The following is a 144179-nucleotide window of genomic DNA, read 5'->3' as shown; positions in this document are numbered from 1 at the left end:
CAATAAATTTTGCAGACAGTATCCGCATATGACGCTGAATGTACCTACAAAATTATATCATTGTACGACACATGTTTCGGGAGATACGTCATAAAAACTCAGGACAAGGCCAGAAGCTGCATAGTACGGACGTGGACGCACAGCTCTAAATAAATGCCTGGTCAACACCAAGCTTTTCCGCTAGTCATCTATAAAGATAAAAAATCCCCAATATTGTCTACCAGCGTATTTTTGAAAAACCTTTATTTTGTCATCCATTTTTTTCCTGTAAAAATCGTAAAAGCCGTGCATCATTGTGTTTTTAAAAAGCGTTTCTTATTGTCATCTCTTTTTATGTATTTTAAACCATCTATCGCTTGTGTAACCTGTGGCTACAAGTCCATTCCCTTTATGGTGTAATCGAAATAATAAACAACGCAAAAAAGTGTGGGTCAATTTCTTCCTCATTTTTCGGAACTTCTGATAATAGTAAATCGTTGGCTCTTTGAGGGCGTGGTAGGTACATACAAGAGATTAGTGTAAGATTAGAATTTGGGTTAGATGCAGTGCCAGGAGGTTCTGTTTCTATCTGGCTAGCTTCAGAGTACTTCACCATCTACTAAGTGATGCGTTTCATTGTGAATGGTGTGTTCTGTGCTAGGTCTACCCTTTTACTGCACAATGCTGTTCCTTCGATGCTATTAAAACCAGGATGTTATCAAAATATATGCACAGTGGCAGACTGGAGTCTGCAGAAATATTTCCAGTGGTGGGGAGGGGGGAAGGCGCGTCGGGGCTGGAGTGCATGATTCTGAAACTGGCACTCTGTGTACAAATCAGCTGGTCAGTTACGAGGTGCATCAAGCTACAAGACCCTAACTCTATAAGCGCTACAACTGGTCAAAGCTAAGGTTTAGCAGTATTGTGGAGAATTCTTATCTGGAAGAGTATGAGTATACTGTAACGAATAAAAACTCTTTACTCCAGATTCCAAGGATGGTTAGGGGCGACGGGTAAAGTGCCCTTTTGCCTATCCTCCCCTCCCCACCTCCTCCCCTCCCCCTCCCCCTCCCCTTCCCCTTCCCCCTCGCGGATGCCAATGGCTGGCCCGTTCATTTTGAGAACATCAGAGCTCCAGTAACCTTTCTGAGAAACTGTTCTTGTTGTCCTTGTGCGTCAATCTTACCACTCAGAACACCAGTGGGAATGTTGGTTATCGCTGAAATAACTGGTTTTCGGCTCTTATCAGTTTCCCAACCCTTCTTTAAGCTAATTGTTAAAGCCCGTCACAATACAAGTTCTTGTAATAACCGATTTTCAGTCTTTTATTTACATTATTTTCTCTAGTAAACGTAGAAATCAAACAAAGATTAAACAATTTTTACTTTCTCAGTTTCTTGATAAATGGAATCAAAATGTCAAATTAAATACCCTTATGATGACCTGCAGCCGTTCAGAACGAAATTAGAATTATATTAATACCGTCAGCTGCTCACGTGTGTCGATATATATCAACGGCGACAGGTGACAATGTGTGCACGTCTGGGACTCGAACCCGGGATCTCCTGCTTACATGGCAGGTGCTCTGCCCATCTGAGCCACCGAGGGCACAGACGATAGTGTGACTGCAGGTACTATCTCGCGCACGCCTCCCGCGAGACTCACATTCTCACCTTGCATGTCCACACACTACATTCGCAGTGTCCCACACCGACACACTCATTACTCGTGGAACACATTCTTACCAAGTCCAGTTCGGGGAATACGTGTGCATCTTCACAGAAGAAGGTCATGGCTGGTATTGCCAGAACCATATACTTATATTGATATGGACATGTCTTCCACGAGGAATGAGTGTGTTGGAGTGGGACTCTACGACTGTAGTGTATGGACATTCAAGGTGAGAATGTGAGTCTCGCAGGAGGCGTGCGCGAGATAGTCCCTGCAGTCGAACCATACACTGTGCCCTCGGTGGCCTAGATGGATAGAGCGTCTGTCATTTTAGCAAGAGATCCCGGGTTCGAGTCCCGGTCGCGGCACACATTTTCACTGGTCCACGTTGATATTTATCAACGCCCGCGAGCAACTGACGGTATTAATATAATTCTAATTTCTTTAAATTAAATAGTCAAATAAAACTTTGTCCGATCTTCGCTGCTGGCGAGTGCTTCTATACTACAGAAAACTGGCAATATTATCCTACTGATTATAGTTTTTAGAAGCTCTGCTCAAAAATTATATTGTAATCGGTTATCACAGCACTATGCAGGTATTACGTATAGTCCAGCGATAAAGAGTGAAAACTGCGGCAGGAGAACTCTCTTTTTCGTTTTAATTTCTCTGTTTTTAAGGGCTAAAAGCAGATAACGGCATACTACGTAGACACAGCAGCAGATCAGGCACTTTCTACTTTTATCCAGAACTATGAATGATTTGTTAAATTTTAACTTTTTTCCTTGTATGATGTCGCAAGTCGACCAAATCTAACTTTGTTCTTCACTCGTACCGCATATCGTAAAATACTTCCAGACTTCCAGATGGTGCCATTCTATGTTACAACTGACGTTCGACAACAGCGAGAAACTGTGTCCAGTCTCGCGCTCTGCTTGTATAACAGGCACAGTATTGTCTCGGCAATGTTGGACCAATCCATTTGTTGCTCGTTTCTATCAGCAGTGTTATTAAAGTGGCATACATAACTTTTCCCATTTTTTTCTGTAATAACGCCGTATTTCAGTGCTATGGAAATCTTACGAATAAAAATTACTCGTCTTTTTTTAAAAAGGTTTATTTGAAAACTAAAAATTTTACTACGACATCTGTGGCTAATTGATATATCTGTTTTTACGTGGTTATCAGGAAAAAATGAAAAGATACTTTTTATAACCGAGAGCAAACAAATACTGAAAGACATCGGTTATTCAGAACTAAAATACGCATGTCGTTTTAACTGATCGGTTTTTCTATCTATAAACTGCAGTGTCGCCATAGAAAAGTGTGTCGCTCCATCAATGTCCATAGCAACTTTGAGATATGTGTTTATGCGCAATATCGGCAAATGGAAACACGAAGAGGTAATAAGCACCTGAGCGATAGAATTTATTTCACAGTCAGAAAAGTCGAGTGACAGGCAAGACTGAATCACTGTAATAGAAATTATATGGAAAGCTGTGTAAAGGAAAATTTCCAGTTCTTTCGTGGATTCCAAAATTGAAGCAAATTCCGGGACACCAAGGTGACATAGTCTTATACGGATAGTATTCCATGACTAACGTAATTGGCCCATATACTGTACTGGTATACGGATAATATTACACGACTAACGTAATTTACCTGAAATAATTTACAAACATGTTACTGTAACATTCGCTACTACTCATTACGCTAATTCACCTTCAGCCATTAAGCGCAAATCTCAGTTATGATACGTGCGCCAAACAAAAATTTATCAACCTAGTAACTCAAGACAACTACAAACGATCATTGTGTGCAAAATAAATAGAACACTTCATAAGAAGAACATGACGGGTTTGAATCATTCCCACCGCAAAGGATGAAAAATTCAGGCTCGCACACAAGACCACTTGATAACTAACCAGAAATTCAGATTAGTTGTAGCTTCGGTGACAATCGCCTTTTTTACATTTTCCCCGTAAACTAGATAATTATGAAACGTAAGCAACTACTGTAAAATATCTGCGGCAACGGCCTTGCCGCGGAGGTTGCATCGGTTCACGTGGGATCACCGAAGTTAAGTGCGTTGTCGGGCGTTGAAGGCACTTGGATGGGTGATCATCCAGGCCGCCATGCGCTCTTGCCATTTCTCGGGGTGCACTCAGCCTCATGATGCCAATCGAGGAGCTACTCGACCCAATAGTAGCGGCTCCGGTCAAAAAATACCAACATAACGACCGGGAGAGCAGTGTGCTGACCCCCGCCCCTCCTGTTCGCATCCTCCACGGATGATGACACGGCGGTCGGATGGTGCTGTCCCAGTAGGTCACTCGTGGCCTGAAGACGGAGTGCTTACAAAGCAAACTACTCTCCAGTGGATGGTCGTACTACTGAGACCTTGATGCCTGGCATCAATAACAGATGGCAGCACAAGAGGTTGGCTTACGCCTACTGCCGAATTTTGCGATCTGTCGTAAGCCTGCGTAAGCACGTAGGGCCTTCCGTCTTAAGTGCAAGCATATCCATTGCGTTTTCTGTCAAGCGACTTGAGTGGAATATTTCATTATTTCTGAAATTTTATAGAAATGTTTTTCGTTGTATATCCTCACCATCGGTACTGAATTTACTGTAAAATTACTTGCTCACTTTTCGGAACTTCCGTTCATAGTAAATCGATACTATTTGAAGCCGTGGTAGACACGAGTCTAGTGTGCTTCACCTTCAGCACCTTCTGTGTCAGTCTCGGTTAATATGTCGCTGATTTCACAACGAACAGTTCGTTGTCTACTGAGTATACTGTCTGTTGCACGACACTATCCCTCCCACGCTGCTAAATGTAGGTCGTCGGCAAAATATGACTGCAGTGGAACAAGGGCGTCTGCAGAAATTTCCCCAGGAGGTGGTGGTGGCATTGGTAGTGGTGTGTGTGTGTGTGTGTGTGTGGAGGACTATTACTATGAAACTCACACAGTCCAGACCGCCAAGGAAAATAAACCTTGAGATTTGGAAACAGTGTTGATCTTATACCGCTTATACTGCATATTTCAAAATTCCACCTCTAAGGGGGAGACGCAGGACATGAAAGGATTTCTGAATCATGTAGCTATTAAGGTAATTTTGAAGCTAGGCATACGAACATTTGTATCTGGTTTCTAGGTCAGAAATAAAGAAATATGTGTTCCAGTATCTTTGGGAATTTAACCTCTATGAGGTGAAATAGTGGATGAACATTTTATTTTGAGATAAATAATTATGGAAGAACTATGAAAGTATTTTTAAGGCTACATCTACGAAAATTGGTATTTGACTTCAAGGCTACAAATAAGAAAATACGTGTTTCGGTGTTTTTGGAAGTTCAACCCCTAAGGGGATGAAATAGAGTGAGCTGGTGCGTTTCTGGCGCCAGTTTCCGTCGATCGTTGTTTCGATCTTTGAGTCGCGGTCCAGAGGACACTGCTCCCTAAGCGACTGTAGTAGTTCTCTGTGCAGCCCAACATCGGGCTTACCACGCTTACACTGGACACAGTTGCCAACAAATCGCCTGCCATCGCGATATAGGTTGGGCCAAAACATGTATTCCTGAACTCGGTTCAAGGTCTTGAAGAACCCCAAATGACCCCCGTCCGCCGACTCGTGGAAATATCTGAGTGCCATGCTAACTCGTTCCTGTGGAATACAGACCTTCACTTGGCCACGGTTGGCTCCCCCTTTACACAAGAGGCCCGCACGAAGGCAACAGCCAGTGACGACGTCGCCATCCACAAACTGCTGCATATTCGGTCCCCACCCGGCGTCCTCGGCCTGTTTGCCGGCTAAGTCGAAGAAGAAGCCGGGTGTCTCGGAGAGAAGGAAATTCACCCCCAGATCCGGCTCCACGTTTCTGAAAATGGTTCATTATGAAAGCATTATGAAAGCATATCTGACAATTCGTATTCGGCTAATCTGTTACAATTTTTAAAAACTACGTGTTTCACTGGTTTTTAACTTCGAGCATAAGGGGATGAAAATTTTAATGAAATATTTATTGCGTTATATTAAAATATTTTAAATCTGCATCTACGAAAACCGGTATTTCACTTCTCAATTAGATATAAAGAAATATGCGTTATACAAACAAGAATACAAACGGCTTGATTAACAAAAACCTTGGACCCTAGCTGTCAGCATTGCTTTTTGGTCATTCAGCAAAAGACCATGCTTCAACGGCGTTAAGTTTAGAAAAGTTTAGAAAGTGTTGCAGTTTATAAAAGACATAAAAAAAACGATTAAAGAAAAAATGCTTTGCAGACCATGAACGGTCTAAGTAAGTAAAGAAGCGGATGATAAGCTAGCTCTTTATGCAAATAAGTTGGTCAGTTTAAGTTCCGAGACATGTCATGCAGCAGGAACGGAATCCTATAATTGCTACGATTGGCTAAAGGAAAAGTTTTGCAGAATCACGCGAAATCACTTCTGCAAGTGGCTGAGAATCTCGTAATGAATAAAAATTCTGTACTGAGAATTCCAAGGTGGGAGAGGCGAGATTCCTCCCCCCCCCCTTCCCCTTCTCAGAATCCTATCCTTCTTTACCTACAGCAAAAAATAAATAAATAAATGAAACTAGAGAAATTTCTACTGTGAAACTATTTGCATACAAGAGAACGGCCATTAAAATTTAACTCTTAAAAGTTTTAAGCCCTGCCCCGTTCGAAAATTCAATTTCTTTGTAGTTGCATTTTTTAAAGGTGTACTTGTCTAGACTCCTGGAACGGAAAGGTTTTTTTTTTTTTTAATCCGTGCTTTACAAAAGTTTCTACAGTCCATTGTTTGAAGCAGTGTCACGGCTGCCATGAGCCGCGCGGGGTACCCGCCATGTGTCCAACGCCTTGTCACGGTTCGCGCGGCTCCCCCCGTTGGAGGTTCGAGTCCTCCCTCGGGCATGGTTGTGTGTGTGTTGTCCTTAGCATAAGTTACTGTAAGTAGTGTGCAAACATACGGACTGATGGTTCAAATGGCTCTGAGCACTTTGGGACTTAACATCTGAGGTCATCAGTTTCCTAGAACTTAGAACGACTTAAACGTAACTAAATTAAGGACATCACACACATCCATGCTCGAGGCAGGATTTGAACCTGCGACCGTAGCGGTCGCGTGGCTCCCGACTGAAGTGCCTACAACCGCTCGGCCACATCGGCCGGTCTATCATGTATTCTAGAAGAGCTGCACGGTCGTCAGTGGCGCCTGTTCTTTCTAGAACAGTTACTATCTTCATATCTATGGTTAAACGTCACCCAGCCATTGACCTTCGTCTGTGCGAATGTGCACAGGCTACCGGAAATCTTACGGGAATCGTCACCTTAGTGTGAGCCAGTAATGAGTGGATGGACAAATACCTATTAAGTACATTACGTAATCGGATTGTGGGCGGTTCGGGGTGTGAGTCTCACGGGAAGCGTGCGAGGGATAAATTCCTGCAGTCGTGCTGTTCATTTGTGCCCTCGATAGCTCAGATGGATTGAGCGCCTGCCTTGTAAGCAGGAGATCCTGGGTTCGAGTCCCAGTAGCGGCACACTTTTCAGCTGTCCCCATCGAAGTATATCAACAACACCTGTCGGCAGCTGAGGGTTTCAATTAATTATCAGTTGTGTAGGTGATTCGATGAACCCTTTGCCAGGCACTTAAATGTGTTTTGCAGGGTATCCATATAGATGTAGATGATAACTCGTCCCGTGTCGCACGTGCTCAAAAGGATTCATACTGCAGAATGCATGCAAACATACTCACCGAAAATACGGACGAATATCAAGTGCAGGCTGCCGAGTGCTGCATATCCAGCTTAGACAGATCGGCTTTTCCTGCCAAGAAGAACAGGAAGTTGCTGTCTAGGAACAATCAGAGGTAGAGGAAGGGCTGATAAATACTCCTTGAATTGCAGACTAAACGTAAATAACGAAAATACATTTTTGGTAAAAATTGGTCAAAACATAATCGTTTGCCCTCCGTATTGGATTAGCTGTTTTGAATATTGAAAATCTGACTTCAGATTCGTTTTCAGCGACATTAAGAATATATGTGTAACACTCAGTTCATGCAAATCGAAGTAATAATATAACTAAATGTTTTCCCTAAACTTTGAACACTTTTTTTTTTCGAGTAACGATTTTCTCAGAACGGCATGCAGCATAAATTAAAAGTGGTTCGATCTCTTAACTTCTACCTCTGACCCCTAAAAGTAAACACTTTTCTTAGGAACTTATAGCTATAATATGACATTTGTTAATATTAACTAATTTTTGTGTAGGCATAAGGAGTGAAACAAACCCCTCAAAATCGAACTCAAAGTTCGAATTAGCACTGTATCGTTAAATTTAAGGTTGTTTCATTGCGGTTAGGTATGCGCTCCCATTAATTTTATGTATTATCGACTGGTGTTATCCATTTTCAAGTTCAGAGAAATAATGTAGTATCAACTGATGTTAACCATTTTTGAATTCAGGTAACATCTGAGGTGCCACACTGCACGCACTCTGCGTACTCCAGTCTCGCAAGCCCTTGATCAAATCATAATTACGGGCGCCATTTTTTATTGAAAATCTAAAATTAAGCTCATAGTATTGTCACTCGTAATTCCCAAACAGATCGTTCGAATGTATTTTCATTGTCTCAAAAAAAATTTCAAATTTACCCTTTTTTGCTCATTTGTATGAGAACCTGGCCGTAACGCCGGAATACAGTCACTAGATTTTTTTTCAGAGACGCTGTACGTTCGCGAGAAGACTTTCGTTCTGCGCGTGTCGAAGGACATTCCTCAGATATTACTGTGTGTGTGCTACTCAGTCGTGCCATTTAAGTGTACATCTTTGCATAGTTTTCCTTTCACGATGTAAACAGTGTTCCGCTCAGTTGCTAACTGGCCAGTGAGTGGTTCCGAAGGTGTCGGATGTGCGGTGCGTTCGGTCTGCTAGGACAACAGCAGACTGGCGTGGTGCGATGGCAGAAGCAGACACTGAGGGAGCTAGCTGCTGGGACGCCAGCGAACAATTTATGCCAAGTAAGACGAAGAGGACTATTCTAAAATTACGAGCCGTCTAAAAAGTGTTTACCATTGGTAAATCTTGCTGTTGAGTCTGACAAAACTGACAGTTTTTCCTAGAGATACAGGAAATCCCCCCACCCCCACTCAATGAATATTTGGTTGTGATGACAGGCCGATTGGTAGTGTAGCCCGAGATCTAAGTTAGGTTGGAAGTGGGTAATTTGATTGAGAGTTGTTTACGCCAACCATTATGAATGCCGACTAAACGTTGTGCGAGCAGATTGCCCTGTAGCGTAGCCTAGTGTTTCCGTCCGCGCCACATTTAACACACTTTCTCTAACTGTGTACAAAAGTCTCACAACAGCCACGATAACTACGTTTCTGGTGGGGGGAGGGTAGAGTCCACTATGTAACTTTCACGGCAAATTTTAGTAACCGCATAAACTAACCGAAATAGAAGCGTCATTTTAACTATATTTCCTTTTGTGGGAAAATAATGGTTCTCCTCTTTTGGCAGCAACTGTAATATGTAGGCGACTTATTAGTTTTTTTTAAACTCTGAATCATGATCTCAATAGACGCAGTGCTTTTTTTACGTTACTTGATTTGTGGTCTATAGTAAACAATGCAACGAATTGGTAAATTCTTTGAAGTTTGACGTGTGTTACATAGACGACGTCTGCAATGTTCGTAAGGCCAAGTTTGCATATATTCGGTGTCTGTTTTTTTGGCCATGTACTGTATAATTAAGGGGAGGAGGATTATGTTCAAGGAGCAGTGCATTAGCAGTCTATGGAGAAATTGAGAATTTGGATCTAACGAACGGCATGCTCGGGCAGTTCGTGATATTCTGTTGACCACTGTGTAATTCGGACACAGTGATCATTGCCTCTCCCTAGTAACCAGGGGACTCGGGTGCTAATCCTGGTCTGGCACAAATTTTCAACAGTGCCCATTGACTAAAGTCTGTGCCCATTGTCAGCTAATATCATTGTTTCGGTGTTAAATAGTATTTTGTTCGCGATACGTGGTTTAGCTTTTTCATGGATAACAGCTTTGAAGAGCGTACAGGTTATATTGATATTCGCTCGTCGTTAGTCCAAGGCAACTATAGCGATTTATAAACACAGTTGTAGTTCGTATTAAGCCCACATACGTAATTGTGTCCTGTGTTTCTTTACCAAGAACTACTCCGTAAGTAATTCCCCTGTAGTGGTATTTTGTTATAGTATTTTGTTTAAATATTTATAGACTGCAGGCTTGGATGAAATATGAAACACATATCCGAAGTTCCTGTTGATATTGCAGATACTGTTTCATCCGTACTAGGGGCCAAAACATTTCATCAAATACAGAAGGACACAATTTGTCTCGAGATTTAGCAATTTTTCGTAATAGAGGCCTTGCGTCGATATGTTTTTCTCTAATTCTTGTTTGGATTTAATCTTAAAACACACTAACTCTTCCACCACTTATTCGATATGTGTTTTCATCCCTTTCGTAGCCTAGAGTTCCTAAACGGTCGATAATATTAATAATTTCCATTCTCAATTTTATTTTCTGTAAAATCTCCTGTTTATGGTTATTGCTAACATGTTTCACGTTCTCACTTTTATTATTTTTATTTTTCTAGTTTTGTGCCTTGTAGCCAAATTTTCTTTGAATCTGGTTTTCAATTCTGAAATAGTAACAGTTGAAGGTCAAGAGAAGATTGCGGTCTATTTGAGGAGAGTGGCTTGGAGATTTTTTATAACAGACGTATACAGGTCATGGGGATCCTTACCTATATACATTTACTTCGAGTGTGATGTAGCCCATTCTCTTGTCATGATCTCGGCTGTATCGTAGCACATTGTCTCGGTTAGGTTGGAGATTTCTGTTGAGAGTTGCCGAAGTCAACGAAAGTGATTACAAAGTAAAGACTGTGCTAACAGAACGATCTGTAGCGTATTCCAACACGTTCTTTCTGTCCTTTTAAAGCCTCTTTTAATTAAAAATAACTAAAGCTGCAAGATACAATCACAAAAACTGTATTACGTAATAGAGTAATCCCAGACTATTGTTGTGTAAGTTGTGTGCGTACACTATTTTTTTTGTTAGTGAATATACACTTTTTTACTCATTTGCTGGGTTTCAGTTTTCCCCGTTTTCTGGCAAAAAACCTTTTCCTTTGAAGGGCCCATTAGCTTGTCGGTTATATTTGTGACATTCTCGACGGTCAGTAATTTCGTGATAGTCCATCCACCGGCGTCATTGTTAACATCGGATATAGATTTAAGTATTAGGAAGGCTAATATGAAGCTAATGCATGAGTAGGTCTAATAATTAATAAAAATAGGAATGCGGGTAAGCTACTACATACAGCATAGTGAACGCATTGTTGTGGCCAAGATAGCCACGAATCCCACGCCTACCAAAGTCGTAAAAGTAGTCCTCAGATGATGAAGAAATTGATGGAATGTGTGATGAGATAAAAGAAATCATTCAGATAGTGATGGGAGATGAAAATTTAATATTAATGGGTGACTGGAATTCGACAGTAGGAAATGGAAGAAAAGGAAACGTAGTAGGTGAATATGGAATGGGGGTAATAAATTAAAGAGGAAGCCGCCTGGTAGGCTTTTGCCCAGAGCATAACTTAATCATAACTAACACTTGGTTCAAAAATCATGAAAGAAGGTTGTATACGTGGAAGAGACCTGGAGATACTGCAATATTTCATATAGATTATATAATGGTAAGACAGAGATTTAGGAACCATATTTTAAATTGTATGACATTTCCAGGGGCAAATGTGAACTCTGATCACAATATATTGATTATGAACTGTAGATTAAAACTGAAGAAACTGGAAAAAGGTGGGAATTTAAGGAGATGGGACCTGAAAGAACTGACAGAATCAGAAGTTGTACAGTGTTTCAGGAAGAGCATTAGGGAACGATCTACAGGAATGGGGGAACGTAATACAGTGTGATGGGGGATCTGAGTGGTGTACTGTCAAGGGGGAGGGGGTTCCTCAGGGATCAGTGTTGGGGCCGCTCCAGTTCCTTATTTATATAAATGATATGCCCTCAAGTATTACGGGTAACTCTAAAATATTTTTGTTTGCTGATGACACTAGCTTGGTAGTAAAGGATGTTGTGTGCAACATTGACTCCGTTTCAAGTAGTGCAGTGCATGACCTCAGTCCATGGCTTGTAGAAAATAAACTAACGTTAAATCACAGTAAGATTCAGTTTTTACAGTTTCTAACACACAATTCAACAAAACCTGACGTTTTAATATCACAGCATAGGCATATGATTAGTGAAACTGAACGGTTCAAATTCGTAGGTGTTCAAATAAATAGTAAGGTGTTGTGGAAAGCCCACGTTCAGGATCTTGTTCAAAGACTTAATACTGCCATTTTCACTATTCGAACGGTACCGAAAGTGAGTGATACTTCGCCAAGTAAATTAGTCTACTTTGCTTATTTCCATTCACTTATGTCGTATGGTATTATGTTTTTGGGTAACTCTTCCCATTCTAGAAGGATATTTTTGGCACAGAAACGAGAGGTTCGGGCAAAAAGTGGTGTGAGTTCACGAACCTCTTGTCGACCTCTGTTCAGGGAGTCTGGGTATTTTGACCTTGGCCTCTCAATATGTATATTCCTTATTGTCGTTTCTTGTTACCAATATTAGTTTATTTCCAAAAATAAGCAGCTTTCACTCGGTTAATACTCGGGAGAAATCAAACCTCCATTTGGATCGGACTTCCTTAACTCTTGTGCAAAAATGTGTGAGTATGCTGCTGCATCAATTTTCAATAAGCTGCCACTCGAATTCAAAACTCTTAGCAGTAATCCACGCGCTTTCAAATCGAAACTGGAGTGTTTCCTCATGGGTCACTCCTTCTATTCTGTCGAGGAGTTAATTGAAAAATTAAGCTGATTCTCATTGTACTGCTGATAGCGTTTGCTTAAACTTATGGACTGATTTTCTCTCAGGTTCATGAACATGTATTTTTATCTGTTATTACTTTTATGTGGTAAGTTCATGTGTCGCCCTAACCGCCGTCTGCTTCACGTCTGCTGTGCAGCGAGCTACCTTAATTTAAGTATTAACTGTATTTTTCTTAGTTGTCACTTCTTCTTCCGTGTGTTTTTGCTTTTGCTGCCTCGGAGTGTAGCGGCAGTGGGGAGTCTAGTGCGTCGCATGGTGCACCCCAGGTGTTAGATGCTTCACCCACTGTCCCTGCTGTCGAGACATCTTCGCGGGTACCGGGCGCGGCTGGCCACCCTCTCCCCAAGGGGAGTGGCGGGTTCAGCGGCGTTCGCGGCGCACGAGGCGGAGGGTCAATGTGGAGGCTGGCCGTGTGGCATCGCCCGCTCTGCCTGTGAATGGACATGTGGCTGCTCCTTCAGCAAGGTCCGAGCAGGCACACGGGGGGAGGGGTTTATTAGTTATTGGGAGCTCCAACGTTAGGCTGGTGATGGAGCCCCTTAGGGAAATAGCGGAAAGGTCGGGGAAGAAGGCCAGTGTTCACTCTGTGTGCTTGCCGGGGGGTCTCATCCGAGATGTGGAGGGGGCCCTACCGGCGGCGATAGAGAGCACTGGGTGCACCCGACTGCAAATTGTTGCTGATGTCGGCACCAATGACTCCTGCCGTCTGGGTTCAGAGGTCATCCTCAGTTCGTACAGGCGGTTGGCGGAGTTGGTGAAGGCGGAAAGCCTCGCTCGCGGGGTGGAATCAGAGCTAACTATTTGTAGTATCGTTCCCAGAACCGATCGCGGTCCTCTGGTTTGGATCCGAGTGGAAGGCTTAAACCAGAGGCTCAGACGATTCTTCGGAGAGCTGGTGTGCAAATTTATCGACCTCCGCAATGGGGTGGAGAAATGTATGGTCCCCCTGAATAGGTCAGCCGTGCACTACACGCCGGAAGCGGCTACGAGGGTAGCGGAGTACGTGTGGAGTGCACATGGGCTTTTTATTAGGTTAGAGAATTCCCTCCCTAGGCCCGACAAGACGCCTCCTGAGACGCGGCAAGGCAGGAGTAGGCAAAATGCGACAGGGAATAACAATATTAATGTGCTAATAGTAAACTGCAGGAGCGTCTATAGAAAGGTCCCAGAACTGCTCTCATTAATAAACGGTCACAACGCCCATATAGTACTAGGGACAGAAAGTTGGCTGAAACCACATGTAAACAGTAATGAAATCCTAAACTCCGATTAGAATGTATATCGCAGAGAAAGGCTGGACAGTAAAGGGGGAGGCGTGTTTATAGCGATAAGAAGTGCAATAGTATCGAAGGAAATTGACGGAGATTCTAATTGTGAAATGATTTGGGTGAAGGTCACGGTTAAAGCAGGCTCAGACATGGTAATTGGATGTCTCTATAGGCCCCCAGGCTCAGCAGCTGTTGTGGCTCAGCACCAGAAGAATAATTTGGAAAATATTTCGAGTAGATTTCCCCACCATGTTATAGTTCTGGGTGGAGATTTTAATTTGCTGGATATAGACTGGGAGACTCAAACGTTCATAACGGGTGGCAGGGAGAAAGAATCTAGTGAAATATTTTTAAGTGCTTTATCTGAAAACTACCTTGAGCAGTTAAACAGAGAACCGACTCGTGGCGATAATATATTAGACGTTCTGGTGACAAACAGACCCGAACTATTTGAATCAGTTAATGCAGAACAGGGAATCAGCGATCATAAAGCGGTTACTGCAACGACGATTTCAGCCGTAAATAGAAATATTAAAAAAGGTAATAAGATTTTTCTGTTTAGCAAAAGTGACAAAAAGCAGATTACAGAGTACCTGACGGCTCAACACAAAAGTTTTGTCTCAAGTACAGATAGTGTTGAGGATCAGTGGACAAAGTTCAAAACCATCGTACAATATGCGTTAGATGAGTATGTGCCAAGCAAGATCGTAAGAAATGGAAAAGAGCCACCGTGGTACAACAACCGAGTTAGAAAACTGCTGCGGAAGCAAAGGGAACTTCACAGCAAACATAAACATAGCCAAAGCCTAGCAGACAAACAAAAATTACGCGAAGCGAAATGTAGTGTGAGGAGGGCTATGCGAGAGGCTTTCAGTGAATTCGAAAGTAAAGTTCTATGTACTGAATTGGCAGAAAATCGTAATAAATTTTGGTCCTATGTCAAAGCGGTAGGTGGATCAAAACAAAATGTCCAGACACTCTGTGGCCAAAATGGTACTGAAACAGAGGATGACAGACTAAAGGCCGAAATACTAAATGTCTTCTTCCAAAGCTGTTTCACAGAGGAAGACTGCACTGTGCTTCCTTCTCTTGAAGTCGCATAGTTGACAAAATGGTAGATATCGAAATAGACGACAGAGGAATAGAGAAACAATTAAAACCGCTCAAAAGAGGAAAGGCCGCTGGTCCTGATGGGATACCAGTTCGGTTTTACACAGTGTACGCGAAGGAACTTGCCCCCCTTCTTGCAGCGGTGTACCGTAGGTCTCTAGAATAGCGAAGCGTTCCAAAGGATTGGAAAAGGGCACAGGTCATCCCCGTTTTCAATAAGGGACGTCGAACAGATGTGCAGAACTATAGACCTATATCTCTAACGTCGATTAGTTGTAGAATTTTGGAACACGTATTATGTTCGAGTATAATGACTTTTCTGGAGACTAGAAATCTACTCTGTAGGAATCAGCATGGGTTTCGAAAAAGACGGCCGTGTGAAACCCAGCTCGCGCTATTCGTCCACGAGACTCAGAGGGTCTTAGACACGGGTTCACAGGTAGATGCCGTGTTTCTTGACTTCCGCAAGGCGTTTGACACAGTACCCCACAGTCGTTTAATTAACAAAGTAGGAGCATACGGACTATCAGATCAGTTGTGTGCTTGGATCGAGGAGTTCCTAGATAACAGAACGCAGCATGTCATTCTCAATAGAGAGAAGTCTTCCGAAGTAAGAGTGATTTCAGGTGTGCCGCAGGGGAGTGTCATAGGGCCGTTGCTATTCACAATATTCATAAATGACCTGGTGAGTGACATCGGAAAGTCTCTGAGGCTTTTTGCAGATGATGCTGTGGTGTATCGAGAGGTTGCAATAATGGAAAATTGTACTGATATGCAGGAGGATCTGCAGCGAATTTACGCATGGTGCACGGAATGGCAATTAAATCTCAATGTAGACAAGTGTAATGTGATGCGAATTCATAGAACGATAGGTCCCTTATCATTTAGCTACAAAATAGCAGGTCAGCAACTGGAAGCAGTTAATTCCATAAATTATCTGGGAGTACGCATTAGGAGTGATTTAAAATGTCGACTGTCAATGGTAAGAAAAGTGTTTCTAAAGAAGAAAAATTTGTTAACATCGAGTATAGCTTTAGGTATCAGGAAGTCTTTTCTCCGAGTATTTGTATGGAGTGTAGCCACGTATGGAAGTGAATAATGGACAATAAATAGTTTGAACAAGAAGAGAATAGAAGCTTTCGAAATGTGGTGCTACAGAAGAATGCTGAAGATTAGATGGGTAGATCACATAACTAATGTGGAGGTATTGAATAGGATACTGGAGAAGAGAACTTTGTGGCACAACTTGACTAGAAGATGGGGTCGGATGGTAGGACACGTTCTGAGACATTAACGAATCACCAATTTAATATTGGAGGGCAACGTGAAGGGTAAAAATCGAGGAGGGAGACCAGGAGATGAATACACTAAGCAGATTCACAAGGATGTAGGTTGCAGTTGGTACTGGGAGATGAAGCTTCCACACGATACAGTAGCATGGAGAGCTACATCAAACCAGTTTGTGGACTGAAGACAACAACAACAACAACAACAACAACAACAACAAGGTATTTGTCTCATGTGTAACCTTCAACAGAAGTGGGGCAGACAAGAGGGTTAGATTATATGTACTTTCCATTGAAATTGATCCATAATGGGGAGATACTCAATGGGAAAATAATATGCTAATTTATTATCCACAGACCGCAAATGGACTGATCATGAACGAGGAATGAAAATTTGGTCACACTTCTGATAGTACACGTATTATTTGACCCCCCCCCCCCCCCTCTCTCTCTCTCTCTCTCTCTCTCTCTCTCTCTCTCTCTCTCTCTCTCTCTCTCTCTCTCTCTCTCTCTCTCTCACACACACACACACACACACACACACACACACACTCGCGCGCTTGTTCTACTAAGTAATTCAATTCATTAATGGTGTCGGAAGAGATGGTTAGCAAGAAATCCTTTAGGCTCCTCGTAAACTGAAATCTGTCAGTAGTAAAGCTTTTTATGGCTGCCGGCAAGTTATTGAAAACATCGTTCTCCTTAATGATGGAGACTTTCTTGCACCAAAGTAATTAACTTACCAATTTTTGTGGAGATTATTCACTTCTAGTTATGACTTCATGAAATGAGCTGTTGATTTGAAAATATTCATTTGTTTTTAAACACAATATTCACGGGGAGAACGTATCTTCCATCTCCACCAGTTAACTGATCTATTTATATGACCCTTATCCTAAGTTGTGTTATATTAACGGTAAAACACAAAACATTTCTTACATGCATTTCCACTATTTTCCAACAAGCTGACAATTTTTCATGAATAATATATTAATAGTGAAATTTTTAGAAAAATTTTGAAAGACAGGTTTTGCGGGCAAATTTCAAAAATTAAAAGACCATAGTGTTCATTATAATACAATTTCTCCATGTTTTTTAATTCCTACTCCGAAGTTTTCTTTTGTTTTCTTTACTGCTTGCTCAGCAAACAGATTGAATAACATCGGAGATAGGCTACAACCCTGTCTCGCTCCCATCCCAACCACTGCTTCCCTTTCATATCCCTCGACTCTTCATGCCCTCGAGTAAGAAAACTGACCGTTAGAATTCCATGGTTCTGGGATAAATGGTTTGAGAGGAAAGGTACATTTAGTTAGAAAAGTTACGGAAAATTTAAAGTTGTATTGCACTTACCGTCGTACATGCACTCATTTAAATTCATAGTTTCTTTCACTTTCCAATAGTACGCATGCTGTACATAAACATAACATTTGTTTCATGATATTTACTTTTTTATTTCTTGCAAGTCTTCTAGAACTTCTTTCGAAAACTTTGTGGGTAGATCTTGGCATTTGTTTTGTTCAGAAACGTTATTACTCTAGCAAACAACTGACTAAGAGACAAGAAAAAATGTATTCAATAGGTGAACGCTCAAAGCTACGGGTAAAATGTCCCTAGGCTTATCATCTCAAAGAAAAGATGGCACAGAGAAACAAGTGGGCATGTCTTACATAGCAAGCTGCCATTTAAACCGACATTTAGAACCTTCAAATACGGATTTGGACTAAAATACTTTCATATTCACACTAAGTGTAAATAAAACTGGTACAATCACCAATAAACAAAATTATTTTCATTGTTTTCGGGGTTCCTTTTGCCTTTCGGAATAAATATATTGCGAATCAGTAGTTAACATGCCTGGTTCCCCAAACAGGAGACGACTAGAAACTTCCGAAATGTGGTGGTGTAGAAGAATGCTAAAAAAGTTTTGATCGAATAGCTGATGGGGAGATACGAAATCAGATTAGGGAGCAGAGAAATTAATGGCACAAATTGACAAAAAGAAGCGATCGTGGGTAAATGTCATATTTCGATTCCACCCATCCGCTGTGACCCACGACGTTCTGCATGACGTTGATTAGTTGCATTTCGAAGGATACCAGTGGCCTTATTAAATGTTAACTGCGATTGCCTTCGTTTCTAGAGCAATTTATAATGTTCGTTAACTATGATTTTTTTCGGAATATATCGTGATGAACTCTGGGAGGAACCACAGAACACAGCTTAAATTGTCGTTGAAGAAACGAGTAGTGATTGTATTTTTATCTTTCTTATCCGACACGTTGGGGAATCCAAGGTATAATGGGGTACACAGTTGAAAACTTTGATTAAATGTACAAAATTGATAAATAAGAGAGCTACAAATTTTTATATGAACACATTATGATGTATTAATCACAAAAATACAAGAACATTGCCATAAAATAAAACAACAATATTTTCTCACTCAAAAACAGAAATTTATAACATTTGCACGCGTCACAATGGGGTGGTAAATACAAGTGATTACAAAAACGTATAAAATTATCCGAAATGCAGAAAATATTGGCTTGCTCGTTATTTTTTTTAGTTTAAAGTGAGTATTAATGTCAAACTACAGTTTTCATGAATCGTATCCTTTTCTTGAGTCTGTTTACAAAATTCACACACGGGGAGACACTCATCATCTTCGCTATCTATTCCTGCACAAGAATCGTGTGACAGTTTTTTGCAGGTGGAACAAGCGACCCAACTTCCAACTGATTTTGAATATAACCCACCACAATATACACATTGACAGTCAAAACTTTCCTCATAATCACTCTCGTTAGTATTGTATTCTCTCTCCTTTTTTCCATTTACCTTCACAATCTTTCTCTCTTTTTTGAGTTCTTAATTTTATTCTCTTTCGCAGAAAGTTTTCTGTTTGCTCTTTCTTCTTTGTCAATGTTCTTTTTTCTATTTCTCCCATTAATGACTTTTAACTCTTTTTTTGTACGGCGAATCAGTTAAAACAACTTTGTTCCCCCTTTTCAGTCCCGCTCTTTTCTTGCTTTCGTTAACTTTTGACAAGAAAATCAGAATCTCAGGTGAAATATGAAATGAGGAGGTTGTGTTGTCAGTTGTCATCCAAGAGCACCCAAGATTAGAACAATTAGCCCCAATAACTTTGTTATTCTTAGGCGGCAGTTCATTGTAACAATTCGCTGAAACCTCGTCCCCTTGATTATCCAGCCCGTTTGAGTCGTCTTTTTCAGCTGGTGTGCTAGGTGAAGGCAATTCCAATTGTTCAGATATAATAACCTCTTTATCTGACGGCCTATCACGTCCGCTGTCAGTTGTGTGTGCCGGGAGGAAGTGTGCGTCGTGAATATGGATGGGTCCGTGGGCCATATTGCAGTAGCTTCGAAACCTTTAATAGCGGTTTTCATTGTTGCGCTTTAGACGAAAGCTGAACCAAAAAGCGTTGAAATTTCAAAGATAGTTACGACTTTCGCTGCATGGTTCCGTAGCCATTTTCGAAGCTGATCACTATAACGAGGATTTATAAAACAAACATCAAGCGGCTGAAGTCTGTGAGAGCAATGTGGTGGTAAAGAAACGCCACTCTCCCTCGCGTAGTCCATAACGTCAATGTTCGTGGTATGTGCTGAGTGGCCATCTGATATAAGGAGAACTGGGACCTGCTTTGATGCCTTAGAAAATACCACTAATTGTGGAAACCATACAAAGAAGGACTCTGTGGCCATACATGCTGTGCTGTGGACCTCAGCGCAACCTCCTGCTGCCTGTCCTAACTCAAATTCTTTCTGCTTCTTCTTTCGTGGAAAAATAATCGTAGGAGGAATGTCAGCTCCGCTTGCTGACGTACTAATGAGGCTGGTTGCAGTTTCGCCCCTTTCTGCAGATGTTAACGATCGCACTGGACGGTTCCCTTTGCAAGCTGCGATGTTCGATTAGTTTTTAGCATTAACCGAGACGCCTGTTCCATCACAATTAGTTATTTGAGAAGTCATTAGTTTGTGATTGTCAGTTACATCTGTAAGCAACGAAAAAAACCTATCGACAGCTACTTTATTAAAATCCATGATTCTTGTACCAGATGTTGCTTCGGGCTTGCGAACAAACCCGCATTTGCTTCTTCATTGTTTCATGATGTAATAAAGATTTCGATTTGTTTTGCTCGAAATTTTAGAAAAGGTATCTGTGAAACGTGCAAAAATTGAAATGGCAAAACTGTGCACCTGCCGAAATACGAGTGCGTATACTCATTTGAAAAAATGTTCCTACACTGCTTCTGATACGCTAGAGGTTACCTCACAGTAAACAGCAATTGTAGTTGACCATTTGCCTGCACCGTATAAAGTACGGCCAATAAAATATTTTTGTAGGGAGGACACATCATCTCATCCTAAATGGAGAGTTCATCTATACGTGTAAAAGTAACCACTTGTGCCAGAGGGAAGCGTGTTGGGAGCCTTACTGTTCATGTTGTATATTAACATTACAGATAATATAAGAAAGCTCACATATTTCGAAAATGATGCCGATATCGACATTGAGGTAACAAAGGTCGTGTGAAGCGATATGCACATACAGGGGATAGTAAAAATGTGACCACCTATACTTGCATCTACATGGATACTCTGCAAATGACATTTAAGTGCCTGGCAGGTTGTTCATCGAACCACCTTCACAAGTCTCTATTATTCCAATCTCGCATAGCACCCGGAAAGAATGATCACCTGTGTCTTTCCATACGAGCTCTGACTTCCCTTATTTTATCGTTGTGGTCGTTTCTCCCTACGTAGGTCGGTGTCAACAAAATATTTTCGCATTCAGAGGAAAAAGTTGGTGATTGGAATTTCGTGAGAAGATTCCGTCGCAAAGAAAAACGCTTTTCTTTTAATGATGTCCAGCCAAAATCCTGTATCATTTGTGTGACACACTCTCTCATATTTCGCGATAATAGGAGGACGTGCTGCCTTTCTTTGGACTTTTTCGATCTACTCCGTCAGTCCGATCTTTTAAGGATCCCACATTTCCCAGCAGTATTCTAAAAGAGGACGGACAAGCGTAGTGTAGGCAGTGTCCTTTGTAGGTCTGTTACGTTTTCTAAGTGTTGTGCCAATAAAACGCAGTCTTCGGTTAGCCTTAACCGCAACATTTTCTATGTGTTCTTTCCAATTTAAGTTGTTCGTTATTGTATAATAATAATGGCGTGTGACGAGGGCCTCCCATCGGGTAGATCGTTCGCCTGGTGCAAGTCTCTCGATTTGACGCCACTTCGGCGACTTGCGCGTCGATGGGGATGAAATGATGATTAGTACAACACAACACCCAGTCCCTGAGCGGAGAAAATCTCCGACCCAGCCGGGAATCTAACCCGGTCTTTTAGGATTGACAGTCTGTCGTGCTGACCACTCAGCTACCGCGGGCGGACGTTAGTTATTGTAACACCTAGTTAGTTAGTTGACTTTACGGCTTTTAGATTAGACTACAACTTCTCTGATAGTGATTCGTCCATTCTGCTTCACCAGCAATATTGCGGGATCAGTAACGACCTGATTTGCGGATATTGCGGGCGTACCTTAACTGGCTTCTGTCTTCATTGATTAGCGGCTACCTTTGAAATGGTTGTACCACTCCTTTAGCCCTGCAGTACCCATTACTTTGTCCACAAACACACGATGGTTTCAACTTGAGAATCGCCAAGCTTGGAGCCAAATGTGATGTAAAGACGTCATTTTGCTCAGAATACTAAATCCAACGTGTACGACTTGCAAGTGTTCCGAAGTAGTGGAGAAAATCAGGTATGTGTGCTAAATATGCCTGAAAACATGAGCCCATGCGGGCCCTGATACCATTGTTGATTTCAACAATTAAAAAAGGTCGGATATTTTTTAAACAGCTCATGTATATAAGCCATCGCCAGTGATGTCGAAAGAGCAAGATACCCCTAACTACGCCAGTTGTATAGGTAGTTCGAATGGAGCGGTCTATTGTCTGACGTATCTCCATAACAGCTCCGAACCGAATACCCCAAAGTTCGACAAATGGTTCAAATGGCTCTGAGCACTATGGGTCTTAACATCTATGGTCATCAGTCCCCTAGAACTTAGAACTACTTAAACCTAACTAACCTAAGGACATCACAAAACACCCAGCCATCACGAGGCAGACAAAATCCCTGACCCCGCCGTGAATCGAACCCGGGAACCCAGACGCGGAAAGCGAGAACGCTACCTTCACGTCAGGAATCAAGCTGAGCTCAGAAGGGCGCAATTCCGGGGCTGTCTCAGGCCGATACTGATCTTCGGCCTGACGTGGCTGCTTGTCCTGTTCCAGGGGTTGCCCCTCAGTCTGCAAGATCCGAGCAGTCTCAGAGGGTGGTCTTACTGGTAGTTGGGAGCTCCAACGTCAGGCGCGTAATGGGGCCCCTTAGGGATATGGCAGCAAGAGAGGGGAAGAAAACCAATGTGCAATCCGTGTGCATACCGGGGTGAGTCATTCCAGATGTGGAAAGGGTCCTTCCGGATGCCATGAAGGGTACAGGTTGCACCCATTTGCAGGTGGTCGCTCATGTCGACACCAATGATGTGTGTCGCTATGGATCGGAGGAAACCCTTCCTGGCTATCTGATTTGGTGAAGACTGCCAGTCTCGCTGGCCGGATGAAAGCAGAGCTCACCGCTCACCATCTGCAGCATCGTCGACAGGACTGACTGCGGGCCTTTGGTAAAGAGCTGAGTAAAGGGTCTGAATCAGAGGCTGAGATTGTTCTGTGACCGTGTGGGCTGCAGATTCCTCGACTTAAGCCATAGGGTGGTGGGGTTTCGGGTTCCGCTGGATAGGTCAGGAGTCAACTACACGCAACAAGCGGCTACACGGGTAGCAGGGGTTGTGTGGCGTGAGCTGGGCGGTTTTTTAGGTTAGATGTCATTGGGCAAGTACAAAAAGGGCGGCAGCCTCAACGAGTTCGGGGCAAAGCAGGACATGAGGGGACCAAGCAGCAATCGGTATTGTAATGGTAAACTGTCGAAGCTGCGTTGGTAAAGTACCGGAACTTCAAGCGCCGATAGAAAGTACCGAAGCTGAAATCGTTATAGGTACAGAATGCTGGCTGAAACCAGAGAGAAATTCTGCCGAAATTTTTACAAAGGTACAGACAGATATAAAGGATAGATTGCATGCAACCGGTGGTGGAGAGTTAGTCGCTGTTAGTAGAAGTTTATCCTGTAGTGAAGTAGAAGTGGATAGTTCCTGTGAATTATTATGGGTGGAGGTTACACGCAACAGCCGAGCTAGGTTAATAATTGGCTCCTTTTACCGACCTCCCGACCCAGCAGCATTAGCGGCAGAACAACTGAGAGAAAATTTGGAATACATTTCTCATCAATTTTCTCAGCATGTTATAGTCTTAGGTAGAGATTTCAATTTACCAGATATAGACTGGGACACTCAGATGTTTAGGATGGGTCGTAGGGACAGAGCGTCGAGTGACATTATACTGAGTGCGCTATCCGAAAATTACCTCATGCAATTAAACAGAGAACCGACTCGTGGAGATGACATCTAGGACCTACTGATAACAAACAGACCCAAACTTTTCGACTCTGTATGTGCAGAACAGGGATTAGTGATCATAAGGCTGTTGCAACATCCCTGAATATGGAAGTTAATAGGAATATAAAAAGAGGGAGGAAGGCTTACGTGTTTAGCAAGGGTAATAGAAGGCAGATTTCAGTCTACCTAACAGATCAAAACGAAAATTTCTGTTCTGACACTGACAATGTTGAGTATTTTTGGAAAAAGTTCAAGGCAATCGTAAAATGCGTTTTAGACAGGTACGTGTAGAGTAAAACTGTGAGGGACGGGATAAACCCACCGTGGTTCAACAACAAAGTTAGGAAACTACTGCGAAAGCAAAGACAGCTTCACTCCAAGTATAAACGCAGCCAAAACCTCTCAGACAAACAGAAGCTAAACGATGTCAAAGTTAGCGTAAGGAGGGCTATGCGTGAAGCGTTCAGTGAATTCGAAAGTAAAATTCTATGTACCGACTTGACAGAATATCCTAGAAAGTTCTGGTCTCAATTTAAATCAGTAAGTGGTTGGAAATAGCATGTCCAGACACTCCGGGGTGATGATGGCATTGAAACAGAGGATGACAGGCGTAAAGCTGAAATACTAAACACCTTTTTCCAAAGATGTTTCATAGAGGAAGACCGCACTGCAGTTCCTTCTCTAAATCCTAGCACAAACGAGAAAATGGCTGACATCGAAATAAGTGTCCAAGGAGTAGAAAAGCAACTGGAATCACTCAACAGAGGAAAGTCCACTGGACCTGACGGGGTACCAATTCGATTCTACACAGTACGCGAAAGAACTTGCCCTCCCTTTTAACAGCCGTGTACCACAAGTCTCTAGGGGAACGGAAGGCTCCAAATGATTGGAAAAGAGCACAGGTAGTCCGAGTCTTCAAGAAGGGTCGTAGAGCAGATGCGCAAAACTATAGACCTATATCTCTGACATCGATCTGTTGTAGAATTTTAGAACATGTTTTTTGCTCGAGTATCATGTCGTTTTTGGAAACCCAGAATCTACTCTGTAGGAATCAACATGGATTCCGGAAAAATCCATCGTGTGAGACCCAACTCACTTTATTTGTTCATGAGACCCAGAAAATATTAGATACAGGCTCCCAGGTAGATGCTATTTTTCTCGACTTCCGGAAGGCGTTCGATACAGTTCCGCACTGTCGCCTGATAAATAAGGTAAGAGCCCACGGAATATCAGACCAGCTCTGTGGCTGGATTGAAGAGTTTTAACAAACAGAACACAGCATGTTGTTATCACTGGAGAGACGTCTACAGACGTTAAAATAATATCTGGCGTGCCACAGGGGAGTGTTATGGGACCATTACTTTTCACAATATATATATAAATGAGGTAGTAGATAGTGTCGGAATTCCATGCGGTTTTTCGCGGATGATTCTGTAGCATACACAGAAGTTGCAGCATTAGAAAATTGTAGCGAAATGCCGGAAGATCTGCAGCGAATAGGCCCTTGGTGCAGGGAGTGGAAACTGACCCTTAACATATACAAATGTAATGTATTGCGAATACATAGAAAGAAGGATCCTTTATTGTATGATTATATGATAGCGGATCAAACACTGGTAGCAGTTACTTCTGTAAAATATCTCGGAGTATGCGTGCGGATCGATTTGAAATGGAATGATCATATAAAATTAACTGTTGGTAAGGCGCGTACCAGGTTGAGATCCATTGGGAGAGTCCTTAGAAACTGTAGTTCATCAACAAAGGAGGTGGCTTACAAAACACTCGTTCGACCTATACTTGAGTATTGCTCATCAGTGTGGGATCCGTACCAGATCGGGTTTGCGGAGGAGATAGAGAAGATTCAAAGAAGAGCGGCTCGTTTCGTCACAGGGTTATTTGGTAACCGTGATAGCGTTACGGAGATGTTTGACAAACTCAAGTGCCAGACTCTGCAAGAGAGCCGCTCTTCATCGCGGTGTAGCTTGCTCGCCAGATTTCGAGAGGGTGCGTTTCTGGATGAGGTATCGAATATATTGCTTCCCCTTACTTATACCTCCCGAGGAGATCACGAATGTAAAATTAGAGAGAGGCTTTCAGATAGTCTTTCCTCCCGCGAACCATACGCGACTGGAACAGGAAAGGGAGGTAATGACAGTGGCACGTAAAGTGCCCTCCGCCACACACCGTTGTGTGGCTTGCGGAGTATAAATGTAGATGTAGATGAGTGTGGTGCGTGATGCGGCGCTCCCCATCCCTATATACCGATCAAATCAGTCACGACTTGAACCGAGCGTGCCCGAACATTGTCCTACAAAATGATGGCCGACTCCTGCAGAAACCGACGCTGCTTCTTTCTCTCAGTTGCTTTTCAACTTTGTAACACAGTCTGTTTCGTTTTCGAGTCCAAACCGCTTAACAGATATTGTTCAAATTTGTCATGGAGACAGTTTGAACCCTTAGAAAGAACATAGCCCACTTTAAAAAGCAAGAATTTTTTTTTTTTGCATCAGTGAACGTTAACTACATTAAAACTTACTTATTTTGGTTGTATAACTTAAGAATTCTATAATGTATAAGTACTTCAGTAGTCGCCGCGCGGGATAGTCTCTCAAACGAAATTGCTCCCACGTCCGAGGCCTTTCAATATCACGTCTTCCATTCCGCTTGTAGTTGAGAATATTTTTGGGGAAGTCTGGGACGTAGCATTCTCACCAGTCTTCACGATATTTTTGAATTTTTTAGTTTCTGTTGAAAATACTTAATTTTTCTCTAGTATCTTCATTCCTAATCATTTCTTGTTGTGCAGCTCTTCGAATTTCTTAGGAACCTCATCTCTGCCGTGTGATTTTTTTGCTTTTTTTTTAACCATGTTTTCGCTTTCATAGCATAATACAGGAACCGCGACCACGTTATAGAATTTCGGGACAATCTTTTTGTACTTTATTGCCCAATGTTCAGATAATAGTGTAACAAACAGCTTAGAATTTGTGTAATTTATTTTAAGTATCAGAGTAAAAATCAGATCTTACAGCGTAGCCTAAATGAAAGATTAAGAGACCAGTTCTAAAGCAGGATTATCCAAAACTAGTTTTAAACTGACTGAGTATTTTCCTCGGAGTGCACTTATTTTCGTTTTGTTCCTAGAAATTTTAAAGTTGTATTCATTGCATATTTCGTTCAGGTGGTATATAGATCTTTGGAGGTCATTTCGTGAACGTGAATCATGTCATCTACAAACAGAAGCACAATCATGTATTTCTCATTCGTTATCCCAATTCCTTTGTCTTGTCATAGTTCCTGCTTTCATTTATGAAGAACGAAGTCAATGTAAATACTAAAAATGCTGACTTAATCTGCTCATTTAAATGTATACCGAACGAGCTGCCGCAGTGGTTATTACATGGTATGATGATGATGATGATTGGTTTTTGGGGCGCTTAACTGCACGGTTATCAGTGCCTGTACAAAGCCCCAACCTTTACACAGTCCAGTTTCGCCACCTTCACGGATGATGATGAAATGATGACACCACAGACACCTACTTCCCGGGCGGAGAAAGCAACCCAGACGTGAATCGAACCCGGAATCCCATCACCAACAACGCTAGCTTCTACACGACGAGCTGTCAACTAGTACACTAGACTCGCATTCGGGAGGATGACGTTTAAATCTGCATCCGGCTATCCTGATACGTTTTCCGTAACTTTCCTGAATCGCTCCAAGTAAATGCTGGGATGGTTCCTTTGAAAGGGAACGGCGGACTTCTTTTACCCTTCCCTGACGCAGTGCCAACTCCTGCTCCGTCTCTAATGACCTCGACATCGATAGCACATTAAATGCAATCCTCCTTCCGTCCTTCATTTAAAGGCATAGGTTTACGCAATAAGTCGGGCTGTTAAAAGTTAAAAACTGCGTACTCGTCTAAGGCAGCATAATTTCATGGCGCGCAAATTATCGAGACTATATTCACCGAGCATTTGTGAAAGGCAGCAAGTGGCGACTTCCAACAAACTTCACACATAATTTCGAAACTTGGCGAAACTTTTTTTCCCCTCTGACATCCCTGACATAATGATGAAAGGAAAAAGACTTTTATCACTTCTACATTTTCGCTGATCGTGCAGTAAGGTGTCAGCATCAGGCTTGATGTTTCACTTTATTACTTCTTTACTACTCACTTTATTCGCAACACATTTGTCAGACAGTATCCACAAACGTCGCCGAATGTACCTGAAAATTATAGAATTGTACAACAACTAGTTCAGTACATAAATATTGAGACGTTTTCGAAAAACTACCTTCTCTTACAACTGAGCGTCTTCAACTGCAAAGGGTTATGTTTCTTCAGGTCAAGTTTTTAACACATTAACTGATACGGAATGTGAACGAACTTCTGAAGGTGTTTTACAAATGGGACTTCCAGTTTTCAGACAGCAATTTGGAGGGGAGAAGGGGGCCGTGGTTACGCGGTCTATTTGGAACTTCAGTGTTTTCGCAAATGATGCTGTTGCCTGTAATAAAGTTCTGTTTGAAAGAAGTCACGCCTTCATAAGATTTCAGTGTAGTGCAAAGCATGACAACTTAGTTTAAATGTTCCCGAAATGTAAAATTGTTCGGTTCACAAAACGATATAACCTTATCCTACGAGTATAGTGCAGCGAGTCAAATTCGCTATCGCTCAACCCACATGAATACCTAGGTGTAAAAATTTCTAGAGATTTGAAATGGAACCGTCACATAGTCGCAGTCTTAGGGAAATACGGTGGATGGCTGCAATTCGTTGGTAGAATTCTAGGAAAATACAATCAGTGTACAAAAGAAATTGCTTACAAATCACGCTTGCGACCCATCCCCGAATATTGCTCGAGATTCTTGGATCCTAATCAGATACAACTGCCCGGCGATACTGAATGTATACAGAGAAGGGCGGCACGAATGGTCACAGGTTTTTTGACCCGTTGGAGAATGTCACACAGTTTCTGATCAAATTGAACAGGCAGGCGCTTGGAAACAAACGTAAAATATCCAGAGAAAGTCTACTTGGAATATTTCCGGAGGAATCCTTAACTGATGAATATAGGCGAATGGTAGTCAATGGAGGGAATGACTGCGGATGCTCGTTCGATTTGCGTTCTCTTCCGTAGGCTGCGATGCAAACCAATCCTGGTCATGTTCCCGGTGTGAGATGTAGTTGGCAGCTCTGTAAATGCTGACCGGTGAGTCGCTTAAAGCCCACGTGAAATTAATCTCGGAGGGACACATGACGCTCTCAACCGACTAAGCATATCCCCTAAGGATCGCCTAGAGCCTGTGACTAGTGCATTGAATGTAAATACGGAAAACTGCAAAAACTCACTTTTTGAACTATTTGTAATTCCATTAACTAGTTTTGTAACCTTTACAGACTCATCTTCAAATGTGGCACACAGAATTTCCGTCTCTCTGGCGTGGAGACAGAGCGACAGTTACATGGCGACATGTGTCGGAAAACCAGTTATTCCACTTACTGACTAACGGACAGTTCATGGTAGACACAGACTATCCCGTGGAAGAGTAAAGTATCTCGAGGAGACCTAATTAGAAAGTTTCTAGAACTGACGTTACATGATGAAAGTAGGAATGGAATATACTGAAACCGCCTACGTATTGTAACTGTAGGAAGCGTGAAGACCAGAAGAGACTAAGCACAGCACGCACAGAGGCTTTTAAGCAGCCACGGTTCGCACGCTCCATACGTCAGTGGAGTGGGAATAAGTCCTAATAACTGGTATACTGGCAAGTTCCATCTGTCACGCAATTCACGGTCGGTTATAGACTACAAATTATAAGCTGCCTATGTTTTGTTTAAATTTGGATTACAAGAAAATGGGCGTTTTGCAAAATGTCCTACATAAGTCTCCTCTTCATCAACACCACCACCATGAGTGTTCTGCCCTAGGGCAGGTCTTCACATGTAGTTCTCCATGCAGTCCCATCATTTGTTACCCTCTTGTTTTCTCACAACTATTTTCTGTTCTTACGCTGTCCACCACCTGGTATGTTCTGCGTCTTCTTTTTCTTCTTCTTCTTCTTCTTCTTCTTCTTGCATTCACCATTTCCTTCATACCATCAATAAACAATCTCTTCTCATTCAGTGTCCATGCCAATTGTGTTTGCTCATCCTGCTACCTTTAAAATTTCTCTCTGTTCTCCCAATCAACACCACCTCATCTCTCACTGTGCCTGCCTATTTTATCCCCTATCAACGCACCCACATAAAAGCCTCCTGTTATGAAACGTCTCGTTGGCAATTGCTATACGTATTTTCACCTCCTTATTACTTCCAATGTCGTCCATAATAGCACGTCGCAGTTATCTAAAAACACTAAATTGTTGTGTATCTTCCTGCCTAACATTATAGTTGTTCTTGCTTTTCTTGCACCTATCACCGGACATTTTGCGTTTTTCTTATTATTTCTCATTCCAATTTACTCACGTCTCTTGTTCAATTCTTTTAACATTTCAGTCATACTTTCGCTCTCTGCCAATAACACCACATGATCCGCGAGTCTAATACATTCTGCTCTCCTAACAACAACCCGCTCCCGTCTATGTCGTTTCAAACGTTTTTGAATGACATGCTCCAAATATATTTCCACACTAAGGAGAATAAACGTATCCCGGAGGACTTACCCCAGCGCGATGGAAATCGATACACGTGATGTTCATTCATGCCCAATAGTATCCGAACGACCTGAATTGAATTTCGCCTGATTCACATGCAACCCACATAGCGCAACTGTCTAGCAGGTCTCCTTATCGCTCCTTGGTACAGTCGTTTGACTATTGAAAGTGGTTCCAACAAGTCACCACGAGAAAAAACTGTTCTGTATTGCAATAACTCAAGATGCAAAGTAATACCACGATACTACAAATATCACGGAACACCTTATCACAGATAAGACTGCCCTTAAGGCTTGTAGCTCACATTTATTACAATAAATTACATACCTGACATTTTACCACTCTCATTATTACGTCAGATAGGTAATGCACGTGGTAAATTCGTCGTATTCATGATTTACTCTTCAAAGTAACATACCGTACTTATTATTTAACACAAAATAAGATTAAAAATTAAAGATATTCACGAGCAGCTAATTGAGAATATGTATGAACTTCAAATGACACGACGAACCGTCTCGTTCTGCATATGGATGCAAACTCAGGTCATGCAGACTAAGCAATGATTTCGTGCCTGACGGATACTGACTGTCACTCCTGATTAGGCATACAGAGAGTGATATACCTCGATTTTAGACAGAGCCAGTTTGCAAATTCCAACTTTAAATTACATATCGCAAGTATTTTTGCCGGACGCGAATTCCTACCCAGCACCTATTGTCCCTGTTAACGAACGACGAGAGATGTTGAATCTTGGTTCTTAACAAGTAACTTATTTGAATTGCCGTAAGGTAAGGCTTTGTGTTGGACAGGGGTTCGAACTCAGAACTTAATCGGATAGATATCGACGCACAATCAACTGTGACATTTCGGGTTTTCTCGGTAGTAGCTAGATGTTTTAACTGAAATGACGAGACGAAACATACATTTTTTTCCTTCCCAAGACTCCAACCCGGCATCTATCGCTGTTATATTCTAGAGAAAACGAACGTTAAATATGGGTTTGTTGCACCAGCAGCGACATGTGAGCGTGTTTGAACTAGAAATAATATGACGAAGAGTTCAGTGCTCACTGGGAATACAGCTCCACACATCATATCGCTTTTGACTACACACAAAGATACGTCAGCTTCCGAATTTTTGTCCAGTTCGGACTAACATCTTGAACTTACAGTGATCTCGCAAATAGTTCTGTGTCTCACTGGGTGTCAAAAACGTCACATATCGTTAGTGTTGACAACGAATGAAAATACATTAAACATTAAAATAATTATCCACCAGCAGATAGGTGTTCTCATGCTAGAGCTTGATAATACATAATGAAATCTATAGTGCCGGGCCAGGATTCGAACCCATTCACGCGCAGTATGTGGAGATGTTGAGGAATCTGCAGTTCTGAACAAACAACATATTGTAGACGTGCTGTATTCTCACGAAGGGATCAAATTCAGCGTTAAGTACGGTCTAAGTTGCATTCCCAGATCAGAACCGATTTTATCGACATACAGAAGCTCATATAAAATATGGACTAAATGTCCTGTGAGCCTACATAGCGTTTGTTTCGTCACTAGAAATAAATAACAAGTATAAGAAAGGTTTCTACGTGTCGCCACTCCAGTCTTTATTGTGATTCATCCTAACGTCTACTTTGTAGTAAAGGAATATCATTTTTCATGTTAATTTCAGACGACAATGTCATTATATCTTCTTCACTTGGTGTAGCCAGAAGAGAATGGAATCTGTCTCTCCTTATCTAAAATCATTGACAGAAGTTGGAATCGAACCCAGTCCATAGATATACAAGCATATTATAAGTATGTGGCTCATTTTTCTATCGTAACGCCGTTGCACCTCTCTGGATGAGAATTGACACACAGGCTTCCTGTAGTAATTTGCAGCAGGTTCAGTAAATTCATTTACTTGGTTGACCGAATCACAATGAACTAGCTGCCTCGACTACCCAGTGCATAAATTCGACTTTATTTTGTAATCACCGAAATAAAATCACGTACCTGCCTCCTACACAGAACAGCCAACAGTGTAGGATGCACAAATTTGAAAAGGAAGTGTTTCTTTCCACTTGAGCTACTGTATTGCGCCATCTCTTTGTTGAAAACGTCGTGCATTGCAAATGTCGCATTTCATAAGTAAAGTTTTGTATTCCTAGAAACCCAAAATTTGTTTGTCAGCTGCGGGAAGAGGAGTTACCTGTTGTGCAGCATTGTAAGTTTTCACCATTGCACTATGAGCCGAAAGTATTTTTTTGCGATTTCCTTATCGATGTTTTATCTGACTGCTTGTAGCTCTTTCACAGAAGGGATAAAAACGTTACAGTCAGCGAGACTGGAAGTGCGAACCATAACAGATGCTATTTCTCAGGTCAGCGCATTACCATAGAGCTGGCGTAGAAGTACGTGTCTTAGCTTACTCTTACGAGTTCGATAATGTCTAGCACTCGTAAACCGCTATTTAAAGGACGAGATTAGTTGCGATTTCCACGTGCAACGACTTTCCTGGGCTGAAAACCGTAAATTTACAATCTTTTGTTACACCTAACGTGATAATAAATCAGATTATTCAATGGAAATGACAGGTAAAATCAAGTGAACTTTGAGGATAAATGCCGTGCACACCAGGAAGCAACTGGTCGATCACAGAGTTGCCAAACATACGTTGAATTGTTGTCAAATCTCAGTTACAGTACCAGCAGAAAGAAGACGAACCGATGTGATCGTACAGCGGGCTGGGAAGTGACCATAGCTGGTGTCTCCAAGTCGCGGTTGCTACGGCCTGGAATACGTAATGCGTCTGAATCGCATTTCTGTAACTAGGTTTAGGGACTGGAGCGTGGTTACTAATAATACTCCAAACTGACTGAAAACTAAGCATCATATACCAGTAACTCTCACAGTTGTTTTTATATTTATTTCGTAAGTGTACTAAAAACTAAGAAGCTCATTCAGAGACGTTTTGATGCCTCGCCGATAGTCGAGCAAAACAAACAAATAAAGAAAAAAAGAATGTGTGTGTGTATGATAGAGAGAGAGAGAGAGAGAGAGAGAGAGAGAGAGAGAGAGAGAGAGAGAGAGAGAGAGAGAGAGTAAGAAATTGTTGTAAAGAAATTGAATCATGGTATGTAAAGAAATCTTTCATTAAAATTACACGTTACACATCATTACGAAATATCGTATTCATGATCTATGAAACAAAAATTGATCTAATGTAATCTAATCATATCATATTGATGGCTGTCCATGAAGAGTCATGAATTACCGAAATTTTTGCCAATACCAGTAATGAAATCTAAACTTGAAAATAAAAGACGACAATTTTTTTAATAAACCGGGACTCCTAACAAGACAATTTCGTCCCTGTTAACTAACCACGAAAGATGTCTGATATACCTCCAAGCTCAAGTAACAAAGTGCGCATGCATTTAAAGATTAAGTGCATGATGTGAAGTTATATGACGGAGATACGAACCCAACACGTAATCGTATTGTTAATTAAGTAAAATCAAATGTTACGTATCGGTTTTTCTTACCAGCTGCTAGGTGTTTGAATCTAAACTAAGGATACAAACTTTTGTACCTAAGTGACAATCTAACTACACGCCTACCGTGCATCCACAAATATAGCATAAATATCAGTTGCTTACTCACCAACGGTAAGGTGTGTGCGTGTTTGACAAGAAATAATGACACCTATTGCGATTGTTGGCAACACATGAATAGACATTAAAAGCGCACGTTGGTTTTCACTAGCGGGACGGTGTGCACGTTATAGGGCTTGAACTGAAACTATGAATATTTTTGTATTGGATCAGGATTCGGACCCACATACTTACCTTTGGAGGAGACCTAGAGAAGGTTGCAGTCTTGCGAAAAGGGACGAAATGGTTGAACTATAATGTCCCGAGAAATTCAGATCCTCGAAAGAGGAGAAACGAATTCGAATCACAGTCCAGCACCAAATTTTTCAACGTCTCTAGTTCAATCAATTACAAGTAAAATAAGAGCCCCATCCTTTAAATGGCTATCGGTTCATAAAATAAAATAAAATTTTCTAATGTAAGTAAGTTTACTGGCGACTGTATTTCTGTTTACGATGACTTCCGCTATGTCATTTCCCAACGTAACCTGGCTCTGCCCAGTTGGTAATGATGGAACGTGATTTGTATTGCGAATTCTGGATTATAACGTCTTTCTTTTGAGGTTACCAGACGCAAAGTAAATCTGTTTGTGCTTCTTAAAAGTAAATGTCTGAACCCACGCATTGCTCCTGTGATAGTTCCACCAGGCCACTGTGCCCACATTTCCCAGCCCCAGGAGTGAGCTGCAACGGATGATGTGCTGAGCTTACAAAAGTAGTCAAGGTGGATAAAACGCGAGTCTATTAAATGTTTAAGTAGAAAAAAGCTTCTGACGCGGAGATTATGCTATTCTCATGTAATCAGGATGTAAAGACCCTTGTAGGCATCATAGGCTCGATGTGAAGCCATTTTGAAATGTTCACAAATTCAGATATTTTCTTAGTTCGTGAAGATCCACTGGGAAGTGTGAAGTTACCGGATAATTGGATTATTACCGACATTATTACTATCATTTTCTTCATGCCGCTGCTGGAACACTGTACTTGAATATAAGTTCGTGCCTTTTGGTCACTATACAAGTAGTTTCCCAAGAGGAGGTTCTTTCTTTGTCTACAGAATTCTTTTCATGTTAATATCAAACATCAGCAATTACTCATAGATTACATTAAAACTAAAGTAATCGATGAAGACGTTACTTGATAACAAAAACGCGCTGCCATTCTTCTATTACTTGCGCCTAGAAATGGCTGTCGAGTGCTGCCAAACCAAAAGCTAAGAGATGTTACTGCCTGCCGATATACGTTCGAATCCCTGCCCAGTACAAAGCCTTACCTCACGGCAATTCAAGTAAGTTACTTGTTAAGAACCAAGATTCAACATCTCTCGTCGTTCGTTAACAGTGAAAATAGGTGCTGGGTAGGAATTCGCGTCCGGCAAAAATACTTGCGATATGTAATTTAAAGTTGAAATTTGAAAACTGGCTCTGTCTAAAATCGAGGTATATCACTCTCTGTATGCCTAATCAGGAGTGACAGTTAGTATCCGTCAGGCACGAAATCATTGCTTAGTCTGCATGACCTGAGTTTGCATCCATAAGCAGAACGAGACGGTTCGTCGTGTCATTTGAAGTTCATACATATTCTCAACTGGTTGCCCGTGAATAACTTCAATTTTTAATCTCATTTTGTGTTCAATGATAAGTACGTTATGTTACTTTGAAGAGGAAATCATGAATACGACGAATTTACTACGTGTATTACCTATCTGACGTAATAATGAGAGTGGTAAAATGTCAGGTATGTCATTTATTGTAATAAATGTGAGCTACAAGCCTTAAGGGCAGTCTTATCTGTGGTAAGGTGTTCCGTGATATTTGTAGTATCGTGGTATTACTTTACATCTTGAGTTATTGCGATACAGAACAGTGTTTTCTTGTGGTGATTTGTTGGAACCATTTTCAATAGTCAAACGACTGTACCAAGGAGCGATAAGGGGACCTGCTAGACAGTTGCGTTATGTGGGTTGCATGTGAATCAGGCGAAATTCAATTCGGGCGTTAGGATAGTTTTGAGCATGACTGTACGTGTAGGGTCAAATGAATGATTAGAGTTGAAGAAAAACTGGATGATTAATTCAAGACAAAGAGCTTCACAAATTGATAAGTCGATAACGTGTTGGGCCACCTCTGGCCTTTCCGCGGTCAGTTACTAGGCTTGACATTCACTGATAAAGTTAGTGGATACCCTTCTGACGGATATCGTACCAAATTCAGTTCAGTTGGTTCGTTACATCCTCAAAATCGCGACCTGCTTTAAAGAACCTGCCCATTGTGCTCCAGATGTTGAAAATTGATGAGAGATATGGCGATCTTGCTGAGCAATTTATTGCCTTGCGTGTACAAACACGTAGATACGATATCCGTGTGTGGTGCGTAAATTGTCGGTAGGCACCTCACTTAGTGTCCCGAGCAGAGTTCAAGCCGCCATAAAGACAAAGGGTGGACGCACTGCATATTAATGTCCACTAACAGGTGTCTGTACACTCACTGATAGGATAGTGTATTTCGAAATGTTAGCAGAGGCCAGAAGTTGGAGCATTTGGTCTTCCTTTTTAAAGCTTACGTGGGGCGAGTCGTAGAATCTCTAAAAAGAGACACCTCTGGCAACACTAGTTGAAAGTGGCCTTCAAACTAGCCGTCAGAGCTGCCGTAGCCGAGACGCCCCCTGGGTAAACGCTACGGATTTCTGCAGTCGCGCCTCGCGATCTGTCACGAATTATGGAATGTATTCGCAGATACCAATTGTAATACGACAACGGCTATACAGTTTGCTGGAAACGTACAGGATGTTCTGAAATTCCCATCACTACCTGCTACAACTTGTAGAGGGGACTGAGTACATAATACTCTTATTTTAAATTGTAACCTGTCTCCCGAGACGTACCGTATACTAGAACCACTTGAAAACATGATGGTAACGCTGTCACTTTGATAAGTAATTTGTTACATTGAGGAGCCAAAGAAATATCGTTTAAGGTCCCCGCGAGCACGCAGAAGTGCCTCAACACGCCGTGGCATGGACTCTACTGATGGCTGAAGTCGCGCTGCAGGGAACTGACACCATGAAACCTGCAGAGCTGCCCATAAATCCGTAACAGTAAGAGGGAGCAGAGATCTCTTCTGATCAACACGTTGCAAGGCATTCCAGATATGCTAGTTAATGCTATAAAATTTACTAGAAACGTACAGTATGTTTGGGGAGTTTGGTGGCCAGCGAAAGTGTTTAGGCTCGGAAGAGTGTTCCTGCAGCCACTCTGTAGCAACTGTGGTTGTGTGGGCCGCTCCATTGTCCTGCTGGAATTACCCACTTCCGTCGGAATCCACAATGGACACGAATGGATTCAGGTGATCAGACAGGATGTATCTAGACGTATCAGGGATCCCACATCACTCCGAATGCGCACGCTCTACAACGTCACAGAGCCTCCACCAGATTGAACAGTCCGCAGTTGACATGCGGGGTCCATGGAGTCATGATGTTGTCTTCATACCCATACACGTCCATACTGTATATACATTTTGAAATGAGACACGTCCAACCAGGGATTATGTTACGAGTCATCAACAGTCCAATGTTCGTACCGATGGGCCCAAATGAGGCGTAAAGCTTTGTGCTGTGCAGTCAGCAAGTGTACACGAGTGGGCCTTCGGCTCTGAAAGGCCATGTAGATGATGTTTCCATGAATGGTTCGCATGCTGATACTTGTTGATGGTCAAGCATTGAAATTTTCAGTTATTTTCGGAAGGGTTGCACTTTCGCCACTCTGAACGATGCTCTTCAGATTCCATTCTTGCAGGATTTTTTTTCTGGCCGCAGAGATGTTGGAGATTTATTGTTTTACTGGATTGCTGATATTCACGGTGCCCTCGTGAAATGGTCGTACAGGAAAAACCCCACTTCATCGCTACCTCGTAGATGCTGTGTCCCATCGGCCTTGAACCGAGTATAAAACCACGTTCAAAGTCATTTAAATCTTGATAACCTGCCATTGTAGCAGCAGTAACCGATCTAACAACTACGGTAGACACATGTCTTACATAGGCGTTGCCGGCGGCAGCACCATATTAAGCCTGTTTACATATCTCTGTGTTTGAATACGTATTATTATAATAGTTTCTTTGGCATTTCAGTGTAGATGTGACCGAGTACATCTATTGTTCTACAGTTTCACTCTTTAATAACCAAAGAATCAAAAAAATCGGTCTTCAGAGACACTGGTTTTACAGGAGGGCGTTTTCCAATTTGAAATTACAATGACATTATTTCCTTCAGCTGCTGACGGGCGTTAATAGATATCAACGAAGACAGGTGAAAATGTGTGCCCCGACCGGAACTTGAACCAGGGATCTCCTGCTTAGATGGCAGTCGCTCTATCCATCTGAGCCACAGACGGCACAGAGGATAGTGAGACTACAGGGACTGTCTCGCGCACGCCTCCCGCGAGACCCACATTCTCACCTTTGTATGTCCACACACTACATTCGTAGCGTCCTTTCGCACATGTCCGGAAGAACAGACACAATATCCATATAAATATATTTTCCAATTCGCGTGCGCTGCGTCTCCACGGGGCACCACAGACGCACCTGCTGACGGTGAAGACACCCATAGTCGAAGACGTTGTGCAATGGCAACGAAAAGCGTGTGGGGAGGAGTCAGACGTTGTGGACAACGATCTTGATAAAGGCGACCAGCAGCTCTTCCAGTACTGTGCGCTTTGGCCACACAGGATACTCGTGTCGGTGTATTCGGCAAAAGTGTGCTCAGAAATGTTGCTCTAACACTCACAGACACATGAACGAGACTCGATCCAGGTCAGAGAGGAGACAGCCGTCAAATGACATCATAGGATCAGACGTAAGTAACCCCCCCCCCTCCAGTGATTATAAGGTGTATTTATACGGCTGTAGCACGGATATACCTTTCCATACATGGGCTCCTCTTCAGAATATCGTCACTCAGTTCCCTAGAAGTTTTTAACGGGAATTTTGCAACATCCTGTATCTCTCCACTAACTATACAGTTCTTTCCAGAATTAGATCCCTCTGCAGTGGAGTGTGCGCCGATATGAAATTTCCCGGCAGATTAAAACTGTGTGCGGGACCGAGACTCGAACTCGGTACCTTTGCCTTTCGTGGGCGAGTGCTCTACCATCTGAGCTACCCAAACACGACTCACGTCCCGTCTAAACAGCTTTACTTCTGCAGTACCCCGTCTCCTACCTACAGCTGTTGTACGACATTCGAAATATACGGATGTATTTCAGAATTTCGGCGTAATGCAACTTCGCAGAAACATGGCTGAATTTTCCTGAATATTGTTATCATTAAAACCAAGCACCGTCTCAGTACCTAATACTTTTTGATATGGAGACAATTTTCATCATTTCAAGCACTATTAAAGTTGGTAGGTGTAGGAAAAAAAATACCAGTACCATACTGAAAATATCGGTGAGAAGCGATAGAATAACTACAAACAACTTGGAGAAAATCATTTTGGGTTCTAGGCCATGTCATTATAAAACAGTGAAACAACTAAAATAACTACATTCCGACCATCGTTTGAACGATCCTCTTCAGAGCAAATAAATGCCACGAAATTTCAAATCAGCAGCAGCGAAATGAAAGGTCGATTTGGAAACAGTTCCTATTTCTTCTTTCTTATCTTCGATTAATTTCCCAAATATCTTGTTCATTTCGTATGTTGCTTTCTTTATACAAGGTGTTTCACATTTCTAGAGCTTGCAATTTTACCTAGTAACTCATGCATGCAAACGTCATCTAACGAGGCTACAGAGCATCAAAATACAGGCACTAGCCCCGGCGAATGTATGTAAGTAGAGTGTGATGCCGTGATTATTTATCAATTTGATCATGTATCATGTTCCGGAAGTTACAAGGGAATATCGTTATCATACCTCTGACGGCGGAATACAAGTACTGGTACTGTTGTTGCTAACTTTCATAGGTGGTAGTATGGATCAAAGTAAGGAAAAAATGTCCGGTAAACATGGGCTACAAAATGCATACCTGAGGCGCTATGAGCACTTGTTCAACAGTGGAGATATGTTTTATGCTAGCGAAGATGAACAAGTCCTCACAGCTCTTAAGGTATGCATTTTACAGCCCATGTGTACTGGACATTCGGTCCATACTACCACCTCTGAAAGTTTCCTGCCCTACATCTTAGCTGCAACACTACTGGTACATACTGTCACACGCAACAGGAATGTCTTCTCTTTCAATTTTCCGTTATAGGGACATAACCTCAAATTTATACATTTATCCATCTCCATCATCATAGAAAATTGGTAACATCTTCATTGAATCTTTCTGTGTACACATATTTTACAGACTCCAGCGCCTGTAACTTCGATACCCTGTAGCGTCGCTGGATGACGTTTCCAGACATCGATTCCTATGTAAAACTTCATCTGGTAGGTCCCCTCTACAGACGCGATAAGTGTGTAGCACGACGTGTGAAACATTCTGTATGCAAAGTGAATAACATGGGTGAATGGGCTAGAACCGAAGCCCCCCCCCCTCCCATTATCTCTCTCTCTCTCTCTCTCTCTCTCTCTCTCTCTCTCTCTCTCTCTCTCTCTCTCTCATTCTCTCACTTTCATTCTCTCACTCTCTCTTCTCAACTATCAACTGCCAGCTTTCCTTTATGTCTTTTAAGTCTTAAAATTGCTGTCTGATTTCTGGCAGAGCTCTAGATAACATGCCGCTCACTGTATTTTATCGCTGGTTGCATCATCTTAAATTCAAACTGTATATTTTGCTCAAAATTGTCAGAAGTTATTTTGTAACATCTATAGATGTTATAAATATGGGTTGAATTTCTTCAACCGATCTCTAGCGGCTAGTGTGTTCTCTCAAAATCGATTTTCCTCTAGCTCGTCTCCTCTAATTCCTGTGTAAATATTTTGGATCAGTATTTTCAGCCAGGACGTATGAAAGTGATGGTTCGATAGTATCCGCACTTATCACTATTTGCCTTATTTGGTGTTGGTGTTATTTTTTTCGTTTAGTCTGAAAATTTAGCAGTCACGTCAGTTAGCATAGATGTTGAGGAGTGAAGCAGCAAACGTCGACAGAGTGAGTCCTCGCCGGTGCTGATAGAGCCTTCTGGTGGCGAAGCCCTGCACAACTGAGTGTGTGAGGAACTAGTAGCAACATCTAGCAGCGAAGTGATGAACAGCAAAATGGCCGCGAAAATTGAGTGACTTAAATGTCTAGTTGCTGTTTATTTCTTCCTTTACACTATTATTACAAAACAGATTACGGCATCACTGCTCGGTTTGTCTGTTACCGTATTTTTGTGTATTTCACACATTACAAAATAGTTCTGTTCTGATAACATATAATGCAAACTACATCTCGAGCGACATTAATGTACGCAGCATGTTACATTCATCATTCCCTCTTCGTAATTTAGTATTACTAATAGTTTTGTCCACACTTTTAAGCATTAAAAATGGATATGTGGCTCGGAACAGGACTACTGTTACATTAAATGTTAACAACATAATCGCACGGTATAGTGAGTTAAAGAATATTGAACAGCAACGAGAACTGTAAGTAAGTTTATGCAGTGCAACGTTAGTGATATAATAGTACAACAGTAATAGGCGTTTTTCAGCCCTTATTTCTATTTTACAGTTTCACTCATTACTGATGGCAAATGCCTTGCAGAGAACGTAATATTCTGCATCTTCGGTACGGCCTTTACAATCTCTTTCATTGAACTGCACTTAACCTGGAGAGGTAGTAATACAATTTTTTCTCTGATCTACAAGATACTTTTACAAAAAGTAGAGGCAGAGAGGTAGTCATGTAACTATTAATCGAAATATTATATGAACTATATGGGCGTGTTACTAAAATCACCAAGAAATTCCTCTTATTAATTTTAAGTGTTATCTGTTTGATACAGCATTCAGCTCACATAAAACCACGAGAAATATCGTTTTTATAAAAAAAACAGTTTATGTCATTAGTGACCTGTGTAAAATCAAAAATCTCATTTTGACACTAGAATAATTTGAGAAAAAAAGGCCTGTTTTAGTTTTTGAAAATGCAATAAGTGAAAACAATGTATTTTTAAAAGGTATTGTCAATTGTTACGAAACGATTTATTATACAGAATTTATTAATCGCATAGTAAATCATGATACTAAAAAGAACACCTTGTTGGCTTGTGATACAATATTTTGCATTTTCTTATGACTTTGAAATAATTACTGCTTTTTCAGCACTGAGAATGAGTAAAATACATTATGTAATATATGAATCAGTATGATAAACTTTTTTCGAATATTCATTGTTAACTACAAGAAAATGGCAGATGTTTGGGTATTTACCTCAGAAGTATTCAGCACATGAAGAATAAAAAAAATCATTTTTTTAGTAAGGTTTTTGTTTCATAGTTTCCTACAAATATTACTGATACCATAGTGAGATACATTAAGTACCTTAAAATATATGTAGATGTGGTCTGGTGAAGAAAGTGTGTGAATTAAAATTTAAAATGCTTGCACCAGCATAACCAGGTTTAGTTTGTAGTGTGGGAGTGAGCTCCACGTGGGACCCGAAGCACGGACCCCACGGGGGTGCCCGGCATGCGCCACATGCCAAGGCAGAGGTGGAGGCTAGTGTTCGGAAGTCTGAAAATTCCAGCGCCGGCCGGGGATTGAACCCCGGCCCGGCTGGGGCGAATAGCCCCAGCCGAGGCGCTGGAACGTTCCAGACCCCCTTACCACTAGACCACCGGGGACCCCGGCTGTTTCTTGCTCCATAGTCCAGCTAGTGGTCGTAGAGCACTTCCTGTTGTCCTCCGTGTTTACACCGAGGCAGCAGTGGCGTGGTGTAACAGGAAGTGTTTACTTGCGTCCGCTGGATGTCCACTTAGTGTACGACTTATTTACCTGGCTGACGTTCGTGTCGCTATAATCTCCTTAGTTGCGTTACAATTATATGCAGGGACTGAAAATCTGCCTATGCAGTTGCACGCAGTCGCATCTCACTATTTGAACCTCTGTAATTCGATCGTGTTGTCAAGACCCATGTCAGAACTGTTTATCGAAGAAAGCTCATGTGTTCGGTACATTTCATAAACGGAAGCGACTGGGATAACAGACAGCCCGTAAACATTTTGTAATGAAGTGTCAGCCGGTACGTAATACTCGATATCTGGAGTTGTTTTATCGGTTATTAAGATAATCGTTTCACCACTATACACTTAAAAAAAATTCCCGTGTTTTCTCAATAAAGCATAAGCACAGTACATAAATCCCTCGCGAAAATGACATCGGAGAAGTACAAGTGTTCGAGTGCCACAGAAAACAAATGGGTCCTTGAAGGTGTGGAACGGAGAGCAGAACTAAAATAAGATGTAACGTTTCGGGATTCCCTCATAGTCGCGTAGACACTCCAGAAGCAGGAAGATCCGTTTGATGACGTCTCTTGAGGAGCGAGGAAAAAATTCACTCTCAAATAACTACTGTACAAGATGCCTCGCCGCCTCTTGAAGGGTGTCATGGGATTCTGCAGCAGTGGACTCGGCGACCTGTGAGCCAACGCGGTGTTTCTGACCACATACATTTTAGCTGCGGGTTCTCCGACGTGCAAAGGAAGCCGCGACAATGGGGAGGCTCTGCGTGCCGTTTTGTAATAAGAACGCCTCTCCACATTTTATCGTAGGAATGATATAAATTTTAAACTTCTCAGATCCACCGAGTCATTATGTATTCTTAAAATATCTTTTAACTCTTTTTCAACACATATGTATCTTTTACCTCTTTCACTGAAGAAGCTGACCAACAGATTTTTTTTCAATTTCAGGTATTGGTTTTATTGCATTCTCCTTTAGCGTATTGATCAGAAATTGTAGGTTAAGATACCTTTGCCTTATTGAGTATCGTTTGCTATGCCAAACTTCGACAGCATTCATGGTCCTGTGCATCGAATTGATGACGGTAGATAGCTGACCGAAATCACTTTGAAATAAATTCTCTGAACGCAGATAACTTTGATACAGTAGTGTTAGGTATCGAAGTATTATCTAACGCAACTGAAGCCAACCTAAGAGTGAATTTATTTCGAAATAATTTTAGTCGACTGTCTGTCTTCACCAATTCCACATTTCAGGTTGTGTACTAGCATTTTCCATCTATTGACTGATTAAATAGTCTACGCCACTGGGCACTTGCTACGCTGTTACTCTCCATGCTTCATCAAGGCAGTCCGGTGGAAGATGGACTCTACGGCACACGTGCGGCAAGACAAACGAACTACTTCTTCATCCCTGTATTGCTCCACTAATCGCAGTTCTTGTATGTCTTCCACAGGCATTGCTTGAAATGAAAATTACAACTGTAAAATAAATGTCTCGGATAACACTGTTTTCATAGTTTAATTTGCAATCATTTCGAAGTAAAGCAATGCAGTTTTGAATGACAACCAAGTTATGACATTTCTCGGTTGAGAAAAAATATTTCACAATTATTTTGACTTTCCTCTGGTAAAAAAGCTAGTCTTCCGTGCTTCAGGTATCAACAAGTTGTTTCGAACACCTCTGAAACGTCCGTCCATAAGAAGAGCTTTCTTTTCAAACATTTTCTCCCCTTCTTCGTAACTGATCACCAGGATTCATTTGTCAGGAACAGGGTTATTATCAGTCTCCAAAAAAACTTCAGTCACTTTCAAAATATCTTCGTGCTGCCGAATCCCTGAACTACTGCCACGGTTATGGGACATCCCAGAAGCTTCCCTTACACAGTGCAGTCTTTCTCATAATTCGTTATACTTGCGACGTAATCTAAACCTTTATCTCGCAAATCTTGAAATTGCTCTTTAAACCCTCCGAAAAAAGGCACTGTCTACTCACCGCAGACTGTTTCCCAGCAGTTATGCATTCGTTTCCCAATCTCCACATCTGTTTCGTCAGGTTGGGCGAGAAACTTACTGCTGAGCCGTGATTCTACCATTTACAATTTTTAAACTGCCGCTGCTCCTATTCCGTTCGGAGTTCCTGTACAAGCAATTCGTATAATTACCACATTTCCGGTGCTCCTGGCACCGCTTACCATCCTTTCCCCTTTCTGTTTCCTTTTCCTTTCCTTTTTCTAACCACAGGCTCCAGTCACATTAACGTGATCACCGCCTGTGTCCGACGCTAATGAGTAGGGTATACGTAACGCGGAAACTCAGCCACTTATGTGACATCCAAAAGGACGCGATCATTGCCTTTCGGGCCGCAGGTGGATGCATTTTCGAAACGGCAGAGTTCGTAAAATGTTGGCGTGTTGCCATATTTAAAGCACTCCGCGCATGGCGCTGTCGAGAGCCGACGCTGAGGCCGTTGTGGTGCCCCACGGTCCACAGAGGACAGGAGTTAAAGGAGACCGCAGGTGAATAACGTGCAACTGCTGAGCAACTGACCATGCACGTGAACCGAAGAGCCTACCGACAGTGTCTCCTCTAAGACCACTCAGCGAAAAATGCTATGTGTGGGTCTCCACAGCAGACTCCTGGTCCACACACCTATGCTGACTGCTGTTCGACCGCGACGAAGGCTGGAATTTTCACGCCAGTTCTGCGACTGGGCGTCCACTGAACGGTGACCTGCGGGCTTTCCAAGTGACAGACAGACGTTGGCGTGTAGGGCGCGATTCACCTGAAAGTGAACACCCTGCAACAGTCGGCGGCAGGGTTAGGACAGGAGGAAGGATCGTTACGATCTCACAAACGTTATCGTGACACTCCCGTCGTTCTGGAAGGCACAGTGGATGAGCAGAAATATCAGTCGGAACCGTTGCCACACCCACATCGAGTCTTTCTTCCCTCGGAATCTACCAGCAGAACAACTAAATCTGTGACACAGCTTGCAGTGTGAAAAGCACCAGGATGAGTTTGCTGTACTCCGCCGACCACCAGGCTTCCCGGGCTTAACGGAATCGAGAATATGTGGGACCACCTCGATGAAGCTCTTCGTATCCTGGGTCCTCAACCGAAAAACGTAGCGCAGCTAACTAAGGCACCGGCGTCGGCATGGCTCAGTACCTCACTGACTCCTACGCGTTTCTCAGTTGTCCGCGCTTCCCGTTAATCTTATCCCCCTACAGTGACTCAATGACGACACTCTCCCGTACACGTCAGCATCATCAACAGCCGCAGACTGCTGTTCACTCAGCCTGTCACCTCATTTATGTCTATAAAGCATAACAGCTGTCTGTTACACTTCCTGGGACACTCCTGACGATATCCTTGTGTCTGATCAACGCTCGCCGTCGAGAACGTACTGGTATCTGTTGTAGACTTGAAGCCGCTCTCATATCTGGGAACCGACTCCGTATGCTCATACGAGGCCCTTGGTTAACAGTGTGCAGTGGAGCACCGTGCCAAAGGCTTTTCTCAAATATAGGAGAGTGCAATGTGCTTGGGACCCTTCATCCGTGGTTCGCAGTATATAATGTGCGAAAAGGGCAAGCTGCGTTTCACACGAGCTTTCTAAAACCGTGCTGATTTCTGGACGTAAGCTTTTCGGTGTCTAGGAAATTTATTATAATCATATTTAGAATACGTTCTAGGATTCTGCAGAAAATCGATGTCTGTAATTTTGCACATCCTTTCTGTTACTCTTCTTTTACACGAGTGTCACCTGCGATTTTTTAAACTGCCTTAGGTTGGACCCTTTACAGGTGTAATATTCAGAAGGCAAATGTATATTGATCTCGTTATATACGGCTGCAACTTGCGCTTTTGCCAGTCCTTTGCGAAATACTGCTGGGCAAGAGAAAGGCGATAAATGCGAATGAAGTAAGTAAAACTGAAATTGTTTTAACTTCTTCGCTGTCGCCGAATCCTTTCCAAGCGATGCGTCCTTGAGCGGGTCAAACAGGTAGCAATAAATGCTCTACAAGTGAGGTTGACTTTTGAAGTTTTTCTTACCAGTCAAGTACAATGCAGACAGCTTCCATTCTCCATAATATCAGCAATATGAAAATGAAAATTCACGAAAGTCAAATCTGGACTGTAGCGATAATGACGCAGAGTCTCCCAACCCATTACTGTTTCTTTTCCCTTCCAGTGGTTTCTTGGATCAGCTGCGCTATGTTTGGGCGAGCGTTGTTGTGTAATAGTATCACGTCTTTTCTTTGACATTGGCGACCCTTTCCTCTCGTTTTCGGCTTTACTTTGCTCATCACTATGTGTGAGTGGTCAGCGCTGCATCCTGTACGCTGATCTTCCAAATAATCACCAAAATACAACTACTTTGGCATCCAAATGATGGCCAGCATCACTTTCCTCGCTGATGCTCGAGTTTGAATTCCTTTCGGACAGGTGAACTAGTGTGCTTCCATTTCACTCCTTGTCTTTTCGAGTCGGGTTCCCCATTTTGAACGAAAGTTTAATCACACGTTAAAATCTCGTTCGAAAAAGGTTCACCTTCACGTTCATAGCACTCTTTGTTTCCTTGTGTTGTGTGAATTCTCTCGGGACCCACGTTGGACTTGTTTCGCTGTACTTGAGCATGTCAATGACGACGTTGTGGACTGTGCCACTACGTGTTGCAGCTGTTTTGCTATTCAGTTCTACTGCAACACGTCGGCCATCAGGAGTAATGTCGTCAGAGCCGGCTTTAAGCGAAGGAGGAGACAGTTCAATTGGCCGGCCACGGTGTTTTTTTATTAGTCACTGAAGTTAGATTGTTTTTGAACTGTCCTACGTATTTATCAAAAATTTCCGTCTTTCGCACAGCTTCGACCATACTGAAAAAACGTTAGAGAAAATATTTCGGCCGTTTTCTGCCTTCTGAAAGGGAAAACGCATCGTTGAACGTTGCTCAGTTAATGTGGAAACTTCAACCAGACACGCCATTCTCAATTGCAACATTAAGGTTATAAATAAAACAATTATTTTTTGTCAGCCGCTCTTAGCTCATCACAGTCATGCCATCCTAAAGTCATGAAACTACAAAAATTCTTCCTACGGACTATTCGACTTCATTAATTTGCTTTGCAGGGGAAACTCACGAAGGAGTATGTGCTTAGTATTTAGTCGGTCATTTCTAGTTGATGAGAAAGTTAAAACAAACAAGTAGCAAACCATTGCTCATTTATTTAGGAACAACATTTATCAGATACAGCTGAGTAACGTTTAACCCAAACCTTAAATGCCATATATATGACACTGCTCGTAGCTGCATCATCTGGCAAGAGTACGCACTAACACCAATAACAAGAAAATGCACCATGACCTTCGTAAACTGTGCATTCTTCATGCCACTGTTGGGAGCAGACATCACACTCAATACAGTCTTCCGTGACAGACTCGTTTTAGTCTTCACCACACCTTGGGCAGTTCAAGACATGAAGTTGGAATAATAGACAATTGTGAAGGTGATTCGATAAACCCTATGCCTGGCACTTAGATATGATTTGCACAATATCCATGTGGGTGTAGATCCCTCCTTGGATTGTGCCCTGGTTGTTGCTGAAGATGATGGAGCAGTTTAATCCAGATTAGCCACAGAGATTCTACGTTGTTCGTTACTGATATTTTGTCCCTCCTTGGTTTAGTTTGTTTTCCTAACAATGCATTTTTGTACGTAGACTCAAACAGAATTCCGGATGTTTTTGCAGCTTGCTTTAGATGTTCGAAAACCTAAAATTGTGCAGTTCACAAAACGAAAAATCATAGTGTCCTATGACTACAGCATCAATAACTCTCATTGTCAGTCGGTCAGCTCACACAAATACCTCGGTGTAACACATTGTAAGGATACGGAATGGAAGCAGGACTGAATAAAACTCAAACGATTTCTACACGTGGATAAGCGTTCGACAATGTAAAATGGTGCAAGATCGAAGTTGTGAAGAAAATAGCTCTAGGCAGAGACGGGTATATATTAGTACAAGACCCAAGAGGAAATAAGAGTGGAAGATCAAGAACGAAGTGCAAGGATTAAAAAGAGAGTAAGACTTTGATGTAGTTATTCGCCTATACTGTTCAATGTTTGTATCAAAGAAGCAATGAAGAAAATAAGAGAGAGGTTCAAGATTCGCACTGAAATACGGGTTGAAAGGATATCAGTGACAGTGTTTGCTGATAATATTATCGTTGTCAGTGAAAGTGAATTACTACAGGATCTGATGAATGAAATATACAATATAATGAGTGTAGAATTAGGGGTCAGAGTAAATCAAAGACAATAGTGATGAGATGAAGCATAAACGGGAAAAGCGAGAGTCTTAACATTGGTGATAACGAAGTAAGAAATGGAACCATCACATCGTGTCGGTCAAAGATAATGGTGGTGGCGAACTGTAATTTATTGTTAGAATTAAAGAGAAATATAATCAGTGCACAAAGATGATCTTTTTTGAACTATTGGTGCTACCCATACTCTAATATTGCTCCATGGTGTGGGACCTGTCCCATATACGAGTAGCAGGGGATATTGAACTGTTCATAATAAAGACAGCACAGGTTTGTTTGGCTCGCAGGTGAATGTAACAGAGATGCTGAAGAAATTGCGAGATGCCTGAAGATACACATAAGCTATCCCGAGAAAGCTTACTTGCCAAATTTCTAGAACATACCGTAAATTTTGAATATACGAGGTGTGTTAAAAAAAATTGGGAACGTTCGTAATTTCGCGCCAATGGCGTGTTGGGGCGAAATGCAGTTGACATCCCTGCACGCGCGTGTGCTTAATGTGTAACTGCGGGAAGTTTCACTGTTGTATGTCTGTTAGCTTATTGTTCAGTGCTGTATTGACTAGAACGTTGTGTCGCACAGTTGGCGAACTTCGAGAGGGTATAGTTAGAGGAGCAATGCGCCTGCAATAAATTTTGCGTGAAACTCAAGAAAACCGCCGCTCGGGGTAGCTGCGCAGTCTAGGGGCCTTGCCACGGTTCGTGTGGCTCCCCTCTGTCGGAGGTTAGAGTCCTCCCTCGGGCGTGGGTGTGTGTAAGTGGTGCAAGCCTAGGAACTGATGACATCAGCAGTTGGTCCCATAGGAACATAAGAGCTAAACTCAAGAACACCTTTACAGAGACACGCCAAATGATGCAGGAAGCCTACGGTGATGAGTGCTTAAGCCGCACTCGGTGTTACGGATGGTTCACACGGTTTAAGAACGGCCGGACGGAAGCTAAAGACGACGCTCGTCCTCCGACTTCTGCCAGCAACGCTTGTGTCAGGAACGTCAACGATCCTGTTCGTGCTGAACGAAGACTGACTGTCCGAGAGATTGCAGAAGAATGTAACATTGCAGTTGGATCGTGAAATCCTAATACAGCATCTTGCAATGTATCGTGTTGCCGCCAAGTTCGTGCCACGGCTCACGAGTCAAGAGCAGAAAGACCTCCACCTCCCAATCTGAGAAGAGCCTTAGGATCACCCAAATGAGAACGAGATGTTCCTTAAGAAAATTATAACTGGTGATGGGTCTGCAGTTATGACGTTGTCATGAAGGTTCAATCTTCACAATGTGTAGGGAAATGTTCTGAACGACCAACATATAAAATAGCTTGTCAGGTCAGCTTGGCCCTTGCAGACATTTATTTTCAAAGTTGAAAACCAAGTTGAGAGGACGAAGATTTGTAACGATAGACGCACGGTCCAGCGAAAGGCGAACCAAGTCTGCTCCCAGAAGTGGAAACGGTTTATCAGTCGTGGGGGTGATCATATACAAATATGTGAAGGTAAGCGTAGAAAATTTTTGTGGACAAAGTTCCGGAATTTTTTAAACAGACCTCTTAGACGAAAGGTAATGAATACAGGCAAGTGGTCTGCAAATGTTCGTACGCTTGAGTTCGCTTCCATTCGCTGCTGTTGAAACTGGGCTTAATAATAATATTCCCTGTGTGAGATGTAATTGGAAAACTATGTAAACGCTGAGCTGTGCGCCGCTTACAGCCCACGCGAAATTATTTTCGGAGGGACACATCATTATCCCCTTCGTGCCTAAAGTTGCTTCGGCCAAACTCAAACTCAATTGCCAGGCCGATAGCTCGTTATCCTACTGCTCTGCAAGTAACACTTGGTCTGAAACCATCCGTACGGTTATGTAGGTTAAGACACTGCAGCCACTCAAAATGGTGGGTCCACGTTTGCGAGTAACTGACGAGAAAAGAAATTCTGAATTTTGTGTGACACTCCGTAGCATTAAGAAAGCTGAGTGACGTTAGTTGGTTGTGAGGTGTAATGGAAAGGATAATAGCTTCACATGTTGTGTTCGGATACCAAGATTTAAAAGCCTGAAGTCTTATATTTCAGAAGCAAGGAGCGTAACAATCAAGTGATTTATGAAAAGTACGTGCACACATTTTTGCTCGGTTGATTTTAATTGAGGTTGCAACGTGCAGATCAAGCAAGTACCGTACTGTAGAGAGGTTGAGCAAGAGAAGCGTTTGGAACATGTGTTTATCCTTATTTTGGATAGTTAGCTTTCTTATCTGAGAAGTAATTGTGGCTAGCCCTTGACATGCATCACGAATTCCTTCGTCGTTCAGTCTAATATCGCCTTCCCCCCCCCCCCCCCCCCCCCCCACACAATACCCTCCACCTCTCATGATTTTGAAAATAAAAGTGTTCCTAGAAAAGTTGTTCACTGTACAGTTTATTTATGTGCCAAAGTTAGTGATAATGTGGGGGAGGGAAGGCCACAGACCTCAGGGAGGGGGGGGGGGTAGGACAGGGGGTACTGGCAAATGTCTGATGACACTCAGGAGCAACGGTCTAAGAAAGGCTGGGAACCACTGTTCAACTGCCTGTGAATGTATACTGAACATAAATGTGGAAAACTGACACAACCCACTTTTTGAATTTTTTTTAATTCGAGTTAACTAGTTTTGGAACCGTTTGAGGGTCATCTGAAAATGTGGCGCACAGAATTCGCGTCTTTATGTCTTTAGAGTGAATCTGGGTACTGGCTCTTTGACAATAAGACAGAGCACTCTTTAATGCATCGCCACGAGCGGCAGTTAAACGGCGACATGTATCGCGAAACCAAAACACCTACTTACCGTGGCAGCGTGGGCGCTATTGCAGTTAATATCCATCTAGCAACTTGCGTTTTAGTTGTCTGTTGGCCACTGGTCAATCTCTTTCCATTGTAAATATAAATACGAATTGTCACCATATATCACAAGCATAACGTTTACCACAGATGTACGTTACAAAGATCTTTACTTAAAAATACAGCATACTTTGCTCGGAAACATTTTTTTTTGATTTTTGTGCTTATAACACGACGGCGTGCTGAGAAGATAATGACTCGGTCTGTTTTATTTTAAGTCAGTAACATTCTACATCTTTACTATGGATATCTGCAGCCCTCTGCTTCGTACCGCGTTACATAGCGGTATGTGACGTGACTATGTTGGGGGTGAGAAAGAGCTCACAACACTAAAAGCACGAATTCGAAGACTTCGTCCGCATGTGGAGCACACTCTCCTTGAGCACGGCAGTGCCAAACTACACACGATCGCTGCGGCATCTGCAGCAAGCCGACGTCCTTGGTTCACTGCCGTCGATCATCCTACACACAGTCTCGATTTTCGTCTATGCGCAAAACTAAGAAAACCTTCGAGCACTTCAATTATTTCAAGCGGTGCAAGCAGAGGTAAGGTTGTGGCTCTGTTAACATAGTCAAACAATATACTGTGACGGTGTCAACAAAATAGTATCTAGTTGGGGAAATTGTGCTGGTTCCGAGGGTGAGTGTGTTGAAAACTAAATTTATTGACGTGAAGAATACCGATGCAGAATGTTCATGAAGTTTGTTTTATTTAAAAATCTTTGTGACTTTTCACTCAAAACATGTCAACATTACTTTTCTGTACGTCCTCGTACAATGGATGTCGCAAAAAATACGTACATTGATCAAAATAAGTGTTAACATGAATGCTTTTAACAGCACTAGGTTCAAAAAATTTTAACTGTATGCCAATTGCAGATTAATTTTAATGGCAGCTAGCGCGATTATATGAGTGGACTATTAGATTTAATGGTGAGCATTTATGTAATTTTTAAACATTCTCTGCCTTGTCATTCTTCCTCTCTTAAGTGCCTCGTCTTCCAGTAACACTGTCGATCGATAGCATGATCTGTTGTCCGTCCATGGTTTTTCAGACCATTGATTCAGTGCTGAACCCAAACTGCTGGTCTGAGTTATTTAGCCTGGATAATCCTGTGCGTCGTGGGTCACGTATGCCATTAATCTTTCAAAGAAATGGTTCAAATGGCTCTGAGCACTATGGGACTTAACATCTGAGGTCATCAGTCCCTTAGAACTTAGATTTAAGTAGTTCTAACTAACCTAAGGACATCTCTCTCTCTCTCTCTCTCTCTCTCTCACACACACACACACACACACACACACACACACACACACACACACACACACACACACACACACACACACACACACACACGCCCGAGTCTGTATTCGAACCTGCGACCGTAGCGGTCGCGCGGTTCGAGACTGAAGCGCCTAGAACAGCTCGTCCACAATGGCCGGCCATTAATGTTTCATTGAATTATTAATTTCAACAAGTTTTATTTATTGTTGCGAAATTGCGCTACCAAAACAATCGAGTTTTGCTATGTGGATGCTGTTGAGAATTTCTGCATTTTCGTACCGCTATATTTTTGACTATATCTGTCGATGGTGTTGTTGTTGTCTTCAGTCCTGAGACTGGTGTGATGCAGCTCTCCATGCTACTCTATCCTGTGCAAGCTGCTTCATCTCCCAGTACCTACTGCAACCTACATCCTTCTGAATCTGCTTAGTGTATTCATCTCTTGGTCTCCCTCTACGATTTTTACCCTGCACGCTGCCCTCCAATGCTAAATTTGTGATCCCTTGATGCCTCAAAACATGTCCTACCAACCGATCCCTTCTTCTAGTCAAGTTGTGCCACAAACTTCTCTTCTCTCCAATCCTATTCAATACCTCCTCATTAGTTACGTGATCTACCCATCTAATCTTCAGCATTCTTCTGTAGCATCACATTTCGAAAGCTTCTATTCTCTTCTTGTCCAAACTAGTTATCGTCCATGTTTCACTTTCATACATGGTTACACTCCAAACAAATACTCGGAGAAACGACTTCCTGATACATAAATCTATATTCGATATTAACAAATTTCTCTTATTCAGAAACGCTTTCCTTGCCATTGCCAGTCTACATATTATATCCTCTCTACTTCGACCATCATCAGTTATTTTACTTCCTAAATAGCAAAACTCCTTTACTACTTTAAGTGTCTCATTTCCTAATCTAATCCCCTCAGCATCACCCGATTTAATTTGACTACATTCCATTATCCTCGTTTTGCTTTTGTTGATGTTCATCTTATATCCTCTTTTCAAGACACTGTCCATTCCGTTCAACTGCTCTTCCAAGTCCTTTGCCGTCTCTGACAGAATTACTATTTCATCGGCGAACCTCAAAGTTTTTACTTCTTCTCCATGAATTTTAATACCTACTCCAAATTTTTCTTTTGTTTCCTTCACTGCTTGCTCAATATACAGATTGAATAACATCGGGAGAAGCTACAACCCTGTCTCACTCCTTTTCCAACCACTGCTTCCCTTTCATGCCCCTCGACTCTAATAATTGCCATCTGGTTTCTGTACAAATAGTAAATATCCTTTCACTCCCTGTATTTTACCCCTCTGTCGATGGTATCCTTAATATTTTTCGATACGATCGCATTTCAAATGCCTAATACAGTCCATGACTCAGCTCCATAGAGTAGGACACCGAACGTGTAACATCGAAGTAGTCGAGTGCGAATCCTAATGACTGCTCTGAAGGTTCTCAGCAGTCGCCGCGGACTAAATGACTGCAGGGGACTCGATGCATTGGCCATAAGTTTTCTAGTAATTCTGGAGATTTTCCTTTGGACTAAGTATGAAGTCGTTCCTTGTTGCTTAGATCGTGCAGGTTTCAGACCGATTGTGTTAGTATTGCTACACTACTAAATGTGTATCCACCACCATATCAGGGTATATAATGAAACGGCGGCCCTCTTTCGTCATGCCTTACAAGGAGATATCTCCAGCGGTAGGATCGACTTTTTGGAACCATCTATACGGTTATGTAGGTTAAGCACCCAAGTATCGCACACTGCAGCCATTCATCCTGGTGAGTCGACGTTAGCGAGGAAGTGACGAGAAAAGAAATTCGGAATTTTGTGTGAGACTCGATAGTATGAAGAAAGCCGAATGACATAAGTTGGTTATGAGGATAATTGAAAGGATACTAGCTTCACATGCATGAGGTTGTGGGTTTGAATCTCACCAGAGAAATAAATCTATTTTAGGTCTTTATCGAAGTGACATTGATAATCATATTCCTTCAACTGATGTAAATATATATATATATATATATATATGTATATATATATATATATTTAGTTCCACTCCTGGGTCACGTGATTCAATAGTGATATGAACTTCTTCATTTGGTCTAGTTTTTCTTCTTATCATCCCTTCTCCACTGGAAATATTTGTTTGTGAACTTTTAATTATCTTCATGTATCAATTCCGATTTAATGCCTCCTGTTTTTATTACCCTGTATTTTCGTCTACATTATTGTGTACATTATATCGATTTCTCACTTTGCTTGAATTTTATTTTACTTAGAAAACATTCTCTCATTTATGTCCTCATCTACACTATAATTTCCATAGTGCACAAAGATTTTATGTTATGTTTTAAATATTTGTATGTCGATTACCATGCAAAAAAAGGCACGTCTCCCAAAGAAAAACGTTTTTCACATTAATGCACAGTCAATATAAATAGATTATTTCGTCTTTTGTTTTTTAATTCATTTATCGGAGTTTTGAAGTAATTCAATAGTCAAACAGATAGGTATAATAAATTACACATTCACAAAAATTCCGATTGGATAAAAAATTAAACAAATGGAAAAGTTCATACGGCGACTAAAACGATGTGACAAAAGAATAGAACTAAAGAAATTACATTTAAACCAATAAATAGAGTACAAATAAACATCAAAGTCATTTCGATAAAGATTTTTAAAAAAATTTACTGCACCTGACGAGGCATGGTTAAGCTTCTATCGTAACCATTATGACACGTAACCAGACTGTGGAATACGACTTTCTTCACGCTATGTAGCATCAGGCAAAATTTTGAAATCTTTTCCGTCAGTTCCTTTCAATCCGAGGGCCACCTGGATGCAGGGATCTTAAGTTGCACTACGGCTTATTTGGATTCAAAAAGTCGATCCCACCGCTGGGGGCTCTCCTTGTTAGTTTTAAGAGTAACAAACGGCACATTTTGAAATAACAGTAATATCGCAGTCCAGTAGCGCCGGACCCTGCAAACTTGAAAGACAACTCCAGCAAAGGCAAAGAAAATGTTACTGTAGCAAGTAAATTACTGTAGGCAACTGAACAACAACGAAATAATAACAATAATTGGTTCGCAGGAGAGCTTCTGTAAAGTTTGCAAGGTAGGAGACGAGGCACTGGTAAAGCTGTGAGGACAGGGCGTGAGTCGTGCTGGGGTGGCTCAGTTGGTAGAGCACTTGCCAGCGAAAGGCAAGGGTCCCGAGTTCGAGTCTCGGTGCGGCACCCATTTTCAATCTGCCAGGAAGTTTCAATAATAATAATAATAGATCCAGTCATATTAATATGACCAACTCCTATTTTCGAGGTCAGCGTGTAATAACCCATAGACTCCAGGAGATAGCATTAGTAGGTGATGAATGGGGGTGGGGGGAGGAGGCTGGAAACAGTGAAGTCGTTGTCATAATGCGTAAAAGGGGCGATTTATGTGACGTCCAACAGGGCATAATCGTTGGCTTTCTTCCCAAGGGTGGAAGCATTTCCGAAACGGCAAAATCTGTAATCTTTTCACATGCCACTGTATGTAAAGTAAACCGTGAGTGGCAAAATCTCGGTATTCTAATCCGGCTCCAAGGCAAGTGTGTTGGACTACGGGCAGTAGGCGACACAGGTGAACGATAGCTGCAGATGTGTGTGCTGGCGAGAAGACGTGCAACTTTTGTGCAGCTGACAGCCCAGGCGAACCGAGGGCTGCCACCAATGTTTCCTCAACAACTTATGGGCTTCCGCAGTGGGCACCTGGTCCCTGCACCCACGCTGACTGCTCTTCATTGGCGTTGAAAGCTTGCATTTGCACGCCGGTACCACAACTGAAAGTCCACTGAGTGCTACAGGTGGCCTCTCCATATTCATCACATTTTGTGCTCCATCGGACAGATTGAAAGCAAACGCCCTGCAACCCTGAGGGAGTGTTATGGTGTGGGCAATGTTTTCGTGGCACTCCCTGGGTGATCTCGTTGTTCTGAAAGGCACAATGGATCAACCCTAGTACGCACCTATCCTTGGGGACCAAATCCACCCCTAGATGCACGTGTAACATAGCTCGCAGTGTATGTGCGTGGTTCTGAAAGCTCTAGGATGAATTTACCGTACTGCCCTCACCACCAAATTTTCCGCCTTTAAACCCAATCGAGAATCTGAAAGGTCACCTTGATCGAGTAGTTTGTGCCACGGATCCTCAATCGATAGAATTCTATCGCAGCATGACAAGTACTGGGGTAGGAATGGCTTCTTATGACTGTCGTTACATCATTGACTCTATTCCTGTACGTCTCGTGCTGCAGAAGGTGTTTATTCGGTATTTTAACACGTGGTCAGATTACTGCGACTGGACAGTGTAATAATAATAATAAATGTCGCTTATTTCAGTGCCCTCGTTTAAGTCTTTCAATTGGACGGCACTTTGAAGACATGCTTATCATTAACGTACTCCAGTTGTCCAACCGGGGAAAGGGAATCGGCAGTTTAACGTGGAATCCGCACCACATGTTGTTTCTACCGACTCCTCATATCATTGAGAGGTGAAGGCTGTATTAAAAGCAGACAGAAAAATTTATTTGTTCATCTGGGATTCGATCCCGAGATTCTCGATTTGCAGGCACGCGCTGTGCCGGTAGACCACCAGGTCCAACAGTTACGAGACGGTAATCGAACTGTATTGGCAGAGTATTTCGTCGTATTTTGCGTCAAGTAAATGTGCTGTGGTGCAAGCCAAAGTACATTCACGCTAAGGGCATCAGTTCCGATCCCAGAAAAATGTGCAGCCAGAGCAGTATTGTAAGTAAAAATCAAACTCTTCCATTTTTCTTACCGAATTGCTATACATCTAGAAAACAAACCAAAATTGTGAAAACATTTCATACAAGATTACTGACAAATTTTTATGAGTAAAAATAAACGGGTATGGTAATATACATGGAGGTGAATGAAAAGTAGTGGCAGTTTGGCTATAATTCATGTCAGTCTTCATTGACTAAAATTCACTTTATCACATTTCCGTCTCGCGTCTCGATCACTTTCCACACCCACATGAAAGATGTCATACACTGTCTGTGCATCCATCTGTGATGATGTCTCGCTAGGACCGCCATATGGTGTCTTATCATTTGCTGTAAGACGTGCCACGAAATACTTCGTTCATTTGGGTGATCAGGCCATAATTGGGGGGACTCTGCCGGATGAATACGGTGGATGTCCCAGTATGTCCCGCTGCCACGTATGCGGTGCTCCTGCACAGGGCTCGTCGTTTGGCGTCGTGTAAGTTGGTAGAATGCAGCACTGGAGGGAAAGATTGTTGCGCGCTCCGACCACGTGCCCTTCCAGTCTGCACCCAAGCACGTTTTTCGTGTTTCCCAAACATACTATTAAGGCACTCGAGCTAGCCTCTCCAACTCTGAGAGAGTGCTGCTGACTTTACTACTTCAGCCCACCATCTGTCAGCAACAGAAAGTGTACGTACCGAATGACTCACATCCGTCATATTATGGCATTGTGCTACCACTTTTTATCCAACACATGCAAAGACGCATGTGTGACTACTTGTTGTCTCCCATCTTGGTAGTGGCCTAATTATTGGGAGGTTTTGAAGTGCATTATCTATACGTGGTGTATCAAAAACAATCATCCGACCTGGGCCGTCTATATTTCTGGAACTGAGAAACATATACAATGAATACAATGAATTTTGTCCTTTGATGTACGAAAACTAAAAAAGTTATTTTCATCCTTTTCATTGGTGTTCAATATGCATCGTTGAGATGCACGGAACATGTCAATGCGGTGTTCAAATTGTACCAACACTGCAGCAAGCATGTCTGGAGTTAGTTTCCACAGGTGCTGTTATGCGATGTCTCAGTTCATTTATTGCTGTTGGTAATGTAGGTACATAAAGAGTCTCTTACAAAACCATACATATATAATCACATATAGTCGGGTGCGGTGACCTTGGAGTCTAGTAGTCTAAGGGTGAGTGATTTAGTCCAGTGTGAACGATCCATCGTTCAGCAATCGTTTGATTTAGAAATTACCACACTTCCAGATGCCACTGTCGCGGTGCCCCATCGCATTGGAAAATGAAGTCGTTCGAATCAAACTGTGGGAAGAGAAAGTTTTCAGGCATATCGAGATATATGCTTACTGTAACAGTGTTTCCGGCAAAGAAATATGAATCATACACATTTTCCCTCTAAACTGTACAAAATACATTAAATTTAGGAGAGTCTATTTTATGTTGTACACCTTCATGTGGTTGTCCCGTACCTCATATTGTCACATTATGACAGTTCACCTCTCTGTGTAAATGGAGTGTTGCCTCGTCACTAAACACTAACTGTGGGAGAAAACGGCCATCCTCCACCTTGACAAGAGTGAAATTATGGAACTTCACACGATGTATCGCCCTCACGAACAGCTCGCATTAGCTAAATTTAATATTGTTTGATGCATAAACGTCGACGCAGAGACGCCAGACGGACATCGGGGACGTGCTGAGCTCTCGAGCTGCACGGCGAACGGATTTCTGCGGACCCCTCGTGAAACTGTGGCGGATGCGTTTGACGTCTGTGTCAGGCATTCGGGGACGGCCCGGCGATTCGCCTTTCCGCAAACCTTCTCTTTCTCTTAATCGTTGATGCCATCATCTAATGCTCTGTGCTGTAGGAGGATCATCATCGTACCTTGTACGAAAGTCACGTCGAACACTAATTACTGCCCACACTGCGCAAAATGCAGAACACAAAACGCTTCCTGACGCCGCGACACCATTTTTACTAGGACTGAAATGGTCGGACAGTGCTGCTGCCAAGCGGTAACCATGTAAAGCCGTAGGGTTTGCTCTTTCCAGCAGTACGCTATTCACGCACATATGTCGAATAACATAATAGTTACTTTTTTTAAAAAAATCGGTTGATCCTTTTTGATACACCCTGCATATTTACACTCTAAACAGTACCACCAATAAATTATCCCAGTGTGAAGGAAATCGTTAGATGTGATGTACGTGTAAAGGCAAACAAATGATAACAATTGCTGTTAAATTGGGTGACTCATTCAGGAGAAAGTCATAACGCGTTGGGCCACCTCTGGCCCTTAAGGAAGCAGCTATTCGACTTGATCTTCATTGATAAAGTTGGTGGATGTCCTCCTGACGGATGTCGTACCATATTCAGTTCAATTGATTTGTTACATCGTCAAAATCTCGACCTGGTTGCAAGGAGAATCCCATATAGCTCCAAAATTGGGGAGAGAGGTGGAGATCTTGTTGGCCAGTGTATTGTCACGTACGTACACACAGATGAAACTCTCAACATGTGTGATGCATAAAATATCGTCTACACTGAAAGCGTTCCCAGCAGAGGTTAACCCCTCGTAATGGCAAAAGGTGGTCATACCGCATATTGAAGTCCACTACCAGGTGTCTGGATACTTTTGATCCGATAGTGTATTTCAGAATGTTAGCAGTGGCCAGAATTTGGGACATTCGGCTTTGAGCTTAAAGCTGGTGCGAGGCGGTTCAAGATACCTCTAAAAATAGACACATCTGGCAGCATTAGAGTGAAATGTCCATCAAAGAAGCTGTGTTGCGCTCTCTACCTACAGTTGTTCTCGTGGGCGTCAGAGCCCCGGTACGCAAGAGGCCCCCTGGGTTTTATACTGCGGACACGGTAGTCGCGCCTGATGAGCTCTCAGAAATTATGAAATGTATTCGAAATTTCTATTATGGTGGAACAACAACTGTAAAATATACCGGAAACATGCACGATGTTCCGAAATTTCCGTTACAAACTCCTAGTGTAGATGGGGAATGAGTACACAATACTCGTATTCTGAATTGGAACCCATCTCCTGTAACGCACCGTTTCCTCGCTACAGCCGTTGGAAAACATGTTAGTAACGCGACCACTTGTACAAGTAAGTCATTAGCTGTGACCCAGTACATCGATAGTTCCACAATTCCACTCATTGAAAGGAAACTTGATAAGTTTTCAGAAACACTCTTCTTTACAATACGGCCTTTTGAAACTTAGGTGCGCTGCGTCTCTTTGTAGCACTGCAGTCACCCGTGCTGACGGTGAACGCACCATTATCTCAAAGTCGTTGCGCAGTTGTGGCGAAAAGCGTATGCCGTGAAGTTGGACGCTGCTGAGAACGAGCTTGATAAAGGCGACGAACTTCGCCATACAGTAGGATCATATCGGTGTATTCGGCAAAAGTGCACTCCGCAATATTTCTCTAATACTGAGAGACACTTGAGTGACGCACGAACCTTGTCAGAGTGGCAGGGCTGACGGTGAATGACATCCGACGTAAGCATCTTCCCCCACCCCTTCCGCCATCCCACGATGGCTACCCTGTTGCCTACCCACGTTGCAAACATGTATTCAAACGGCTGTAGCACGGAAAGTATACGATTCCGTACGGGGGTTCAAATTAAAAATATTGTCGCTTAGTTCCCTCTAAAAGTGCTAGAATTTCGGAAAACTCTGTATCTGTCCAGTAAACTGTACAGCTGGTGTCGTACCACATCCGAAATATCCGATTATATTTCAGGATTTGGGTGTTATGGCATTTTGCAGAAACATTACAGAATTTTGCTGTATATTGTTATCATTAAAGTGAACTACCGTTTCTGTCTCCATACCATAAATCATAAGTACCATTTATATCGTTTCAAGCACTATTCAGCTGCTAGGTTTTAGGAAAAAATAATTGTATCATTCTCAAAATATCGGACAGAAGCGATATAGTTCCTACAAAGAACGCTAGCGAAGATGAACAAGTGCTCATGGTTCCTGATGTATGCATGTAACAGCCTATGTGTACTGCACATTGTTTTCTTCTCTCGTTCCGTACCACCACACCTGAAAGTTTCCTGTCCTACATCTTAGCAACAACGATAACGGTACATACTGAGGTAACAGAAAGTTTCTCTGTTATAATTTTCCGGTACAAGGACATAATCTCAAATTTATGCATTTTTCCATCTGCATCATCTTAGAAAGGTTGTAACATCTTCGTGGGATCCCTCTATTTTTGTAGGCACCGGTATCTGTAACTTTGACGCTCTGTAGCGTCGCTGGCTGACGTTTTCAGAAGTAGATTCCTATGTAAAACTTCATCAGTTACGTCCCCTGAACAGCCCTGAGTAGTGTGAAGCATGATTTGTGAAACACCCTGTATAAAGAATGAATAACATCAGGGAATGGACTAGAATCCTGTCTCACTCACTTGTCACGTATTTCCTTTCTTTCATGTCCTTCAACTCGTACAGCTGCTGTCTCGTTTCTGGTGGAGTTCTAAGTAATGCTTCGCTCGCTATATTTTATTCCTGGTTGCATCTTAAATTCAAACTGTATATTCTGGTCAACATCGTCAAAAGTTTTTTCTGTATCGAAAGATGTTATAAATATGGGTGCTGTACCCTCCAAATTGATTTTCCTCTAAATCAGCTTCTGTAAGGTGCTCCATTCCTCTGCAAATAGTTTGTATCAGTATTTTCAGCTAGGAGTTATCATAGTGGTGGTTTGAAAATATTCGCACTGACCACGAGTTGCCTTATTTGGTATTGGTGCTATTACGCTTCTCGTTAAGTGTGAGGATTTAGCGGGTATTTCAGCCGGCGTACTCGTTCAGGAATGAAGCAGCAAATCCCGGCAGAGTGAGTCCACTGGTAGCGAAGCCCTGCGCTACAGACAACTGACTGTGTGAGGGACCAGTAGCGACACCTAGCAGCGATGTGGTGAAAAGGAAATAGTATTGCTAAAAGTTTATCCACGATTTTTAGCATTTAGAATGGAGTTATGGCACGGAATTTCATAGAAAAAGAAAACAGCTATAGTAGCAGTCTCTCTCTCGCAATGCAACAATAGTACAACAACAATAGACCAACTGAATCTGTAGAGGTAGTAATAAAATTTATTTTCTGACCTGCAAGATACTTTCATATAAAGCTGAGCCTGAGAGGATGTCAGCTAACTACCGTCAGAAATATAATATGAAACATGTAGACCTGTCAGTAAAATCGTCAAGAAATTCGTTTTTTAAATGTTAAATGTTATCTGTTTAATTTAACATTTAGCTCACATAAAACCAGGATAATTATCCTCTTTCATACAAAGAAAGAGAGTACCTCATTAGTGACCTGTGTCATATCATAATCTCATTTTGACTCTTGAATAATTAAAAAAGAATTTGATATAATATTTTGCATTTCTTTTGACATTGAAACAATTTATCCTGTTCCTGCACTGAGAATGTACTAAGTAAATATGTAATATATGTATCAGTATTATAGCCAAATTTATTTTTCTAATTACTGATTATTAAATACCAAAACAGCTTCCAATTTCTTGTAGTTATCTTAGCAGCATTTAGAACAAAAACGAAAATAAAACGTATTAGTTTTTTTAGTAAGGATATTATTTCATTGTTGTAATCCTACAAATGTTCATGATACTATGCTGTTTCTTTTGACAGTGAGATATAATATGTAGAAAGTACCTGGAAAATATATGCAGATGTGGTCTGGTGAAGAAAGTGTGCGTATTAAAATTTAAAATAAGTGATTGCAGCAGCATAATGAGGTATATTTTGTAGTGAGGGAGTGAGCTCCACGTGGGATCCGAAGCACGGACCCCACGGGGGTGCCCGGCATGCGCCACATGCCAGGGCAGAGGTGGAGGCTAGTGTTCGGAAATCTGAAAATTCCAGCGCCGGCCGGGGATTGAACCCCGGCCCGGCTGGGGCGAATAGCCCCAGCCGAGGCGCTGGAACGTTCCAGACCCCCTTACCACTAGACCACCGGGGACCCCGGCCGTTTCCTGCTCTGAACTCGGTCTGGTAGTCCTGTCACACTTCCTGTTGTCGGCTGTGTTTACATCGGACGCTGAGTGGCATAGTGTAGCCGGCAACATTAGAACGCTGTGAGGGGGAAGTGTTTACCTCCGACTAGTAGCTGTCCCCCCTACCCAGGTGAAGTAGCTTTACAGTTACCAAAGACATTTGAAATCAGCCTTTGCGACTGTATGCAGTCGACGGTTGTTAATCGTTTGTTTCAACCTGTTCCCAAATGCCTCGAGAAAACCGAAGCAACTTCTTCACTAATCGAGGTGACTGTTATATGAAAACGACCCGCAGACATTCTATAATTACAAGTCAACGCCTAGCTTACACCAGATAATTCTGTCTGTTTCATCAGTTGTTTTAACAGTGCACGAAATACCACAGCATATTATTAATCCGTTGCAAATAAATTTCTGTGTGTGCAGTTCAGGTCTGGGCCGTAGAGTTTTCGTGAAAACGTCGGGATAAAATCGTAACATGTGTTTCATATTAATATGAAATTTAGTTAACAATATCTTTATTACAGTGGTCACACTCACAATTTTGGACTTTTCAGTGGCTGGGGTACGATATAGCCTTTGAGTACGTTATCGCGTTGCGCAATTTCTTCCTTTTTTTCCGACTCTGAGGGAGCTGTCACCTTCTCTCAGCGCTGCCCTATTTAGGCTTCTGGGAGGGCTTTTCTCACGTTTTCTGTAATTTAGAGCATATTTACAAGTCCTGAGACGAACTCTTCCTATGTGTCGTAGGTTTAAACTCAATATAGATTTTCGTTTATATTCCAGCGAATATTTTTATTTTCTGTTACTCCTAGCGGCGCTCCCTAAGCTGTTCATCGCAATCACACACAAATGAGAATCCTAGCTAACAGCTTCACCAGTTTATAATTTTACATAAAGATGATTCCTAACAATGACCCGCATATGCCAATACAGGCAATAAGTGACAACAACGTGGACTTAACCTTTGTTTGCGCACTCTCAGTCTCGTAATTAATAGTGATTCAAATCTGACGCCATTTTGTCACACAAGGAACTTCGACCACGGAGAAATTAGACGTTTTTCACTTTAGGATATTTTCCAGGAAGTTTCCGACATTCGTAAAACAGAAACGAGTTTCGACGCTGTGGAATGCAACGAGAAGTAGCAGGTAACGAATTGTTTCGGGATTCCACCATCCAAGCTGCAAACGATCATCGAGCGGAAAGATAATGTTGCTCATAAGTATTAAAAAGCGGGAGCAAGCAGACCGGGCGAGACGAAAGTTTATAGTATTGCCTTACTCAATGCAGGGTACAAAAGGTATTTGTCGGAGGTTATAGCTTAACGGAACGCTAAATCATTAACGGTTAGTCTGGGAACCGAAGTCTCAGATACAAATAAGAAGTGACACGCTAAATCCAAAGGCATAAGGTGGTTTATAAGAAATTTAGTTCACAAAATGCATCCATTCGTAACAGTTTGTTCAGTATTGAAAAATGAATGAAGCTGAATGTATGTATTTTCGAACATTTGTGTGTACCTTCCATTTCAAATACTAAAGCAAATAACATGTAAGAAAACTGGAAATACGTTAGTAAAAAGAAAATAAAAATTTTATTTCGATTTTTCCTGATTTCATCTAAAGTCGAGTTAAATAGAATTAATTATTCGAACTTCGAATTGTGCAGACTCGATTGTAACGGTCCCTTGCGCTTCGAATTTTCTAGTCAGGAGTAATGTCTAAAAAGTAAAAACAAATCTTTTCGTACTACTATCCACGTTGCAGTGGATGCTGGTTTGGTTGTCCTTTTTAGTATATCAGTATGATCATAGAGTCATAATCAACGTACACAACGCTGTTACGGTATAAAAGTACTTTGGTAAAAATAAAAGTCGCGTAAGAATGCGCTTTTGCCATGCATCCCAACTCCCTAAATCCGCCATCAGGCAAAAGAAAGTGAATACTCTTTCCTTTGCTTTCACCCTTCATCAATGACAATTGATAATGACTTGGCAGCAGAGACCTGTTTAGCTTGAGTGAGTGCTTAAACGGAAGGCATTGACGAATAAAAATACAAAACATATATACGTAACGTCACGTAACCATGAAGAAAAGCAGACTTGGTTTATTTTACCATATAAGTTAATTCTTTTAAAACATCGTAAGTAGAATTAACAATTTCGGTCGCTTTCAACATCTAGGAATGTTCTTTATAATAGATAAGTTTCTGATATTTACTTATAGCATTCTTGTGTCCTTTCCCCTTGCATTTGGAGTTGTCTTCTCTGACTGCAGATTTTTGAGCAGCAGTGATGTCATTATCCTACATTTATGTTGGTCTGCAGCGCTGAGGTTGATCCCTCACCTGTGGTCGAGTGAGAGATCATTCCAAAGTATGGCAGGCAGCGAAAGACTTTGCGAGGGGCCGATCGTAGGGCCTCCAGAGGAACCTTCTTGGAACGCAAATTCGTGGTGTTCACAGAAGGTGAGTTTGCTGGTGGTTCGGAACTCCAATAATAGGCGCGTAATTGGGCCCCCTTAGCTGCCAAGGTGTGGAAGGATGGCAGTGTGCACAAGGTGGGGGAGTCAGTCCTGATTTCTAAAGAGTGCTTCCGGATGCCATGAAGAGTACAGGGTGCACCCAACTGCAGGTGGTGGCCCCAGTCGGTGCCAATGGCTTGTGTCGCTTTGGATTGGAGGAGATTCTCTCTCCTTTTGTTTAGCGGATATGGTTAAGCGAGTTTAAGGCGGAGCTCATAATCTGCACCATCATCGACAGAACCGACTGTGGTCCTTCGGTGCAGAGCCGAGTGGAAGGTATGAATCATAGGCTCAGGCGGTTATGTGACTGTGTAGGCCTCAGAGTCCTTGACTTGTGCCATAGGGTAGTGGGTTTCTGGATTCCGCTTAATAGGTCAGGAGTCCACTACACGGGTAGTGGGGGCGGCTGGGGTGCATTTTTAGGTTAGAGGGTCTCAGGAAAACATAGAAATGGCGTCTGTCTAAAAGGGGGCAGGTAACACACAGTAAGGAGATTGTAGAAACGATCGGTGTTGTAAATTATCGTAGCTGTGTTGGGAAAGAACCAGAGCTCCAGGCCCTAATAGAAAGCACTGAAGCTCAAACAGTTATAGGTACGGAAACCTGGCTAAAGCCGGAAATATGTTAAGCCGAAATTTTTTCAAACGACCTAACAACGTTCAGAAGGGATAGATTAAACATAGTTGGTGCTGGAGTATTTATTGCTGTCAGTAGTAGTTTACCTTGTAGTGAAACTGAAGTAGATAGTTCCTGCGAAATAGTTTGGGTAGAGGCTGTACTTGTCAATCGGACTAAACTGGATCGTTTTACCGACCCCCGAGTGAGAGGATATAGTTGCTGAACAGTTCAAAGAAAACGTGAGTCTCATTTCAAAAGGTACCCCACTCACACAATTATAGTCGGTGGTGATTTCAATGTATCCTCGATATGGTGGAAAATTTACACGTTTAAAGCCGGCGGCAGGCTTAAAACGTCACCTGAAATAGTACTGAATGCTTTCTAAAAAAAGTATTTTGAACTATTAGTTCGTGAGCCCACTCGAAGCATAAATGGTTACGAAAGCGTACTTGACCTCATAGCAGCAAATATTCCTGGATGAATAGGTAGTATCATGACGAATACAGGGATTAGCGACCACAAGTCAGTTGCCTGTACACTGAATAGTGTAACACCTACAACCATCAAAAAGAAACTTAAAGTACATGTGTTTAAAAAAAGCTGACAATGCTCTTAACGATTTTTAAGGAAACAGCCTCCACTCCTTCCGATCTGATCATGTAAGCGTAGAAAAGGTGTGGAATGATTTCAGAGAAATAGTATCGATTGCAATTGAGAGATATATATACCACATAGATTAATAAGTGATGGTACTGATCCCCCATGGACAAAACGGGTGAAATCGCTGTTGCAGAAGTAACGAAAAAGCATGCCAAATCTAAAAGAATCCAAAATCCGCAAGACTGGCAATGTTTTGCAGAAGTTCTAAATATAGCGGTTACTACAGCGAGATGCTCTTGATAATTTCCGCAACAAAACTCTGTTTCGAAATCTGGCGAGAAATCCAGAGATTCTCTTCATGCATAGAGTACACCAGTGTCAAGACGCAATCAGTACCTTCACTGCGCGAAAGTAACGGTGGAGTCACTGATGACAGTGCCACTAAAGTAGAGTTAAGAAACGTGGTTTTCCGAAACTCCTTCAGCAAAGAATACGAAGTAAGCATTCCCGAAGCCCAGTCAACAGAAAGTGCCAAAATGAGAAGCATATATCCTCGGTGTAGCAAAGCAGCTTAAATCACTTATTAAAGGCAAGGTTTCCGTTCCAGATTGTATACCAGTCAAGTTCCTCTGAGTGTGCTGATACAATAGGTCCATGTTTAGTAATTATATACAACCGCTCACAGAAAGATCCGTACCTAAAGACTGGAAAATTGCTCAGGTCACACCAATTTCTTAAAGTACTGCCTTTTGTGATGTTTAACAAAACTGTTGGCAAGCGTACTTGTTATACAAATGGGCACGGCAAAGGCTTAAGGTCGTAAAAAAAATTTCAGCGTTAAACTGGAAATAGTTGTAGGAGAGTATCAGAAGTAATAACCTAATGACATCTTTAATTTTTTGTACATTAGGTTTTTGTGTTGGAGAAGATTCTCATCAGTAATTTTAATAGTCTCATAAATGTGAATGTTAGCAAGTAAATTAACTACGTTAAAGGATACGGAATTACCATCATCAGAAAGGGAAAAGTTTTTAATTTTAGCTGTTAGTTAAAGGGAATTTTTGACAGTGTAGTTTTCTGCAAAGACATAATACTCTTTAAATGGTGTACGAGATTTTTTGCCGATTTCGTAGAAGCGCCGTCTGTATAGTTAACACTGTGGACAGGAAGCGAAGGCGGTGTGCAGTCGGAGGCGATGCTGGGTTCGTAGCGGTGGGCACCAATTGTCGGCTACGACGGGGCTGCCCGGGAGGCACACTCACACTCCAGTGGCCGCACGTGTCACGGTGAATGCAGCAGTGACCCTGTCGCGGATGCGTGCACCACCTGTTCTAGTGTCTCGTGTACACGAAGGACCTCTGCGGACCGAGCTGCAACTTTCTTAGCTCGCTGGACTGTGCAGTTACTGATTTACAGGGGCTATGCTCTATGCAGCCTGCCTGGCAGAGGTATGTTGCAGGGTGGCATCAGAGCCTGACGGCTTCCGCGACTGGACAAATGAACTGGCGATAAAAAAAAATCACAGCAACAAACGAACAAAAAATCATGTAGAGTAATGAAATTTCGGGAATACGTCTGTCTATGTAGGATATTTAAGTAATTAACATTGCAGCATCACAGGGCAACGTAAGCGCGAAATAAGCCGTTGCAAAAGTGACATGCTGGTAAGTTAATAACAGATGTAACGATCAGAATGTTGAATGCAAACATTGAAACGGGCATGCATTGTGTTGTAATGGTGTGCGATGTCAGTTTTGTGTCGCAAATGCCGGTGGTTTGGGGGTCAGTGAAATGCATGCTACTGGGCGCCTTGGCTCGGGGCTGTCCCTGAAGTAATCGATTATTATTTCGTTATGTCGTCGACTGCTGTTCGAATTGCTACTGCAGAAGAAATGTGATGTGCCAGAGACGTACGCCAGACACGACTGCCTTCCCTCTTGGTAGCGCCACGTGACCGGTCGGAGCCCGAGCTTTTTGCAACCGTACATTCTCGCGGTCACTGCTGCCAGTATACAGTGCTACATTTCTGCCAAGTCTCCTGCGAAATCGCTGGAGGAACATCCAGCTTCTCGTGTCCCTATTACACGACCTCGTTCAAACTCGTTAAGATGATCGTAATGGCGTCTCTGTCTCCTCAAAGGCATTCTTGGCTAAGATCAAACCACCACGTCCAATCTAGAAGGTAACTAACGCTCACAACCGCCACGGCGTGTATTTACAGCAGACCTGATCTGCACCCTCACAGTGCCCCCCCCCCCCCTACTAACACCATTCTTATGCGACTGGCGCGAAATTTAAATCGACACTATTTTTCAATTGTAGAAACACGCCTACCAACTTTCGTTTATCTCTCACAACTGCTTGTGGTGTTGCGATTTTTTCCGTCGTAGCACATCTGCAATGTAACGTCCACTGTTCAAAGTGCCGCCAATGCGGACAAGAGGTGACCGAGACCTGTAACCAATTGCTCCCCATACCATCACGCGGGGTGATACAGCAGTGTGGCGATGACGAATACACGCTTTCGTGATGCTGTAAACAGAACCTGCATTCATCCGAAAAAATGACGTTTTGCCATTCGTGCAGCCAGGTTCGTCGTTGAGTACACCATCGCAGGCGCTCTTGTCTGTGATGCAGCGTCAAGAGTAACAGAGCTCATAGTCCATGCTGCTGCAAACGTCGTCAAACTGTTCGTGCAGATGGTTGTTGTCTTGGAAACGTCCCCACCTGTTGACTCAGGGATCGAGACGTGGCTGCACGGTCCGTTACAGCCATGCGGATAAGATGTCTGTCACCTAGACTGCTAGTGATACGAGGTCGCTGGGATCCTGCACGGCATTCCGTATTACGCTCCTGAACCCACCGATTCCATATTCTGCTAACAGTCATTGGATCTCGACCAAGCAGCAGTGTCGCGCTCCGATAAACCGCAATCGCGATAGGCTAGAATCCGACATTTATCAAAGTCGGAAACGTGATGGCACGCATTTCTCCTCCTTACACGAGGCATGACCACAACGTTTCACCAGACAACGCCGGTCAACTGCTGTTTGTGTATGAGAAATCGGTTGAAAACTTTCCTCATGCCAGCACGTTGTAGGTGTCGCCAATGTTGTGTGAATGCTCTGGAAAGCTAATTATTTGCATATCACAGCATCTTCTTCCTGTCGGTTATATTTCGCGCGTGTAGCAGGTCATCTTCGTAGTATAGCAATCTTAATGGCCATTAGTGTACATAGGAGTCACTTTTTTCCAGTCACTTGGGACTTTGCGTTATGCGAGAGATTCACGATAAATGCAATCTAAGTAAGGGGCCAATGCCGTAGAGTACTGTTTGTGAAACCGAATCGGTATTCGGTCAGGACCTGGCGACTTATTTGCTACCAAATGTTCCAGCTGCTTCTCTAGGCTAGGAATGTCCATTACCGTGGTGTCGACACGAGAGTGTAACGACTGCATGTTTCTACGATTCTGCTGCGTGAAATATTCCTTAAACATGAAATTTAAAACTTGAGCATTCCTTTTGTTATTTTCTACTAGCACACCAGGCTGAAGCTTCGCCCCCCACTCAGCGGTTTTACGCAGGACCAGAATAGTCTCGCGATCTCTTCAAGATAATTTGTTGAGGTATGACGGCGGCAGCTTTATGCTCGAGCTTCGATCTTTCCACAGACGCACGAATCTCTACTAACCTTGAATTGTTGTTAGCGTGCTCTCTGTTGAACTGAGTATGCAACAGTCTCTGCTTCATCATTATTTTCCGCAATGTATCTTCTCCATCCTTCATTCGCTTATTAGGCACATACTTTTCCACGGCACGATTTAGAATCTGTTCAGACTTGGCTTATAATTACTCTACACCCATCATACTGGAACTAAATAATGTCCATTCACTGTTTGAAATTCTAACAGCCGCTTTTCTGCTCAACTACTCTCCTAGCTTTCTTGATTGATTTAATAACTTAAGTAACCATCGTCGCTACGGCAACGTCATTATCACTAACGCCTGTCTCTGTAGTGACACCCTCGGTGAGTCCAGGCATCTTTGTAGCTACATGCTCTAAAATACTTACATCAAAAAAAGTTTAGCATCACTTCGGTTGGTTCCGGAAACTATTCCAATTTTTTGTACAGAGATCGATATAAACATCGTTTCCGCCCTTATTATTGCTCATAAAAATGGCACATGGCATGTTGTACCACCGTATAGCGAGACCTTCAGAGTCGGTTGCCCAGATTGGTGTACACACCGGAACCTGTAATACCCACTACCACGTCCTCTTGAATTAATGCACGCCTGTATTCGTCGTGGAATACGATCCACAAGTTCATCAAGGCAGATTGTCCCATTCCTAACGGTGATTCGGCGTAGATCACTCAGTGTGGTTGGAGGGTCACGTCGGCCATAAACAGCCCTCTTCAGTCTGTCCCAGGTATGTTCGATAGGGTACATGTCTGGAGGAAAATGGTTCAAATGGCTCTGAGCACTATGCAAATTGACTAACGAGGTCATGAGTCGCCTAGAACTTAGAACTAATTAAACCTAACTAGCCTAAGGACATCACACACATCCATGCCCATGGCAGCATTCGAACCTGAGACCGTAGCTGTCGCCCGGCTCCAGACTGTAGCGCCTAGAACCGCTCTGCCACTCCGGCCGGCACATGTCTGGAGAATATGCTGGCCACACTAGTCGGGCGATGTCGTTATCCTGAAGGAAGTCAGCCACAAGATGTGCACGATGGGGCCGCGAATTGTCGTCCATGAAGACGAATGCCTCGGCCATATACTGTATACTGCCGATCTCGTTGCACTAAAAACGAAATTAAAAAAATCGGTCGGAGGATGGCATTCACGTATTGTACAGCCGTTGCGGCGCCTTCCATGACCACGAGAGAGTACATCGGCCCCACATAATGCCACCCCAAAACAGCAGGGAACCTCTATGTTGCTGCACAGTGTATTTAAAGCTTTCAGCCTGACCGGGTTGCCTCCAAGCACGTCTCCGACGATTGTCTGGTTGAAGGTATATATGAGACTCATCGGTGCAGAGAACGTGATGCCAATGCTGAGAGGTCCATCCGGCATGTTGTTGGGCCCATCGGTACCGCGCTGCACTGTGTCGTAGTTGCGAAGATGGACCTCGCCACGGACGTCGGGAGTGAAGACGTGCATCGTGCAGGTTACTGTGCACTGTTTGAGTCTTAACACGACGTCCTGTGGCTGCACGAAAGGCATTATTCAACATGTTGGCTTTGCTGTCGGGGTACCTCCGAGCCATAATCCGCAAGCAGCGGTCATCGATTGCCGTAGTCGCCCCCGGGCATCCTGAGCGAGACATGTCATCGACATCGCTTTCGTTTACTCCGACTCGCCTTGACAATTCACTTGTTGAGAGCCCTTCCTGGCACAAACGAACAATGCGGACCGCTGTATTGACGGTGTAGGCACGGTTGAACTACAGACAACACGAGCCGTGTACCTCCTTCGTGGTGGAATGAGTGGAACGGATCGGCTGTCGGACCCCGTCTGTCTAATAGGCGCTGCTCATACACGGTTGCTCACATCTGTGGTCGGGCTTAGTGACATCTTTAAAAAGTCAAAGGGACTGTGTATCTGATACGATATCCACAGCCAACGTTTATCTTCCCGAGTTCTGGTAACCGGGGTCACGCAATTTTTTTTTATGTGTGTATTTCCATTGTATGTGCTCTCTCGAACTAGGTGCTCAAGACAATTTTCGAAAAAACATGTTCAACAGTACTCTGCAAGGCTACTTATGTGGAAACCTTGTAATGAATCCATCGGTGTCCTTGTCTATGCTCGGAACTAATACTGCACGATTTGGGTACTTCCGCACTACTGAGCGTAGACTTTCTTTGAATAACTCTGTCTCGACGGAATCGGGAGGCCGTTAATAACATCCAACAATTACCTTCTTTTCACCTAGACCTGTTGTTCGTTACCAGATAACTTCACAGCCACACTGAAATCCGACTTGAGTAGAAACAACATTTTTGTCGCCCTCGGTAAACGCTTCCCCATCAGTGGCGTTTAACATGTCTTTTCGTTACACGTTTCACGAATCGCTAAACATTTCAGAGCTTTATACAGCTCTCGGTCCCGAGAATAATTTGTGTGTGACGAATTTCAGAGAGGGCAGTAAAGGCGAAATATTAGGGATACGCAATGTCTGTTCTTTGTGACATGTTTGAATAAACGGACAGCACGCTTTCATATAACTGATTCGCCTCTACGAGCAATGAATCATGTAGCAGCGGACCCCGGGTTCGAGTTCCAGGGTTGCATACATTTTTCTCATTGCCGCTGATTCCGCGCAAGGTCTCAGTGCAGCTTACCTTAATAGTTCCTTCCGTTTCCTTTCTCCTCGCTTTAGTCTACATAAAAAGGAAAAATAGCCGGCGGCGAAGATGAGCCGGAAGACACAGATGACCTCCTTATACAGGTTGCACGAGAAATATTAGGCATTGACATAGGTAAGGTAGACACTGGACGGTACGTGGATTATAAGGTGCTTCGAAATCTCATCCAATAATTGTCAAATTTGTCTCACACCGAAAAAGGACGCAGATCTTCAGCCACGAGAAAAAATAGTTAGCAAGGGCAGGGCTTACAATAAGACAAGATCTTACACTCCTGGAAATTGAAATAAGAACACCGTGAATTCATTGTCCCAGGAAGGGGAAACTTTATTGACACATTCCTGGGGTCAGATACATCACATGATCACACTGACAGAACCACAGGCAACAGAGCATGCACAATGTCGGCACTAGTACAGTGTATATCCACCTTTCGCAGCAATGCAGGCTGCTATTCTCCCATGGAGACGATCGTAGAGATGCTGGATGTAGTCCTGTGGAACGGCTTGCCATGCCATTTCCACCTGGCGCCTCAGTTCGACCAGCGTTCGTGCTGGACGTGCAGACTGCGTGAGACGACGCTTAATCCAGTCTCAAACATGCTCAATGGGGGACAGATCCAGCTGGCCAGGGTAGTTGATATACACCTTCTAGAGCACGTTGGGTGGCACGGGATACATGCGGACGTGCATTGTTCTGTTGGAACAGCAAGTTCCCTTGCCGGTCTAGGAATGGTAGAACGATGGGTTCGATGACGGTTTGGATGTACCATGCACTATTCAGTGTCCCCTCGACCATCACCAGAGGTGTAAGACGAGTGTAGGAGATCGCTCCCCACACCATGATGCCGGGTGTTGGCCCTGTGTGCCTCGGTCGTATGCAGACCTAATTGTGGCGCTCACCTGCACGGCGCCAAACACGCATACGACCATCATTGGCACCAAGGCAGAAGCGACTCTCATCGCTGAAGACGACACGTCTCCATTCGTCCCTCCATTCGCGCCTGTCGCGACACCACTGGAGGCGGGCTGCACGATGTTGGGGCGTGAGCGGAAGACGGCCTAACGGTGTGCGGGACCGTAGCCCAGCTTCATGGAGACGGTTGCGAATGGTCCTCGCCGATACCCCAGGAGCAACAGTGTCCTTAATTTGCTGGGAAGTGGCGGTGCGGTCCCCTACGGCACTGCGTAGGATCCTACGGTCTTGGCGTGCATCTGTGCGTCGCTGCGGTCCGGTCCAAGGTCGACGGGCACGTGCACCTTCCGCCGACCACTGGCGACAACATCGATGTACTGTGGAGACCTCACGCCCCACGTGTTGAGCAATTCGGCGGTACGTCCACCCGGCCTCCCGCATGCCCACTATACGCCCTCGCTCAAAGTCCGTCAACTGCACATACGGTTCACGTCCACGCTGTCGCGGCATGCTCCCAGTGTTAAAGACTGCGATGGAGCTCCGTATCCCACGGCAAACTGACTGACACTGAAGGCGGCGGTGCACAAATGCTGCGCAGCTAGCGCCATTCGATGGCCAACACCGCGGTTCCTGGTGAGTCCACTGTGCCGTGCGTGTCATCATTGCTTGTACAACCCTCTCGCTGTGTCCGGAGCAAGTATGGTGGGTCTGACACACCGGTGTCAATGTTTTTTTTTTTTTCCATTTCCAGGAGTGTACAAAGGACCATCTAAGGATTTAAAACAACGCCACACCCCATTTCGGCCTTCAGAATGTATGTACTCTGGGCGGCAGCATAATTAAGACCGCCCCCCCCCCCCTGAAAAGAATGCGTTTAGAAACGTGTCAGAACTGAACAGCATCAAGAGAAACTATGCGAGCCAAAGCGAAAACCTAGCACCTCTCACCTTAATTTAATACTAATCTTTTGCAACATCTCTCCTTCTCTGAATGCTATCTTGAAATTGCATCTACTCTCCAACTATCTCTGTTTCTGTGCCTTTACCTATTGTTCTTGTAACTGTAACTCCGTAATTATCTTCCTGCTAGTGTCTTCGACTGTTACCGTTAACTGTAGTATTACTTAATCTGAAACTATTTGCCTGAAATTCTTTACATTGTATGCTATAGCATACAACTGTAGCTATTGTTATTTTCCTGGTTACCTTACTCGCTCACCTACTCGGTTTAAACTGCCGAGAGAAATATCGCAATCACTATTATTGTAGTAATTCCTAACTTGTTGGCATTCTTCGTTAATTTTGTAGCGAACTGCTTTTCGTCCCCTGACACATCGTATCTATTCTCGACGGCACCCCTTCACAACGAATACTCTCCGCTCCTCTCTACTCCGTACTGTAACTGGGTTTTCTCTGTTTGTGATGGTCATCTGTCAGGATGAGCACTACTGCAAAGGGCATTTGATTCTAAAGCATTATGTCAGGGTGAAAAACACTAAATAAATTACTTTTTCTCTCTTAACAACATTTTTGCAGGGTGGGTTCATCCTTGCCTCAGGTATGAGGTAGAATGAAACAGCAGTTTTACATAAGATAACTTTTATTGAAAGTTTTGTACAAGGGTTTCTGGCTGGGATACTGGCAACTGTGTCGTTTGCGAAGCCTTCTGCTTGCGTCAGCGGCGGCGTCTGATTACGCACGGCGGTGTGTATCTCGTGTCGCCGTTTCGCCCAGTTGACTGGAGACGCGCATCGCGAGGTGGTCCGTTTAATTATTGAGGAAGAAGTCGTGAATCGGACGGTGACGACTCGGATGTGACTGCTGATGTGCGCTGTCTCCTTCCCGTCCTCACGAGTCACTCGGGTACATAAAAATCTGGCCTCAAATACCTTCTGTCTTCTGGCGCCGAGGCTGCTTGCTATTCCATTACAGCGGCGGACTCGGTGCTTCTGTGTACGATGTAGTATCTTCCTGCATGACGGTCTTGAGCACCGACTGTACCGGAACTGAACTGAAAGCTACTCCTGTCGGGCCCACTGCGTCTCGCGTACTTATTCACTTCACTGGAGGTGAACAACATCGCTGTCGTTGCCTCTTCTGTCACGTCGAAAAGCTTCGCGAAGAATCTTCTTAACGTCGGTCATTGGCTCTCGGAATGTAGGCGAGAGCCTTTGATCACGTGTGACAATTGAGAAACACGTGAGCCGGACGGGCGATGCCCTGACGGCTGAATCGACAGCTTCTGCTTACGTGGGGGAGGACGATAGCTTCTCCTGAATGTGCTGACTTCGCGGTCATTGCCTCTTCTGCTCTGCCCGTTGTTTGCCAGAGTGTAACTCTTCTAAGCTAAACGAAGTTTCTCATTAATTTTAAATTTCTACTTCACTTCACTAATTTATTTCCCTATCTTAAGTACCACTCAACAGTATTTGCGCCGATCTCCGTGCACTGTTTTAGGAAAGTGTAATGCCGTCACTACACGGACGGTGTTGTGAACATCAGTCTTGAGCGTGCCAAGTTGAAAGTGCTGCCGAACGCTCTGACTTGTGCATAAAGCATGTGCGTGTCAACGTGGTACACGCGACCGCAGCGGCAGCATCTGGGTCACACATCACCCGGTTGTCCGCCCCGGTAGCTGAGTGGTCAGCGTGACAGACGGGTTCGATTCCTGGCTGGGTTGGAGATTTTCTCTGCTCAGGGACTGGGTGTCGTGTTGTCCTAATCGTCATCATTTCATCTCCAAGGACGCGCAAGTGGCGTCAAGTCGAAAGACCTGCACCAGGCGAGCGGTCGGGAGGCCCTCGTCACACGTTTCTCTCTATCACCCACTTTACAAAATGCATGGGCGTAAAATTCTTAAGCTAGCGCTATTAAAACGCGCCTTTCCTTTCTTGTCCACGTGAGAGTCACGTTGTTCTGCGTGTAGTGTCCACGGACATGTTATAAGGCAGAAAGAGAAGCTCCGTAACAAATAGCGCGATTCAAAGTCTTACTTTATATTTGTTCCTATTCAGCAGCAGAATCTTCACAACATGTGAAATAAAAAAGAATTGTTTTACACTTTCTTGTTATATCTTACTGCATGTAGTGCAATCTGTCTTGTAAATTAAACCATTCGAACAAACTCCATCCTCAGATGGAACGTACATATGTAACATCGAATATTAGAGAATATACTTTCTTTTCGGTGCAATAAAAGTATCAGATCCTAACAGAAAAAGCGAAGACTAGTAATAAAAATATTCGGATCCACTGAGGCGCAAACAAGAATCACATTACCAGCTACCTCATCATTTCGCTCTACCGACTGTGACTGTCGAATGGCCATACATTGAATCTGACCTACTGAAAGATTTAATGGTAGATACGTTATTAACTGACACTGAAATATGACAGATTGTATCAACGACAATGCGTTTCTTATGGATCCTCACTGTGCCCGTTTACAGTCTGTCCCCACTCTGGCTACCCAGCCACGTCACCGGGCGCCTCCACAGGCTGTCTCACGACGCAGTACCGCCCTGCCGCGGCGCGCGCTTTAAATCGGCAGCGACGCCGTCTGCATACACGGCCCGGCAGCGTTAATTTTTAGACAAGTGTTTTAGTACCGTAAAGAATACAAAAGACGATAGCTTCTTCCGAAACATAACGCTATAGAGTAAATAATATTAACATATGAACGTAAGTCGGGATTTTACTACAAACATGGAACCGAATGCCTGTTCATGTGAATGTACGTTCCTCTACTTCTACCCCATAAAGCGCAATGAAACTGTAGAATTTAAGAATTATTCTCACTTTGTGTTTCTACTAAAGGATAGAAGTTTTCTTTGAAGGATTGCGTTGAAACTTAACAGGTCTTGCAACACGATGAGTGTTTAAAAAGTAACAAGAAATTTACAATTTCTTGTGTTGTACTAGTCCGATTTGCACTACATTTTTTGTCACTTCCTTCGTAAACGTACGTGAAAAGTATGTGGACAATGTTATATCCATTGGCTATTTGCTCTATTGTCAGCTGTCAAAAAGGATACATGTGTTTTGGTACCATCAACGATTATTTGTTTTGTGTAAAAACAGATTAGAGAATCTTTCTTACATAAAGAGTATGGAATTTTAGAAAAGTTAAATATTCCTTTTGGCGAGCCTGTTACGAGTAAAACTGGAGTTTTTTGTTTCACGACAATTTGTAGTTTCCGTAATGTCGGCACTATTTTTTGGTTTAAGTAAAAGTCGTCCATCGTTTGTGGAAGGATCGATTTTATGAAATTGTCTACGACGACGGGTTTCCTCCCAAAATTACTAGTTTTCCTTCGTGGCGATCCCTGTAAACCACGCGTTCCTTCCTTAGGCGTGACAGACGTTTGCATAAATTGGAGCCCTTTGCTTGGAACGGGTAACAGTTCTTTTCGTGTCACCTCCTTAACACACGCTGTAACATAACAGACGATCGAACGCTCGTTACATCTACATCTACATCCATTCTCTGCAAGCTACCTGACGGTGTGTGGCGGAGGGTACCTTGAGTATCTCTATCAGTTGTCCCTTCTATTCCAGTCTCGTATTGTTCGTGGAAAGAAGGATTGTCGGTATGCCTCTGTGTGACCTCTAATCTCTCTGATTTTATCCTCATGTCTCTTCGCGAGACCTACTTAGGAGGGAGCAATAAACTGCTTGACTCCTCGGTGAAGGTATGTTCTAGAAACTTCAACAGAAGCCCATACAGAGCTACTGAGCGTCTCTCCTGCAGAGTCTTCGAGTTTATCTGTCATCTCTGTAACGCTTTCGCGATTACTAAATCGTCCTGTAACGAAGCGCGCGGCTCTCCGTTGGATCATCCCTATCTCTTCTATCAACCCTATCTGGTGCGGATCCCACACTGCTGAGCAGTGGGCGAACAAGGGTACTGTAACCTACTTCCTTTGTTGTCGGATTGCATTTCCTTAGGATTCTTCCAATGAATTTCAGTCTGGCATCTGCTTTACCGACGATCAACTTCATATGATCATTCCATTTTAAATCACTCCTAATGCGTTCTCCCAGTTGCTGACCTGCTATATTGTAGCTAAATGATAAGGGATTTATCTTTCTATGTATTCGCAGCACATTACACTTGTCCACATTGAGATTCAATTGCCATTCCCTGCAACATGCGTCAATTCGTTGCAGATCCTTCTTCATTTCGGTACAATTTTCCATTGTTACAACCTCTGGATATACTACAGCGTCATCCGCAAAAAGCCTCAGTGATCTTCCGATGATATCCTCAAGGTCATTTATGTATATTGTGAATAGCAACGGTCCTATGACACTCCCCTGCGGCACACCTGAAATCACTCTTACTTCGGAAGACTTCTCTCCATTGAGAATGACATGCTGCGTTCTGTCATGTAGGAACTCTTCAATCCAATCACACAATTTGTCTGATAGTCCGTATGCTCTTACTTTGTTCATTAAACGATTGTGGGGAACTGTATCAAAAGCCTTGCGGAAGTCAAGAAACACGGCATCTACCTGTGAACCCGTGTCTATGCCCTTCTGAGTCTCATGGACGAATAGCGAGAGCTGGGTATCCCACGACCGTCTTTTCCGAAACCCGTGCTGATTCCTACAGAGTAGATTTCTAGTCTCCAGAAAAGTCATTATACTCGAACATAATACGTGTTCCAAAATTCTACAACTAATCGACGTTAGAGATATAGGTCTATAGTTCTGCACAATTGGTTGAAGTCCCTTCTTGAAAACGTGGATGACCTGTGCCCTTTTCCAATCTTTCGGAACGCTACACCGCTGCAAGAAGGGGGCCAAGTTCCTTTGCGTACTCTGTGTAAAATCGAACTGGTATCCCATAAGGTCCAGCGGCCTTTCCTCTTTTGAGCGATTTTAATTGTTTCTCTATCCCTCTGCCATCTCTTTCGACATCTACTATTTTGTCATATGTGCGACAGTGTAGAGAAGGAACTACAGTGCAGTCTTCCTCTGTGAATTAGCCATTTAGTAGTTCGGCCTTCAGTCTGTTTCAGTACCATTTTGGTCACAGAGTGTCTGAACATTTCGTTTTGCTCCACCTACTGCTTTGACATAAGACCAAAATTTCTTAGGGTTTTCTGCCAATCAGTACATAGAGCTTTACTTTCGAATTGATTGAATGCCTCTCGCATAGCCCTCCTCACATTACATTTCGCTTCGCGTAATTTTTGTTTGTCTGCAAGGCTTTGGCTATGTTCATGTTTGCTGTGAAGTTCCCTTTGCTTCCGCAGCAGTTTTCAAACTCGGTTGTTGTACCACGGTGGCTCTTTTCCATTTCTTACGATGTTGCTTGGCACATACTCATCTAACGCATATTGTACGATGGTTTTGAACTTTGTCCACTGATCCTCAACACTATCTGTACTTGAGACAAAACTTTTGTGTTGAGCCGTCAGGTACACTGTAATCTGCTTTTTGTCACTTTTGCTAAACAGAAAAATCTTCCTACCTTCTTTAATATTTCTACTTACGGCTGTAATCAGTGATGCAGTAACCGCTTTATGATCGCTAATTCCGTGTTCTGCGTTAACTGTTTCGGGTCTGTTTGTCGCCAGAAGGTCCAATATGTTATCGCCACGAGTCGGTTCTCTGTTTAACTGCTCAAGGTAGTTTTTCAGATAAAGCACTTTAAAAAAATTTCCACTGGATTCTTTGTCCCTGCCACCCGTTATAAACGTTTGAGTCTCCCAGTCTAACGGGTGATCAAAAAGTCAGTATAAATTGGAAAAAGTGATAAACCATGGAATAATGTAGATAGAGAGGTAAAAATTGAGACACATGCTTGGAATGACATGGGGATTTATTAGAAAAAACAAATTAACAAAATGTCTGACAGATCTCTTATGCGCGTCGTTTGGTGATGATCGTGTGCTCAGCCGCCACTTTCGTCACGCTTGGCCTCCTAGGTCCCCAGACCTCAGTCCGTGCTATTGTTGGCTTTGGGGTTACCTGAAGTCGCAAGTGTATCGTGATCGAGCGACATCTCTAGGGATGCTGAAAGACAACATCCAACGCCAATGCCTCACCACATACTCCGGACATGCTTTACAGTGCTTTTCACAACATTATTCCTCGATTACAATTACTGTTGAAGAATGATGGTGGACATATTGAGCATTTCCTGTAAAGAACATCATTTTTGCTTTGTCTTGCTATTCTGATCTGATGAAGCGCCACCTGTCGGACATTTTTTGAGCTTTTGTATATTTTTTTTTTTTTTTGTTCTAATCAAATCCCATGTCATTCCAAGCATGTGTGTCAATTTGTACCTCCCTATCTACATTATTCCGTGATTTATTCAGTTTTCAAATTTATACTGACTTCTTGGTCACCTGGTGTATCTGGCAAATTAAAATCTCCACCCAGAACTAGAACATGATGGGGAAATGTACTCCGCAAATAGCTCCTCTTCGTCTTCTGCAATTTTCTTGCAATGCAACGCTGTTATCCAGCACTTCCAGATACCGAAGTATGTCAGTGACTGATGCTGGCAACAAGGATCTCACGAACAGAAACGACGTATTGTACACCACTCTACGCCGCTAGACAGGTAACAGGCAACTGATTTTGGGTGCCCCTGGTGAGACAAGCCTCTACATCCTTACATTTGTCCTCTATCCATCCCTGCTTAGCCATTTTGCACTTCCTGTCGATTTCATTTTTGAGACGTTTGTATTCCTTTTTGCCTGCTTCACTTACTGTATTTTCATATTTTCTCCTTTCATCAGTTAGATTCAATATCTCTTCTGTTACCCAAGGATTTCTACTAGCCCTCGTCTTTTTACCTACTTGATCCTCTGCTGCCTTCACTATTTCATCTCTGAAAGCTACCCATTCTTCTTCTACTGTATTTCTTTCCCCCATTACTGTCAATTGTTCCTTTATGCTCTCACTGAAACTCTGTACAACCTCTTGTTCTTTCTCTTTATCCAGGTCCCATCTCCTTAAATTCCCACCTGTTTGCAATTTTAATCTACTGGTCATAACCAATAGATTGTGGTCAGAGTCCACATTTGCCCCTGGAAATGTCTTACAATTTAAAACCTGGTTCCTTAATCTCTGCCTTACCATTATATAATCTATCTGATACCTTTTAGTATCTCCAGGGTTCTTCCATGTATACAACCTCCTTTCATGATTCTGAAACCAAGTGTTAGCTACGATTAAGTTGTGCTGTGTGCAAAATTCTACCAGGCAGCTTCCTCTTTCATTTCTTAACTCCAATCCATATTCACCTACTACGTTTCCTTCTCTTCCTTTTCCCACTATCGTGTTCCAGTCACGGCGTAGCGTGCCATCATCATCAGATTACTCCTGTTGACTGACGTCCTATGCCGGCGGGCGGTGTGGTATATATACCTGTCGCCTCTCCCCTCCACTGACTCCGCGTATGGACCGAGGGATGTGCAGGCCGTGGAGGTCTTTCAAATTTCAACGCTTTTTTCATCAAAAGTGCAACAATGCTATTTGCTATTAAAGGTTTGAAAGCTACTGGAGTATGGCCCACGGACCAGTCCGTATTCACCGATGCAGATTTCCTTCCGGAAGACAAAACTGACATCGGACTTGAGAGGCCGTCAGATAAAGAGGCTATTGTATCTGGAGCTGAACGATTGGAGTTGCCTTCACCTAGCACACCAGGTAAAAAAGACGACGCCAACAGGTTGGGTGATCAAGCTGGCAGGTTTCAGCGAATTGTAACTATGAACTGCCGCCCAAGAATGTCGAAGTTATTGAGGCTAATTGTTCTAGTCCTGCAACTGCTAGATCGTACATTTATGGGTGCACTAAAGACTCACTACAGCGAGAATATTTGGCAGTGGATGCTCCATGAAAGCAAACTTGTTGGATCCTATGATATAGTGTGTTTCTTTGGCAAGGGAAGGAAATACAGTAGAAGGATGAAGTAGTGAAGGCAGCAGAGGATCAAATAGGTAAAAAGACGAGGGCTATTAGAAATCCTTGGATAACAGAAGAGATATTGAATTTAATTGATGAAAGGAGAAAATATAAAAATGCAATAAATGAAGCAGCCAACAAGGTACACAGACGTCTCAAAAATGAGATCGACAGGAAGCGCAAAATGGCTAAGCAGACATGGATGGCTAGAGGACAAATGTAAGGATGTAGAAGCTTATCTCACTAGGGGGTCTTTGGCAAAGTTCTTTTCCTCTCTTTTCTTTAATAATGACTTCTAACTCTTTTTTGTACAGCAAATCAGTTGAAACAATGGTCTTTCCCCTCATCCATTCTCGGGAATACGAACATCAGGGCAACATAAGAACCTCCTGCACTCAGCAAACAGATGACCATTACTAGAGACCCACACTCAGCAGCAGTCAGAGAACAAATTTGGCGTTTACCTCTGCTTGCAGTATCAGTCTGAACTACACTAAGGCCTGTTTCCTCAACGTTCCATACACGATCTTCTGGATATTTATGTTTCCAGAATTCAGCTTATAGCAAGTCGTAGAATGAGTTAACTCTCTCATGCGAAAAGCGTTTTGCTCGAGCATATGATGTTCCAGTTGGCTTTCTAATTGAAAGCTTATCTTGATGATATCGAAGAAAATGGTCAAGACAAGGCCTTCCAGCAATTTCATTTCTGAAGTTTGTTGCAATTCCATTCCCAACTGCAAGTTGGTAGGCCATTTTTCTAACATCCATACTAGTAAAAGCATAGAATTTGGCCTCCATATAGTGTATGTAAACCACTAGTTCTCTTTCCAGGGCAGCTGGTTTTCTTCCAAACTTTTTAGTTTCAACATCTGTCAGGTATTAGCCTCATACACATACTGGCACAGAGTTGTTTTTGGGACAGCACAATGTTTGCTTTTTTAACTCCCATGATTTTTACTACAACAGCAGACACTGCCTCTTGCATTTTGTTTTTATCCCACACCTGCCTTTTACGGGTTCATTTAGGTGCCAGATTAGTCCTAGGCATCTGAAAACAGAAATAAAAACATTTTACGGTCTGCTTATAATATGGACACTGAGGTCCACATTACAGTCACTTACACCTTGTAAACTAGTGTAGACAGCTTAAAAATGCAATAATACCATACCTTTAATCTATTTGAAACTGTTGCCAATACTTAGATGCAACCTACTAAGTATTAACCAATAATGGTATGTTAATACACTACTAGAGTTCAGCTAAATATTATTAAGATATTAAGGGGGGGGGGGGGGGGTGCATATTACCACCACTTGCTCTACATGGTAATGCAAAGCAGGTGAAACATTTGGATAAAGGTGTACTTGCATTCACGTTGCTTGTAACAGCAAATCTGTTTGACAGGCTCATTGTCATTGTGAAAGAAAAACTAACAAGCAAAATGAAAACATCCACCATAAGCACGAATCCAGTATTTTGATGAATAAGGACTCAACTAGAAAGGTAGGCAGAGGTTGGAAAGTACCAGCCACAAAATCACTTGAAGTTTACCTTGTGGAAGAAAATATTATCCACTGTAACTCCAAATTAGTGTGCACTGACTGTAAAGTAAGAATTAATAGATATTACTATGCATGTATTGGTTATAGCATTAAGTTAAATACGTGCAAGCATATACATAATGTTTATGAAGTAGAGAGTATAGAAGAAAAACCGTTTGAAATTTCTGAATTACCAGATGTACTACTTATGAATGTTGGAGAGGAAAATTCTGAAGCCAGTTTGTTCCTGTGACACAGAGGTACTGGCAGAAATTGTTTCTGGTATTTCAGTTACTGAAGTTTAGCTGGCCAACAAAATGGTAACTTCACTGAAGGCTAGTGTAGGTGCTGTTCATGCCAGTAGTGGCGTCTCTTTCAATAGCCCACAAAGGAGTCACAAGAGAAAACTTGCAGTACAGAGGAGACTGTTTTGAGCAAAGAAAACAAATTCCTCAAGCTGCATACTCATGGCAGTTCCTGATACAGAAGAAACTGTGAACACTTCTGGATGAAGGTTTACACCACATTAGCTAGTGTGTTGATCTCACATTCAGGAACATGATGGCTTTATTCCGTGTCCTGCCATCCAGTTTTAGGTTTTCCATTATTTCCCTAGATCAATCAAGGCAAATTCTGGGATGGTTCCTTTGAAAGGCCAAGGCCAATTTTCTCCCCCATCCTTGAAACAGTCAGAGCTTATGCTCTGTCTCTGATGGCCTCACTGTTGACAGAATGTCAGATGTCGATATTCCTTCCTTCTTCACTGGCCTCTGGTGCGGCAGTTCTGCTGACACGTGGGACCACCAGAAACTGCTGCGGCTTGTGCCAGCAGCCTAGAATGCTGGCATCACTGGGTCAGCCCCCTCCCAAGCCGTACTGGGCAGTGATGACTGTGACTGAGGCTCAGCGCACTGCTGGTGATGGCCACACATTTGACAACTGTCCCAACGTGACAACAGAGTGAGCTGCAATCGTCAACTTGTAATATATATTTATTTTTGATCTAGCTAGATGGGTAACACTAGTGCAACTGTTAAACAGATTAAATATTTTCATATTCTAGCAAGGAATACACTAACATCTGATTGTGAACAATCAATTTTCCTGATAATGTAACTCATTTACCAAAAAATAAATTTGGTGAATAAATAATAATTTCAGTATCAGTACAAACACATGCAGTTGGAATTAGGAATGAGTAATTATGAATTAGCAATATAACCCAACTGAAAGCCTTTCAGGTTCCAATTTGCAGTATAATTTTCCTTTTTTTAAAAAAATTCCCCTTTTTGAAAAGTTATCTGTAACCAAATAACTCATATTCCAGAATTTTCTGTTTTTAGCGGGCCATTATTTCCTAAATTTAAGCATATAATTTTGTAGTTCTAATTTACCAGGGCACAAAAGTGGCTGTTTTTATTTGGAAACAAGTAATAATTTCAAACTTGTCATTAATGCTAGTAACACCCTGACACAGATGCTAAGAGAGCAGATACCAAGTCTCACTGCTTGCCTGCTGGCTGCAGATGTTGATTGATTGTCTGAATGAGGAGAGGAACGAAACAGTGACATCATTTGTCCCAAGATCCAAAGTGGCAGAGACTGTGGGAGCAGCAAACCAACAGCACAATCTATTTGATGGCGAAGCAAAACAGGCAAATGGAGATGGAACACTGGGGTGGCAGGAAGATTAAAGAACTGGAGGGAGGAAGGGGGAGATCATAAGACACCCCAATGGTGCTATGTGTGACATGGTGCTGGAATCACTGCTAACCCACCCCAGTTCCCACTTCATACCATGATTGCGACACAATGGGGGATGACACAAGAAGAGGGGGTGGTGATGAAACAGCACAAAATGGAGAGGAAAACCTGACCAGCATGAAAGCAATGATGCAGGCCTTCCAAACTGACGGCCTCCAATTGTGGAAGACAATTCAGGTACTTAAATCCATGGAACAAATCACTTTTATGATGAAAACCAAGGACAGATGTAACTATGTAAGGTTGTATGCTACCATCTGTGATAATGGAGAATGGAAGAGTGTGTTTAGTGCAAAAGGCCAAATGGTAGGGGAGTCTCATAAAATGTGGGGGTTACAGATCATTATGGAGTAAGAGGCTTAGATTCAACCTTGTATGACCAATACGAAGTTCGCAGAGGATGGTAGATCCCCAGTGGGCCATGTGGCAAGAGTCCCCTTATCGCAATAAGTTTATTAGGCAGGGGGTTGGCCTCAAAGAGTCAGCTCAAGGCTGAGCAAAAAGGAATTGGACATGAGGCTGCAAACCCAGCACCAGAGAGGTCACACAAAAGGGGCACACCCTCCAGCCACAGGATCAGCAGTTCATTACCTGGGATACCCACATGAGTGGGAACCCAAAGAAAGTCAACTGAACAACCAGCATGGTCAAGATTGGTAAGGTGGTCTTAGATGTCATAGACCAAGAAGAGGGAGGGAAAACCACTGCCTGATAGCCTAAAGGGCAGTTATCGAGTCTGCACATAACGTGGGTGGGAGAGGACTGTTAAACATACTAAAGAACCTGGTAAATGGCCATTAGCTATGCAGTACACATGCTACATGGGGCAGGTAAGAGATGGTGTTACTTGCCAGCAGAAGGCACATTCCTTGTAATTAGCAGATTTAGAGCCTAGAGCCATTCCATTAAAACACAACAGCAGCCTGAAACTCCCATAAAAGCTGGCAGAACAAACAATGAAACACAGACCCCTCTGAATCTGGGATCAAGGAACTAACCAAGGGGGAGGAGGTTTTTGGAGAGAACGGGGAACAGGACAAAGAGGGAAGATAAAAATCATGGCAAAGGACTGCAAGCTGGAGCCCAACTGTTAAACTCACCTGAAGAGCAAGCAATTTCCTGCTGCTAAAGTATAAAATATAAGGGATGTGTGGGGAAAGAGAAGATGGTGATGGCATAGGAAACAGGAAGCTTAGACTGTTGTACCAAAAGGGCAGTGAGTGGGGGACAACCCCAGCTTCAACCAGGAAACAATACGGCTAGTGCAAAAGGTACTGATGATCAGATAGATACCACAGTGGTGGACCTGCTCCAAGAGGATCAGTATGGAATGAGCAACTGAGCCCTAAATTTGGCTACCATGCCCCCCTCCCCCTCCACACACACACACACACACACACACACACACACACACACACACACACAAGTAAATGTCATAAGACGACCCAAGAAATGGAAGTGGTGGACCACAATCAGAAATTGGGTCTCGAGATAGAGCTCCAGTAGGTATCGTACACAATATGGTGACAGAAATGCACCACCCACAATTTAAGAGGAGAAAACTGAAAACTGTGTGAGAAGGTCCATGCAGAAGCATACCACATGGCACCCTGGAACTGTCACTTCACAAAAGCCACCAAGTGTTTGAGTTATTTAACACAGAAGTCATCCACATGCAGAGCAGGGGTGACCAACAGTTTGACGGAGGTCACAAGTCCTTTAATAGTGATGAGGAAAAGGATACTTCACTGAACCCTATGGAATGCCATCCTCCTCAGCAATGGAGTGTCCTCATCCCAGGACTTATGTTCCTTCTTCTCTTTCATAAGTAGAAGAGGACACACACTAGATGCCAGAGAGGTAAGGGGGAGAGAGAGGCTTCTGCTAGTTCTATAAAGAGAGACCAGGCAACCTTGGGGATGCTAGAGCTGACAGTTCCATGGCCAATGTGTACCAGCAGACTCTTGGACTGAGAGGAGGCCCTAATGGCAGCAGACACCAGAGAGGAGGCACTTCTCTGGTGGATGAAAGGAGCAACAGTTGGAGGGGAGGAAGATGTAAGTTCAGGGGAGAGGGAGAGAAGAGTGAGGCATCACTGGGATAAGGTTGGGGGAAAGGATGTAACAGAGTCAATAGTAGATTTTTGTAGACACAAGGCGAAGCTGATCGTAAACCCTAATATATTCTTTCCTTCTTACAAACCAGCGACAGTTGTGACAATGAATACATGTGGTCAGTAGAACAAAGGCACACCTGGGCATCCTCATTCATTGCATACAGGATTAATACATGTGTACAAATCATAAACACCAAAAACATTTTAGCAGTGGCAGGACATACATCACAGTGCACAGTGATAAGCCATAACCTTGACCTTGTCTTGGGGGTATCCCCTTCAAAGACCAGAATAAAGTGGTCATTATCAGTGTGGTTGTCCTTAGTGCCTTTCTGAATAGGATGAACAAAATGAATGCCTTGCCACTCCAGACTGGCCCACGCTTCACCAGTTTGGAAGATGAGGTCTGTATGAAAAAGACACCCTGAAGCATATTCAAAGGCTAGTGAGGAGTAATGGTTTGCCAAACTTGTCTTTGATAGTTTCTACCAAAATAATGGGTTCATGGTGGGAAGGTGTCCTTGTCAGTCTTGATGCAGACCAGGTAATGGGGAAAAGATTTGACCCCAAGCAAGCGAGTCTGACCCTCCTCCCATGAGGGGATAGTTGTAAGTTGAAAAGGGGTACCATGAAAAGTCGTTCCTGACTAAAGGTCAGCCAAAGACGGCCGGTTTTTTAAGTCTGATATGTTTGATACAAAGTGTAGACCCTAATAGCACCAAAACCAATCAGGGGCTCTCCCCTTGTGCACTACTCAGCCACACCAAGGGCCAATGCCATAGGGGCTGTTGCTGGGAGTTCCAATGCTTCAGAATGACAAGCCACTACTCCTAGGCATACACAGGGAGGTAGCAGCTCATGTATCAGAACTGTCATCCCTGTTTTCAGAGGACTCCATCAAAAGAGTACATAACACCCCAAGCACACGAAATGACTACTGTGCTAGCTGTACAGCACAAAAAGGGCAATGGCTTCCGGTAAAAAATGGAAGAGATGGTAAGCCCACATGCCAAAGACTTCATGTATGGTGTTGTTCCACAGCTGGCTCACACCATGGAGACAAAATTTAGAGTAGTTCAATCCCCAAAGAGGGACCAAAATTTCCAAAAAGGGAATTGTAAAGCAAGAGGAATAATACTGTAAGGGATATCAACAAAAAAAAAGATGGCCAGGCCAATGTAAGCAAGGGAAAGGATTGAGGACAGGGATGGATGAGCACGGGAAAGTTAATGCAATTTTGAAAAGTAGAAAGGATCCAATTGCTAGCAGCCTCATGTGCACAAAATAATTGTGACCCCCTTCCACTGGGGAATGGGGATGGAGCAGATATAGAAACATGATTCTGTGATGTTAAAGATAAACGAATCTTCATATGTGAGTATTACTGGATTAGCTCCAAGTATCCACTGGCCAACATGCAAACATGTAGTACTGAGGTCAGACTGGCCATCGTGACAGCTCTATTTCTCATGCAGTGAAGTAGACAACACTACCCAGTGCTGTTGGCACTGTTGCAGTCGCATGTTGTATTGCCATGCTAGGTGACACGACAACTCACCATAGTGCACACAACTTACTCTAGAGCCCTGGAAATTAATATTAAACCGACTGAGCATATACAAATTAAGAGATGACTCACAATTCAATAATGTGCATATCAGAGAATCAGTTTCATACGTAGCGTGAAATGAAATGACAGTATGGCATTTCTGGCCGGGAGATCGTATGCAGGAGAAATCGGCTGCCTACTGCAAGTCTACATCAGTTGATACTGCTTATTTTTGCATCTAAAGAAATGGTAAAATGCTGATAAGCACAACACAACACCCAAACTCTGAGAGGATAAATTCTCAAATTGGCCAGGAATTGCACCTGGAGCCCCTGCATAGCTGTTGGTCTCTCTATCCGACAGCCACAGTGATGGACAGAGCTGGCCTCCAACACACTCATTTACTGACAGTCCTGTAAGGCATTGTGTATCGGAAGAGGAAAGCAACATTGGGCATATGAATATAGGGATGACTCACAAGGCATTTCAGTATTGTGCTTACACACAATCAGTTGCATAAATGGTGTGCTGTTTGGATGCTCTTGCTGCCATGGTATGCCAAAAGCTTATCCCTCACACCCAATGACAGGTCCTGTAAGCAAATAAGTAAACACTAAATCAGAATGCAGGCATTGTGTATTGAAACAGGAAAGTAACATTGAGCATATTTGAATTTATAGACGTCTCACAAGGCATTTCAGTATAGTGCATATTACATAATTAATCTCATACCTGGTGTGCTGTGTGGAATCTCCCGCTACCTTTTTTAAGCCAAAAGCTTACCCTTCACGCCCAGTAAGTAAACAAACAGGAAGACAAGATGTCCAGTGAGTGAGATCACAGGTGTTTTCTTCGTCCACTAAAAGAACTTATTTGAGAGGAAATAGTGTCAAATTTAAATTTCCTTTGTTTTGTATATTTGCTATAGTGTCCATTCTTGTCACAAAACTGAATATTTGCGTCCCCATAGAGATTATTCTTGGAAAAAAAAAAATAACTTTGTGTAATCTGAAGTCACGATAATTGTGACATAATGCGAAATTTTCCATTCCAAAACACAAAAAATTCTATTCAAATTTTCCTGATAGCGGAAAATTCGTTTAAGAAAGGCAGCTACTAGTTTCATCAGTGCCTATTGTTACAATAAAAGTATAATTAAAAGTTTTTTAAATTGTATTTAACTAACACATTTCATATTGTTCACTAGTTAGAGGCGATCTAGGCATAAATTTAAAACCTGACCAAACACTAAAGTAAATTCTCTAAAAGCAAAGTAATTACTAATTCACTCTCCTGTCATTGTATCTCTAAATCAGTACAAAAACAACAACAATGGCATGTAAGACCTCCATGTCATTTTTGCATACATATAGCCAATCTCGTGTCCTGGACAAATTTAAAACTTAATTATTCTTTTGAAACTGATCATGAGTGGGAAATGTGGAAGCTGTTATAGCATTGTGAGTAGAGGGATTTGTTGCTAACCTTGTAGGAAATATTTTCACTGGGGGAGGGAGAGGTGGGGGGAGAATCTTCGGAGAACAGAAGAGGCTCTCTCCTGGAACTGCAGAGTATGCAGTAGGAACATTTTGGTTGGGGTACAGGAAAGGAAAATCTGTGCCCTTGGGGCACAGTTGAAGGAACTGATAAGGATCAAGAGAGATAGGGAGGTTGTGAACTGGCAGCTTGTAGGAGGGTAGGAAGAAAGAGAACATGATCTGATGTTTTTGGGGTTGATGATAAAACTGTGTGTCTACCACTGCCAGAGCCTCTGGTAGAACACGGAGCAAGAAATGTGCAGCACACTTCAACTGAGGCCAAGAAGCTTAGAAATATACAAAATGTTAGGAAGAAGAAAGTGCTGCTGCTAGGTATTAGGCATGGGTGAGTTGTAGGCCCCGAGTTACAGGAATGTTTAGGGGCAACATACCAGGCCACCAGTATGTTCCAGCCAAATGCAGGGCAAAGTCATGTGATAGAGGACTTAAGGTCTTTACAAAAGAAGACCATGTAGTGATGGTGGGGCAGGAAACAGTTTGCACAGGGATAGGGCACATGACATAGGTGGTGACCTGGGCAAGATAGCTTCCCTGACTTGTGGCAGTACACTTTGTTGAGCTGTTCCAGTGTCACGATTGGCCACACCTTGATGGAGATGTGAGGCGAATCAATTTGGGGTTAGGGAAGCCAACTTTGCTCACATGCCCGTCGGGACTATTGACAGATGGGGTTTCACTGGGTGTGGCCTATACCTAAACAGGACTGGCAAAGGAAGATTGGTACAGCTGATTCGTGAAAGTATAGGGGGTGGATCTCGGGCCACACATGGTCAAATACCTGTTGTCATCAGTATGAGAAGTAGGTCTTTTTTAGGATAAATCCAGACAACAGGTTCCCCTGCCTAAAGAGTGTCTCCAGCAGTTTGAATTAACAGGGCTTGATATCACCAAGATATTAATAATTTTGTGTTTGTATGGATCTCCCAGAGATAGTGTGGACACTCTTTTTCAATAAATTAACAGAATTTCTATATAAAGTCTCAAGTACAAAGCTCAGCACAATTCTGTGTGGGGACATTAAAATCAACATGAATATCATAAATGAATCCAGCAGCACCTTCATAAATATACTTCAAAGTTTTGGCCTCTCCCTATTGGTCAATAGTGCAACAAGGGTTGCTACAATGACTTCATCAGTAATTGACCATGTTGCCACAAATATGGGCAGGGAAAAATGTGATGTAGCTGTAAAAGATCTCGGATTATCAGACCATCTCTGTCAAACAACAACAGTAATATGAGACATGAAATCATCCCATAAACTACAAGCCTACAAATGACATCCATTGGAAATGAAAATAAAAGATTTTTCAAAGGAACTAGCAAAAAACCAAAAAAAACGCTGGGATGAAGTGTATAGGGAAACCAATGTGAATAAGAATCCACATTATTTAAATTGAACTTTGAAAAGGCATTTCCAAAAGTATGCATGTCTGTATCAACGTCACACAAAAGTAGATGGATAACAGCAGGTACTAAGAAGTCCTCCCAAACAATTAAATACCTCACTTCCATGGAAAAGAGTCACAATGATCCATAGGAAGGTGCTGACAGCTGCAACAAAATCGTTTAATGACACAGTAATATATAATGCAGGGAATAAAAGCAAAGCAGTCTGGGATGTTATAAAAACGGGAACGGGAACAGGGAGAGGCAAAGAAAGACAGACAGAATAACATATTCCCAAGGGAGGAGGATAAGGTAATAAATAAGCCACAACACTTATCAAAGTATGTAAATGAGCATTTTTTCAAGTATTTTAGGGAAGTTACGGCAAGAATTCCCCAAAACAAATATAACCCCTGTAAAAAATGTTGCACTAAATACAATGATGTTACTTCAAATCACAGATAATGAAGCCAGTAAAACTGTTGAAAAACTAAAAAGCCAGTAGGCTTATATGAAGTATCAATGTGTGTACTAAAACAATGCATAGAGGTTGTACAAGGTCCCTTAACACACATAATAAATGAATCCTGTACACCAGGGACATTTCCACAGCAGTTAAAACAGGCAAGAGTTGTGCCTTTGTTTAAGAAAGGTAATGCAGAAAATTACAAGCTGTCACCATTCTCAAAAATAATAGAAGCAATTATGAAAAACAGATTAATGAATTACCTGAATAAATACAATCTTTTAAGTGAATCACAGTTTTGTTTGTGATGTGTCAGCTGTCGTAGAATGCACAAAAGTTGTACTTGATGCTCTTGATAAAGAAGAGTCTGTCAGAGGGTTCCTTTATGATCTTTCTAAGCCCTTTGATGCAGTCGACCACAAGATTCAATTAAATCAATTAGAAGCATTAGGAGAAAGAGTGGTAGCTAAGGACTGGTTTTGATCATACCTAGCAGATAGGGTACAAAGAATAGTGATAACACATACTTCAAATAGAGCTTAACATTTAGTAAAACACTTACCCGAACAAATGTAAGCACATTACACACATCCATGCCCGAGGCAGGATTTCAACCTGCGACCGTAGCAGTCGTACGGTTCTGGACTGAACTGCTCGGCCACCACGGCCGGCGAAAAATACATTAATATGGGGTTTCCGCAAGGTATCAAATGAGGACCAATAGTATTCCTGATGTACATCAATGACTTTCCCAGTAGTGTTACTCATGGTGAAAAAATTCTTTTCACTGATGACAGCAATATTATAGTCAGTGAGAAAACAAGAGAACTCCTCTAAGAGAAAGCAAATGAAACTCTCAAGGAAGTCTACAATTGATTGATTTTTATTGTTGTAGAGACCTCAGAGGCATTACAAAACAGAGAAACTTCTGGTACAAATTGATATTGCATAGTAAATTTAGCCAATTACAGACGTACTCATATATAGAAGCATGTAAAAACTGATCACAAAGTGTGGTCATACCATATTCTTTGCCTCCCTTCAAAATTCATCCGTTTCATAAATGTTGAGTTCAAGAAGAAATTCTTTTACTTTTTTTTATTGGAAGATCTGTGATATGTTGGGGTATGGCATTAAAAAATTTTATGGGCTTGTATAAAGAGCACTTTTGTGTTTTTTTATAGTTACATCAGAAAGAAACTAGGTCTTGCTTGTTTCTTGTGTTATAATTATGCCGCATGTCATACTGTTGATACTTCGGATAGATTTCCTTGGTATGCATTACACACTATGGTATAAATATTGACAGCAGGGTCATAATCTGTAATTTTTTAAAGCTTGGTCTACAGTGAGCTCTTGGTGCCAAGCTACATATCTGTCTTATTGCCTTATTTTGTAGTTTGAAGACATTAGCTGCCTTGCTTTGATGTCCCCACAGTAAATGTGACTGTGGTTTCTTTTGCTTTAAGTACTGGCACATTTAGACAAAGACACAGCTTCCTTGGAGAAAATATTCCTTTGCTAATGCTGCTTCCCACCTTTTTGAATCAATTGAGATTCCTAGGAAATCAACAGCATTTGAGCTCTGCTCAAGTTCAGTGTTATTATTCCACGATACATACAGGTCTTGATTTTTTTTTTTTTTTTTTTTTTGACACAAAGGGAATTAGCTTTACACCAGTTTTCAACTTTGACAGTGCACTGGTCTGCTTAATATTTGACCTTCTGTGCTGTTTCTGCAGTTATACAGACTGCAAGATCATCTGCAAATAAGTAACTCCTAGCTGATGGCCCAACTATGTTACATGATAAGTCATTTATATAAATAATAAATAGAATTGGGCCAAGTACAGAACATGCCCACAAGTAAGTAATCTGATTCTGTACCATTAAAAACCACCTTCTGCACTCTATTACTTAGATAGGATTTTATCAATTCCCGAGCACTTCGTGTAAAGCCATAGAATTGCACTTTGTTCAATAATATTTCATGAGACACAGTGTCAAAAGCTTTTCATAAATCACAGAGTTTATTATGAACCATGAGCTTGCTTTCTAGTTGCTTCACACACTGTGTTAAAAGTGATAAGGCAGATTTAACAGTTCCTAACCCTGATCTGAAGCCAAATTGTCTATCACTCAAGATATAGTTTCCTTCAAAGTATTTTACTATTTAATATAGCTTCTATCACTTTAGACAAGACTGGCACAATTGAAACAGGCCTAAAATTATCACAACTTTGGAGGCTGCCTTTTTTGTGTTTTCGAGTGACTTTACTGCCCTGGGGAACTGAGCCTCCAAAATACATGTATTTACTACATGTGTTATCAATTCTGGCAGCTGAACTGAATCACATTTAACATGGCTGAACTTAAACCATAAACGTCATCAGTAAAACTGTTCTTCATTTTCCTCAGTATATAGGTAACATCCTGTACCTTGACAAATTTAAAGCTAAATGTACTTCCAGGTTTTGTGGTGTTTCTCAGGCAGTATTTATGGTCAGTGACTATATTGTAAGTGCCAATCACCTTCTCAGTGAAGGATGTATTTAACTGTGCAGCATTCAGATTGCTGCCTTCAGCCTGTGAAGTCATTTTCCTGTTGCATTGACTGTTAATGATATTATTTTCTGATGTTAGTATTATATCTTCATTTTTTCATACACCTAGCTTCCTTTAAGGCCTGTCTTAATCTTTCCTTTTTCACTGTGAGCATGTCTTTAAATACTTGAGAACCTGTACTTTTGTACAGGCATAATATTGATCACACTCCCTCTTGATCTCCAACACCTTTTCACCCTTGACCTTATTTACTCTTAGTGCCTTTTTATTATTTGGTACGTTAATGGGAAACGACATCTTAGCATATACAGAAAGAGTAGATATGAGTTCTTCCACCTTTCTACCTATTGCATGTTCTCGATAAACTTGCAACCAATAACTTTTATCAATATTAGACTTAAACATATTTAGATTATCATAATTGACCACACATACACTCTTTCCTGCCATGTGCACTGAGTCAGTGGCCAGATACCCAGGTCTTAATTACGTCTGACTTCAGATGCACTAACTCATTTGATACAAATATATTGTCAATACATGTACCAGTACCTTTATAATGAAGCCTTGTTATTTCAGTGGTTGTAATATAAAGACCAAATGAATTTAATAAATTATTTGCATATGAGTTACAGATAGTGGACAACTGAAAATTCAAATTGAAATCTCCACAGACTGTCAGTATTGCCTCACGTGTTCCAATATTTCTACGGAATCCAAACTGACCTTCCCCAAGGTCGGCTTGAACTAGTTTTTCCATTTGTCTGTAAAGAATTCACATTAGTATTTTGCAGCAGTGACTTATTAAACTGATAGTTTGGTAATTTTCTCATCTGTCAACGCTTGCTCTCTTTGGGATTGGAATTATTATACTCTTCTTGAGGTCTGTGGGTATTCCGCCTGTCTCACACACCTTGCTCACCAGATGGTAGAGTTTTGTCAGGACTGGCTCTCCCAAGGCCGTCAGTAGTTCTAATGTAATGTTGTCTACTCCTGGGGCCCTGGTTCGACTCAGGTCTTTCAGTGCTCTGTCAAACTCTTCACACAGTATCATATCTCCCACTTCATTTTCATCTACAGTCTCTTCCATTTCCATAATATTGTCCTCAAGTACATTTGCCTTGTATAGACCCTCTATATACTCCTTCCACCTTTCTGCTTAGAACTGGGTTTCCATCTGAGCTCTTGATGTTCATACAAGTGGTTCTCTTTTCTTCAAAGGTCTCTCAAATTTTCCTGTAGGCAGTATCTATCTTACCCCTAGTGAGATCAGCCCCTACAGCCTTACATTTGTCCTCTAGCCATCTTGCACTTCCTGACAATCACATTTTTGAGACGTTTGTATTCCTTTTTGCCTGCATTTTTATGTTTTTTCCTTTCATCAATTAAATTCAATATTTCTTCTGTTACCCAACGGTTTCTACTAGACCTCTTCTTTTTACATATTTGATCTTCTGCTGCCTTTACTGTTTCATCCCTCAATGCTACCCATTCTTCTTCTACTGTATTTCCTTCCCCCATTGGTTCCCTTATGCTCTCCCTGAAACTCTGTACCACCTCTGGTTCTTTCAGTTTATCCAGGTCCCATCTCCTTAAATTCCCACCTTTTTGCAGTTTCTTCAGTTTTAATCTACAGGTCCTAACCAATAGATTGTGGTCAGAGACCACATCTGCCCCTGGAAATGTTTCCTTTCCTCCCTACCGAATTCCATTCACCCATGACTATTAAATTTTCGTCTCCCTTCACTACCTGAATAATTTCTTTTACCTCATCATACATTTTATCAATTTCTTCATCATGTGCAGAGCTAGTTGGCATATAAACTTGTACTACTGTAGTAGCGTTCACTATGCTGTTTGTAGTAGCTTACCCGCATTCCTATTCATTATTAAACCTACTCCTGCATTACCCCTATTTGATTTTGTGTTTATAACCCTGTATTCAACTCACCAAAGTCTTGTTCCTCTTGCCACCAAACTTTACTAATTCTCACTATATCTAACTTTAACCTATCCATTTCTCTTTTTAAATTTTCTTACATACCTGCCCGTTTAAGGGATCTGACATTACACGCTGCGATCCGTAGAATGCCAGTTTTCTTTCTCCTGATAACGACATCCTCGAGTTGGCCCCTCCTGGAGATTATAATGGGGGACTATTTTACCCAAGAAGACACCATCATTTAACCATACAGTAAAGCTGCATGCCCTCAGGAAAAATTATGGCTGTAGTTTCCCCTTGCTTTCAACTGTTTGCAGTACCAGCACAGCAGGGCCATTTTGATTAGTGTTTCAAGACCAGATCATTCAATCATCCAGACTGTTGCTCCTGCAACTACTGAAAAGGCTGCTGCCCCTCTTCAGGAACCACATGTTTGTCGGGCCTCTCAACAGATGCCCCTCCGTTGTGGTTGCTCCTACAGTACGGCTATCTGTATCGCTGAGGCACGCAAGCATCCACACCAATGGCAAGGTCCATGTTTCTTGGGGTGGGGGGGTGTACGTTCATTAATAATCCAAATTATTAGCATTGATATTGTTGTGTCTTAACGTATTATTATAATACATTATTAATGTTAGTGTTATTATTAGTTTGTTTTCTGTGTAATATTGTTCCTGGTCATGTGTAAGTTAGCGCCTGAAGCATCTAATCTAGTCAGGGTAAATAAGCCATAAATAAATAAGTTTGGGAATTTTGTTGCAAAAACTACAACAGTTAACTGATAAAATTTGTCAAAGTGTCTTCACTCTGAATGCTGTCTGATTTTGTTATCTGTATGTCAACTGCTTTGTGTTCATCAGAGTATCTCAGACTACCATGTAGCCTAAAAACCACCATGTGCACCCCGCAAGTACTTACCTAACTGAGTAGCTGCTTCCTTTGTGTAGTGTACCCTGACGTGTCTAGGAGAGTCCTACAATTATCCACCCAATAATGGAGGTCCAGCCAAGACTGTCAGACTCAACAAAGCCTCTGGCCGAGATTGTCCACTCGGCTCCAGACCTTAGGACCCCAGTCAACTCTGGAAACTGTGCTGCAAATCGTGAGCTGTTCTTGCACTCGATATGAGAGGCCAGCAGCCTCCACCAGTCATCTGAATGAACTGAGAATGACCTCGGAACCCTCGCAAAAGGCACTGTCAGAACTGATGCCACTCCTCGGAGATGACTGCACCCTGCAAGCTCGATAGCCACAGGCAAAGATGCCCCATCTCGGATGAGGCTCCCTGACAGACCTACTGAGTGCATATTGGCTATCTTTCTGGCTCTGAACAATATTTCCCTAATGTGTCCAACACTTGTGAACCCCTCCTCCAGTGAGCTCGCTCAGATGCCGTCGGAGGAGTGACTCACAGACGAGTGGGCGTGGCCGGACAGCCAGCCTCCACATGCCTAACCTAGTAGTGTAGTTAGTCGTTCAAGAGAAATGACGACTGTGCTACACACTACTTGAATTTCCACTTTAAAGTTACAAAAATGTGAGACTACACCTCTTAAATACAAGAAAACTCATGGAATTTAAGAATTAATCTATGAAGAGAACAGAAAAATCTAAAGACATAACTAGCTGTTGTCCACATCTGGAACCAGTGTGTAACTCAGCTTTACTTGTTTCTTGTGAAGACAAGATTTAAAAAAGATTGTGCTCTGGGTTGATCTATATTTATTTTTGTCGTTATGAAATTTTGAACTTTATTTATAAGCCAGTCAGTGCCCCATTGTGAATTTACGGAAAAGCTGAATAATGCAGCAATACTGAGCATTAGCTGAAGTTTAGATATATTAGGAACCTGTGCATACTGTCAGTCTTTTAGCCTCCTTCTTTTTGAGAGTCTTTGTACATATGATGGACTACAAGCACACTTTTATAACAACAGCTTAATAATCATATATTTTACTCTTCCATAAAAAAAAAAAATTAAATAACAATCAGTACTTTTCAGCCATGACTAGAACCCCCCCCCCCCCCCCCAAAAAGATATATGCGAAGAGGCATCGGACGTCTCAACAGTGATGACTGACAACTGTGTCATCCTCAGCTAACCAAATTAATTGGAGGGGCACGTGGTCAGCACACCTCTGTCCCGGACCTTGCCAGTTTTTGGCAACGGCGATGCTACTTCTCAGTCGAGTAGCTCCTCAGTTGGCCTTACAAGGGCTGCGTGCACCCTTATTGAACCTTGCCCACACAGCACAGTACAGAGAGCTTCACTCACAATGTTTCATCGAGATGTGCGTCGGTTAAAATCACACGTGGTTTCTTACAGGGCTCAGAATTTTGCTGCCAAGCTGGATAACAGACATGTCTAATCCCACAACCATAGTTTTTTATTACAGTCCCAATGTATTTGACTACATTGCTCGCTAACAAATGAATACTTCACTTACAGGCTTTGTGAAAATTGGCTACATCTTTCAACAGAACTTTGCCCACTTCATCATAGCTTGATGTGAGGAGTAAGAATATTGTGGTCAAAATTTTGTGTTTGCTTCCAATAACAGTATGCTATTAATCACTTAACTTAAACCATATGCTAGTACATTTGTATGTCATCCTGATACCAAGTTCCCACCATATATTTCATTCCCTTGAGAATCAGCTAGCAAATCTCCTTACACTCTATTCGTGCATGGTACGACGTATGACCAGCTGTCTGCTATCCTGAATGGACTCTTCCAAACTGTGACCAACAACCACCTAAACTGACTCGTGTGATGGAATGGGGCATTTACACAACATTTTAAAATATTTCACATTCCAAGCTAAAATTTCAATTAAAACAGGAACTTTCTTTCTGTGGTCATAAAATGATGTAGACCTAACTATGAAGCTATTATATTCGTTACAGGACAACTTTTCAACACTGTCATACAACATACACAAGTTCTTGTGAGTTCATAGTAGAGGTCCACCTTGAGCCGTGCAAAATTACGAATGAAGCACGGTATTGATATTAAATGTCTGAGTGATAGTCAGTTTAGAGAGTAATTTAAAACAGATTTGTACATTAGCTGGGAATAAGGGGATCTGGCTGAGCTCGTCTGGAAAGCGGCGGTGAGGGGAAACTTTCACTGTGGCAGCCTGGCCCAGTAAGTGTCTTTGTGATCCCTAATGGCACCACCGTGCAGGTGGACAAGAGTCAAGACATTCTGCAGTGTTCACTCACACAAATATTTTACGTGTTGGAGTGAGGAGTAATGTTTGTGAAAGACGCAATTGACTGCCAAATGCAGAAAATCTGGCTTTGGGATGTGTGCCAGAGATTGCTGTCTTACAGGTGAACTCCCAGCTCGGCCTTTTAAATGCCACCAAACACATAACTCTTACAAAAATTTTGCTTAGGGATTTAAGACCTTTGGACAGTGGTTCATCTTGATGTTTTTCAGAGTGACAGAGAGCTAAAAGGAAGCTGCCTCACTGACACGGGAGAGAGATACGAATAGTGAGGCATGACTTTTTCCAAGGGGTATAGCAGAAATGGAAGCAATGGTTGCCCGAGTAAAACATAGCCCAGGGAAGGGGAGTTGTGCTCTCTGAGGAGCATTTTTCCCAGTCAGAGCTTGGAAGATCCAGAGCACAGCCAGTAAAATTAAGCACATATAGAAAAATTTGGCAATTTGAGGTTTCTCTCCTCACAGTTGCTACACTGATGTGTAAGGAGACTTGTCAAATATTTGGCCAGCCACAGAAGTGGTCTGCTGCTACTGAATGGTATCAAGGGAACTTCAAGTCATCTTGTAAATACAATCTCAGAGATTCATTCGGAATATTTGTATTGCAAAGTCGTTAACACTCTGCTTCTAAAATCCACAAAAAGTGTGACAAATTACCTCCAATAACTTATTAGTTTCAGTAGTTCTATTCTGTGCTCATAAACCAACTAATCACGATACATGTTCCACAGTCGTAAAACACTCCTTCCCACCCAAACACACAACCTCTCAAAGCTTCCAGAATGAAATTTTCTCTCTGCAGTAAAGTGTACACAGATTTAAAACTATGTGCTGTACTGAGACTCTATCTCAGTACCTTTGCCTTCTGTGGGAAAGTGCTCTACCAACTGAGCCACCTAAGCATGACTCATGACCCATCCTCACAGCTTTACTTCCTCCAGTACCTCATCTCCTACCATCCAAACTTCAGAGAAGCTGTCCTGCAATGCTGGAAGAAAGGATATAGCAAAGACATGGCTTGTCACAGCGTGGGGGATGTTTACAGAATGAAATTTTCACTGTGCAGTGGAATGTGTGCTGATGTGAAACTTCCTGGCAGATTAAAACTGAGACTCAAACTCAGATCCTTTGCCTTTAGCAGGCAAGTGCTCTCAAAGCTTGTCACAGTTTGGAGCTACCATGTACACAAAGCCATTGCTGCTAATTTTGGCTAACAATAAAAGACAAGCTGCTCCATTACACTCAGTCCAATACATTATTGATAGAGTAGTTTGTATTAGGAATCCTGCAATAAAGTTCTATGCATGCACACGGATTAGCATTTTACTTAAGTGTCAGTGTACACCATTTTCCCAAAACTGCGAAAAAGAGAATAATGTATCATGTAATAAAATGTACTGTAGCCTGTTTGATGCATCAGTCCATTTGTCACAAGCAACTGGAGTTGAGTAAAATAGTGTTAAAGGCAGAATAAGTGCTAAGTGTGAAATGGTATATTGAAACTTACTTAACATACTTGTAGACAGAGTGTCAGGGACACAGATTATTAATAACAACTTTTTCATTTATGGTCTTGTGCTGGTATGAACTACCAATTTTCTTTTGGTTCCAGCTGTATGGAATTGAATTCTCACAAGCTTTTTGTTGAGTACTCGTAAACCGATGTCAGATGGTAGCTGACTCTCATACCAAACACGACCTCATCCACAGCCATGTTGCCAGCACTATCATGAAGATGGCTGCAGTATAATTGGATAAATAAGATGATCTACTCACCACACTGGTGGCAGCAGAAACTATATGCAAAGGATATAGAAATGTGGAAGCTTTCAGAGCCAATGGCTCTTCCTTCTAGCAGAAGATTTGAAGGGAAAGAAAGAAGACTGGCAAGACTTAAGAAAGGGAGAGAGTTATGGAAAAGTTGCCCAAAACCATAGGTCAGAGGAGACTTACCAGACAGGATGAGAAGGAAAGACTGAGCCTTGGTGCCTGCGCTGGATGAGATTTGAAAACCTGAGAGCTTAACGATGGAAGATGCGGTAATCAGCAAGACACAATTTACTGGAAAAAAAAGGTCATTTGGAGTCAATATGAGCTGAAAGCTAACTGCATTGTACATGATAGGCATATATGGGGAGGGGGAAGATGGTGGAGATGTGTGTGTGGTGGGGGGGGGGGGGGGGGGGGGGGGGGGATAGACGGACTGCAAAATGAAAGGGGAGCAAAGAAAAGGAATAGTTACTGAGAATAAATTCTGACAACACTATGATGCAATTTTACTTTTTTAAGCTGATGTTTCTCATTGATTGTGTAAACAAAACAAACGGATCACATACTTTTGGACATATAAATACAGACTGATTATTGGCTCCAGTGTCCAAGGTTGTTGAATAAGTCAGTTTGCTTGTTTCTATTAAATCACTGTCCACCCACGTTAGCTGAGTGGTGAGTGTGACATACTGTCGATCTTAAGGGCCTGCATTTGATCCCCAGCTGGATAAGAGATTTTCTCCACTCAGGGACTGGGTGTTGTGTTGTCCAGATAATCACCTATTCATCCCCATCCAAGCACAATTCGCCAAAGTGGTGTGAAATTAATTAGTTTGTTTATTTTCATTCATTTTAGAAAAACATCTGTCTGTCTCTGATTTGATTGTCTTGCCTCTACTTGTGTGACACGCCTCATGATGTCATCATGAGGAGTAACGCACTTTCCTACTTTTCTCATCATGTGCTACTTAAAGGTTTGACATTGATTTCATTATGTTTTGCTAAAACTGTTAGTTTTGAAAACTAGGTGGCCATTTGAGTGATCCTTTTGTTCAAGTCAGTACCAATTTTGGTTAATTTACCATCATTACTGTCAAGTTTTTTCATTATTTCCTGAAATTTTTCCGTAAACAGTTTCTCATTGTTCTGTAAACTTGTATTCATCTGCTGAAATTGTTGCATGACTGCACTGATAAATTGTGAGAAATTTACTGTTTGAACATTATCTGCTCCCGGTAAATCGTGAGAATTTACTGCTTGTGATCCACTTTCCATATCTTGCAACTCTATGTTGCTGTCGGTTCCTACGGCTAGATTATTTAGGTTCTGTATTTCATTTACTGTTTCACTTGTTTGAGCAAGTGTAATTTAATTCTATGCTGCTTCATGGGATACAGAACTTGCAGTAGGCAAACTGTTTATGTTATCCATTCTATGAGTCATGACCGTATCAATAGTAATAAGATTTTTTTTTTAAACTCGTCTCTACAATGTTTAGCTTGTATGTAATGTTATTCAAACAATGCATAGAGTTGATCTATTATTGACAATGTCTCTACACGCCATGTTGTCTCCACTGAGCTGTGTATCGGCCATTTTGCAGTAATTGTTGTCGTACTTTGAAAAAAACAAAAAATATACACTCAGCAGTAAAAATCACTTTTTAACTTTAGCAAAACTTCGCTATATATCGTGAGTTAATGAAAGATTGTGCCAACAAACAGCCCAAGATGCTATGGGGCAATGTATCACAGGATGGCATTTGGCACCTTTATGTGTCAGAATATACACCTGCATTGCCATCAGAGAGTGGTATGCATTGCAGTGATGTGACAGGACACCCTTCACTGTGACACATGTTCCATTTGACCTGAATTACAGTGATGTCACATCGTATGACCAAAATGACCATTTCCTTGAGGGTGTTGCAGTTTCTTCTTTCAGCAGAGTAAATGGTATGCATTTCATTGTAACCTTTCTAGTTTAGTAAATAAATCACCTTCCTTGACAAGGATCTCAATATCTGTTTATTGTTGTTACTAAGTATATACTACAGGTCAAAATTATTCGATCACCTATGAAAAAAGCTGTGCACTTTATTTTAATAGACAACTACACTCTCCAAACTAAATAGGCTAACAATACAAATATTTTCTCTCTCTCTGTCATTAAGTACTCTTCGTGCTAAGAACAGCTGCGCAGACTGTTGGCATTATGGAGATAATATTTTTGCAGAGATTACACTCCCATGCATCTGTAATCCATAGATTTTTCAACATTAGATGATGCCAGTTCTCTGATCTCTCTGCCATGTTCATCCCAGTGGGTGAGGTGGAGCAGTGGTTAGCACACTGGACTTGCATTCGGGAGGACAACGGTTCAAACCCATGTCCAGCCATCTTGATTTAGGTTTTCTGTGATATCCCTAAATCACTTCAGGCCAATGCCGTGATGGTTCTTGTGAAAGGGCAGAGTGGACTTCCCTCCCCATCCTTCCCTAATCCAAGCTTGTGCTCCGTCTCTAATAACCTTGTTTTCAATGGGACATTAGTGTTTAATCTCCCTTCCTCATGTTCATCCCGTAAGTATTCGATGGGATTTAAGTGAGGCGGCTGACTTCACCAGACCATATTCTTCAGTTTCCCAAATTTCTTTCCTCTATTGACTTACTATTGGCACAATTTAGAAGTCTGTCTGAGATCATTGTCTTGCTGCAGATCAACCCACAACTAATATGCCTCTTGGCAGATTGAACTGAATTGTTGATCAGTACTGACTTCATACGTTCTCCACGATGTCAATGAGTAAACATTCAGTGAAGGCTTACAAATTTAAAACTCGATTAATCCTTGGACCATTGCTGTGCCCATTGCAATCGATTCAACTTCTCTCTATCCATCCATGTAAGTCATGGTCACACAAATGGCATTGCTCTGCTGAGACAAAGGTTGGAGCTTCTCACATATTGTTTACTTTATTATTAATTATAGGTGCAGGAGGATTCTTCACATTTACTCTGTACACATAGGAACTAATCTTTGCTTTACCGTGTTACTCAGGGTCTTCCAGATTGTCAAACACTTGAGCTGGCACCAGAGCAATGTATACACTACTGTAGTCTTGGTTAGGCCAAAATTTGTTACTATTGCCTTGCTAGAATAGCCTTTGTGATGCAGAGCTACAATTACAGCACTTTTTTCAATTCCGACCTCCTCCTTCCATCTTATTAGGATGCAATACAGCATGAACTTGAACAAGTGTAGAAACTCACTTCTAGGTACACACAGTGTACAAAGGCAGCAAAAGAAATGAGACCTATTTAAATGGAACCCTCTTAGGTAAAGGCCACCAGTGTTGTGGAGAGTCACCAGCACCTCTCTGGGTGAAGAATGAGCTTAGTTTTTGCATGTTTTACTATCAAAACAGGTTTATGGTGCAATACTCAAAGTTAAATCCCTGTGTTAACGCAAATCAATAGCTGTGACTGAAAACTTTTCTTCACTTTAGCATCTAAAATTCGCAGACAATGTGTGTGATCATCTGGACCACAGCCCTTGGACACCCAAAAAGATCAAAATGCATCTGACAGCAAGCCATCCGAGTCATTGGCACATCTCAAGGGCCCAAGTAGCATGTACGTGGTTTTATAGTGATCCCAACATAAACTGCTTCCAAACCTCATAAATGGAATTCTGTGATTGAAATTCAACCTTTGTAAAAGATTAGAATGTATGCCACATACTGCTATTTTAAGTGTTCTCTCTGTCAAGGTAACTGTAACTGAATTGGCAGAGATGTGACTAAACACAGGAATGATATTGAGTTGCTACAACAAAATCAGGGATCTTCTCTTTATAACAGTATCTAATTTTGTAATATGTTTCTGCTGTTGAATCGTGTTCCATCTGTGTATTACAGTGCCTATGTAGCACCAAAATGTTCCATCTTCAAAATTTGAATTCAGAATATTTTCATGTGCTTTTGGAAGGTGTGAAATGTCACAACTCGTATCCCTAGAAGTGTTGGTATTATAATTGCCAGCTCAGAGACATGGTTATTCAGTACAAATGATGGGGGGAAAAGCCTCCAATTGAATAGAAAGCTGAAATATAATTGAGTAAGTGAACGTAGAATTGCTCATTGGATTACACTGTGTCTGTTATTGTTATATTTCCAATTCTTAATTTTCTGCATTCAGTTACAGTTATCATTGTACAGCTTGCTACATCGAAGCATGGAAATCACCCCAAGACAGTTAAAATCACAGGGTACATGGGATTAGCGTCTGAACTGAAATGACTCCAAGCAAGCCACCCTGGGAATTTATTAATACTAAACAGCGTGTACTGCTTGGAGTATCTGACAAATTTTGCAGGGTCAGAAACACATACATTTTACAGAAAAAGTACAAGATGTGGTGAACATTCTGTCTGCAGTCTGGTATAGTGAACTGCTATGGGTGAAACAGAGTACAGTACTGCTCAAAGTAGAGGTGCTAGTTCTTGGAGTGCATTTACAGTAACCAGGATGAAATGTTTGTGGCTTTGCTTGCCTGTGTGAGAAGGACTGTTGCTAAAGAAAAAATCCATTTTATTTTGCCAAATGTGTTTAAAAGTAAAAAATAATACATGTATTGACTGAATTATAAAGGTAACTAATGATAATGGTGTTTCAGACATTCCAGACTACATCTTGGGTACAGTTACAAGAATTATCAGGTGCTGTGAAAAATGGTATTGGCTGCTAAACATTTAAATGTAATGCTGTGGTAATTTAGGATCAAGAAAGTGCCTTGAAAAAAATGTTTATGTCTCCTTTTTCGTATATTTTTTAAGTTGAAGTGACTGTACATCATGTGGCAATAGCTGAAACAAATTGGCAACAAATTTAAATGAAATGTATACAATTTTTACGGTTCATATAGAAGATAACATGTTTAATAAACAATGTTGTTTTTAACAATAGTATAATGAATACTATGCCTTATCTTACGATAACATTAGAATAATATTTAAATACCTAAATTTGGGAGTTGTTATAGCCAGTAGTGTCTGCAACACATCAAACAGAGCTTTTCGTTAGCTACCATTGTATGTTTCAGCACCATGTTAACAAGCCTGCCACTCCTATCATACTTTATGTACACCCTATATAAAGTCCAGGAACACTTTCAAGTAATTACTGCACAAGAACTAAACATTGTACAGATATCATACATATTGCAATTTGAAGCGAAACTGTAAAAAAACTTCCAAACAAACGGGGCACTGCTTCATCATGTGGTAGAGGCAGTACATACACCAGATCTTTAATGCGTCCCCACAGAAAAGAGTCACATGGAGTGAGATGTGGTGATTGGGGAACCATTTAGTGAAACACCTGTCCTCTTCTGTAGCAAGGCCGATCCATCGATGCAGCAGCTCTGTGTTCAGACACCCACAAACTTCACGATGAAAATGGGTTGGAGCTCCATCCTGCTGAAAAATGAATGAAGGGTCCAGTTGCATTTGAGGTATCAGCCATTGCTGCAACACATCCAAGTAGGAATATCCAGTAACAGTGCTCTCAGTGAAGAAGAATTGCCTGTACTGTTTTTGGTACGACAAGGCACAAAAAACATTTACTTTTGGGGACTCATGCTCAAATTCAATGCATTCGTGTGGATGCTTTGTACCCCCAGATATGACAATTATGCCTGTTCACTTTCCCATTAGTGTGAAAAGTGGCTTCCCTGCTAAATATTATGTAATCAAAGCCATTACCATCGCCATTCAGTTTTTGCAACTCTGAACAAAACTCAAAGAGAAGCGTTTTGTCATCATCATTGAGTTCCTGCACTAGCTCCAGTTTGAATGATTTCATTGACACCTTCTGTAGCAGGACTTTTCACTATGTCATTGGAGCTATTTTGAGATCATGGGATGCACGACGCACAGATTTTCTCGGACTCCTTATAGATGACTCTCGTATGCACTCCTCATTCACTTCACTCACACTGGGACGTCTGCTTCTCTTTCCCGGGCACAAGCAACCCATCATAACAAATTTGTTGTGCCAGTGGTAAATGGCCTTCCTTGTTGGTGGCTCCTTACCACACTAGTTTTTGTTGGACGCCAACACACCACGTTTGTGACTTTTGGTGACTATCCTCAAGTTACGAAACTACACAGTGGTGGTATACATTAAAAAAAAACTTTCAGTGTCTCTTTGAAATGACACGTGTATGATAGCTGCACACTGTTTGGTTCTTGTGCAATAAATAATTGAAAGTGTTTGTGGACTTTATGTACGCCTCATATTTTTTTATACATGGCAAAATCATGATATTCTCAACATTAGAAATGTTCATAATGTAACCATATGCATAAATTAATTTGCAAATGAATGTAAAATGACTCATTCCTCATCATTATGATCCATAGAACATGTATCCTACTAACTAAATTGGATTAGATGATGATGCATCACTATTAAATCATTTGCCTGTATTCTCTCTGTCGCCAAAAAGTGTATTATTAAGGGAGATAAGACTATTAGTTTGTTCTTTCAGTTGTCACTTGAAACTGAAAATAACATTGATATGAATGATCACCAAAAAGAAAAGAAACTTTATGGTTCCATGGACCTTTACAAGTCTCAACCAACTATGCAGTATACATGTAGACTGAAGAGATGAATGAAAATTTGAACCCAGATCCTCTGCTCACTGGGCAGATGCACGAACCACTACACCACCCTGGCACAGTGGCTCTGCACTGTTTGCCCCAGCATGCCTCCCTCCTCAGTCCCCTTATTCCCCCAAAACACAAAGAGCACCACAGAGGTTGTCAAACTGTCATGGAATAGCACCTCAGTTTTGAATGAAATGGAACAATATAGTTTCATTTAATGAAAGCAGCTATACCTGGGTCTCAGGCAGGACCTCCTGTTTAGTTTGATTCTGAGGTACTATTCCAATACTGTTGGACATGTTCCACACCCAGGAGGATACCCTCTTTTGTGGGTCTGTGGAATAAATAATTAATGTAATCTAGTCTGAGATCCCCTCCTCTTGTGGCAGTTAATTGTATATCACTGGAGCAACAAGGCATTGTGACTAAAAAGGACACACCATTCCCATTTTCTGGAATGGTTGCAAGGCAAATGCACTTAATTGCAGGCCTATATTATGGATAACAATCTGTTGAAGCATTAAAGAACACAGTTAACATTTCTGAATTGTGACACTCTTTGTAGACCAGAATTGTCTTCTCTAGGTCTCAACATGAATTTGATGAAGGGTAATTGTCTGAAACTTTACTGATAAAGGCAAAATAGTTCTCTTAATTCACCTCAAAAGCACGATAACCGACCTCGATATCAGATGGAGCAATAAATGAAATATTCGAAAGTGTCTTTCATTGGTTCTCAATAAATGGTCTAGCACATCATTTACAATGAAAATGCATCTTATTCAGTTTTGTACAAGGAAAGACAAATCATCACTAATAATGAAGCATTACGGAAACGAAGTATGTGAAGACTGATTGTTAAAAATACGTGGGGGTACATAGTGATGAGAACAAAAATTAGAAAACTGAGTGCAGCAACATTTGCTCTAAATTTGATTGCCATAAGTGGCAATGACATCACTAGAAAATTTAACTTCCTTCTTTCATTGATGTCATATTTAGAATGGGGGCCTCTGACCCCTCCCCCTCCCCATCCCCATCCCCCTACACACACGCACAGTGCCTATCCTCAAACTTCACATAGATAAAGAAATTAGGTAGCCTTGCAACACATACACTCTTATGAAGTATGTTTTGAAGGATCAGCACAATTTGAAAATAATACTAGCATTCATAAATACAATACTAGGAGGAAAACAGTGGGACTTAATCTTTTTGTAGCACAGAAAGAAGCATATCATGCAGCCATAAAAATATTTGACAACCTCCCTTTAATTAACAAGGTGCTGGCTGATAATGAAAGTTGACAAGTGCTATTCCATAGATGAATTTCTGAGAAGGAAACAACAGGTTACCCACGAGCACTGATGTGCTGCTTCCTGGACTTGGGTAGGCGCGCCGGCCCCGGACTAAATCAGCCCAGCAGGTTAACAACGAGGGACGGCATGCCTGAATGTGGTTTTTAGGCAGTTTTCCACATCCCACATGGTAAATACTGGGCTGGTCCCCATGTACCACCTCAGTTACACAACTTACAGACATCTGAAAAACATTCGCACTATTTCATGGCTTACACTAGACGCAGACAGCTAGGGTACATTACTTCTGTCCTGGGGGGTACATGATGGTGTCAAGAAGGGCATCTGGCAACAACACTCTGTGACACTAACATTGCCAACCCTATAGTAACAGGGTCAACCCTGTGTTGAAGCGGGGCAAAGGCCCAAGCAAATTATGAGAAGGTGACATCCAAAAATGAACATATCTACTAAATGCAATTTATCACAGTCAACATGAAACTTATTTTGGGCATACATAAGAATGAAAATAGCATACTGCAGTGTGAATGCCTTTTACTTTTAGGCCAAAAGGCAGTTCATATCTGTAAATCAAATCTACAATGAAAATATTCCTTTAAAAAGCACATTTAAATATGGACATGTTCTCATTACATGAACCATGAGCGATTTTCAAAACTAAAAATCTTCTTCTTTCTTTCAAAATAACTTACCTCTTATTGTATAATGCTTGTTATACCATATCATTTCACACATTTTTATAGTGTAGTATGTGATACCATAGAAAAAACTGTAAAGTGGCCACTATAGTACTAATATTCGTTTTCAATATTTTATTCAAATTTCAGGTTTATTATTACTTCACAATTATTTAAAATGTTTCAGATCACCATGCCAGAATAAAATGACGTAACTGTGGCATTAACTATCTTTAGAAGTATTCTTTGACGTAAGTGTTACATGCAAACCAGAATAATTTTCTTAACAGTCACAAGCAACATGGAAATATCATCGGTGATGGTTGTGTTCCAACTTAAGTACTAGTGATTTTGGCAGGCTTCTTAAAAATTAGTTTACTGTAAACCATCAACATCTTTTTTCCTATTATCTTAGACTGGATGGCTGAAAAGTACTTGGGCTTTTGTCCAAGGAAAGGGTTTTGTAGTGGTTCATCTGCTCTTTTACATCTAGTTGGGACTTCTAGAATGCATTTGTCTCAACATCAGTATGAGTGTTTCCCATAGCTTTGTACTTGTGTATGGAAATGCATTTTATTTCACATATTTAATGTGAAATCCCTATCTAAGGACCTACAAGATGTACATCGGCGAGCAAGGTTTCTTAGCTGAGTCACTGATTGTATTCCTCTTTTGTTACAATTGTTGGCCTTTTTCTTATTCTATCAAAAGTGGAGTCAGTGCATAAGTAACTGTGTCCTTTTAATAATAATAAAAAGTAGTGCTATGCAACATATTATGAGGGAGCACGGAAGCACAAACAGTTGCTGTGCATTAGAGAAACAGTGTGACTGGAATGGAAATCACTCGACTGGATGTAATGGATTAGTTATCCTTCACACAAAATGTGTATGTGGACACAGATGTATTTTCCTAGGCTTGTATCTTGGCAAATGTTTGATTTCACTTAAATTGTATGATTATCTAGGTTCTGCTTATCCTGTTTGTTTTGTTCCATTCTGTGTCTCATTTATTTTAAATTCCTGACATGTTTGCTTTTGTGTGTAAGCTCCTCATATAAAATTTTGTTGAGGATTAAGGCAGCAACAAAGTTCAGTAAATAGTCAGCATGAACTAATTCTGTGCAATGGGAACCCCAGAAAAGCAGATGATAAAAGCTCTCAGTTTACAATTGCCTTCCTCATCTTCCAGAAAACACGCTACTTTTGATTTTTGGGTCATGACAAATGTTGACCATCCTGATGAGATCAGTCTCATTGACTGGGTGCACATTTGTCAAACATGGATTTCATGAGCTGGGGACTTGTTAACACGAACAGTCGATTGCTACTCTAAGCTCTGGACATACTTTTGCCTACCATCCAATGACACAGTAATGGAACATTGTACGTCATAGTGCATGGGATTTTGATCTTATTGGCTGAACTGTGAACATTGTAGGAGAAAAATAATTTTGAAAATGCACCATTTGTCAATAAGGGTTGAGGGGAGTGAAACAATCATTACTGAGTAACTGCTATGGAATATGCTGTACTGGGGCAAGCATGGGTCTGTTTGGGTGGGCCCCAATTAGGCTTGTGATTATCTCACTGTATAAATTTCCAGTGGGTTATTGGTTGACCCTACCACCCCATCAGCAAACAAACATTTAACAGTAACAATGTGATAGTAACACAGTATCAGGAGAATTATTAAATAATGTTGCACTAGTTACAGAACACAGATTTGAACCGTTGCCTCATGACTCACACACATGAATGTATCTTCTTCTGCTTCTACACAATGAGCACTGATCCAAAGGAATTGCTGAAGAAATGGTCTTGGATGGTTATTGATTCATTCAAGAGACATACTTGAGGTATAGGGACTTCTGAAATTAAGTTACGCAACAGGCACGGCACCCTTTCAGAAGAGTGGGCATGTTACCAATTTCCTGAGAGACAATTCTGCTGCAGTACGGACAACAGGTTCATCACATTGTGGGAGTGAAATGGCTCTCCAAAGTTGAGGTACAAGGAACAGTAAGTTTCTTGTTAGCCAAACATACAAATTGCACACAAATTCGCCATGGAATTCTTGCAATGCAATGTAGCATCCAGTCGTAGTGAAACAGTGCCAACAATTTGATGAAGACCATTCAGTCTTTCCAGCAAGCTCAGTGGATATTTGACAGGAAAGAGATTTTCCATCAAAGAGGAAATTCACACAGCAGTCCTCAAATTGTTCCATGACTGAGGCGCACGTTTATATTTTCAAGAAACTGAACAGTTTGTGGGATGTTACAATTGTTGTTTACAGGTTTTAGTGACTGTAGTGAAAAGTAGTATCTGCATCACTTTGAATTGTATTGCAGCATACAGTAAAAGTTACTCAGTCTGCCATAGTAACAGGTAACTTTCTTTCTGAAGTCTCATAGTTTCCTGCTGCTTTCACACCTTTCTTTGACAATCATCAGATGTCAGGTTACTCCTGGATGCATCAGTGAATGGAATCCTACTCTGCTGACTGAGTACCCATTCTGTGTTTTCCCGTACCCAACTCCACAGACCAATGCTTTGGGGGAGGGATGCTAGTGCTATCTGAGGCCACATTGATAATGTGGAGACTTGGATTCTGTCTTGACCATAGTTGCCTGATATCCCAGATATCTGGTTGGAAACCCAACTCCCAACTGTACTTTGTTGGGATAGATAAAATTCCTGGTTACATAAAAATGGACAACATTATATAAAATGATGTGGTCTTCACTTCAAATTGCTCATTACCAATTTCTAATGAGGGGCAGTCTTGTATGAGTTACTGACTTAAACTCCTCCTTTTATTAACAGCACTAAGTGGCCATACTTGACTAAATAGCCATTGTTTTCGAGTAGTGCATCAGAGGTCAATCGTGACAGTGCTTTGTAATTCTCTGCTGAAAAAATTGAATAGGGTTGTGCAGTTTCCTTCCCCTGTGGCAGCCTTAGTCGTCATGATGATCTTATCAAAACATTCGAAAGAGAAATTGTGACGAAGGAAGCTGGGAAATTTTTTTAATTTTTACTTCCCCCTTGTTTTGCAATATGCCTCCTTCAAATTTGTTTCTTCACTTTCAACTAATTACCATTAACATATGTGAATTGTAATCTGCATTTTCATAAAAGAGAAAGGCAGCCCCCTCAGGTTGAATTTTGTCTGTGTAATTGATTTTCTAATTTATATTGAGTATTCCTAGTTAGTATCTTTTATTATAGGGCAAAATCAGTCATTTTTATGTAACTTTAATTCCGATGTGGACTTATAAACAAATATAAATGGGAAGTTGTGCACTGGCCATACATAACTGTGTATTATTGGGAGGATTGAAAAGTGAAAGTAGAAGACTGTGAAACGCAAGTGTGCATCTGTCGGCTACATCATTTACAGTAGACAGTACTGCACACCCCTATGTTTTCAGCCAGTATGTAGACACCGAGGACAACAAAGGAACAAAGTAGGCAAACCACAACAAAATGGCAGTTTACTTGCAGCACAGTCTAAACTATGTTGAAAAATGATTTGACTTTGAAGAAAGTGTCTACAGGACTTTCAAACCATTTTCACTGACAGTGAAACAGAGCTCAGTTTCAGAATTTCTAGAAGTTATTTCTTGCAGATGGGGATTTGATGTTTGAAGAATGTGTGCAGTTAAAGAACTTTCTCAAGGATGAAGAGAAGAACTTTTCAAGCTGAAATCTGATTAGTGGAAGGAATTTTTTTTCATTGTTATGAAAACTATGACAACTTCTTAAAACTTTTCCGTTTTGTTTCAGATGATGGTGAACACTTGGTGAGCTGAGAGGAACCTTTTCCCAGCAGCAACATTAGAAGCTGAAATAATAATAATAATGATGATGGTTTAGTGATTTACATGTCTCCAGTTTTATTGAGGAAGAAGAGAAGATTCTATGAAGGAGATTGAAAAGTGAGCAAAAATCTCAATAAGGTAAAAAAACATTGAATTGTAGCCTGTGTGTGTTTAGTCTTGGTTTTTAAAAAATATCCCGATTTAGTTCAGAAAAAACTTGGTGTCTGGTCTGTACTAATACAGCTGCCTTCTAAATGGGCAGTGCACAGCTCTTTTGCATTTTCTTGTGGGTGCCTATGAGCCACAACTCTTATGCTCTAAACAGGTTGTCGACTCCAGGCTACCACAGGAAGATGGTTTGTCTCATAGTAGTGGTTCTCTGTTTGAATGATGTCACTGTGGTGTATGACAAATTGACAGGCAACTTATCATGCTGCTATACACTCACAATGTAGATAAGCCTGAAATGATCCTTCAGAGCATGTTTACAGACAACACGGTTGAAGATTTTAATGAATCTGTCTCACAGAGACTTCTGTTCAATATTAGATTATGATAAATATTCTGGCCAACAAAGTATCTGATTCCATTAAATTTTCAGCTATGTTTTTTCAATAATTGCAAATCTGCTGTTCAAAAATGGAAGCCTTTTGGATTGATATTTTGTTTGAAATTTCTTTCTGTTTCTTTGATGTTTGAGATTATAAATTTCATGTGTTTCAAATTATTTGGTTATGAAAATGCCTCATAGCACTTCTGTGTCAAATAGAAACTGTTATGAAAAATTATAACCACTAGAACAGTTCCTGAAGTTAATATTGTAAAAATGTACCTTTGATGCTTTGCACCCGTGAGTTGAGTTGTGCTATCATTGTTAACTTTCTCAATAGTTTTAGTGAGGTTACTGAATGAGAGTAGTTGTCTTGGACTTGATGTCACATGGAACCAAGTGCAGTTTTATCTGTTGGACTGAGTAATGTGAACTCAGTGTATATCATGAACTGTAATTTGCTTTTATACTTCTGCAACTTTGAAATCAGTGACTCTTTTTTAGCCAGTTGCCAAAGCTTTAGAAATGTGGTGTTAGCTGTTGATTACATTTGGAGAATTGGGCTTATCAAAAGCTACAATGTTGTTTCATCAGCAAGTCAAGATATTAACTGAAACTATATGACCTAGAGCCCACATGAATTGTACTTCTAAATATATTTGGATGGTGAGCTGAGCACAAAATACTTCAAATCATGTTGATACTGTTTTCTAGGTTATGCAACAAATGTCATTGGAACTCTATCCTACAGTGTCATATCCCAACATTACACTTCAGACAGTTCTGACAAACAAATGTTACATCATTTCAATATTTTCTTGTTGTTTGGAGTGAGTAACGGGACTCTTATAAGACACAGGAAGAGAGAAGAAATAAAGCTCTTGATATCAGAGGCAGGAAGGGTCTTGGAAGATAAGTTGAATGGAATGGAAGGGATAAAAATCAGAAATTTTTGACATTCCAACCTGGAATTTCCGTTGGTTGTTTTAAAAATGCTAAAATTCCACCAACTGACATATTGCCCCCTGCCAGTGGTGTGGTGTGATGTGATGCAACATGGAGGGGCAGCTGGTCAGCACACCTCTGTCCTAGGATTTTTTTTACTGTGAAACCACTACTACTCGGTCAAGCAGCTCCTCACAAGACTGACTGCATTTTGTACCAGTCACAGTCCCCCCCCCGAGGAAAAATCGCTGGCAGTTAGTCGAATGGCACAGCTAAGGAGGCAGACAGTGGAATGGGTAGTGTGTTAAAGAGCAGTTCTAAGATGAATATAAGACAAGATTAATGGAATGTAGTCAAGTTGAATCAGGAGATGCGGAATGAATAACGAGGGATGATCAGCGAGTTTGCATTTGAAAGCTGTACGAGGAGGGGTGAAAAAGCTTCTACCCTAACAAATAAAGAGTGAAAGAAATTTCATAATATAAATTTATTTGTATATATAATACCTGTGTACACCAATACACTTGGAGGCATGCTCAGATAACTTCTGCAAACCATTCAAAGAAAAGATCTTTGATTTCAATTGCAACAAAGCATCAGTCACTGCATCATCATCATCCTCCTTTGAGGTATTTTTTTTCGGTTTGGGACAAGGAAAAAGTCTGACCCAGTCAGATCTGGAGAATATGGCAGGTGACATGTTCCACATCATTACGAAAGAATCGTGTTCATGATCCATGGAACAACTAATATAACTAACTAGAATTGGAAGTTTTTCATTGTCCATTATACGAGGTTTGTCCGGAAAATACGTATAAAGGTTGAATAATGTCTTTATGTTACAGGTTGCAGTCACCATCAGGTGAGACTACTGCTGTAATCAATAAAAATCAATGCTCAGTTCGAGTCAGAGCACTCTGCGTGAAGGTGGGAGTGTGCAGCAGATTGTGTTCTTAAAGACCGTGGATTGACAGAATGATTGCTGATGAGCTGTCAACCCTCAAAACAATTGTTCACAAAAACTTGAAATGAAGAAATTGTACCGAAGCTCTTGACACCAGAACAGAAAGCAAAGAGGGTTGAGTGCTGTAGGGATTGGTTGGAAGCAGAGGAACGAGGGGACTTTCTCAACCGAGTCATCACTGAAGACGTGTCCTGGTATTAGAAATTCGATGTGGAGCTCAAAGCAAGGAATGGAAACTAGCAGGAGAACCGAGAACAAAAGAGTCGCGAAAATCAAGGTCCAATGTGATGACAGTGTTGATTCTTGGAGCATTGTTCACAAGGAATTTGTCCCTCCCAGCAAGAGAGTGAACGGAAACTTTTACGTTGAAGTTCTGACACGTCTCGGAGCTCTTGTGGCAAGAGTTTGACCCTTCATCACAAGAATGCGCCCGCACACATGTCGCTCGTTGTGTTTTTGGCCCGAAGCTCAATCACCACTGGATTTAATCCCGTGTGAGTTCTTCATGTTCCCAAAAATGCGTAATGGTGTGGCATTGGGAGATGTGGAAACGACATGGCAACTAAACAACATCACAACTGAAGACTTTCAGCAATGTTATCAACAGTGGAAATGGCGTTGGCAGAAGTGTATCACGTCTCAGGGTGAGCACTTTGAAGGAGACCATATTGTAATACCTGAATAATTGTAAAATAAAGTTATTATGCAACTTTTATATGTATTTTTCGGACAAACCTCGCAGATTAGGAAATGAGACACTGAAGATAATAGAAGTGTTTTGTTATTTGGGTAACAAAATAATTGATTTTGGCTGACACAGAGAGGATATAAAATGCAGGCTTCACTGTATATCTGAGAAAGAGGAATATGTTAGGAGTGGATGTAAATGTTACGGAGTCTTTTCTGGAGGTATCTGCGTGAAGTGTAGCCTTGCTCCGAAACGAGATGTGAACAACAAGCAGTTGAAGCTAGAAAAGGATGGTATCTTTAAAAATGTGTTTCTAGGAAGAAATTTTGATGATTTTGTGGATAAAACATAAGGTAAACTCTGTCCATCGGTACTGGCCGACCACCGTGTCATCGTTTACCAATGACGTCCAGCACACCACTATCCTGCCTGTGTCAGTTTTCTTGTCCTCGAGTTCCTCAGTTGGCATCACAAGGGTGAATGTACACTTTCCCAATCCTCTCACCCAGAAAAATCCCTGGAAGTACAGGGAATCTAAACCTGCGTCCTCGCCATGATAGGCAGCAGCAGTGAACACTAAGTTACAGAGGTAGTCAATAAGTGGATAGATGACTACTACTGGCACTCGACACCCTCTGCACTGCACCTAGAGGTGGCTAATGGAATAATTATGCAGTTGCAAATCAAATTACCAGGGACATAGTATTGAAAGAAATTTTCAGCTCAACATGAGTAAAAGAAGGAACTGGTTGATAAGACATACGCTGATGCATCGAGGAATCATCAATTTGGTGTTGGTGGGATTTGAGTGAGAGGAGGAAAAACTGTTTAAGGGGAAATACAGTAAGCAGGTTCAAATAGATGTAGGCTTGCATAGAGAGCTGCATCAAACCAGTCTTTGGACTGAAGACCACAACAACAAAAACAGTTGGCTGTGTGTAGGAATTTTCTGTGGTCAGGAAAGCAATGAGAAATGATTTTCTGATTAAGAAAAGTGCAAACACTAATGTGGTGTAAAATGTTTCTTGAGCTGTTTATGAAGCCTGAGAAATCTTATATTAGTTCTTTTGGCATGATAAACCTGAACACGATGATTAAACTACACCTACCCATGGGTTTTATGCAACTTGCAATGCCTACAAATGTCATGGGCAAGATTTTCATTTCTCTCACCCACTACATGCAAATTACTAGTCCTACATAAAAAAATGAACAGGATCTTTTTGTGGGAAATTTAATGTAGTCATTTCTTTTTGGGAGGGGAGGGGATACATTTTTACTAGAAGCCATAGTTTTTGAATTATTTAACAAAAAGTACAAGACAGGCATTCAAATGCCTTTTTTCTTGAATGCCACAGAAAGTGTGGTGTCCAACAAAGTACAAAATGTAATGTAGTTAATTTTGATACAAAAAGGTTCTGTTCATTGTTTTTGCAGGACTAACAGTGAGCATGTAGGGAGGAGAGAAGATTAAAATCATGGGTGTGGTTCTTGAAGATGTTGCAGGTTCCATAAAACTTTATGGCAGGGGCAGCTGAATAACCCTGTGTATGATCCAGAAGATTCAACAACATGCTGATCAAACCTCATTGTCAAACATGGCTGCTGATAGAAAATAGGTGGTTCATATTGGCTTGAGTATCCCCATTATGTGACTGCTGTAAAGAAGAGGATGTGGGGTGTTCTCCGTCAGCTTTTATACCCACACTGGTATGCCAAAAGGCATTAAAATATACAAGGCATGCCAGAAAAGTAAGTACCATTGTGGGAAAGGACTCATGAAAACATTTCTTCAGACCGTAACAGCCACCACTGTTCAGACATTTGTCATAGCAGTAATCCAACTTTTCTATGCCCTTTTCATAGAAAGATAATACCAGTTAAGACCTCCAATACTGATCACACTTGCTTACATCATCGTAGGTGTTCAAGCACCTTTATCCTGACTGATGATGAAGTAAAAGTGGTAGTCCGAAGATGTGAGATCAGCACTGATTGGCAGGTGGTCTCACTGTTCCCAAGTGAATTGTTTAGTAAGGATTTCAGTGCCACCAGCAGAAATGAAGCATCATAATGATTCGATTGAGAGTTTTGCATCTTTTGTTTTGAATAGTGTGATGGAGTTCTCTCGGTGTTTTGCAGTATCATACCGCTTTCATGGTTTCAGCTCTGAGAAGGAACTCAACAAGCAGAATGCCTTGTTGGTCGCAGAATCCATTTCACCTGACTTTTTGCACTTGCAACTTCATTATGATTTCTTTTTTTGGGGTGGTGGAGGATTGTCGGACTGTCAGTTCCTTCACTCCATAGATTGTTGATGTTATTTTGGAGTGTCATGAAGACCCCAAGTTTCATCACCAGTCACGATTCTATTTAAGAACTCATCTTCCTTATCACTGTATTCAGTGCTGAAATGTCAAAACTCTGCCAAGGTACATAATTTTGAAAGCATTTTTCAAACGCAATTCACAAAAATTTAAGCAATTTATGACTGAGTCATGCAAAACAGTTTTTGAAATACTTTCTTATTGTGAACCATGTGTTTTCTCACCCATACCATCAGTGACAACAGAAGGCTGTCCAACACATGCTTCGTCATGAGTGTTTCTTCAACTGTCTCATCCACTTTCTCACCGTAAATGTCTACAAGTTGATGAATTTCAGCTGGCTTAATGTTCTGTGTGTTGGAACTAAACATAACAGAGCACACTTCACAGTCACTGGGCTCAGAGGTTGTCCTAAAGATTTTGACTGATCACTAACAAATATAAATACCACAAAATTGAGCTGCAGTGTCAAGACAATGAACCAGAGAAATGTGTGAACCTACAACACAAGTGCTGCAGTGGCAGTAGAATGATTTGGCAATTACTTTCAGGATGCACCTCATACTTAGGACTTCAATGGAAGTGCCTGTCACCTTTTAATGTAAATTTTTGCTTATGATGGTAACTATGTTTAAGCAGTGTGTGTGTGTGTGGCACCCACAAACAGGAAGACCATCTTTGTAATAAGCTGACCTTCCTCAAGGAAGATTTCATGCCAACCTCTTCAAGTTGTATGACATAAAAATAAGCTTAACAGTTGAACTATCTTTGTTTTGTTTATCTCTCTCTAGTCATGACAGGTAATGTGAATCAGGAACAAAGGTACTTTCTGAGTTACCTTAGTCAAGCTCCAACCCTTCTGTCCTGTACAGCTACTTGCTTTTATCCTGAGGTTGTTACTCTCTGGTCAGCAGGTGCTCCTAAAAAAGTTGCATACATTGTGTACAAAAATCTACATTTACAAAGAATTTGTGGGGCCAGACATGTTAGTAATGCTCAAGATATGGTGTGACTATTGGTATAGGGGCAATTCAGAAAATATCACCTGTCTACATTATGGCACAACTGGAATATGCTTGCTCAAATAGTGACAATGCATTCAGCTGAACTGGTAACCAGTGCTTCATATACCAACATCGTCTCCCCCTATAAAAAAAGAAATTTAGAGGCAGTCACATAAAAAAAAAGCTTCTTTTCCTCTCCTAAACACTCGAAAATTGTGTGTATGTAGTTTGTTTTCATATACAGGGTGTATTAAAAGAGCTGTCACCATTACCTACACTGCTTGCATGGTGTTAATTTGCATACAGATTTCTGGTTGTTCCACTGGAAAGCTTACCAAGACATTTACAGCATAAAATAAATACCTGCTTGTATTTTAAAAATGTACACAGCTCAAAGGTAGTGCAACTCCAACTCTGTAGAATTACCAAGCCTTTCATGCAGTACAACATTTTTAACCTCTGGGATAAGCTACGAAGTAATTACTCGATGCCATACGAAAAAACAAAACAGCCTCACTGCTAATATTTCTCACATACGTAATAGGTGATGGGAACAATGAAACCAACAAAATTAAGAAGACCATTAGCATTTTTTTTAAATTCATCTATCTTTTACAGTAAATTTCAACCATAAATGTTTCGTAGGCACATTACAACATTAACAAACACTGCATTATAAATATAATTTGGGACTTCAGTGTGCAACTATATACATGACCATTTTTATAACTTAAGGGTTAATTTTATCAACTTACAGAAACAGTTAGTTTAAGAAACATTTAATCATGCCGATGGTCACCTGTTATCTCACTGCTACATAGTGTTAAACCATAAGCTAGGTGGAAGACTCACTGGACGAAAAATTGTTAGAACTACCTACATACATTGGTAAAAAGCACTTCTGCTGGTCTCAAAATACTTTATTGTGTGCTTCTGTTCCAAATGACAACTTCACAGCTACAGTAATTTCACCAATAAGGTGGGCTACAAATAGGTTGTAATATTCTGACCTGAGTAGCTCTTCAGCAAATAGAGCTACATAATATGTGCTACTGTTTTTACATGACCACTAATGCTAGTCATGTTTACAATAGAAACAATAATTAGGCCCAATACATTTAAAATTGTATGCCTACAGCCAGAATGTACTACTTGTTGGAAATGAAAATTCATCAAAATACTTGTAGTACACACTGAAATACCTTGCATCCATTCTCTCTTGCTGCAATAAAGCTAAATCTCATAGCCAAAGGCAGTTGTACATTGTTGAGGGGAACTAGAACAGCTAGTAAATGTAACTAAATAATATCTGTATTCATTTGAGTTTGTTTCACCAAGATCCAGATTATGTTGTCACTTATGTCCCCTTGTTCTCACATTAACCGATTAGTTTTCAATTTTGGCCAATTGATACAAGACAGACTTATAACTCCTTCATGTTCATTGTTACTGGCAATAACTTTATTAGCTCTGATGACAATACAAAACTTGATAAACAAGTCAATGCAATCTGTGCCAGCACTTACCTCTTTCAAATTTTGTTTACATTCAGTGCTATTCATTTTGTTCTAAGGCTTGTGTTTAGTATAAATAACCAATGGTGCATCTGTAGGCCATACCAGTTCCAATATTAAAACTGCCTCAATTTGATCCCATAGATTGCCACTTTACTGATGTGGCATTTAATAAATTAAAAAGAGCATCTCTCTTGAAATATTTACAAACTGAATACTGCTGAACAAGACGTACGTACATTTTGACACAGTTATACAATTGAAAACGTTGACAGATGCTCCAAAAATTTCTTTTGCAACCTGAATACTGAAACATGTTCTAGGAACTACTTTAAAATGTTAAAATTCTACACTGGAAGACACTCTGTTTCATTTTTATATTACTGCAGAAGGGCAGGAGCAAGATAAGGTACTTTCAGGTTCCAGTACTGACCATGGTCTTACTATCATCCAGTTAGAAACATTCACACAATGTTAGTCACAGCAGAAGCACTTCCACTACAATGGTTGTGACAAGTATGCTCCTAAACCCTATTGTTCTCATTTACTTTTTTGTGGTTTACATTGTTCACTGATAAACAATGGCATCCTAGCAGAAACTGTAGAAATAAACTTCTTTGGACCAAATACGTGTTAAATGTTTATTAGTATTTCTGTCACAACAATAGAAGGTAAGTAAGGTTGCTCCACACCAAAATTATAAAATTTTTTACTGCCAACACCAGTTGTTCTGCTCCAAAATCAAACTAAATTTTCAGGTCTTCTGTGTGGTCTGCAAGTTCCTTTATGTTGGGAGCTTATGTTTTACTTAATAGACAAGTTTTCTAGAACTTGTGATTTAGTAGAAAGCAAAGAAAAAACTAAAAGGCGATGAAATGAGAAATTAGAATGTGTGAGAATCACTCCAATTAGGCCAGTGGCTATATAATCTTGGTGGTGCACGGAACTGGGTTCTCAAGGCTGAGAAGAGACAGAAAAATGAAGTGAGATGTTTATGTTCCTTTGAAAGATCTAGATACACTAGGAAGGATTATGTATGCCAATCAAGGACTATTTAAGACCATGACAGTTGGTCCTCTTGACTAGGGGTGTGAGAGAACAAACCACCACAGAAGAAAGGGAAAAATATTGTGAACTGCTATGCCAGATAGACAAATGTGTAAATTCATTAACTGAACACATAACAGGTATTGACTAGTAATAAGTTTCGCCAAAGCCAGTTGTCATTGGTTAGGTCAATACATGCCTAAGATGTCATTTTTCATGAGTAACACTGTGTGAACAAAGAACAGCTCTCAAGCATACTAAACATCAATGACCCGCTGCCTACTGGAATAACAAAGTTTCTTTATGGACCACATTTTGATTACTTGGCAGAAGCAGTCTCTAGTTTATAGTGGGCTGTAATGATATCAAGCATAATATCTCACATCACCTCATAACTTTGGCATTCTGCTGTTTTTAGGGCAGTGCTTAACAAATCAAAGAAGTTCGCCAAGATATGGCACCGTTTTTTATAATACCTGCCACTCTGCTTGTGTCATGTTAATGGAAACTGACAATCATAGCACCCACAATGGTTCAATTTTCACTTTCACAAAAAGAAAACCAGACTGTCTGTGGGTTTGGTGTTCAGCAGGGGGCAAAACCTTGTTAGTGGTCTCGCTGCGAGACTCAAAAGCATTCTAATGCCCGTGCTTACATCACCGGATTTTGAGAGAACTGTCGGAAGGCAGCAGTGTTATTCTTGGCAGGTCCTGGCAAAAATTACTATTGGGACAGCAAATGCATTAAATCACTAGAAACTGCTGTCAGGTAGAACCACTGTACTCAATAACAACCAGAATCATTTCTATAAGTATCGCATATGAGTGCAGCTTATGGAAACTATATGGACATGAGTTCAAAATCCCTTTCTTATCTGCAGGAATTTACACTAGATTATCACACAACAGCTGTAGGGACCTAGAATAAGTTTATTCATTGAGAATACAGGAAATTGCGACACTCTCATTTCATTATTTTCAACAGAACAACCAAAGGAAATGGAAAATCTAGCTGAAGAAATTAATAAATTACACCACAAAATTCAATTCATTTCATGTCACTGTAGGAATGAAACATTAACAAAACTTTTTATATAAAATTCTCTAATTACCAGGGTTACCATCCATATCAATATAAAAATGTGTTCTTCAGAAGAATGTTTAATCACATGCGTAATGATCCAATGGATACAAGTGAAATATAAAAAGAAACACAAATTGTAAAATCAGCTGCCTCCAGTTATGAATACATTCCCGCTGTAATACATAAATTAAACCAACCACCCACAAACAGGAAGACCATCTTTGTAATAAGCTGACCTTCCTCAAGGAAGATTTCATGCCAACCTCTTCAAGTTGTATGACATAAAAATAAGCTTCTTCACAAGCAACACAATACTGAAAGCACTAAGCAAGAATATCACAAGTCAGGTATGTCCAAACTTCTGCAATAAACAAACTGGTAGAAGCACAGGGATGCACTCTGTCTTAACATCCAAAACAAATCTGACTTTGCAGAATGAGTTACTGGGCAAGAATTGTGGCAATCAGTGTAGAAAAGAACCAGGCAAGAAATCTGACTTTCTTGAAGGAACTGAAATATCTTTCAACAGAGATACAGCACCAGTCTACTTGCTCAATGACAAATCTTGCCTTCACAACTATGAAGGCTTTATATTTCAAAAATAATTAAATTAAACAACCTGCCCCCCTATCTCTCTTTACATCTTACCTACATTAATATCACTATAAATAATCTTGCATGATATATCTAAGCCTTCTACTCTTGTTTTTAAAAGTAAACTTCATCTACATAGCAAGAGCTGCAAATATTGGAACTTAACTCTATTTTTGGGCATTCATGTTCAGTTTTGATAAAAGTATTTACCCACACACTTTGATTGTCTCTGAGCAAAGTATCAAAGTTATATCTTCATAACACGCATCAGTTGTACAGTGCTGGCTAAGTTTAGTAATCGATTGTGCCTCATGGGCATGACTATTGTCTGAAGTAGTGATGGTAGGAATTGACACTTTGAATGCTGCATAGAGGGCTATGTGAGTGTCTTTTCTGAGCAGCACATTGCAAATCATACCAGATAAGCTCAATGTTCAAATCTGGGGAGTTTAGTGGCCAGTGGAAGTGTTTAAATTTAGAAGAGTGTTCCAGGAACCACTTTGTAGCAATTCTGGACCTGCCAACTGTATCATTGTCCTGCTGGAATTGACCGAGTCCATCAGAATTCCCAATGGACAGGATGCTTATGTATGTGTCACCTTTCAGGGTCATACCTAGCCATATACTCCAACTGCATGCCTCCTACATCATTACAGAGCCTCCACCAGCTACAACTGTCCCCTACTGACATGCAGTGTCCATAGATTCAAGAGGTTGTCTCCATGCCTGTACGTGTCCAACTGCACGACACAGTTTGAAATGAGACTTGTCCGACCAGGCAATGCGTTTCCACTCATCAACAGTCAAATATCGGTGTTGATGGACCCAGGTGAGGCATAAAGCTTTGTGTCGTTCAGTCATCAAGGGTACACAAGTGGACCTTCCGCTACAAAAGTTCATATCGGTGATGGTTCACACTCTGACACTTGTCCATGGCCCAGCATTGAAATATGCAGAAGGGTTGCACTTCTGTCACTTTGAATGATTCTCTTCAGTTGTTGGTCCTGTTTTTGCAGGATCTTTCTTCAGCTGCAATGATGTCGGAGATCTTATGTTTTACTAGATTCCGGATATTCACTGAATGCTCATGAAAATAACCACTTCATTCTTACGTTGGGGATGCTTTGTCCCATTGCTCATATGCCAACTATAACACCACATTCAAATTCACGTAAATCTTGATAAGCTGCCATTGTAGCAGCACTAAGCAATCTAGCATCTGTGCCAGAAAAATGTTGTCTTATATAGGCATTGCCGACTGCAGTGCCATAATCTGTATGTTTACAAATCCCCCTATTTGAATACGCATGCCTAAGCCAGTTTTGTTGGCAATTCAGAGTATATACATATCCAGTGAGAAGATAATGATATGTTACCAATCCACATACTGTGATGGAAGAGGTACATGGCAGGGAATGTGTTCTGTTGTTTGGTGGTTGATGGTATTCTGGGACCATTTTATCCTCAGAAAAAAAACCTCTTACCTTGATATGCTCAGGCTGTTACTATGACTGGCTGACTCCCGAGAGGATGTTGCGGACCAGGTGTTACGAGGTATGCTGAAATGGCAGGGGTGGTCCTATTGCCTGGTGTTCTAGGCCAACAGGCATTAGAAACGTGGGCTTGTTTCTGTGAGCACATACCAAGGACAGAGTCTAACAAGCAGCTGTCAACCACATAAAAAATTTAATGAACAAAATCATTTCTGTCCTTGCCACAGGTGATGCAGATATAATGTGCTGAATGTGGATCGATCCTGATAACAGACTGGAAATTGTGCCCACATGTTGAAATTGATTAAACTGCATAAAACTTTGTGACAATACCTTAGGTCTAATTTGTTTGCATGCTGTTACACAACATAAGTGTTCTGTAACTTTTGAGACACTCTGTTTATCCTCTGCCCATTGCAGGTTAAAAACCTTATTGTGCTGTCAGAGCCCTTGATATGTTCTCAGAAAGAGGCTAAACCACCACACATTTCAAGTCACCTGCTGTCCAGTTTATGTGGTGTTTGCTCCACTGACAACATATACATTTTTATGCCTCAATAGTCTTCTGCAATGGTCCCACTGCATGCAACTTGGCATCACAATATTTGGTTGAAAACTAGTAGACATGGGTCTGCAGTGATTCATGTTGTGTTTGAGACTGACTGTCAATGGCAACTTACAATGTTCATCTCGATGACTAACTACGAGTTAGGATCTTAATGTGGCCACATTGTGTGGTACAACATTCTTTGTAGACAAGCATTTGGGAGAGAATAATCCCATATGAGGAGGGTTGAGGAAAGAGCATGTAAAAGGCACATTATAAAATATGTGATGAGGGGAGGCAAATAACGTGGAGTAGCATCTATCGACCCACTTCACTGAGTGGTCAGCATATCTGACTGCCATGCAGTTCATTTCCAGTCATGTCGCACCTTCTCTCTGCTCAGGGAGTGGGTGATATGTTGTCCTTATTATTGATTCATCATCGCCAGCATGAAAGTCACCCACCGTGGTGTCAACAGAAAAGACCTGCAACTTGTCAGCCAAACTTACCCAGCAAGTGACTCCCAGGTATCAATGTCCATATGACCACTTCATTCCACCTAGAGCATTAGAAAGGGAAACGTACCAAAGAGGAACAGTGACTAAATATGCTAAATGTGTTGGGCTATAAACAAACAAAGATACTATTTCAAAATTTAAAAGCTTTTGTCTACCTTGGTCACCAAAGTCTGAACATTATGGCCTTTCCTCAGAAACATACAGTGATCACAAGTCCAAAGTAGCAACCGAAAAGATATCTTATCAGTGTACTATCAGATATGAGGCTCCTCTGAAATTGTCTATGGAGGTTTTTTACTTTCTCCTACATAAAGGGTGAGATGAACTCCACTGATAAAATTCAGGTGGTGGTTCAAAGATGTTTTATGAGTATTTTGGTACAATGGACCTTGGTCTCCTGTGGCTCACTGCAAAGTAATAATGTAATTATGATTTATTTAGTTTGTTACCTTCATTTCTTCTGAAAATACACTGTCCAGACACGTTAATGTGACTACCCGTCAAGACCTCGAATAACCTCTTTTTGCAGTGCACACCGTTGCGAGACATGCAGGAAGAGATTCATGGAAATGATCATATGGCATTAATGACTGGCAGACCCCATCCAGGCTCGATCAGTTGCCTACTGCAATTCTTTTCATTTTATGCTGCTTTTGAGACATGCTTGTTGATGACAAGAACAACACAATGCCCACTTTCCAAGGACACAAAAATCCCGTATCAAACTGGGCTCCCCCACGTGGCTGTGAGGTTCTGTATTAACAGGGGTGTGGAGCCATTACTATTTCATTGCCAAGTCCAGGTGTTCTAGGTTTCTCATGTGAGGATCCACAGACAATACACCCTGGCAGGGGGGTTCCCACATATTCTCAGTTGGTTTAAATCCGAGGACTTTGGTGGTTAGAGGCATGTAATAAACTCGTCCTGTTGCTGTTTGAACCACACATGTACACTGCGAGCTGTGTTGCATTGTACTGCTGGTAAATGTCACTATGCTGAATAAAAACAAACTGTGTGTACGGGTGGACATGGCCCTCGAGGACAGACGGATACATCTGTTGATCCTTTGTGCCTCCCAGAATATCATCACCACCCAGGGAATGCCACAGACTCCCTCCCCTGTTGTGCCCCATTCTGACAGTTGTTGCAGTGTGTTTTGCTTTCAGACATTTAACAATGTGCATGCCAATGGCCATCTGTCATTTGAAAAGCCTCTCGGTTCATCTGGGTGGTCAGTTGTTTAACAGATGCACGTCTCTGCAGCTGACACTCACCCCTGTCATCTGTGGCCCACGACTACACAACAGTATCCACGGCACCAATTCTGAATAGCACCATTTTGCTGAGCACAGTATACTTTAACCACACTGACATGCGAACAGTTTACAGACTTACTCATTCCCAAATGCTTCCACCCTTTCCCCAAAAGCCAATGACAGTGCACATTTTGTCTCCTCCTTACAGTGACAACTGCACTATTTTCTCTGGCTCCCAACATGCTTTGTATACCCTTCACTGCTAGTGGTGTTGTCTGTGAGTGATTACTGCATGTCGATTTTGATTGCAGGCAGTGGTCACATTAATATTATGGACCAGACCGTGTATCTACACAATAAAGAAAAAACCCAGTGTAGCATATCAACTGTATTTTGTCAAAAAATATGCAAGTTTTTTCCACAGAAACGAAAATTTCTAAATTCGTTCCCCTGTTGAAAAAGAGTGATAATCTTGAAACAGAAAACTGCAGACCTGTCTCACTTCTCCCAACTTTCTCTAAGGTTTTGGCGATACTAATCAAATATAGAGTGACACATTATCTTAATTATGGAATCTGATAAACAGTAATCAGCATGGATTTCTAGCTGGGAGTAGTACCGAAACAGCTTTACTGGAAAAAACCCAAAAGAAATAATTAGTAAATTGGGAGATTGAAAAAGTGTTGACAGGATAAATCTAGAGCTGTCAAAAGCCTTTGACACTGTTGACCACAGCATACTTTTGGAAAAGCTTGAAGCTATAGGTATCAGAGGACCGGAACAAAAAGTGGCTTGAGTAGTATCTGGAAAAGAGGATGACGGTGGTTGGAATTACAGCACCAAAAGAAGTGTATTAGGCCCCTTGCTGTTCCCCATTTACATTAATTATATTCATGTGCCAGAGAGAAAAGCTAGAATCAAGTTGTTTTGCTGAAGATACTAGTTTAATTGTTTGTTTTATGAAGCAGTCATTGCACACTATTGTGGACCATGTCCTACAAGATACACAAAAATGGCTCGGTGCAAACAAGCTAACACTGAATGTAAAAAAAAAAACTAATTATGTGCAATATGTAAGAATAAGTGAACATGACGACCTACATCTCACTATGGAGGGAAACAACTTGAAAGAGTTCAGTGAGCAAAATTCCTGGGTAGGCACATTGATGAGAAGATAAACTGGAAGGACCATGTGGTGAGCTTAGCACTAAAATCCAATTCAGCATGTTTTGTACTTGGAATAATTTCAAGAGTTTGTAGTAATGACTGTACCAGATTAGTATATTTTGGCTATTTCCAGTCAATTGAGGCCTATAGGATAGTATCCTTGAGGAAAAACAAATTGTTGTTTAAATGAGATTTTCAAATTACAAAAACACCCTATTCAGATAACGACCCAGAGCCCACATCAAACACGTTGTAGGCCCCTTTTTAAGGCATTGGAAATTTTTGCAATTCCATCATTATACATTCTGAAATGTCTGTCGGTGATCAAACAAAATCGCGACAAAATGAAAAACCAATACAGGTTACCATACACGGCAATGTAAAAATCTCCACTTACAGGCTGTAATAAGGACCCAAAGTCAGAAACATGTATGTAATCAAGGCATCAAACTTTTTAATGCACTACCAAAACATATCAAAGAGCTGGAAAATTAGGATAAATTTAAAACTGTTATAAAGAACAACATGCTTGACAAATGTTATTACAGCATAAGTGAATAGCTGTGCACAAATGTATAAGGATTTAATTTCATGTGATGAACAAAATTTCATCAGTGAATGTGTCTTGCAAGCCCATAAGAAGATCAATAACCACATGCTTAACAAATGTCACTAAAGTATAAGTGAATGGCTCTGCTCAACTGTAGAAAAATATATGATGTGGCAAATGAAATCACAACTTCAAGGAATAGGTCTGTCCAGCACATAATTTCTTGTGTCATAAAAACAGTTATTTGTTGTATATTGTATTAAAAATGAGATAAATTAATATGAATACAGCACAAATTTGATCATTGGGATGTTGTGGTCTTAAGTCCTGATACTGGTTTGATGCAGCTCTCCATGCTGCTCTATCCTGTGCAAGCTGCTTCATCTCCCAGTACCTACTGCAACCTACATCCTTCTGAATCTGTTTACTGTATTCATCTCTTGGTCTTCCTCTACGTTTTTACCTTTCCTGCTGCCCTCCAATACTAAATTGGTGATGTCTGAGAACATGTCCTACCAACCGATCCCTTCTTCTACTCAAGTTGTGCCACAAACTCGCCTTCTCCCGAATCGTATCCAATACCTCCTCATTAGTTATATGATCTACCCATCTAATCTTCAGCATTCTTCTGTAGCACCACATTTCGAAAGCTTCTATTCTCTTATTGTCCATGTTTCACTTCCATACCAGGCTACACTCCATACAAATACTTTCAGAAACGACTTCCTGACACATAAATCTATACTCGATGTGAACAAATTTCTCTTCTTCAGAAACGCTTTCCTTGCCAGTCTACATTTTATATCCTCTCTACTTCTCATCAGTTATTTTGCTCCCCAAATAGCAAAACTCATTTACTACTTTAAGTGTCTCATTTCCTAATATCATTCCCTCAGTATCACCTGACTTAATTTGACTACATTCCATTATCCTTGTTTTGCTTTTGTTGATGTTCACCTTATATCCTCCTTTCAAGACACTATTCATTCCGTTCAACTGCTCTTCCAGGTCATTTGCTGTCTCTGACAGAATTACAATGTCACTGGCGAACCTCAAAGTTTTTATTTCTTCTCCATGGCTTTTAATACCTACTCCGAACTTTTCTTTTGTTTCCTTTACTGCTTGCACAATATACAGATTGAATAACATCGAGGAGAGGCTACAACCCTGTCTCATTCCCTTCCCAACCACTGCTTCCCTTTCATGTCCCTCGAATCTTATAACTGCCATCTTGTTTCTGTACAAATTGTAAATAGCCTTTCGCTCCCTGTATTTTACCCCTGCCACCTTTAGAATTTGAAAGCAAGTATTCCAGTCAACATTGTCAAAAGCTTTCTCTAAGTCTACAAATGTTAGAAACGTAGGTTTGCCTTTCCTTAATCTACTTTATAAGGTAAGTCGTAGGGTCAGTATTGCCTCATGTGTTCCAATATTTCTACGGAATCCAAACTGATCTTCCCCGAGGTTGGCTTCTAGTTTTTCCATTCATCTGTAAAGAATTTGCGTTAGTACTTTGCAGCTGTGACTTATTAAACTTATAGTTTGGTAATTTTCTCATCTGTCAACGCTTGCTCTCTTTGGGATTGGAATTATTATACTCTTCTTGAGGTCTGAGGGTATTTCGCCTGTCTCATACACCTTGCTCACCAGATGGTAGAGTTTTGTCAGGACTGGCTCTCCCAAGGCTGTCAGTAGTTCTAATGGAAGGTTTTCGACTCAGGTCTTTCACTGCTCTGTCAAACTCTTCATGCAGTATCATATCTCCCATTTCATCTTCATCTACATCCTCTTCCATTTCCACAATATTGTCCTCAAGTACATCACCCTTGTGTAGATCCTCTATATACTCCTTCCAACTTTCAGCTTTCCCTTCTTTGCTTAGAACTGAGTTTCCATCTGAGCTCTTGATATTCATACAAGTGGTTCTCTTTAATTTTCCTGTAGGCAGTATCTATATTACCCCTGGTGAGACAAGCCTCTACATCCTTACATTTGTCCTCTACCCATCTCTGCTTAGCCATTTTGCACATCCTGTCAATCTCATTTTTGAGACATTTGTATACCTTTTTGCCTTCTTCATTTACTGCATTTTTATATTTTCTCCTTTCATCAGTTAGGTTCAATAACTCTTCTGTTACCCAAGGATTTCTAGCAGCCCTCATCTTTTTTCCTACTTTATCCTCTGCTGCCTTCACTACTTCATTTCTCAAAGCTACCCATTCTTCTTCTACTGTATTACTTTCCCCCATTCCTGTCATTTGTTCCCTTACGGTCTCCTTGAAGCTCTGTACAACCACTGGTTCTTTCAGTTTATCCAGGTCCCATCTCCTTAAATTCCCACCTTTTTGCAGTTTCTACAGGTCATAACCAATAGATTGTGGCCAGAGTCCACATTTGCCCCTGGAAATGTCTTACAATTTAAAACCTGTTTCCTAAATCTCTGTCTTACCATTATATAATGTGAAATATTGCAGTATCTCCAGGTCTCTTCCACATATACAACCTTCTTTCATGATTCTTGAACCCAGTGTTAATCATAGCTAAGTTATGATCCGTGCAAAATTCTACCAGATGGCTTCCTCTTTCATTTCTTCCCCCCCCCCCCCCCCCCCCCCCCCAAATCCATATTCACCTACCACGTTTCCTTATTTCCCTTTTCCTGCTACCGAATTGCAGTCACCAATGACTATTAAATTTTCGTCTCCTTTCACTATCTGAATAATTTCTTTTACTTCATCATACATTTCTTCGTCATCTGCAGAGCTAGTTGGCATATAAAGTTCTACTACTGTGGTAGGCGTGGCCTTCGTGTCTATCTTGGCCACAATAATGCGTTTACTATGCTGTTTGTAGTAGCTTACCCACACTCCTATTTTTTTTATTCATTATTTAACCTACTCCTGGTTACCCCTCATTGATTTTGTGTTTATAACCCTGTAGTCACCTGACCAAAAGTCTTGTTCCTCCTGCCACCGAACTTCACCAATTCCCGCTATATCTTACTTTAACTTATCCATTTCCCTTTTTAAATTTTCTAACCTACCTGCCCGATTAAGGGATCTGAAATTCCACGCTCCGTTCCGTAGAACGTCAGTTTTCTTTCTCCTGATAACGACATCCTACTGAGTAGAGCTCGCCCAGAGATCCGAATGGGGGATTATTTTACCCCCGAAATGTTTTACCGAAGAGGACGCCATCATCATTTAACCATACAGTAAATGTGCATGCCCTCGGGAAAAATTTGTGCCATAGTTTCCCCTCGCTTTCAGCCATTCGCAGTACCAGCACAGCAGGGCCGTTTCGGTTCGTGTTACAAGGGCAGATCAGTCAATCATCCATAATGTTGCCCTGCAACTACTAAAAAGGCTGCTGCCCCTCTTTAGGAATCACACCTTTGTCTGGCCTCTCAACAGATACTCCTCCGTTTTGGTTGCCCTATGGTACGTCTATCTGTATCACTGAGGCAAGCAAGCCTCCCCACCAACGGCAAGGTCCATGGTTCATGGTTCATTGGGATGATGATAAATAAAAGTGGCGAGTGGATGAGTGTGTTATGCATTGCAAGGCAAAACACAGCCAACTGGGCACGGTATAGCAAGAGCCAACGCTGCAGCACACTACTGGAACAGAAACCTTTCATCATTTTCCACTATGGAAGTGTTTAGAGAACGTGAGCTTAAGTCCTAAACGAACATAGTGTGGATGTGTAAGCCCTCAGCCTTCGTGCACTAAATTCTTCTCATCTCAGTACCACAGCCTTCGCCATCGGCGTAACCGTGGAATGCAGTAAGGGGTTGGCTGTTCGACCACAAGAAGCAGCAGCCTGCCCTGAGTTACAAGGGGCTAGCGGAAATTCGCGGGGATTGTCAGCTGCACTGTTTTGCTGCTTTACCTACAACTCAGACTATTGTGGTCGTGACATTTCTTGTACCTATTAAGTGTTGCAACAATGTATTTGTATGATTTCAGCTGTTACAACTGCGACTCTTTGGCATCACGGTAATAGGGTACGGCATTTTTTCGCCTGTTTAACTGCACAGTTTTATTTTTCGCTATCGATTTGCTGTAGTACCTTAGAACATATTCTGAGGTCAAACAGAACGACCTCAACGCGAGCCAGCATGAATTTCGAGAATATAGATCATGCAAAACCCAATTCACTTAAAAAGCACAGTTGTCCTGGTGAGTGAAATGCGTTTCGGAAATCAGTAAACACCGTTTTCCCCTGTCTGCCTTGATCTCTGGTTTTCAGACTGTCGTTCGAGTCGGGTTGCACGTAGTCGATGTTTTCGGAATCCATGCTGCTAAGCAGGGGGGAGCTCATTCAGTCTGAGGTAACTCGTTACGCCTGAGTTCAGAATTATAAATTTTCTGCTTGACCAAGATTTCGTGCCACCGTGAAGACCAGCCTAGACTTCAGGGTGGCTCTAATGCCACTCTTGATTCCTTGTGGATAGCTTGGAAGTTAATGCTGATAATCTCTGAGAACTGTACACAGTCGTATGCGTGAATACAAGGTGCGCTGATAAAAAGTAAAACATTTATTAACTGTCGGCTGCTACTTGGTAATCAGCACGTGATTACCGACGCAAAAGGTAATACAGAGTTTGACAGTAGGCGTACAAAAAATATCTCGTGACCAAAGACGTAAGCGTAGTTATGGCGATTCGCTTCTTAAAAGTTTACACAAGTACAGATGGAAATTGTGCTCGAATATCTGATACAAATAAAGCAATATACTGATGTGAGTTGGGCGTTTTACTGCTCTGTAACTGGCAACAGGATCGCGTTTACGTGTATGTTATCTGGGCATCACAACCAATTAAAATAAATCCTCCCCCCCCCCCCATAAGCATAAAAAAGCAAATGTCGGGCTTGGTAGTTTAGCGATAATGAGCGTGCAGGAACAGTAGAAGTCGCTAGTTCGAATCTCGGTGCCTTTCTTTTTTGTATTTTTAAGTGCAGTGTGCCATGTTTTTGGCTAAATATACCACTTAATCTTTTACCCTTGTTTTCGTCTGTCTGTTGCAGATCCTTTGCTTCGGGAACGGGGAGATGTATCAAGTTGAAATTTTTTTCACATACAGAGGTCGTGTTCCCTTCACGGTGTAAAATATACAGACCTAGAGGGCACTTTCTGTTGACCTACACTAATGAAAATTAGCAAGGAGCAAGGTTTTACAGTACACGTAAAGGAAAAATCCGAAAACTGGCAATTTGTTATTATATCACACGGAAATTGTTATCCAACATCGAACTTCAAATTACAACATCAGTAGTTCTGCGTTCATGTTGACTGGGTCCCAATACTAAACGTCAAATATCGCGCAAGGAATGGCAGTATTGTGTTTCGGAATGTAGCCGTCATCAGATATCCATATGCGATTACTGCATGTGCATATGTCGTTCAAAGTTGCATGTGAAGCAAAATTTCGCAGAATAGACGCAGTTAGCCTCAATGCAAAACTTCTAATTACTCTAATAACAGTAATACTTAAATATCTTCAACATTTCGCGGTCCTGTCACCAACTGTATAAACATTAATTTTAATAATGAACAGTCTCAGTTGCACCGTTTATCTAGAATTTACCTGTGTTTCAGTCGGGATAACCCAACCTTCTTCACAATAACATATCTACTGTCTGTCCATAGTGGACATCGCCAAGTTAATACTACTAATTCATAAACTATCGCCAGACCGTAAAACTTATCTGGCACTGCCTCGGCCCCACTTCGCGACCGCGATACGGCAGCCACGAGTGCTGTAGTGGATCTCCACTATGAACACACAGTAAACACTGTTATTCTGAAGAAGGTTCAGTTATCCCTACTGAAACCTGGGTAAAGTCTAGGTAAGCGGTGCAACAGAGGCTGTTCATTATTAAAATAATAATACTGGTCGCCTGCTTCCTGCATGACTTTGTCACATTTATACTATTAAAATGAAAACATTCTCGAAAATCTTTTAATCCGTGGGATCGGTATCTTGCCAGGATCAATGTCGATAACGGGTGAAAATAGTCGAGATTCTCTACTCCCGGAACGTATGAACTGTCTACATACATAATTAAGTTTGTATAACATCCTCACCGAGCGAGTCCATTTTTTCGTTTTTTTTTGTATATTATGCAATGTACCTTTTTTCTCTTTTGAAAATGTGTCTTAATGACGTGTAAGATTTGGCAGTTCATGGATGACTGACATGCAATGATTCAAACCCATTACATTCTTATGCCTTGTATTAAATAACAATGCTGCAATGAGACTGAAAATTGAAACCTATTACAGGGTTGCCACAACTTTCCCCCAAGTGAAAGACCTAAATTGTAAAAAAAAAAAGTAATGACCTCTGTGTTTCTGAACGTGTGAACAAAAATCTTAAGTACTTAACATCAAAATGTTGTGTAATGAACTGCTTGTAGATGGAGAAAGGAAGCCCAATGGTAGATATGTTTAATTAAGATCACTGATTTTATTTTCATAAAGCGAAACCTATTTGGTGACGAAAATATGCGTTTTCTTGGAGTTGCGAGACACATTCCTGAAAGCAGTGATGGTATTTAAAATAATCTCAGAAAAAAAGTAGGCCTCTCGAAATAAATGTACAAGGTGGGGAAGAGGTGTGTCAACCAACACTGTAGGTGACTGCTAATAAAATTATGCTTCTATGTTCGTAATTGTCGGTTATTACTCACTGAGTTATGTCTATTATCTACAGGTATTGTGTGATTCTTTTTCTTTCAATAAATACATGACCTCATAGTGTACAAACTGCCTGCGATTGCCACAAATTTTTTTTTCTTATCGTCCATTCTTTCAAATATATAAACTACTTTCGAAGTGCCAAAATATACTATAATAAATAAATTTTGTATCAAACGCCGCACTGTACAATGTACTTGCTGTGAGACAGTCACGATACCCGAAATACATCGCCTGGGGCCGAGGAGGGGGCACCACAGTCCTAGGTCCATGGTAGTACCCGCACATTAGTGGCAAACTATGGGCTTTGGATCGGCAGGCCCGATCCGTTAGAGAGACCCACAGAAATGGCCTGCAATTTTGGCCCGCCACGAAAGTCCATTCATGTGGCCAGCCATTCACATGTCACAGTCACCACATCGATGAAATGAGACAGCGGCGATAACACACGCAACGGGTAACTCGAGCAAATACTCTGAGAGTAGTCAGCAACTCACCGTAAGGATGATCGCTCAGGCACATAGAAAAGACCATCAAACTCTATAACTAAATTTTTGGCTATAGCCTTTGTCAGAAAACGAAAGTAGTTGTGACTTTTTTTTACCGCCAGTTCATTCGTCCAGTTGCGGAAGCTGTCAGGCGCTGACGCCACGCTGCAACACACTACTGCCAGGCGGGCTGCATCGGGCACAGCCCCTGTAAATTAGCAACTGCACAGTCCAGCGAGCTAAGAAAGTTGCAACTCGGTCTGCAGAGGTCCTTGGTGCACACAAGACACTAGAACAGGTGGTGCACACAACCGCGACAGTATCACTGCTGCTGCGGACCTTTCGCTGCATCCACCGTGACTCGTGCGGCCTCTGGAGTGTAAGTGTGCCTCCCGGGCAGTCCCGTCGTAGCCGACAATTGGTGCCCAGCATCGACTCCGACTGCACGCCGCCTTCGCTTCCTGTCCACAGTGTTAACTATACAGACGGCGCTTCTACGAAATCGGCAAAAAATTATATACACCATTTAAAGAATATTATGTTTTTGAAGAAAACTACACTGTCAAAAATTCCCTTTAACTAACAGCTAAAATTAAAAACTTTTCCATTTCTGATGATGGTAATTCCGTATCCTTTAACGTAGTTAATTTACTTGTTAACATTCACATTTATGAGACTATTAAAATTACTGATGAGAATCTTCTCCAACACAAAAACCTAATGTACAAGAAATTAAAGATGTCATTAGGTTATTACTTCTGATACTCTCCTACAACTATTTCCAGTTTAACGCTGAAATTTTTTTTACGACCTTTAGCCTTTGCCGTGCCCATTTGTATAACAAGTACGCTTGCCAACAGTTTTGTTAAACATCACAAAAGGCAGTACTTTAAGAAATTGGTGTGACCTGAGCAATTTTCCAGTCTTTAGGTACGGATCTTTCTGTGAGCGGTTGTATATAATTACTAAACATGGAGCTATTGTATCAGCACACTCAGAGGAAATTGACTGGTATACAATCTGGAACGGAAACCTTGCCTTTAATAAGTGATTTAAGCTGCTTTGCTACACCGAGGACATATGCTTCTCATTTTGGCACTTTCTGTTGACTGGGCTTCGGGAATACTTGCTTCGTATTCATTGCTGAAGGAGTTTCGGAAAACCACGTTTCTTAACTCTACTTTAGTAGCACTGTCATCAGTGACTCCACCGTTACTTTCGCGCAGTGAAGGTACTGATTGCGTCTTGACACTGGTGTACTTCATGCATGACCAGAATCTCTTTGGGTTTTTCGCCAGATTTCGAAACAGAGTTTTGTTGCGGAAATTATCAGGAGCATCTCGCTGTAGTAACCGCTATATTTAGAACTTCTGCAAAACATTGCTAGTCTTGCGGATTTTGGATTCTTTTAGTTTTGGCATGCTTTTTCGTTACTTCTGCAACAGCGATTTCACCCGTTTTGTCCATGGGGGATCAGTACCATCACTTATTAATCTATGTGGTATATATATCTCTCAATTGCAATCGATACTATTTCTCTGAAATCATTCCACATCTTTTCTACGCTTACATGATCAGATCGGAAGGAGTGGAGGCTGTTTCCTTAAAAATCGTTAAGAGCATTGTCAGCTTTTTTTAAACAGATGTACTTTAAGTTTCTTTTTGATGGTTGTAGGTGTTACACTATTCAGTGTACGGGCAACTGACTTGTGGTCGCTAATCCCTGTATTCGTCATGATACTACCTATTCATCCAGGAATATTTGCTGCTATGAGGTCAAGTACGCTTTCGTAACCATTTATGCTTCGAGTGGGCTCACGAACTAATTGTTCAAAATAATTTTTTTAGAAAGCATTCAGTACAATTTCGGCTGACGTTTTATGCGTACCGCCGCCTTTAAAGGTATAAATTTTCCAGCATATCGAGGATAGATCGAAATCAACACCGACTATAATTGTGGGAGTGGGGTACCGATTTGAAATGAGACTCACGTTTTCTTTGAACTGTTCAGCAACTATATCCTCTCAGTCGGGGTCGGTAAAACGATCCAGTTTAGTCCGATTGACAAGTACAGCCTCTACCCAAACTATTTCGCAGGAACTATCTACTTCAGTTTCACTACAAGGTAAACTACTTCTGACAGCAATAAATACTCCAGCACCAACTATGTTTAATCTATCCCTTCTGAACGTTGTTAGGTCGTTTGAAAAAATTTCGGCTTAACATATTTCCGGCTTTAGCCAGCTTTCCGTACCTATAACTGTTTGAGCTTCAGTGCTTTCTATTAGGGCCTGGAGCTCTGGTTCTTTCCCAACACAGCTACGATAATTTACAACACCGATCGTTTCTACAACCACCTTACTGTGTGTTACCTGCCCCCTTTTAGACAGACGCCATTTCTATGTTTTCCTGAGACCCTCTAACCTAAAAATCCGCCCCCACTACCCGTGTAGTGGACTCCTGACCTATTAAGCGGAATCCGGAAACCCACCACACTATGGCTCAAGTCAAGGAATCTGAGGCCTACACAGTCACATAACCGCCTGAGCCTATGATTCATACCTTCCACTTGGCTCTGCACCGAAGGACCACAGTCGGTTCTGTCGATGATGGTGCAGATTATGAGCTCCGCCTTAAACTCGCTTAACCATATCCGCTAAACAAAAGGAGAGAGAATCTCCTCCAATCCAAAGCGACACAAGCCATTGGCACCGACTGGGGCCACCACCTGCAGTTGGGTGCACCCTGTACTCTTCATGGCATCCGGAAGCACTCTTTAGAAATCAGGACTGACTCCCCCACCTTGTGCACACTGCCATCCTTCCACACTTTGGCAGCCATGTTACTAAGGGGGCCCAATTACGCGCCTATTATTGGAGTTCCGAACCACCAGCAAACTCACCTTCTGTGAACACCACGAATTTGCGTTCCAAGAAGGTTCCTCTGGAGGCCCTACGATCGGCCCCTCGCAAAGTCTTTCGCTGCCTGCCATACTTTGGAATGATCTCTCACTCGACCACAGGTGAGGGATCAACCTCAGCGCTGCAGACCAACATAAATGTAGGATAATGACATCACTGCTGCTCAAAAATCTGCAGTCAGAGAAGACAACTCCAAATGCAAGGGGAAAAGACACAACAATGCTGTAAGTGAATATCAGAAACTTATCTATTATAAAGAACGTTCCTAGATGTAGAAAGCGACCGAAATTGTTAATTCCACTTATGAGATTCTAAAAGAATTAACTTATATGGTAAAATAAACCAAGTCTGCTTTTCTTCATGGTTACGTGACGTTACGTATATATGTTTTTTATTTTTATTCGTCAATGCCTTCCGTTTAAGCACTCACTCAAGCTAAACAGGTCTCTGCTGCCAAGTCATTATCAATTGTCATTGATGAAGGGTGAAAGCAAAGGAAAGAGTATTCACTTTCTTTTGCCTGATGGCGGATTTAGGGAGTTGGGATGCATGGCAAAAGCGCATTCTTACGCGACTTTTATTTTTACCAAAGTACTTTTATACCGTAACAGCGTTGTGTACGTTGATTATGACTCTATGATCATACTGATATACTAAAAAGGACAACCAAACCAGCATCCACTGCAACGTGGATAGTAGTACGAAAAGATTTGTTTTTACTTTTTAGACATTACTCCTGAGTAGAAAATTCGAAGCGCAAATGACCGTTACAATCGAGTCTGCACAATTCGAAGTTCGAATAATTAACTCGACTTTACTCTAGATGAAATCAGGAAAAATCGAAATAAAATTTTGATTTTTTTTTACTATCGTATTTCCAGTTTTCTTACATGTTTTTTTGCTTTAGTATTTGAAACGGAAGGTATACATAAATTCAGCTTCATTCATTTTTCAATGCTGAACCAACTGTCACGAATGGTTGCTTTTTGTCAATTAAGTTTCTCATAAAGAACCTTATGTCTTTGGAGCTAGCGTGTCACTCCTTATTTGTATCTGAGACTTCTGTTCCCAGACTAACCGTAAATGTC

The 144179-nt window shown here is 41.5% G+C and overlaps 1 non-coding gene across 1 annotated transcript; it reads left to right on the top strand.

The window, feature by feature from the left end:
* Positions 1-7126: 7126 nt before the first annotated feature.
* Positions 7127-7201, top strand: Trnat-ugu (transfer RNA threonine (anticodon UGU)). Its single transcript has one exon. It is a non-coding gene; the product is annotated as a tRNA-Thr (tRNA).
* The last annotated feature ends 136978 nt before the right edge of the window (positions 7202-144179 follow it).

Source organism: Schistocerca gregaria, chromosome 9, assembly GCF_023897955.1.
Source record: "Schistocerca gregaria isolate iqSchGreg1 chromosome 9, iqSchGreg1.2, whole genome shotgun sequence".
Lineage (NCBI taxonomy): Eukaryota > Metazoa > Arthropoda > Insecta > Orthoptera > Acrididae > Schistocerca > Schistocerca gregaria.
This window is presented reverse-complemented; position numbering and strand designations above follow the sequence as displayed.